This window comes from Coloeus monedula, assembly GCF_965178545.1.
Source record: "Coloeus monedula genome assembly, chromosome: 1".
Classification (NCBI taxonomy): Eukaryota; Metazoa; Chordata; class Aves; order Passeriformes; family Corvidae; genus Coloeus; species Coloeus monedula.
Genome location: NC_138781.1, coordinates 120221140 through 120335018, shown reverse-complemented (window position 1 = coordinate 120335018; position 113879 = coordinate 120221140). Strand labels below are relative to the sequence as shown.

The 113879-nt window shown below is 40.5% G+C and overlaps 4 protein-coding genes across 5 annotated transcripts; 3 read left to right on the top strand and 1 right to left on the bottom strand.

Annotated features, from left to right (window-relative positions):
* Positions 1-11091: 11091 nt before the first annotated feature.
* MOS (MOS proto-oncogene, serine/threonine kinase) lies at positions 11092-12141 on the top strand (the record flags this gene model as incomplete). Its single annotated transcript, XM_082299188.1, has 1 exon — positions 11092-12141. The coding sequence occupies one exon, from the start codon at positions 11092-11094 to the stop codon at positions 12139-12141; it is 1050 nt and encodes a 349-aa protein (XP_082155314.1).
* A 16648-nt stretch (positions 12142-28789) lies between these two features.
* On the top strand, positions 28790-31787 carry RPS20 (ribosomal protein S20). Its single transcript, XM_082280967.1, has 4 exons — positions 28790-28925; positions 30244-30343; positions 31077-31150; positions 31564-31787. The coding sequence occupies exons 1-4, from the start codon at positions 28923-28925 to the stop codon at positions 31744-31746; spliced, it is 360 nt and encodes a 119-aa protein (XP_082137093.1). The 5' UTR covers positions 28790-28922; the 3' UTR covers positions 31747-31787.
* A 2777-nt stretch (positions 31788-34564) lies between these two features.
* LOC309574982 (kinesin-like protein KIF20A) lies at positions 34565-58035 on the top strand (the record flags this gene model as incomplete). The annotated part of the gene is made up of 18 exons (XM_082285066.1): positions 34565-34696; positions 35887-35961; positions 38999-39118; positions 40018-40156; positions 40247-40431; positions 43671-43767; positions 44247-44444; positions 44529-44640; positions 46085-46156; positions 48151-48297; positions 48888-49053; positions 50402-50572; positions 51225-51364; positions 52831-52996; positions 54601-54718; positions 54801-54868; positions 56434-56553; positions 57760-58035. The coding sequence occupies 18 exons, from the start codon at positions 34565-34567 to the stop codon at positions 58033-58035; spliced, it is 2502 nt and encodes an 833-aa protein (XP_082141192.1).
* Positions 58036-60281: 2246 nt separating this feature from the next.
* Positions 60282-110576, bottom strand: LYN (LYN proto-oncogene, Src family tyrosine kinase; the record flags this gene model as incomplete). 2 transcript variants are annotated; one of them, XM_082302295.1, is made up of 13 exons in its annotated part: positions 60282-61729; positions 66810-66941; positions 68322-68475; positions 75847-75923; positions 77437-77619; positions 84012-84164; positions 85491-85640; positions 87138-87241; positions 87347-87445; positions 87900-88005; positions 88098-88146; positions 89390-89526; positions 110513-110576. In XM_082302295.1, 12 exons carry the CDS (start codon positions 89519-89521, stop codon positions 61527-61529), a joined length of 1542 nt encoding a protein of 513 aa, XP_082158421.1. In that variant the 3' UTR covers positions 60282-61526. The 2 variants fall into 2 exon arrangements, with proteins under 2 accessions (XP_082158421.1, XP_082158422.1); XM_082302296.1 differs by lacking the exon at positions 110513-110576 and having other exon boundaries at positions 89453-89521.
* Between the last annotated feature and the right edge of the window lie 3303 nt (positions 110577-113879).

The following is a 113879-nucleotide window of genomic DNA, read 5'->3' as shown; positions in this document are numbered from 1 at the left end:
AGGGATTGACATTTCACTTGGAGTTAGATGTACATTTCACTTGAGAAATAGAGACCTCAGACAAGATATTGAACCTCATTCAGTCAGAGTTTCAGTGGGTGGCCGCACCCAGTGTGTTTGCAGCTGAACTAGGACGTAGGGTAACATGGAAGCAGACTGACCCTTTAAGCAATACCAACACCACCGGAGTGCTTTTGAGCATCACTTAGACAGAGTCAATATTGGCCACTACTAAACCATCAGTTTTTAAACCCCGTTTTCTTGATTTCCCATGGATTCTTGGCGGGAGGGGGGGAGGGCTGGCTGATCATGCACCACTCTTTGTGCAACTTCTAAACTTCTAGTAAGGTTGTTTTGTTGTTGGGGGTTTTTTTTAAATATATATATTTTTGTGTACTTGTTGCTTGTGCTTTATTTAGTAGTAAATTGTGGAATAGAGTGATTTATTGTTAATTTGGCAGTAGCGGTTTTTAAAAACCATATACTGACTGAAACATGAGCCAGAGCTGATTGCTTTATTAAGCTAATAATGAATGTTAAGAGTACATATTTTCAGGATCATTTGCCTAGTGAGCTAAACTTGTATTATAGGCCAATATTTTTTAAAATAAAGCTTGGTCAACCTCTATGTTACACATATTACAAGATATAGCACTTTCAAAAAGAAAACCTAAACCTTTTAAGAAAATTTCTTACAGGTTATGCTTTTTATTATAAAACCTTTTATTATAATTTGTTTCAAGTGCCATTAGATTACATATATGTAGGCCTTTGGTATAATGCTTTGTGTACAAAATGGTAGACATTGTAATTTTAAACAGGTACATTTTTACAGTGTTTTCTTATCAATTTGCTATATTGCACAGAACCAGTGTGTCTTTCTTAAGGGTTTTACAATGGTTTTTACTAGGTTTACATGTTTCAAACTACACTGTCTTCTACTGCCATTTTGAATACCAGTCAAAAACAATTAGGAGTTTGTCCTTACCGTTTGCAAACTGTGTCCTCTGGAGTTCTTGATGGTAAACTTTGTCAAAAATATTTAACATGCAGTATTTGATACAGAATTTTTTTATCATATCCCATCATCGCTATGCTGCTGTCTGAAGTTAACTTAGGGCCTGATCCTGCATCTGTAAATGTTGAGGGGATCCTGCATCCTTTGTTATGTCTGTCTCATACACTGGTTTAGCAGCTTCTCCTGTATTCTTCTCAGTCTATAGATAAGCCTCTGAAATATATGTACTTATCTGGTATGTAGTAAACCATTATAGGCTTAGCTGCCCGTCCTGCTTCCCCCCAGTGTACAGTTTAAACCGCAGCTTACTTAGCATCATGCTCAACTTACAAGTAATGCCACAGTAGTTCAAAATGTGTTTGGGTAGTCCCAAAGCTTTTATGCAATAAGGGTGTCTTACTTTTGTTGGAAGGCAGTGTCTTTTGATAACAGTTATCTAGCCCTGGAAGTGACACAGAACTATTGCTAATCATATGTAAACACTTTTCAGTATAAGCTTCAGTGGTACAGTTGAACCAGAGTGAATGTTTATCTCCTCAGAAACACTCCTGCAATATTGTTATATTGGATCATGCTGCTAATGTAACTTGGGATACAACTCCTCTCATGGTGCTACAAACCTCCCTGTCTCATTCAGATGTATTTTTACCCATAGAAAAAAAAGGACTATACTAGACCTATAGTTGTATGATATATTTTTATACTGTGACTTAATTTGTCATTAATGAACTTTGTGCAACACCACAATGTATTCATATGCACTTGCAAAAGTAATATTTTGGACATGCAAATTTAAACGCTGACAAGCCCAGCTCACAAAAATAGGTGACTGCTAGTTAATGTTAAATGTGGGCTTTTTATATGGTGTGGAGTGAAGAACATACTATATGTTACTAAAAGCCTTAGAAAAAAAACTGGGAAGAGTATATTGGGGAATGATGACACACCCAAACCTGACTCGGATTGCTGAAATTATATTTTTAGCTAGTGGAAAAATTGTTTGGACTTGTATGCTAAAATGTTTTTAATGATAAAAGTTTTGAGTCAAAAAAAGTAGAGAAAAAAAAATGAACACAGACAACCCTGCATTCCAGACTGAATTTGTATATGTTTCTTGCATTTAAAATTTGCTATCCTGTGATATGGGAAATTGAGTTGCTTATCATGTATATGTACTTTAAAATGTATTCACAAACTACTGTTGTATTTGTATAAAATATAGACAAAAAGATTGCATATATATTTTTGTGTATAAGCTCTGTAAAATAGCAATCACATTATGAAGCTGCAGCAGAACTTCATTTTAAACATTCACATCCAAAGAAACAGACTATTTATTATCCACATACCCTGATTATAAAATATACCTTGCTGCTATTAAACAATAGTGCTGCAGCTTCTTGTGGCCTACAGTGTTATGTTTGCTGTACAAAAATATGTGAACTCCACAAAATATATCAATAAAATTACAGAATGGTTTTAGTTAATGAATAACTTATGCCTGGCATTTCAATAGATGATCTTGATCTGCATGTTTGGGATTGCAATAAGTAATTGCAGAGTACATCCAATTTTGCTGGGTGTAGTTTGCAAAGGTATAATTGTCTTTCTAATTTATGACTGGTAAAATGTCAGTTTTTCTGAAAATCTTAAGGCATAAATATCTGCGTTTCATGATTTCACCAAGGAACAAATGGGATGATGCTACTGTGTCTGTGGCCAGACAGATCTGAACTGAAGGAAGCAATTGAGTTTGCCATCAAATTGCACTTTGAAATGCTGTGAGTCACTGGAAGGTGAGTATGGGGTATCCATAGTGGGACCATTCCTTTGGGAGACGTAGGTGAGTGATTCTCCATCATTTCAGATGATTAATGCAAGTCTCGTACATTGATGGTTATAGTTTGCAGGACAAACTTTAAGGGCATGGCATGTGCTAGACACAGGATATGGGTTGTCTCTCTGCAGTATTTCCAGAGGAAACTCAGTGAGGAAACTCAGTTGCTTTGATCCCATAGATGTCCGTGTGCCCGTGGCACTGGTTTCTGAAGAAGCCAGACTCTAATGCTTGGGGAAGAGTTGCCGCGCAGCCAGCCGAGCAGCCTGCACACAACTGCAGAAAGTTACCTCTCTGCTCATTCCACGCAGTTGTTCCCTTGCATAGACTGTTTGCCAGGAAAGTAAAAGACTAGCATTTCACATTTCATTGCTTTTTGGAACATATTTTGTTAACATCTTTAGCACTGTCTGTGTTTCCCTGCTTTTGAGTTCCTCTCTTTTCCAAGTTTTGGCTTTTTAGGTTCCTTGCTGTAACCCAGCTGGAGAGAGATTATTGTTAGAAAGAGTTGTTGGCTTTCACCTTCTCAGCATGCAGACATCTTTGCTTTCTTGTGATCCATACCCCTTTCCTCTGAGCTGACTTATCACTTCCGTGCCACAGGTTTCTAACTTGTTTGAGAGGGTTGGCGTTGTTATATTGAGAGTCAAAAGCTCAACACATGCTCTACGATATGAAATACCCTGCAAAACGATTTATAACCACCCACAAACACATACCCCACACACACCCCCTCAAGAGAAAACCACCCATTCATTGTGTTGCTGTCCTAGTTGGTCTCACCCACCATTACTGATTTAATGTGTCCTCCTTCCAAGCAGATACCTTCTCAAAATTCCATCAGTCTCTGCAATAATTGGAATGTGATTGCACAGATGACATCTGTGTTTTATCCAGAGATCTCTTGGTGCATTCCCTCCAGAGTTTCCTTGTTAAATTCAGAGCCACGGCATCTTCCTTCCTCTCTCTCCTGTAACCTCCTCTTTCCAGAACTTGCATAAGAAAGTGCAGAAAATGGTTCTGTAGTATCCTCTCTACCTGGTCTCACTGTCTTCCAGGAGTGGAAGAGCAAGGCTGTTCTGGTTTTCCCCTTCACTCTGCCTTGCTCTTTACACCTCCTTTTCCTTTCCATACAAGCATGCCCTAGGATGAAAAATGTTTTTTGACAGAGAAATCCAGAACTGCAGAGCTACTGCTGGCTGAGCAAGAACTGAGCAGCTACATGCTGTTGGCTTCCCTGCTTAGCAAATCAAAACATTGTATTAAATCGGATAGAAATTAAGTTTTCCAAGGTGGCAGCTGCTGTAGTTGGCACAGCAAGGATTGGCGATCACGAACCGGCAGCAAGTGGGACAGCAAGATAAACTCTGCTACAAAATTTAGTCTGTACTTTATAGTTTGAGAAGTATATTGGAAGATTAACTGGTGCTTATCAGTGTGAGCTGGGGCCTTTAGCAAATAAACAGCAACACTGTATTTCTGTTTTGAACAACACTGGAGATAATGGTGTTGAAAATGACAGACCTCAGCCCTAGTGTGAAGTTTCAAGTTCCTGCTCATGTGCTAAATCCCAGGTAATTCAGTATGAACTTTCTCTACTCCTAATAAAGGTGTAACAGGTTGCCTGGTATTTTTATTTTTCCATAATTTTATTCATTTATTTATTTATTGTAATGGTCTGCATGTCCTCAAGAAATGAACATTTTCAGAGAAACAAGTATTTGTAAAAAATACAACAATTCCGTTCTTCATTGTCATCACTCAGCCTTGAGGATCACTCTCTTTTGAGGATATTTGTATCAAGATCACCAGCTACAGAGCTAGTTTGCCTCAGAGGAGACTGAAGAGACATCAGCTGTCAGCTGAGCACTCTGAAAAGAGGCATATGGTAATGTCTGCTGTGGCTGAGCTGGAAATAATTTGAATTGATCCCTTGATAGTTTACCCGTGGGGCTGATTCTCACTGTTGGCTGAACTGCCATGTACAAAGAATGGTTTAGTGTCATTTTCATATAAGTCAGTTCTCTGTTTGATGTGTGTTAAGTAGTGCAGAGAACCTGAATAGTCAGAGTTTCTAAAAATCAGTATATTGCTTAAACTCTGGTGAATGCATGTGTGCACGTATATGTACGTATGTATGCATGGGAAAGTAATCTAAACTGGAAAAGTTGATAAATTAGCTTGGGGCTTTTCTTCATTTTGGTTTCCTCCAAAATGTTTAAGTCTAAAGTGTTTGTGTTTTGCAAGTCCAAAGTGAATCATATTGTTTGTTAAGGTATTCCTTAGTTAACACAGCATGTGGTTTCCCAGGCAAGCTGGAAGAGCTTCTTCCAATTACTTGATTCATCTATGAGAGACAGCAGTTTATCTGAAGGGTGCACAGACTCCAGCAAGGAAGGTGTTTGTCAGCTGGCCTTGTGTACTCCTAGATACAATTTCAGCAGAAAAGTCCTATAGGCTGTGCCCCTGAAATTAGGCTCAACTCTGGCTTACTGGCTTTTGTGGTAGATTGTTACACACATGGTCATGGGTAAATCCTTAAAGTTCCCTCACAAGTACTTATACTGCAAATAAAAATAAAATACAGGCTTTGTATGGTTTAGGGGCATGCCATAAGTGAGCAACATCTGAGCTGTAACATAAGACTATCAAATGTCAAACATTCATGACAAATAAACACAGACTAAATTCCCAAACTTTCTGAAGTCTACCCTCACCTGAAAATTGTCTCCTTTTATTTTGTCAGTGTTTGGCTCCTTATGCCAATAAAGTATTACAGGGTTGCCCCATGGTTTATATGCTGTGTTCAGCTTAGGCTAAATTCAGAAGTATTTTTACAAGAAGTTTCTGCTTACTCACTGAAAGCCTTGCAACAATGTACTTTAACTGTATGGCCCATTTTAATGTCAGGCTTAAAACCCTTTAACTTAAAGCAACCCCTGAGAATTTGCAGTGCCCCACCAGAGTACCCAGGCCGTCATTTCAGAGCCACCAAATTTAGCTGATTCTCTTGCCTCTTCCCCTCTGTAACTCTCCAAAGAGGTGGTGTTTGCAGGAAGCCGCTGCATTTGCTATGGCAGGGTATTTAATATACACCACAGAGCTGGGCATGATCTGTGTTAATGGGATTGTGCAAGCTGCTGGGAGAGACTCATGCCTTTGCATCAGTCTAGGCATCAGCATTCAATCCATATACCTGGAAAAGCAGCAGCCCCTCAGCACTAGACTTAGCACTAACATTACCCCCTGGGTTCTTTGCTGTACGTGATTAGTTTTTCTCATTAAGCATTGAAACTCTTTTCTAGTCCTTAAGCTACAGTCTTAAATTCCACCACTATATTTGGTATCTCCCCATGAGCCAGCAAAGTCAGCTTTGCTCCAGGGGCAAGACTGCAAAACCAGTTTTGGACAATTTGGCTGAAAATACTGCATAAGGTACCTGCCATGTGACAGCACCCCACCTGCTGGGATAAGTGTCCACCTTTGAATGGCCAGAAAATACTGCTGTGGGTGAGCCTGTATTTTACATTTCATTGTCTTTATCCCTAAGTTTGGATTCTTCTAGCTTGTCACAAGGTGCTCTTTTGAAATGGTGGTATTAATCTACAGCAGCAGGTGTCAGATTGTTATCCCTAGTCCACCTTGGTCACTGAGACCCCTGTAAGTTAGCTGTGAAACCTCACCTGCCTTCCCAGTGTCTCCAGTTAAAACCTCAGTGTGTTCAGGTAAGGAGAGCCTTTGCTTCATGCTCTTGAACACATGGAGTAACCTTACTGTGAAGGAAAAAAAGCGTCAAACAGCTGTTTGGCAATGTGTGTTTGAAACTTGATCTTATTATTTATAAACTGGGTTTAACCTTTTAAAATGTTTATTATTATTATGTCTCAGCAGTAAAACAGCATCACAGTTCTTGCAGATGTATTTTTTTCCTTGCATTTGGGTTTACCTTTCACTGCTTTAATGAGAACTTGCTTGTATTTGTGGTTCCGAGGTGTCATTTTTCTCACCAAAACAGCCAAACTGTGAAACATGAACTGGATTCTTTGCTGGCTTGTGCTTGTAGTAAAAAAAAAAAAAAAAAAAAGCGCTTGATCAGTGGCCTATCTTCGGAGCAAGCCTCTGTAGGGACTGGCTCCAGACAATGCTATCACTGTGCAATTGATCATATCAGAATTCCTTTCAGGTAACTCTGAATATCTTTTGAGGTCTGTGAGGTGTGACTGGAAGCAACGCTTGGACTGTGAAATGCTGTGCATGAGGAGAGTGTAGGTTCATCATCAAATCCTAAACTGAGATCAGAGGGACTAACACTAAAAGGAGAAAAAAGAAAACTTTTGATTTCAAACGGAGAAGAAAACCTCTCAGAAGTCACTGAGCCACAGGCTAAGGAACTGTCTTGCTTTGAGTAGGACTGTAATTTAAGTACTGAAGAGCTACATTTGGCTCCTTTAGCAAAGTTACAAAGTAACCTACTAGAAACACAATGCTACCTCTGTATTGTAAGGCAGTTCTTAGAAGCCTCTGGACAGCCAAGCCTTCAAGGGATTGTTACATGGCACAGCCACCAAATGTACAAAGAAATAAAGTAATGATTGAGGGGAAGTATATAACTATACACTCCTAAACTCTCTGAAGTCAGTTCCAAATCCCCAACCCTGTCCTTCTGTTTTAGACAAAACTGGCTATTAACCACCAGAATGATGCACCCTGATGAAAACAAAGCTGGTGTTTGGTATGTGTCCTGTGTTGTGCTGGGTTACATCCATACCAGCCCTTTAAGGCCCTTGGTATCAGGGCTGACTTCTCCTGTCCAATGACCAAACAAACAGCAGTAGTAACTAACAACAGTGGCAAACAAAGAGTTTCTGTATTCTGATATGCAAGTGAAATATGAATGGGGAAGCGAGCGAGATTCTGTACTCCTTCTCATCCAGAAGCACAGATTAGGTTGGGCAGCTGGTGCAGCATTGGATGCACAGGTATGTTTTACTTGCAGAAATACAACATACAAGCTTGGAACAAACCCATTGCTGCTTGCAGTTCATTGTAGCGGTGACATATTTCAGCCCACGGGACACAGACTGTGCTTCCTTCCTATCACTGTCCCAAGTTCCTATTGCATTCTGTGCTGATGACTTCTGGCTCCTACAGCTTCCTTTTCCCTCATGGAAAAGGCAGTGCAATGGGAACAGTGTGGTTGGAGGCTGCTGAGGGTTGTTCTGGGGAACAGTGGCCGGGAGGCAAGGGGCAGCTTGTCCCCAGCAGCCCTGCTCCCCTCTGCAGGCGGCTCCCCAGCCTCACCAGGGACCTACCCCAGCCTGCAGTAATGCCAGAGCTAAACAGGGCTGTGAACTTAGCAAGGATGTCCTACAGTGATTGTGGCTGCTGGGAAGTCACTGGGCCAAATCACCAATGGATTACAGGAAAATAATATTTATTAAGAGTAAAAGCCTGCTTGAATTTAAATCTGATTTAATCTCGTTCACTTTGAAAGACTCTGGACATTCTCTTGCTTTGGTCTTCAGCAGTAAGCTTGAGGCAGAACAGTAAGTTACATTGAGGCACTTTAGATCCCAAAGAATGCCCCTCTTCCTGTTCAGAAATTTCAGTGTATTCCCCAAGAACAATATAACAATGTCTACCATGGCAAGGCAAAAGAGAAAGGTTTCTGACAGAAAAGGGCAACAAGAAAATTACCTGAAAAGGTAACAAAAGGACAACTGACAGAAGTGGACATGGAGTTTGGAAATAATGATATGGAATGTCTGATATATCCTTTTGAATGTGACTTCAATCAAAGAAATTTGGAAGCAGCTGTAATCCTGTCTGTTTCATGAGCATAGATTTTGCTGCTGTTTATAGCATTCACAAACATCAGATGGGCTGCTGTAGTTGTCAGCTTAACAGGTCCGCTCTCAGTCTCTTCATCCACACATCTTTCTACCTATGCCTCTCCACACCCAGCTTTGCCTTTGAACTTCACTGCCGCCCTAACCTGGTGAAAATAGGCTTGGAGAATTCAGAGCAGAAATGTCTTTCTGGTGCTTTTATATGCTGTATGGCACAGAAGCCCACCGAAGAATTGGAGCCCTAAAGAGCTCTTAGAAAACAGGCATAAAGATCTTTTTGCTGTCCCATGTAGCTTCTTCCGCTTTCTGCAGCTTTTAATTTCCATCACAACTCACCTGCCTAGAAGACGTTCTCTGCAAAGATTGGAAATGAAGACTTCTATGAACGAGCATAAAATTGTAGTGCTGCTCAAGAAAGGAAAGTAAATACCTGCTGTCTCCATTGCTTATTTCACTGCGTATTTAAAACTACACTAAAGACCTTCTGGTCCCCCCCCCACCCCCAGAACATCCCTGTGTAACTGATGGTGAGCCGAAGCAGGGGTAGCAATGGGATATTACTCGGCTGGCTCGTGCTGTACAACGGAGAGCTCACAGGGCGCGGCAGCACCTGGGGGTCCAGGGCCTCTTGCACTGCCAGAGTCCCTTCTGGGAGGGGCCGGGAAGGAGGAGCCTTGTGTTGCCAGGCAGTCCCATCTGCAGGAGCTGTCCCACCCACGGCCACTGCGAGGTCTCCTGGCATCCCTTAGCCTTTGCGCCCTAACTTGTTAACAACTCCTCTTAGCACCTATTTATCGAGATCTTCCCCAACATGTCTGTTTCACACTGCCAGGTGAGAACCCAAACTCTCCAATCTCATTCATCTGTGGTCCAAGTTTGCTTCCCTGTGAATTGCTGTGGCAAATTTCTCCTGATAAATCTCAGTTCTGGGGAAGATCTCCATCACTGATTCACTACAGAGTGATGTCTTTGAGACCCTCTGGTCGAGCTGATCTAGAGTTCAAGGAGGGTCAGAAGATGACTTTGGGACATCAGGTTTGTGTGTTAAGGTGAACAACTGAGCGCATCTCAAGGTGGAGAACACTCCAGTTCTGTTTGCACAGGGTCTGGGTACCCTTGAAACCCCCCTCCCCCGCCCCCCCCACAGCAGCTTGTGCTGTATTTTACTCATCCGGAGAATTAAAAAAACAAAACAAAACAAAACAAAACCACCAAAAATGAAAACACCAGGAGAACTCCGCAGGAACTGTCTGCAGAGCTGGTGCTGCCCAGAGGTAAACTCTGCAGAAAGAGGCATCATCAGTCTGAAGTCCCATGGCAGAATCTGTACTGAAAAATCTGACATCCAGAGGAAGGTTCTGAAGAGTGGGGAGGTGGGAAACAGGGACCAAGCTTTCCAAGATATTTGTCAACACGTATAGAAAGGTACTGGAATATTCAAAAGTCCTTAACTGTATAGGTCCCATAAGGGTGCTCTGCTATCTGGGCAGTACAGCAGGTACCAAACACTATGGCAGTTGGCATGAGCACTGCAAATACATGAAAGGGTCAAAACTCAAAAAAGCCCTTTGAAAAAACACTGGGACCACTAAAACAAAATTATCTTTGTTTGATTTCTTCCAGAACAGCTCTGTAAATTCAGCAATAATTTTTCTAAGAAGGATCCAGAAATAAAATACACACCTGTAGTAACTGCATGGAGTGTGATGGGAAGATGACCAAATACTTATGTGTAATTCTAGTTACTATATCCAAAAGATGATACAGAACAATCACTTGTTTTTATGCTGCTGTTAAGGTTGCAGTCCTGCGTGGGCAAAGCCAAGCACCCAAAGCAGTCCCCTGGTCCCAGTCATGTTTAAGTGGTAGCTTCCTACAAACACACTTTTTTTATATTTATGTGTGCCATAGCGTCATCAAAGGTCAGTACTCACCACTTCAGCTGCTTCCACTGTCAAAGTCTTTGAGCTCTTTAATGCACCTGATGCTGATCATTCCTGCCTGGAGCCATGGTGAAATGCATTCACCAGTCACTGCTTTATTTACTCCTGGGGCATTTTGCTAGAGGCATTCAATGGGCGGAACATTTTTTTTTTTGAGATTAGAAATGATTTGAAATACTTATGAGTTAATAGTTTTTTAGCTTTAAATCCATTTGCCTTGACTTTCTAGAGGTTTGCTTCAGGGCTGGAGAAGAATGTTTCCAGGTGAACCTGATTTGGTTCTGACAGTTGTCACAGATGCAGTTCATTTGAGGGAGGGAGGGAGGGAGGGAGAATTGTGAAGGGAGGATAAAAGGCTTTGGAAGGCAGGTTAGAGTCTTTTCTGTCAGGGAAGCTTTCCAGTCTTCTGTCTTAGTAACTGCCTGTTGTTTTTTCCTTCATATTATGCCATCACCTATTCCTCTTAATTGTTTTCTTTCTTTTGAGTATTCCCCCTCTTCGGATTTGCGCCCCTGCAGTAGCCCTTTAGTTATCCCTGGCAAAGACAGCAAAACCTTTTTGGGGGGAGCTCCTTCAACCAGGACTCGTTGCTTACCTCCACGCCTGTCTTGGTGCTCCATTGACTGGGAGCAGCTCTGCCTCCTGCAGCCCTTAGGATCTGGGGGCTTTGGCTCTGTCTACAAAGCCACCTACCATGGTGCAACTGTGGCAGTGAAGCAGGTGAAGAAGAGCAGCAAAAACCGGCTGGCATCACGGCAGAGCTTCTGGGCTGAGCTGAACGTGGCCCAGCTCCAGCACGATAATGTGGTACGTGTGGTGGCTGCCAGCACGTGTGCCCCGGCCAGCGAGAACAGCCTGGGCACCATAATCATGGAGTACGTGGGTAACATCACCCTGCACCATGTAATTTATGGCACTAGGGATGCATGGAGACAGGAGGAGGATGATGAAGGAGGATGTGGAAGGAAGGCCCTGAGCATGGAAGAGACTGTGTGCTATTCTTGTGACATCATGACAGGCTTAGCCTTTCTGCACTCCCAGGACATTGTGCACTTGGACCTGAAGCCTGCAAATGTTTTCATCACTGAGCAGGGAGTGTGCAAGATTGGAGACTTTGGGTGCTCCCAGAAACTGGAGAAGGGCTTGTCCCAGAGCCCCAATGTTTGCCAGCAAGGGGGCACATACACCCACCGTGCCCCTGAGCTCCTCAAGGGGGAGAGGGTCACTGCCAAAGCAGACATCTACTCGTTTGCCATCACCCTGTGGCAGATTGTCATGCGGGAGCAGCCGTACCTGGGAGAGCGGCAGCACGTGCTCTATGCCGTGGTCGCCTACAACTTGCGCCCTTCGCTGGCTGCCGAGGTGTTCCACGAGTCCCCAGCGGGCCGGACGCTCCAGGGCATCATCAGCTGCTGCTGGAAGGCGAACGTGGAGGAGCGCCTGAGTGCAGACCAGCTGCTTCCCAGCCTCAGGGCCCTCAAGCAGAGCCTCTAGGAAAACTCAGGACTCTTTCTATTTCTTTTGTCGACTTTTCTTTCCCTCCACCCTTCCTCTGAGCATAATTAATTTAGCCCCTGTGTGATCTAAAGACTTTGTTGCTGTTTTCTATGCTTAAAAAAAAAAAAAACAAAAAAAAACTAAAGCCAAACTGTTTTGATATAAGAAAATTAAAAGTAGTGATTTAATGAAACTGGGGTTTTACCCTGTAAGGGGATAGAGGCAAAGATCAAGATGTTGGCAGACATGACTTTTTCTGTTTGATGTGTTGTGTGCTGCCTTGCTGACTGGGAAATGTGATGTGCAGGATAGCTGTTGGTTGTACATAAGTGAAGTACAAATGAAGGTTCTGCTTTTGGATGGTTCTTTATATGTAATAGCTTTTGGTATTTTCAAAATGTCAGATATGAGTAGTTCTTTGTATCAGCTAGGGTAGTGCATTTGAGTTTTTCCTCTTCATTTACCAAGGCATGAGTATGTATCACAATCAATGAATGCAGAAAAATAAATACAGAGTGTCAGTGTTCTATTTAACCTGTTCCTAGATGTACTTAATTTCAGTAAGTATGCTGCTTCTGATATGGAAAATGCGAACTACTCACATACTCCTTGAAATAAAGAACCTTTTTGTCAGTCTAAGGCTACTAAGAGTAAGAAGATGCATTAACAACCTGTCCTTTTTATAAGACTTCCCTGCTACCAGGTGTGTTAATAGCAACTTGCTAGTTGGAACATTGTAAATTCTGAAATATTGTAAGAACATTTTGTGAAGAATAGAGTTTTTAAAAAGGGGGGAAAAGAATGGTAAAGGGAGGATTATTTGTGCTTCATAATGCACAGGTTAGGATTGGACAAGATACTGGAAGTACTGAAAAGGAACTTTGCTTACAGCAGTAATAATGTTCCTCTTCTGGTGCCCAAAGCATACACTATTGAACTGTCCTCTGCACTGCTTATGTCTTATCTACTATCTTTTCTAATCTGGTTGTAGTGTGTCTGGGAAAGGAAGTGCTGTAGGCAATGCTAAAGACAAAAAGCTCTGATCCCTGATTTATCAGAACTGGTAATTGTACATCTGAGCCCTTATCTGGAGCTGCCTGCTGTAGCTGATATTGCCATTCTGCTCAAAGCCTCTGCTTCTTTTTAAGACAGGAGAAAGAGTGATGTTTCAGTCAAATTGTTTTTCTTCTTTACCCTTCCTCCCCCTTGCTTCCATTCTGGAAAAAAAAATCCCAAAGGAATTGAGCCAGTTTCCTGATTTCTGACACACATCTGTTCTTAGCCCCGTGAAATCCTGGAAATGAGCAACTATGTGAATTTGAGATGATTCTGTAGGTCTTTATGGTATTTGGGTTGGTAATTGAAATTAATGGTTTATAAAGGATATCTAAGCTTAACTATTTCTTGGTCTTCTGTCTGCCTTAAGTGGAAATATAAAAGGCTGGCTGGAATAAAAAAACTTAAAGTAAATTCTGGAAAATATTTCCTGTGTTTCTCTGTCAAAATAATTATGCTATAGAACCAGAACTTTGTGTGTGTGAGAGTGTGTTGCATAACTTAATAAAGAAGTTGTTTTATAGAAGTTATCATAGTAAGTCAGTTACCTTTTGAAATGATTAGCTGAGGGCATGTAAGATAAAATTATAGATAAAGCCATTGACATGCCTCACCTTAACTTCAAGCCTTAAATAAAAATATTTGTGGTTTTCAAAAGAATAAAAAATGGAATTAATTTTCATTACTAGCTCCTAAATGCTTATGTGTTGTATTTATTTTGCCAGTCTAGGAAGCTTGTTGCTTATACTGCTAGAAACCTGTGATTTTTTGCTTAACGATACTTTAGCATCAACAAGTGCTACTTGAGTCTCTGTGAAAAATCAAGCACCCTTCAAATTCTCTGTTGTACTTGACAGAAGGATACTGAATGGCCCAGATCTGCTCTTGAAGTATAATCGGCTCTGCAGATGTTTCTGTCAGTTTTATGGGGTTCTCTTTTGATAGTGTGAGAGACAACTCTGCACAGCACTCAAGGTGTAGGCACACCATACTCTGCTGCCATAATGATGGTCTCTATTTTTTAATCAACTTCTAAGGTTTGTTTTGTTTTGTTTTTTGATTTCTAATGAGCTCTAACTTAACACTAATCAAGAAATATCTCAAGCCTAACAGTTTAGAATCCTTGGTTCTATGTTAGGATGATAATTTTGTCTGTTTGCCTCACTATACACCAATATACCTTGAGTTTCGTTCTGCCAATTTGTAGTTGGCCCTTGCAATTAAATAACTCCGCTATCAGCAAATTTGTTTATCTTCTGGCTCCCCGTCTTGCACTTCACTTGTGGATGTGCTGGGCAGCAGAGGATCCCCTGAAACACCAGTGGGTATTTTCTTCTGCTGAGAAAATGGACAGTTTTAGCCCCTGTGCCTAGCTTTTGACTTACCCAGCCCCAGGTTTTCTCTCCTAAATGTGGCTGCTCACCACCTTTCAAAAGTTTGCAGTGAAGGATTTTTCAAATACCTTTGGAAACCCTAAGGGAACATATCAATCAGTGCCTTATCTACATGCTGTCAGTGTTCCTAAAGAATTCCAACACAGTTGTGTTGGAAGTGCAATTCTTCCAACCAAAGCAATATTGGCTCTTTCTAAACAAATCATGTCTATGTGTCTGTTATTTCCTTTACTGTAGAATCTGCTGATGTATCTTGTACAGCTGACAATCATGTAATTAGGAAATTTATTTTTTAAAGACTTTCCTGGGATACAATCCTGGAGAGAAGAAGAGCCAAGGACACCTGGTTGATTTTCAAGGATTGCCTTCTCCAAGCTCAAAATTGATCCATCCCCATGAGCAGGAAATCAGGTAAAGGTGATAGGATGCCTCCAAGGATAAGCAAGGAGCTCCTGCTTACACACAAACATAAATAATAAATATGCAGGAGTTGAGAGACCAGTGTGGGGTTTGGAGCAAGGAAGATTTACTGTTGGTAAGGAATGATCAGGTTAGGGAACATTGAAGCAAACAAGATGTACAGAATTTTGTAGGACCTGAAGGAGTGCATTCACAAATGCTGACAGAGCTTGCCAATGTCATTGCCAGGTAACTTTTGGCTATCTCTGGAAGGTCATGGTGCTCAGGAGAGAATTCTGAGGTCTGAAAGAAAACAAATCTAACTCCTGTTTGCAAGATGGCTAAGAAGGAGGATCTGGAAAACTTAAAGCCAGTCAACCTCATCTAAATCCCGGGAAAATTGGTGGAACAAATAACTCTGGAAATCATTGCCAAATATGTGAAGAAAAAAGGTGATTAGGAGTAGTCATCAGGGATTTATGAAGAGGAAATCATGCTTGACCAGCTTAGTAGCCTTTTGCAGTGAGATTACTGGCTGCTGGAGGGCAGTGGTAGTTGCTTGTCTTGACCTTAGGGAGGTTTTTAGCACTGTTTCCCATTACATCCTCATAGAGAAACTGATGAAGTACTGGCTAAATAGTGGAAACTGAAAATTAGCTGAGCCACCGGGCTCAAAGGGTTGTGATCAGTGACATGAAGTCCAGTGGGAGACCGCTCATTATTAGTGTTGTACCCCAGAGATCGACACTGGGCCCAGGGCAGGCTAACATCTCCGTTAAAGGCTTGGGTGATGGGACGGAGCACCCTCTGCAAGTGTGCAGGTGATACAGAATTGGGTGGAGCAGTGGATATCTTGGGTGGTTGTGCTGGTGTTCAGAGACAATTACCAAGAGAAATCTGCTGCTGGCCCCCGGTGAGGGAACGGCGGGGTCGGGCCCGTGGCGGTGGATAACCCCTGCGCCAGCCCGCACTCGGGGCCAAGCGCTTGGGAAGCGGCTCTGCAGGAGGGACCTGGAGCTGCGGGCAGACACCGAGTGGAACATGAGCACACAATGCACCCTTGCGGCAAAGGAGGCCAACAGCATCTGGGGTACGCTGCAAAGACTGCTGCCAGCTCTGCCAGAGCGCTGCTAGCTGAGGTTATTCCCCGGTGCTCACTCAGCCCGGGTGAGACACAGCTGGAGCTCTGTGGTCGGCTCAGGACTCTGCCGGAACAAGAAAGTCATGGATGTACTGGACCAGGAGTGCGGCAAAGGGCCATTAAGTTGATCACAGGATTGGAATCTCTGCATGTGAGGAGAGGATGAGAGATGGGACTGTTCAGCCTTGGAAAAGAAGACTCAGGAGGATCTTACCAGTTTGTAGAAATACTGATGGGAGGCAGTAAATATGGAGCCAGTCTCTTCTCAGTGTTGCTCGGTGACAGGACAAGATGTAATGGACACAGAAAGACAGGAAATCCCATTTAAGTGCAAGAGAAAACATTTTTATTGTGATGATGGTCAAAACTGGAGCAGGTTGTTCAGAAGGGTTAGGAAGTCTTCATCCTTGGAGATACTCAGAACCCAACTGGACATGGTACTGAACAAGCTGCTCTAGTTGACCCTGCTCTGAAGAGGGAGTTGGACTAGACAGCCTCCAGAGGTCACTTCTAACCATGGAAGTTCTGCAATTATAATAACTTTCATAGATGCTTGAATTTCAGACAACTCCTGAGTTCTACAAAAATCCTTCTAGCTTGAGCCTATTTTGTGTTTCCTTCAGGGACAACGTACATGCAAGGATCACCCTGATTCTTTGCAATGGCTTTGTTGTCTTGGGGGGGAAACAGGTTAAAATGTTTAGGTGGGGTAGTCTTGATTTTGGTTTGGGGTTTTTTTTGTTTATTTTGTTTTGTTTTTCTTTTAAAAACCTGACACCAATAGATCTTCCAGAGAGTCTTGACAGATTTCTTGTTCTTGATATTCTGAAAATGAAGAATTATGGAGTTTATGTTAGTTCCTTGAAGTTTCTTTTTCCTGTCTGTTTTTCTATGTAATCCACCAGCCTTTTATCCTTTCTGTTTTCATCATCTGGACCCAGCTTCAGGTTTTTAAAAGATTCCTTCCTGCTTCTAAAGCTGGAATGAGCTAATGAGTGCAGCTGCACATTGCTCTTAACTTTGTCATACTTGCATACCTCCGAATAAAGTGTTAGTAGAAGGCACCTGATGCCAGTAGAGCAGTTGCAGACAATTGTGTCATAGCTCTAAGGGGATTCTGTTCATCCAAATTTTTCCCTTTCTATAAACTGGTTTTGTCCTTTATCTCTCCTTCCCCACACATATGTATGCAGCACAGTTCCAGATGGTTAGCAAGATGTGGTTATAAGTTATAAACCTTAAGGGCTACTCATATCTAGTTTATTTATTCTCTTTGTTTCTGGAACTGATTGCCAGTAGCTTGATCAGCCTAAACAGAAGATTTATTGCAGTATTGCACAGATTCAGATGATGCAGCATCAGTGCCAGTCTGGGAATGGTGCTATAGGAATGTCTTTGCTGGCCAGGTATGCTCTATTCAAGGCATGGGTTATCTGATGCTAACAACATCAAATAAGAGTGTACCTCCTCAAATAAGAGTCACCACACATCTTAACTATGGTCTGAGGAAGGAACTAAGCCTCATTTCTCCCAGTTGGTAAATGTAAAGGTCAGATCTCTCGTGTCTTACTATGAACCGAGTTCCACAGCTTGATATAATTATTTTCCTTGGAAACTCAACTATTCTGGTGTTTAGTTTTGTTTGTTTGTTTTGTTTTTGATAGCAGCAACCTAAGTGCTGTTTCTGGGACCCTGGGATGCCATGTCACTGCAGCCAGTTTCTCAATGCGAGCTGCTTTTTGTTTTATGTTCTCTGTCCCTAAATAGCACAAGCTGCCTTTCGAACTTCCAGCTCTGTAGCACTGAGAGCTAGCTATTCAAAACTGGGGGGGTTAGCTCCTGCCTCACAGCAGCCTGGGGTAACCACAGCCTGCATGGAAACTTCAGCTCTTTCTCATTAATCTCCCACTACCTAACTACCAAACCTGCTTGCATTTACTAATTTTGGAAAGTACATATAAAGAAGATACTGTAAAGTGCTTGCATTCTCATGAGTAGTAATCAACAGCAGTAGCCCTGGACATATTAACCATATCAGAATGTTGTATTTTGTGCTTTCTTGGTTATATGGAGAGTATTGTCCACTAAGGGAAAGCACGAATTAAAAGTTCTAATTTTGGCCTTTTTGTCTTTTATTTGATAACGAACGGCATTCACCATCCCAACATCCCCTGACACGTGTCCTCTTCTTCCTCAAATGGGCACGTGTGTAAAACTTGACAGCATGCACTTAAGAGATTTTATATCATTTTAATTGAATCCCCAGGTAAGAGCCAATACTAATTAGTGCTGGAATGGTCTTAGGTAAAAATGATTTTTTTTTCATGCCTTACAATGAAAAGCAACTTCTGCATGCTATCCTGAGTTCTGTAAAGTGCAACAATTATTTTAGCAGCCAAGTGATTACAAGAAAGACAAGAAAAGATGGCTATAAGCATGGGAACTATGCAATTGTAATAAACAGCTTCTAGGAAGAATGAGAAAGAAGGCAAAGTATGGAAGTTTATAATTCTGTATTAATCTTCCCTTACTGTAGCTATTACTGAGGGTTTAGTGTCTTTGGATCCCAAGTAGAAATATCAAAAGACATTTCATAGTAAGTTTTAAAAGAAGTTAGCACAAGCTACAATTCTGATGCTGTGCTCTTTATCTGGCTTGTTCTGTTGTTTGCTCCTCTTTCCTTTTTTTTTTAAATTTTTTTTTATTTTATTATGCTTTATCTCAACCCAGAAGGAAAGTGGTAACATCACTATTTTCAAACAATATAAATACTATATAACTTGGAAGTGGGCACATCCTCAGTTCAGAAGGTATGATGGGAAGTATGAAAACATAAATCTGAAGATGTATGGGTTGCTTCTGTATTCTGTTGTAAGATATACCACAGCAAAGAAAACAAACAAAAACTGTTTTACACAATATATCACAAATATTTGTAAATTCAATGGGACTTAAATGGATGCTTACTATTCGACTTGTGTTTCCATTTTTGCAGTGTTAGCATCTGTGTTCATAAATTCATCTGCTAGAACAAAGATGAAAATTGGGATAGGAAATGAATGGTTATTTTTTAACTTAACTGTACTTGGAATATTTTACTTTTACTTTGTTCTAGCTATTTATCTGCTGCAAATACCTTCATGCAGCACTCAAAGAGCCTCTTTCTATGCTTCAGTTAAGCCAGCTGCCAAATATTTGTCTGCCTGTCAAATGAGAATCCTTAAAACCAGTTAAAGAAGGCAAATGGAACAAAAAAAGTCTACTGGCATCTACCCCAGTCTGCCAATAGCTAAGGATGCCACGGGACAATTTGATGGTAGAGGCACCACCATCCACCCCTGGACTTCTACGAGCTGAGTTCTGCTGTTGACCCAGCCTGAAGTTCAATAGCTCAAGTGTTCAGCAGAGCAGGGAGGTGATTGCATTTGCCTTTGCAGGGCACCTGGGATAATAGGGTAATTCATAACTTAATAAATATTCTACTGCACATGTGCCAGGCTACAAAGAGCAAAGTAGGCTGCAAATTGGAAATGTAAATCCGCAGTTCTTTTTAAGTCACTCCCCAAAAAGGGCAGAAGGAAAATCAGTTTTATTTTCAAGCCATGTATTTTTCTCGACCACTTGAGAATGGCGAAAGGGTTTTGATTCAGACCTGGGACAAATGAAGCTGGTCCCAGAGACAAGTACAGAAAGTTGCACCTGAACAGAGATTGTAAGAAAGCTGAATGTGAATAGGGGAACAGATAGGCTGGGGAGGCTGGATTTCTTTAAATAGTAGTTAATAGTATACATTACATAATACAGTAAGTTTAGAGAGATACCATACACCTTTTCCACATTCTTGTTTTTCTCTTATCCAACAGTTCCAATAAAATTCTTTACAGATAACACAAAAGCTACATGCAAAGCTTTTGAAGGAATGTATCACTGCACTAACATGCCAATAGATGAATGTCACACTGATTTTTCTTTGTCAAGAAAGTGACAGAACTCCAGACCTCCCTTAAAGTTGTCAATCCTTGTACAGCTTTTGGGAGTGAAATGATTGCTATTAAATGTTTTCTGATTGAAAGGGGGAAAATAGATATTCTTAAAGTTTAATAAATCATTCCTGCTAACAGCTGATTTTCAGAGGAAACAAATATCATTACATTTTTTAAAACGTTTTCATGGTTGCATAGTCTGTTTAAAAAGTTGTATATTGAATTGCAAACAGCATTTGAAAAAGCATCCTGATCATAAAAATCAGTACTATCTGACCAATCATAGCAAAAGTGCCATTTGCCCAGGGAGACAAGGGAGGAGGCTGGAGGAGGCAAGAAGACAAGCCAGAGACAGGGAGAGAGGAAGCACCCCAAAATCCAAACCTATTTTGCTACAACCCTTTCAATCAGTGAAAGTCTCACTGAAAAATAAGTTTGTGCTGGCAGGTGGCTTTCTCTGTTGTATGTTGGAGATACCTGCCCACTGGACTGTCACTATATGACTTAAACTAAGGTCTTGAACTAGTGCTTAAAATTAGATAAAGTCACCGATTCAGTTCAGAGTGGTCACCCATTGCCACCAGGTCAGAGTAGTTAATCATTCATTAGTTAATTAATTGGTTAGTTAAAAGAAGCATAGCCTTCCTCTCCCAGCCCCAACCCCCAGAACCCCAACTGGTCTTGAAAATGAAAACCTGTCTAATTTTAAATGCTCTGCAAAACATTACCAGTGCCCAAACTGCCTGAGAGTGGTATTTTTTCTTTCTTTTCTTTATGATTGTGCTATTACTAATTATGATTAGTTAGTGCTACATTTAAGTGGCACCAATGACTTAGCAATGTATGATAGCACACAGGTAATGGTAGATTCTTCACTGGAAAAGAAATTTCCTTTATATACGTAAGATTTTAAGCGGGAAAAGCTCAATTTTCTGTATCAAAGGTGTGCTGCTGGCTTGGTCTTTTTTTTTTCCCAGGAAAAATGAGAAACAATTCCTACTATTAGCATAAGCATTTGTTCCTGCTGGAACAAAGGGACTGGCTCTACCTCACACCAGGAACATTTCACAAGAGTGTATGAGAATCACTTATTCCTCTGAACAGGTAAGGGACTCAGAAAGGAAATGCACCTGTGGCAGTGTGGTAAGGGGCTTTTGGTAGGATAAAGTGCCTGCTGGGTGCTCTCACAAACAACTTCCAATAGTCACAATTATTGAAAGAATATTTTAAAATGTGTTCTGTACATAAACAAAAACCATGAGGTCATAGTGCTGAAAAAATGACAAGCATTAATATTGCTGGGATTTTTTTCAGGGTGCATGAGTACCATACTCCAACCCACCTTCTATGTTTACCACAATACTTAGTTTTATTTGCCTAAAAATTGAATGCTTGACCACAACCCTTGTAAATGCTAATATTATCTTTTCCTCAGTTTTAAACCTGTAGATTATACTGCTTCCCTTGATTTGCATCTGGCAAACCTGTTGCTGGGGATTTCACTGTGCACAGAGGCTGGAATGTTGGATGTGCAATCGTGTGCACATTTTACATAGAGTTGCTCTTACGTTATTTAAGTGATTGCTGGAGGGGAAAAAGACTTTTCTGTTTTATATCATTTCCTAGGGGAAAAATATAGCAAACTATATTTCACATTTACAACCACATTTTGTAGACTGGTGTGAAAGGCCATGCACAAGCCCCATTTTCATGAAGTAGGAACTTTTTGTAAAGTAGGAACTTCTGTCACTTATTTAGGTGAAAGCTAAGTTTAATAGACTTCCTGTAAGCTCCTAGTAAGATGTTCTCTTGAACAAAACTTCTGGGTCTTCTATGAATGATATTAAAAACTCTATGGTTGTTGTTCCTGCCCTGCTGCTGCAGCCTCATAACCTCCATGCAGTGAACTGCAGCTGCCACTTTGCCACATTAACTTCATGGAGTAGTTAGTAAAGCCTTTGAAACCAAAACTTCTTCGTATTTGGTGCCTCTTGGATCACTTTCATGGTATGCTGTGGTTCCAACCAGCTGTTCTGAGCAATCACAGCATGATGATTTCCTCAGAGGCTACTAATTCCTGTTTCTAAAGCACATCTTTAACACCACAGTATCTCCTTTAGTTCCAGGTCCTAAGTTCTATGTTGTTATTCCTATTTCGGTCAGGTTTTGAGTAACTTAGCTTGGCTAGTTCACAGAGGGTCAGGTCACAACAGGAGAAGCATTGCTGAATTGGCTTTAATCTTCCTTTACAGATGCCAGGGTCAGGAAGGGCACTTCAAGTCCCACAGAAGGCTAACACCTGGATGTAATCTAGATAAAACTGCAAGTTGCAACTAATATCCGGCTCTAATAGTCCTGTAACATCAAGGTGGAAATCACCCCTTGCTTTAAGTCTCCTCATCATCTGTGGCAAGCATTTGCTGAATTTTGTGCTTGCAAACATTCACCATCTGAAAACCAATTGGATCAAGAATATCACAAAAGGACACCAATCCTGAAGAGATGAGGAAAAATTTTTCACGAATAAAAAACCTAAACATGATGAAGTGATGCATTCCATATCAAGAGAAATTTTTCCTCTAGGCATAAGGCAGTGTGAGGCCAGAACCATTCCTTAAATTATCCCTGTTCCCTGACAGAGAAGCAGCACAAGCACCGTGAAACAATTCCCTACTACTCTGTCTCGCCAAGGAATTATACTAGATTAAACTGGTCTTTGGATGAAAAAACCATGATCAGTGGGCTCTGAAACACATAGGCAAACATATATGTGGACTACATATACTGGCAAACAGAACTGCTGTAAAATTAAACACTTTTTTTTCTCTCCAGGACAGACATCCAACCATGCTAATACCCTGCTGCTGGCAGCTTCCCACAAAGTCTTTGCAGGAGGCAGATATGAGGAGGAAAGACAACTCCAAAGTCTTTCAGAGCACAGCATTGTGAGAGTTTGTACACACCAGTACATACCACTAGCTCCTAAACACTCCCAGTACAAAGCACCCATAGAGAAGCCAGCAAGGTAAGAGCAGCTAAACAACCCGTGCCCTGGAAGCCATTTCCAATTCTGGTGTTAGAACAGCTTGCTCTGTTCAATGAGTCCCATGGATATTATTTGAGTAGGTGCAAGTTTTCAACATGTTGTACAAACTACTGCGGTCTTCTTGAGCTATTTTTACAAAGTGAAACAGATCACAACAAACAGTGCCAAGTGGTGCTGCCTCAAGTGGCCAAATCTGGATTGGAGAGATTTGTGTAGTTTAGAGTTCATTTTTTGTACTTGATTAACCTTTCTCCACATGAAGTCTTCTGAGGTGATTTCCAAAATGAAAACTGGATGCAAAATTGCCACAGTTCTGTTTGTATGCCCACTAGTTCTGCTTTCACTGGGCTAATGCTGGGGATTTTTTGTACAGGGATTATATGCTCCCACTCTTGGTAACCTGGCCTGCATAACAACAGATGATAGGGTAGGAATGTGAGTATAAATAGTCTATGTGAACAGAATACCCAAACTGGCATGTTCTGAGAGGATTGTCGGGGTCAGCAACAGAGGATGTTTGCCCAAAACATGATAATACTAAGAGGAAATTAACAATAACAAAGCTTGCTTAAGACAAGGACCACCCAGATTAAACACTAACCAGGGAATTAGATTAACAAGAACCTTTTGAGGAAAAAAAAGTTAGCTTGAAAAGCAGCATGAGAATTTGTGATTATTAGAAGAAATCTTGGGGTGGGAGAGCAGTAGGTGCTAATATTTCTAAGATCCTCCTCATCAGACATGGTAAGTAGCTGCCACCCCACTGCTGGTACAGACTGGGGGGACTGACAGGATCAGGCAGAGCAGTAGGGACCCACCTCTCAGGAGTGCAAACGGGAATTCAGAGTATACTTTTCCTGGCATGTGGATTGGCTGCACAGGCTCCCAAAACTGGGACTGGGTATTTGTAACCCACATTTCTTGTGAGAGAGTGGAAGTGCATATAGAAACCTGTGAATATGTAGGAGTAAGAAATCGCTGGGTGCTTACTAGCAGTTTGTAAGCCTCTAGTATCGTGATTTCTGCTGTATTGCTGATACTGATCCACAATATACAGCTCATTGATTACCAGCAAATTACATGTTGCTAATCAATAAACCACCTCGGTTGCTATCAAGACCATGTGAGCTGCACAGTTACTCTCTGCAAAAAGTGTTTTTTTCATTATTACGAATTTGACAAAAGCATCACATCAGCAGAGCAAGGAGTGGAGAGAAAACAAACATTGTTCCAGAAAAGCAGAGAACACATAATTCATCAATTTGGAAAAGAAAAAAAAAAAAATTAAGATTGAACTAGAACAGGATGAATTCAAATATCCTCCTGAAAGCTGTCCAGATGGACAATCCCATTTCAGCCCTGAGTGTTTTAAGATATATTGTAATGATGTATCAGATTCCATGTCATTAAAAATGCTGTAGCATATCAGCAGCTTTGTATTTTTCGTCACAGTGATCTGTGTCAGAAAAACAAAGTAAAAACAAGGCTGACAAGGGAGAAGTTTTCCTCCAAGCACATCAATGACATTAGAAGCCGAGTGTATTATCTGCCAGGCATAAAGTACGTATTTAGAAAGAAAGAGCTTGTGGTGATAACTACAAAGTTCAAGTTGCCCACTTGAAAACATCTCCTAACAATCAATATTTGTGGCAACATTTGTCAACAGTAAAGGATTCCATTAAAGCACAGTTGCTCTTTTTCTGAATTACAGACTTAGTTCATGTCTTCCATGCTTGCATGAGAAATTTTTAAGATAAAGAGAGCCTAATATTTTGAGGGGTGGTTGCGTTTTTATATGCTGAGCTTTATACTAAAATCGGCATGAAAATTTAGAAAAATGTAAAATGGACAGGCTAGGTGCAATATGAGAACTCCAGCTGTGCATTCTGTCCACCTGCTACCTGCAGAGAGCATTGCCAGTTAGCAGCTACCCATCTACACAAATCAGTCTTTTAAAAGGGGGTATTTTTTAGTTCCAGCTTTTTTTCTGAAGTTTCAGTAGCTGGGGCACTTGTAGAGAAAGCTAACTGCTGAGCAAAGAACTTGGATGAGAGTTCTGCAACATGATACAACCAAGAGACTTAACACAAGAGGATCAGCAGATACCTACAATTAAGACCAAGGAGATGCTGTAGTCTTTCTTAAAAGGGTTGAAAATAGCTTTCATCGGATTTCTCCTGACTGGTTTAGAGACTCAACCATCTACCGATGAACGTTCTGGAAGCCTCAGGTACGATCCTGCTTCACAGGTATTTTAAGATCAGAAGCTCAAACAAAACCCTTAAAAGTGTGTTCAGATCCCAGTGACCTCGGAGAAGGAAGTGATTTACAAGTAAATAGGAACATGTTAATCACCACTGAAAGCAAATGCTTGAGGTCTCTAGGCTGGCACAACCAAGACAGCTTCCAAGGAGCTGCCCACATCAAATAATCAGTATGAAAAATGACAGAGCAGATTTAAGGAAGCTACTGTGAGCCCTGCCAAAACCATCCACGGGCCACCACTGTGAGATAAGTAGAATAAATCTACTCAACTCAAAGAAGTGAATGGTGTTTAAAACCCAAGCTACAAAGCCTGGGGAGTATGTCTGTCCTTTGACGCAGCCAAAGGTGCATCAGAAAGGTTCAACATTCACCAGAAGACAACACAAATCTTCATTTCACTAAGTTATTACAGAAGATCTGATTGACAACGGGCACACGCTCCTTCTGTCACACAGGTAGACTCATGCCAGAAGCTACTCTTCTGAAGGACAAACTAGTCAAAGGAAGAGAGAAAAAAAATCCCCAGTAATCTGTAAACACCAAAATAAAAGTCAGAAAGTGTCATGAATACACACGGAATGATATTCTGCATGATAAATCACTAAATTAGGTATTGTTTTTGCTACAGACTACCAAGGCATGTTAAAAACATATCTTGCTTCTTAATAATTTATCTTCTTAATTATTTGACATGAGGCAAACACTCCTGGAAGCTTCATCTAAAAAGCACAGGCTGTTGGGTATTAAATTAAGTCACAGAATCACAATCTCTTAAATAAAGTTAGCATTGTCTGTGGAGAAAAACCTACATGAAAAGCAGTATGTAATCAAAGGAAAACCAGGCAGAATATAAAATATGTATCAGAAGTTAAGAATAACAAAAAACTCAGAAGATAAGCAGGAAGTTGTATTTAGAACAGCTATTTACTCACATGAATGGCAAGAGGGAGCATTTTTTAATATATAGCGTATTTCAGAGAAAACAAAGTTTAGGCAAATTTCTGTAACATATTTGTGGAGAAAAACAACACATATCAGAAAATTCCAACAATAGCCATGGAAAGCCTTAAACATAGGAACAGAAGTGAGGCGGTTTTTAAATCAGCAGCTCCAGATAGCCTGCATCCAAGAATTTTAAGAGCTGGCAAAGGAGACTTGTGTGCCGTTAATGTGGATTTTCCATAAGCTCTGAGAAATCTGGGGAAGCTCAGGAAAAAAAAAGAAAAATCTCAAAGAAAGCTGAGGTAGTGCCAATAACTGAGAAAATAAGTAAGAAAGGAACAAATTCAGGAACTTACGGTCAACCTCGCCTTAACCCCAGGGAAAAAAAAAAAACAAACCCAAACCAACTTCTTCATATAGGAACAAGAAATAAATGAGCAAACTGTACTTAAATTAAACAGCTTAAATGTATGGAAAATGTATCTTTTTGGAATGACTTTTTTTTTTTTTTTTGTGAAATTACAGCATTTGTTTGGTAGACAGTAGGAACAGTGTTGATATACCACATTTGCACATTGACTTTTTCAGAAGGACACGGAGAAACTGGCACAGCTGTGCACATACAGTTCATAGCAAGCAACTTAAAACTAAGGCTACAGGTCTGTGTCACCACTGAGGACTCAGTCAGACATATTTCTAATTGAACCCCACAGGAATTAGTTCTTGGCAGCAAGGTACTTGGTATTTTATCTGGAAATAAAGTTTACTAAGAACATTCATAAAAGCTCTAAGTAAATAGTGTAGCAGGGCTGCTGATTGGGAACCATCTGGATTACTGGAAAACTAAGTGCTTCAGCATGATCAGTGTGAGGTCATGCATTTAAGAGTGATGAATATAAAACACTTATAGATGGAAAACTTCCTCAGGAAGTAGTTGGAATAGCTGGTAACAGAATAAACATGGGTTCCTTGTGTACAAGTTCAAAAATAGTATATATGTAATTGTTAAAAGGCTCAGAAAACAAGCCACCAAAACCAAATGATGTTTTTATTGCAGGGAGGAAGAGACCAGAGAACTGTGACTATCATCAAAACAGATTTTTTAAGTACTGATCTCCATTGGCAAAAGACAACACTGCATTTCAGGAAACAGCAACTTCTGTATCCATGTTTCTTGGAACTGCCTTATCAAAATACAGCCTCTAGTACTTTCAAAGAAGGTATTAGTAAATTAGAGATTTCAAAGAGTACAAATAATCCAAGTGCAAACAAGCCTAAACTATGGAATAGTTGGCATATAAAAGTTAACTCCATCACATGAGGTTTAAGGATCAAATGAAGACCACTAAAGCAACTAGTAGGGAAAAAAAAATATTTTAAAGCAGAGTGTGATAGCTGAACGTAAGCTCATCCTAAAACACCAAACAAGCTTTCTTGAATAACTGTAGTAACTACTAAGCTTCCAGAGGTGCAGTAGTTATGCTAACATTATACATGTCTATGACTCCTGGACAGAACTCCAAATTAGAATTATTAATTTTAAAAGATAGTCATAGTGACCTTACTATAGGCCATCATTTCAATACATGCTTCTCTGGTTCTTCAGTGATGTAACTTGAAACAGACGTATTTTCAGCAAAACACTTGGTTTGGGACTAACAGTTACTGCTGTTCAGGCTACATCAAAGACCATTCTCAGTAAAAAATACGTCTCCAATGCCCAACCCGAACAAATAATGGAACTCTCATAAATAAAATTAATTTAAGTATGAATGAAACGAGCGCTTTTACTCAAAACTTCTGCTCTCGCATCTCCACTTTACAGAATCATTTGGGCTGGAACAGACCTCTGAGACCACCGAGTCCAGCCTGTGACCGAACACCACCACGTTCGACTAGACCACGGCACATCCAGTCTCTCCTTAAACACGTCCAGGGACGGTGCCCACCACCTCCCTGGGCAGCTCACTCCAATGCCTAACCACCCTTTCTGTGAATAAACCCCTACTAATGTCCAACATACACCTCCCCTGGCACAGCTTAAGATAATGAGTGAAGACTAAAAGACCCAAAGGCTTAGACGGGAACGGGCTCGCTATCACTGGAAGCGATAAAGCCTCTCTTGTGAGCCAAATTCCGATCCTCCCCCAGCAGAACGTCGAAAACTCCTGGAAAAGGCACCCAGCAGCCCGAGAAGCCCGCGGGAGCCAAGCGCGAAGGGAGCTGTACGCCGCAGGGCGGGCCAAGCCCAGGCAAGGGGGCATGGCAGCTGCCGAGCCCCTCTCCGCTCGCCATCGGCCGCGACTACGAGGCCACCATGCCCGCAGGAAGCTGAACCTCCCCAAGCTCCCCGCCCCGGCGCTTCCGTGCTCGGCGGGCGGGTGAAAGGTCCCGCAGCGCCCGGATGGAGGCGGTGCCGCTCCGCTATATAAGCGCCGGCCGCCGCCACCCCCGCCTCTCCCGCGCCGCCGCCTCCTGGCTCACCGCTGTTCGCTGGGCCCCGCGCCGCCCGAGCCCGGGAATAAGTCGGTCAGGAAGGCTCCGCTGCCGCCATGGTGAGGCGGGGGAGCGCTGGGGACGGGGGAGGGAGCGGAGCCGCCGCGCTGGTCCCGCCGCGTGGCCGCCGTGGCCGCCCGGGTGGTGCAGGCCCTCGGCCCCGGGAACGCGCTGCCCTTCCCGGGGGTGCGCGGAGGGCCCCCGGCTGCCGGGGCGGCTCCCGGAGCTCACCCCGAGCCGGCGGGCAGGGAGGGCGGCCTGTGGGCCCGGCAGCGTCTTTCCCTTCGGGAAAGGCAGCACGGGAGAACCGCAGGCGGAGGGGAGGCGGCCGCAGCCCGGCGTGAGCGGTGCTGATCCGGCCTCGTGTCCCTTACAGCGCGGCCCTTGTAAAGGGGATGTGATAAATTAATGCGGTAGGGAACACTTTATCGTCAGTGTGACATCCCATGTTTCACAGAATCACAGAACAGTTTAAGTTGGAAGGGACCGCAGTGGGTCATCCTAGAGCACATGGCACAGCATTGCCTCCAGACGGCTCTTGAATATCTCCAGTGAGGGAGACGCCACACACAGCCTCTCTGGGCAATCTGCTCCACTGCTCAGTCACCCGCACAGTAAAGAAGTTCTTCATGTTCAGGTGCATCAGTTTCTGCCCGTTGTCTCCTGTCTTACTGGTTGGCACCACCAAGAAGGGCTTGGCTCCGTCCCCTGAGCACCCCCCCCCCCAATTTATATTTTATAGAGGCATACATATGTATATTTCATCCCTTTTTTCTTAAAACCTTTCTTTTTCCTTATTTTTACTCCTATTTCATCAGCTCGTTTAGCGCACGTTAATGCCCCATTATTTGCAAGTGTTTAATCGCTTAAGCTCCTCAAATCAGTTTCCTGAGTGGCCGAATTTCCTTCTGGCCAGGTGCCCCTTTTTGTTCTTGTGGTGTGAGTTGTGGCTGTTTTGTTGGTCAAGTCTTAATTTGTAGTCAGGCTAAGTTTAAGATACATGAAGACTGACGTGTTTTTTGGGGGTTTTTTTGTTTTTTTGTTTTTTTGTTTTTTTTTTTTGAGGAAAAGGAATGTTTGTGCCAGCTGTCTACAGGCATAGCAGGGAACACCCGGGTGTTGCAGCTTCCTGCCGTGAGATGCAGTTAGACACTAAAATTCTGCTTTTCCTTAGAGTTAGGACTTTGCCCTTTCATTCTCTTCCCATTCTTTCTTCCATGCCACCATGCCCTTCAGATATCTCTTCTAGTCAGTAGTGTAATACAGTCCCACAGCTAAATTGTTCTTTACACTCTAGAAATCTGTTTTTAAGAGGCTGTGGATTGTGCTGGTTGGTGTTCACTGTAGTGTCTGATATTTGTAACTTCAACGTTTTAGGCATTTAAAGATACTGGCAAAGCACCTGTGGAACAAGAGGTGGCGATTCATCGCATTAGAATAACTTTGACAAGTCGCAATGTAAAATCACTGGAGAAGGGTGAGTAGTACTTTTCTGTTTACTTGGGTAGCTTGTCAAGTAATGAATAATAGGTGCCATGTTATGCATTGCAAAATACAATGTATTGAAACCAGTTGTAATTAAAGATGTTACTGTTTGCCTGTTTGTATGTGCCTTGGCTGGCAAAGTCAACCAAAAGTGCTTCATACACAGAAATATAAATTCAGATTTAATTTTTCATGAAAGCTGGTGTTTTGGGGGTTTGCATTATGCTGAAAACCTATGTCATAATGACTAATGTAAGAGAGTGCAGCTTCTTCCCTTTAGTTTTTGTGGGGAATTTTGAAATAGTTATCACAGTTTGAATGTATAAGAACTGAAAGCACTGGTTTCTCGATATTTTGTCACTTGTGTTATGAAGAATTTAGTTTAACATTCTTTAAGAAATTATTTAATCTGGTTTAGGAACTAGCTTTGCCGCTGTTTAATCATATAAAAAAATACTGTTTGCAGGCTCTTCAGGCAGATAACAGCTTAAATAGAGTTTAAATAGAGTCGTAGTAATGGCTTTGTTTACTGTTGGAACATAATTTTGCTCATCATGTCACAACACTTCCAGTTGTACGTGGTTGGCTATGAGGATAATGCTTAAAATGAATGGCAGTGATCACTCATACGCTATTCTGAGCCAACATTTTGTTTGAAATACTTGCCTAAGAAATCCAGCAAGTAAAACAGTCGCAAACCTGAGCTACTGCATGTCTTTTTTCAGTCTGTGCTGACCTGATCAGAGGTGCTAAGGAAAAAAACCTGAAGGTGAAGGGACCTGTTCGCATGCCCACCAAGGTACTTGACGCTGTTTTCCTGTCTTAAAAGTTGGTTTTCTTTCTGCAACTGTGTGTTTAAAATATCTTTTTTTAAAGAACAGAAGGTGAGATGAAAAGAAGTACTACTAAACTGAGGGTGACCCAGTGAAGAAGATGATTTCACAAGTTGCTTTGATACCTAAAGTAACTAGGTGCAAAACATGTTGAATGTGGAAGGGGCTTTTCTGTTCAGTTTATTTTAATAATGAACTTCTTTTTTTAATGAAATTAAATATGTGGGGAAGGAATGTTAACATCAGTAGACTATAACTTAATAGATAACTTTCTAATGGCATAGGTACCATACAGTATTTAGAGGTGATCATATTTTTATATGATTGTAGATGACTCCTCTCAGTCCATCAGCTAAATAGCTCGTGTTTGACTTTTCAGACCCTGCGGATCACTACCAGGAAGACGCCTTGTGGTGAGGGTTCCAAGACCTGGGATCGCTTCCAGATGCGTATCCATAAGCGGCTCATTGACTTGCACAGCCCTTCTGAGATTGTGAAGCAGATCACTTCCATCAGCATTGAACCAGGCGTAGAAGTTGAAGTTACTATTGCCGATGCCTAAATGATGGTCATCGTTGAATAAAGTTGATTTACAAATTTTCATCACTTGTTTCTTTTCTTATGCGTGCCAAGAGACAGCTCTGGGATGACGTTTGTGAAGGACAACAGAAACCACAATCAGAGAGCTGTGTGAGAGGATTGTATGTTTAAGGAAGAATGTGTCATCTGTACATACCAGGAAAATTGAACATGGGCATCATGGTTTCATTGGAGGCTGGCAACTGTATGGTTGTGCAGCACTTTATGAAAAATACATTTTTAATAATTTAGAGGTTTAACTTTGGCAGAAATCTTAGTCTATAGACAGACAAGTACCTGCATTAAAATTGATGTTTAGGGAAAATTACCAAGCTTTCAATTCTTGGTTCTTGCTGTGCAACACTGACTTAGCTTATTTGGCTTTTTTTTTTTTTCATATGTGTCACAGTCAAAGGATCCTGGGGGTGCTAGTTATAAAACTTCATAATTTGCGGTGAACACATTGAATTTAACAAGTTTATTTTGACTTGCATGTAGAGTCACAAAACTGAGCTGTGGAAACTACCGAGTTGTCTTTTCAGGTTTAGATTTCCACAGATACCATTAATGCTAAGAGTAAGCTTCATATGTAAAGCAACAGAACAGCAATTTTCATTGCTGCTTTTAAATCTCTCAAGCAAAGGAACGATGGTTAATTCTTAAACCAACAAAACAAAGTCCAGAGTTAAAGAAAACAATTTTGTTTAATCCATTTAAGATTGGATTGCTGCTTCTGCTTCAAGCATAGGAGGGAACTTGAATTCTAATTAAAACAAGCAGTGATGGTCCTCTGCAAGCAGCTTTAGGTCCTGTTTATGTTTGCTAAGACCTGAAACTGACCAAAGCTTGAGCTTTCTTACTCAAGAGATACAAGAGGCCTTCAATTTGCTTAAATTTAAGGCCTTAAAAGGATTCTGACGCTCCAGTTACTAGGCTTGAGAGCTTCGGTAGAAGGGAGGTGAGTTAATGTCAATGTTGTGTCAAAGCTACTTCCTTGAGAAACAACTGAGCAGAGGGGAAAATACCCCCCAAAACAAAACACCTGTGTCTTCCTAAAAGTCTGTTCCTAGTAATATGCCACAAATATAAGCTGCCTGACAAATACTTCTAGATGTAGTTTTAAAATTATTTGTAATATACGGGTTGCTCTTTACCGGGATAAATGGGCAAACAAGTAGCAGATGAGATCTGTTGCACTCACTGGCCTTTGTGTATGATTAATTACTCAAGTAGCCTTGCTTCTGATTAACGGAGTAGCCCTGTGACTGAAAGCACTTGGAGGGATCTAGGCCGGGCTGGCTGGCTTTGACACCGTTTCTGCCTTTGGTTTTTCCTGTTGGTCAAAACCTGTTGCTGTGAAACAGTTTTGTATCAGCTTACAGCTGGCTGGCTGTACCTCTGGCCTACAGAGTGCCTCTTGCGCACACCTAAATGACCTAAAGTCCCATCGATGTTGTTTCAGCTGTGGCACTTAAAAGACCAATTTCCTTTGACATCTTTTTACTTGTCTCCAACTTACCCTTAAACACAAATGCAGCTTTACCCTTGTGTCTGGGTCCCGTACTGTGCAGAAATACTGCTGCCTGCCTACTGTGTGAACAGGCCGGCTCACACAGGAGCGCTTTGTATGTGTTACCGGGAAGGTCGATGCTTTGCTCGTGGAAGGCGCTGGACCGCGGGCTGCCGCGGGGCTCCTCCAGCCGGGAGCGGGTCCCGTCCCGCGGCGGGGCTCATCCCGCCTTCCCCGCGGCGCACGGTCCCTGCCCTGCTCACTTCTGGCTTTCGCGTGACCCGCACATTTTGCGATTTACTTTTTTACTTCGTTCACGACGACACCACGGCAGTGTCGGAACGCTTACGTAACACCCACTCTAACTTTATATAACTCGTTCGGATGGAAACATTTAGGTACTCGCGTCCCTCCCGCCCATCCTCCCCAGCCCCTCCTCCGGCGCGGCTCTCTGACAGGCAGAACACCCCTCTTTCTCTGGCCGCCGAGCTGCCGCTGTCCTTTCAAACAAATTCTTTAACGCTGTGCCTTATTACGGACGATAAGCAAACCCTGCGTCTCGAGCATACGTCCCGTCCCGTCCCGTCCCGTCGCGGCTTGGCTGGGCCCGGCCCGGCCCGCTCCCTCCCGGTTCCCCCGCTCCCTTCCTCCCTCCCAAGCCGGCGGCTCCCCTGCCGTACGCTGTGCGGCGGCGCCCCCTGCCGGGCGGAGGGAGCTCTGCGCATGCCCGCCCCCCCCACCGGCTCCCCCGCGCTTGGCCAATCAGCGCCCGCCTCCCTCCGCGCTTGGCCAATCAGCGCCCGCCTCCCTCCGCGCTTGGCCAATCAGCGCCCGTCCCCCTCCCCAAAACGCCCCCCTTGCGCGGGCGCAGCTCGCGGGCTCCCGCGCGCGCCAAGGTAGTGGCGCTCCCGGGAAGGGGGAGCGGGACACGGCGCGGCGGCCTCGGGAACGGGCGTGGTTCTTAGCCCGGGTGCCTGCAAGTGTTGAGCCTTCCGGCGAGGGGGCTGCAGGCTGCGGCCAGCGCTCCCCGGTGGATGAGAGCAGTGCCCAGCTGAGGCTGTTAGCGTGCTTTCCCTTGAGTGCTTCCGAGTATAACCTGCCAGGTGGTTTTTTTTTAAAGGTCGTACTCCCATACGTCTCTGGATAACCCTGTCTTCTGCGGAAGTGCTCGTTTATATAGGAGCTGGCCCTAGCTTTGTTTTGTTCTATATGTATTTTGGTCTGTTCTCTGAGAAAATGATGGGCTTTTTTTTTTTTTCCCTCTTCCTTGCAAGTCCCTTTGCAGAGAACGATGGCTAATGAGGGCAGAAACTACGTTTCCACAGAAGTGTGTGATGTGTTGGAATCGGTCTCTTTTCTGAATGTAGAGGGTAAACCTTCACCCTTGGAGTCAACACTGTTGCCTAATACAGAGGAACAGCAGGTGTGGATTGGTTTTACAGGGTGTCTTCTGGTGATGCTGGGTGTTTTTTGGGTTTTTTTAAAGCTTTAATTCTGACAAATGTTTCTTTACGAAAAACTGCTGTACTCCTCTGCCCCTGAGATGTGTTTGATTCTTCTGCTTATTTCTCACTGCTTATGCACAGGTCATAGGCAATACCAAATGCAGACAGGTGGTCAGTGCTATGTGATGTGATGTGCTAAGCTTTGAGGAAAAAAAAGTAAAGGACTTCGGTAACTGCACTTTGAATGTAATGAGGCTGGACTGTTCTTTTTAATAGGCTTTAAAAAGCATCTGGATCTGTGTTGAAAGCTTGTTAGGTGCTTGGAAATAAAAATCTATTTAAAAATCTATCTTCTGCTCTGCTGTACTTGAACAGAAGATAGCCATCTATGCTTTTTTAGAGTGGTATGTTTCCTGGATGACTTTTCCTCGGGTGGCTTCATTTTGTCTGATTAGTGCCGGTCATGACAGGACTGTGGAGAACTCTAGTAAATCCATCTGCTGAATGAAATATTGCCAAAGTAAAGACTGAAGGTCCTTGAGAAATGAAGGAGTGCTGGGATCCCTCTAAAATGCTCCCTTGCTATTATTGCTTTACCTGGGTGGGGAGACTGTTGTATAGTGGTTAGGGGATGGAAAAGGCCACCTGAGCAACTGAGAAGGGTTGCCTGGTTGTTACTGTGAGGAAGATGAGGGTCTGGTGCCTGGATAGTGGTAAGGAAGTGGTCTCTTGAGGCTAAGAATGTGTCAATCAGTGTTAATTGAATATACTCCATACAAAATGGAAGTGCAGTACTGTGTAGCAGCTGTTAGAATAACACAGCTTGAATTCAGTACAGAGGGAGACCAGAAGGTGGAAGCAGTGCAGTTTATGCCTCTGATAGTGTGCTCTTTTAAAATCAAAATACTGGCTTTGTCATGAAAGAATGCTAAGGGGAGGGCAGTGGGAAGGGGGGGGTACACAAAAAGAGAGTTACTTAAGGACAGTAGAAGGTAAAGAAGCAAATAAAAGCTTAGAGTCTGAACTTGATGTGAAAGGAAAAAGTGAGGCATTAATATAAAATAGGAAACGCTGTATCAGATATGTATGCTGATCTGATTTGAGGCTGTTCTGTTTAAAAAGTGGCAATTATAACTGTGTTTTGTCTTTTTTTCTCTTTAATGAATAGGTATATGAGCCTTTGAAAGTCTTCTTGAGAGTGAGGCCCTTTTCTATAGCAGAGCTTGAAAGCCATGAATCCCAGGTTCGTTGTAGAATTAAGAAATAACTTTTTTTTTCTCCCCTGAACAACACGCGGTATTGTAAGGCAGAACTTTCTTTTGCATAAGCCCTGTACTGCCCCCACATGGAACTGGTGGGCACCTGGTGAGATGGCGAGGTGGTTTTTTTCCCACCCCCGCGATTTTTAATAATTTGTGTGGTATAGACATGCACACCTGCAGCTCTTCAAAATTCCATCGGGTACGTTATTTAGAAATTGGTGTCAACTTCGTGTAGTGCTCAAGATACAAAGGAGTTCCATGGAAGAGATTATGCAATTCTAAGGGTAATTTGAGTATCTGACCCTCGAGTTTCTTTGAGCTGCTTGAATAATCTCCTACCTCATCATGCTGACTTTCTGCTGAGCCTGTCAGAAATCTTCTACAGAATCTCTACATTGTCAGATTCAGATGCTTTGGTGTTTTATATGCACAGATGTACAAACATGCAGAAGTGCTCCCCTTCCCCTCATTGTGATCACTGATGCAAAGAATTCCTTAGCTGTCTTTGGAAGACAAGGTCTCTATATCATATCTCTTAGCCCTTGTCTTTGCAGGCTCTCTGATTGAAGAGAAGTCAGCTTCAAGAACTCTAAGGAGGGTTTAATATTAGTTCTTATTTGCTTTTTGCAAATTGCTGTTTAAAAATGCATTCTTGCTTTTGATCTACCAGAGTTGGAACCTTTGTATCATTTTCACTTGGATAATTCTTTTCCCCTCCTCAACTTCCCTTTTTTTTTGCTTAGTCAGCTCTCCTTGAATAGTGTGTACTGCCACAGTGCTTCCAGTTTGGTAAATTCCACAGTCTGAGCTGGCTCCAAGTATAAATTGATTTGCAAAATCAAATTGTTTCGTGAGTTGTTTAGCATATTCCTCTTTGGAGTGAGACATATCTTAAAAGCAGGGAGGAAAAAAGCGAACACTGAAGTTTGTACTATTTCTTTTTTGTTTTCATATAGTTCGTGCTGAAATGGTTGAACTTCCAATCTATTACCTGCATAATCTGTTTTTTCTCAGCCTACAAAAACAGAATGTTTGAAAGATCTTCAACATTTTTAGTGTTTTCTACTTTCTTTACTATCACCTGAATCCAAGAAGAAAATGCTTGATAACAAATGGAAGAAACCCACATAAAACAATCAAGTAAACCTCACTTCCTAATCATTAAATCAAACAGATCAATTTAATTTTTAGGTCTTTTTTTCCTCCCTGCCATGCATAATTTTCAAGGAGGCACCTTTGTTCCAAATATGTGGCACAAAAAAAAAAAAAAAAAAAGGAAAAAGTAGAACCCAAGACCTATTTCTTACAGTTGTAGGCTGATGCTTTAAACAAAGACAATCAACTGATTAACTGCTCAGTTGTTGCTTATAGAGATAATGATTTATGGAAGTAAAGCCTAAGAGCTCTGGATGAAATTCTGTACTCCTGCCAGTGATTCTCCAGAGTCACCTGTGGGAAAGCAGGAAGTTGAATTTTTTGGATATAAATTATGCGTACAGTGCCAGCAATGGTCCAGCTCCTGCCAACTTACCTGCAGGGATAGCTGGGGGAGTCAAATGGAGTGAATTGTTACCAGCTGGCTTCCAGCTCTGCAGATCTGACTGCTTTGGGTCTCTATTCACAGGCTTCTATGAGGCTGGTGGCAGCTGATGGCACATGCTGCAGATGCTGGGTTATTCTCTAGGGTTTGGTACATCTGACCTGCATTTCTGGTCCTGGTGATGTGGGAGAAATGTTAGACTACATAGGTTCAGAGCCTGGCACAGTGAGCAAGTGATTGGTCTAAATTCAGAAAGCAGCTTTAGAGCTTCTCAGAGTCACAGCATAAGCTGTGTTGGAAGGGACCTGCAAGGATCATCAAAGTCCAGCTTCTGGCCCTGCACAGGACAGCCCCAAGAGTTACAACGTGTTCCTGAGAGCATTGTCCAAATGCTTCTTGAGCTCTGTCAGGCTTGCTGCTGTCACCATTTCACCCTGGGAAGCCTGTTTCAGTGCTTAGCCATCCTCTGGGTGAAGAAACTTTCCCTGATATCCAACCTAAACCTGCCCTGACACAACTTCAGGCCATTCCTTTGTGTCTTGCCACTGGTCACCAGACAGAAGAGATCGGTGCCTGCCCCTTGTTTCCTCATGAGCAAGTTGTAGGCTGCTATGAGGTCTGTATCAGTTAATTACTGGCATAGAGCTTCTATATCAGTTAATAAGCAGACTTGTTAATTGAGACTTCTAGGAAGAACAGTGTGTTCATATGAACAGTCTGTACACACCACACATGGATTATTAATTTTAGAAAATCTGGCCTGTCTCTGAACATAAATGTCAGATTTAGTTACAATTAATCCTTTCAGATGATGCATCAAGACACTGTTAAGCTATACTGGGAGTTCAGTTTGCATCTTTGGTAGCCAGTCTGGTGTAAAATAAATTTTCCTTTGACACTGCATCCTACATATATCTAGCTAGTGAGTGTTTGGTAATTGTATTTTACCTTTACTTAATTGAGAAATAGTGATCAAATTGCTTGAAACTAATTCAGTTTCTTTCATTACTGGTAACACTGTTTATCAATCAAGGGTAACACTTCAGACTTCTTACTTTGTTAGTTCTGCTCATAGTCTATTTCACACTGAAAATGACTGATGTGGAAAAGCAGTGGTTTTCTATATAATTTTGTTTTCATAGTGATTGTGCAAGTGACAATCACAAAATACCAGGATTTAGCTAGTGTTCCCAAGGAAAAATTGCTGGAAGGACTGCCAGTAAAAGTTTTTACCTCTTAGAAAACCCCAGAGGACTGCCTTGACTTTGTCTATCCTCTGGCTTTCATGTGAAGTGAATATCTCTGTGGTGACATGCCTCGACATGATATATGTAAATTGTGGGACTTCTTGTAGCTCTGGTAAATAGGTGAAGACACTAGAGTTTTGGAGGGAGTGTTCATTTTTTGTTTTGTTCAGATAGCTTTCTTCCTGAATAATTTTGTCATGTTTTGGTTTACCTTGCCTTTTTTTTTTTAAGGGTTGTGTAACTATTGAAGATGCCCAGACAGTAATTCTTAATGCACCCAAAGAGTCTTCTGCAATGAAAAACAGTGAAAGAGGGATTGGTCATGCTGTGCATAGCTTCACCTTTTCTCAGGTAGGCCAAATTGTTTAAAATTTTTAGATTTTTGTTTTTCACTGTAATGAAAGCTGAATTTTGTATTATGTCATGCAATGCAATTTTTCTTTTTTTAATTACATGTGGTGGTACTTGCCTTTTAAAAAAAAAGACTGCTTGTTAATTACTGATAAGCTGTCAAGAAATCTGTATTACAATGGAGGTGCCTATTAGATGAGACAAGGAAGCTTCTTTGGCAGGTCTGTGGTTTTCTTTGATTACATGCTACAGAAACTCCTTGTAGGCACAGACTTACCATGGTTCTGCTGTTCCTGCAGGTGCTTTTATCTGGCAAGTGTTACAGGAAACCTTATGTTTGTAGGAATTTATGTGAGCATGTATTTAGTAACATCCTTTTGAAAGAATAGCACCTTAACTGCTTAAACCTTCTATACTGAAAGTAAATTTCTTAACTTTGCCTAGTACAAGAAGTTCTCTTCTTACAGTACCCAAAGATAAACAGTTCCAGGGTTTGAGTTATTTAGGCCATTGTAATGCTGATTTTTCTCCTCAATTGTGGGTAACTGGTGCAGAGTGAGGAGGGAGTTCTACATTACCAGCAGAGCTCTTGAAAGTATCCACTGAACAGCATGGGCTCAGTAGAATTCTGAGCAGTTTATTTTAGGAGTAGGAAAATATTCAAAAATGAGTGCAAGCCTGAGTGCCTCTCAGAATTAAGCAGGCACAGGCATCCTGTGAGAACCCAGCAGAAAACACTGATTCAGAAGGGGTTCAGGCAAGACAGGAAATTAAGCTAGTATCTCCTACCCAGCTTGCTCTGAAAAATTAGTCACTTCTAATCAGTACTTAATATTTTGCTCGTTAAACTTCTTTGTGCCATTTGTCACTCCTTTTTTTCTTTCTTCCCCTTATCCAAGGTCTTTGGACCAGAAACTACTCAGAGTGAATTTTTTGAAGGCTCAATGAAAGATATAGTAAGAGCATATGTTAATGGAGTGAATGGACTGGTGTTTACTTATGGAGTTACAAATGCAGGCAAGACATTCACTATCCAAGGTATAAAATATTTGCATGTATAAAAACTGAGTCAAAATCCAATGAGAAGCTTACATGAATGTCTACACTTAAGTTTGTAATATTTTTAAGGGACTTCAAAAGATCTTGGTATTTTACCTCGCTCACTTGATGTGATTTTTAACCACATAAGAGGAAGACATTACCTGAAGATGAACTTCAAACCATATTTGAGCAATGATGTTAAGAAACTAGAAGATGAACAAGTGAAGCAAGAAGAAGCCTTAAAAACTGCTATTCTTGCAACACTGAAAGAGGTCAGTGACCAAATGCTTCTTAAAGCTATTCTGTAAGAAAGGAAGTTTTAAAAATCTTTATTCCATTTTTGGTTATTTATAAATATGTATATATAAATCTATGGTATGCATACTTGGTGAACCTTGGGACAATAAGAAAATTGGCTGGTTTGGGAGCTCAGGGTAAACTAGAAGAACTTTCTGCAGCACACAGTTCAAACCAAAAACCATCACAAAGCCAAATCTCAGTTTCTAGTGAGAAGCTGTCTCCTCTTTAGAGGAGCAGTTCTGATGCTGTGGTGATAGTATCCCTTAAAAAGAGAGCTACAGGACCTGTCTAAAACCTGGTTCTTCTTGTAGGTCAGGTTCCCTGGCTGGACTTTGGTGCAGTCATTCAAAGGCTTGTAGTAGCTCAGGAGAGATGATGGCACTGTCTTAGCAAGGGCAGTGAAGAAGGCAAGGAGAGTCCCTTTTGGTGGAAGACAGTCTTAAGGCAGATTAAAAAGCTAATAAACCTCTGATTTATGTAACTCCATAAAGAAACTTTCTGATTCAGCAAGTGAAGCAAGATGCCACAAGATGAATGTCCTAAAGGGACTCCTGTCTGCTGTAGAGGATAGTCTGTGTCTAAGTCTGGTCTCTGAAGACTGTAGGTAGACTAGAGAAGTCTTTACTGTGGCAGTCTCCTGTTCTTATTATCTAGTAATTTCTGTTTCCATGGCAAGAAACTGTCTCACCAGAAAATGGGCATCCATGTATTTGGGACTATTTTATACTTTTAATTCCAATTGCAGCTTGTTGTCAGATTCCTTTTGTTCAGAACATTTTTACCCTGAACTGTGATTCTGTGCTTTTAATCCCATAATGCAGTAGGCTTAGCTGGTTATCATTCAAAGCAACTTTAAATGAATTCTGGGATGTATAGAAATAATGTTTGGGTTTTCTTTTTTTTGTGGTCTTTAATAGTAACATTGTTTAAGTACTCCAGTTAACCCCCCCAAAATATCCCGTGACTCAAATTCATATGTAAAGTTCCACTCTAAATACTGTTGCTTAATTTAAACACTGCAACTCAAGACTTTGTTTAGTCTGAGTCTGGTTAACTCTTGAGGAAATATCTCAGATGAAAAGATTTGAAAGGTGACATATTTATTTTGAAAGTGTCTCTGAGCATGTGTATGTGCATGTGCAGAGGATGAGGGGGTCTGAAAGAAAAGGTGAGATGGTTAGGAGGAGAGTAGGTAAATATCTTTAAAAATTTTATGGAAGCTACAGCCTTGAAAAGAGGAACAAGCAGGAGTCCAAGGTCTGGAACAGGAGGTCAACATCTTATTTTGAAGATAACTCTATAAAAATATTTCTTACTGTTAAATCACAGTCTGACTTACTAATAGCTTAATTACTGAATGTTGCAAAAGGTGATCTAGATGATGATGCACTGCAGTGAAAAGAAAGCAATGCTCCACCATCAGGAAGGACAGGTAAAAATGAATCAGAAAACTGCTACGTGACAGGACCTTGTTTATGTGTTACAATGCTTCCATAGAGATAGCTCAACGATCCCCAGTTCTGAAGCTGTGCTTCCTGATAGCTTGTGAATGAATAGCATCACTGTTTGGATGCTCTCTCAAGCTGTAATCTGAGAGCAGATACGATTTGGTGGGCTTGGCTTTAGTTTACATGGATTCCTGTAGGCTCTTTTCCCAGGCTCAGTTTACATGTCCTACAGAAAGAACTTTCATTCTCTCAGTTTAGGTGCTCTGAGTTACTGCAGTACTTCATGTTCTACTGTTTATGTTCTGTATGCAGTACTGCTGCAACAGCTCTTGCTTAGCATGGTTCATACCCTCTCTTTCCTTCCATTTCCTGGTTCTCTTCGTGGGATTAAATACTGCTTTTTACTGGATTAAAAGATGCATTACTTGCATTTCTATTCCCACCTGCTCTTGTATTTTCTCTTAGATGTCATCTGCTTTTGTTGGCAAACAATGTCAGTTCCTGTTCCCACTTGTTTGTAGGCAGTCTTCATGATCTTTTCTGTATTTCATTTGAAGAGCAGTACAGCAACAGTTAATTCACTCAGTTTTCTCACAATACCTTTACAAAAACTTATCATGTGCACAAGTAATGTGGTAATGGGTTTTCTAAATTCCACTCCATTTTTGACGTGCATAGATGAGATACTATGTGTGTCAGTCCCATACCCTGCTTAGCACTTCACAAACAATGAATAAGATCTGTGCTGTGGTTAGACTTCTAATACTCAAGAAACACAATCGTATGGACAGTGCAGCCTTTGCAAAATGCTCACTTGTTTGATTTTGTTGTAATTCTGTTCTATGCTACTTATTTCTAAAATTGAAGATCTCAATTCTTACAAAGAGAAGTGGTGCATCTCTGTTTGTGAGAATTCTGGTTTGGGTATACCAAGTGGGTGATGTTGGCATCAGTAGTCAATCCCTGATCAAGTTAGTGCTGCACTTGAATAGCTGCAGCGGTAAGGTTTGCTTCTCTGGATCTACTTCCCTTCTACTGTAGGATGACCCTCTCTCAGGAAAGAAACCAGGGTGAATGTCCTGATTTATAGGGGGCTATAAAATATGGAGAGAGAGGTGGTATGTAAAGATGCTGGACTCTAGTGGGAGCTGCTACTTCGTTACACTAGTTTTTCCAGAGGTAACTTAAAGGCTGTGCTTTGGTGAATCTTGGCAGGTTTAAAACAATTTTGTTGGTGTAAAGAAATTCAGCAAATGTGTGTATTTAAAGAAACTATGCTGTTGTCTATTTCTAATGGCCTTTTAGTTCAGTCTGAATTAAAGCAACATAGAGTGTTAGTTTGTCGTAACTTAAGTCCTGCCACCTTGGCAGTTGCTCCTGGAGGAACCTCCTTCTCCTGTTCTTTTGAATGACTGAAGCACTGTTCTGATTTGTTCAATAGCTTATAAAGGCATCCTGGGCTGTTGCAGTCTGACAGAGTCCTGCTTCCCAGGACTGTGAAGTTAAGTCTCCTGTGTTAGCAGCATCTAGCAACCAAAACAGGTTCCTGGGAGTAGCAGAGAGCAATAATTCATGTAACAGAGCTTTTATTGATTATAGTTCAGTGTAATTCAGAAAATTTAACTTTCAGCCAGAGTAAGGTGGCCTAACAGTTAATACTACTTCAATATTTAAGTCTTAAGTACTGGAATTGCTGTAGTTTTTAACTTCTGCTTTTCTTATTGTCTGTTCATGTGGATATGATGGTCTCTTATTTTCTCAAGGAGACAGAGAGCATCTCAAATACTACAACAAATTTCTGTGATGTGAAGTTGGATTCCTCTCACTGTACTTCAGACAATCACCCTTCTAACTCTCTCGGTAAAGTGGAAAACTTTTGTGTGGGGAATTTAGAAAAAGAAGTGGGTAACTACCAGTGGATGGGAAAAATCCCTATACTATCCTGCAAAGTAAATATATATAGGTTTTGACCAAATTCTTGTCCCTTTTCCCTGGAAAAAGGGCAACTATGTAAAAATATTTTGGTAGTTTCCCTTCTTTTGGGGGGTAGATGGAGACTTAGTTCTGCAAATATAATGTATAAACTGGTGGAAGTTTGTGATAAAGCAAGGCCATCAGCTTAGAACTTGGCCATATTCTAGTAGCAGATGACTGCTGAGAAGTATGAACATTTTTGGATAAAGCTAAAGTTATCTATGTGTATCTAATTGTACAACACAAATGTATCTAAGCCTTCATTCAGCAGGTTCTATAGGTCCTTTTAGAAGATTCTTTATACTGATACAAAAATCTATCAATGAGTTGTTTGATCTTTGAACTCTTTCTCTGTTTTGGGTTAGCAGAGAAGAACTTTGTTCCACTTGACGTTCATAGGACTAATATGCACCAAAGAACACAAGCATCTGTGTGGATTTCCTTCTGTGAAATTTATAATGAATATGTGTATGACCTATTAAATGTATTATCTACATCAAAAACTCAAAGGCGCAGAGTTTTAAGGATTTGTGAGGATCAAGGAGGAAATTGTTACATTAAAGGTAATAATACTGTTTTATGGCCTGGGCAGTTTCATAGGATTTCTCTGATAATCAGAAGTGTACGTAAAAGATCTCTTTTTGCAGATTTGAAGTGGATTAACGTTCAGAGCACTGAAGAAGGCTGCAGACTACTAAAAATAGGAAACAAGAACCGAAGCTTTGCTTGTACTAGAATGAATGAGCAATCAAGTAGAAGGTTTGTTCATCTCATTATAAGCATACTCTGTCCCTTTTGAGGGGAAGGGAGGGGACTTTAGAATATGTGTGATATGAATCACTCTTCAATAATAGTTTAATACTTCCCTTGATTATTCTGGTTTTGTTATGAGATTCTCTGAAAGAAAACTAGGAGAGATTATGAGTAATAGTAGCTGGACTCAGGTTGCTATTCGGTGTCTTTGGACAACCAAAAAGATCAAATTACATTCATTTTTGATTGCCAACAGAGCTATGCATCTTGGCAAATGCTGGTGGTGCTGAGTGAGAATGGCTGTATGAGGATATTGAGGGAAAAGCTGGCTAGCTTTTCATAATTGGCAGTAATTCTTGGAAACCTGGAGCTTGTCACTAGGGGATGTAGGAAGGAGCAAGTCATGTGGTATCTTGCAGTGCTGCTAGATTTTCTAGGTGCTTTTAGATTGCTGTGTTCAAACTGAGCTTACTTGGTATCTTAAGAATTAAACTCCTAGCTTCTTACCTGGCTCTGGACAGGGATCAGGGAGAATCCAGCTTTTAATCGAGTGAGAAGAAATAGAGAAGGTTGTATAATTTCTATTGAAAATGCCTCCTTTCTTGATTTTAATGACCTCTTAGTAATTTGTCCTTTAAGTGTGGAAGGGCCATGTTTTATTGTTAGCTAATACAATCATAGTGTTACTAAGCCTGCTTTTTCCTCTAAAAAGAAGGAGCTATGTTCTTCTGTGTTAGCTAAAGACATCTGCTGTTAAATTTCACGCTCCTCTTACAGAGTTTTATACCTAGAATGCCCACTGCTTTAGGCATATACTAGAGCAGTTTGTGTGCTGTGCTGCCTGATATATCAGATAAACTGGGCACTTCTGGTTCTGAGACTTTTCTCTTTGGTTTCAGGCAGCATGTCCACTGCCTTTGTAGCTTGTTTCTAAACCAGATTTTCAAGTGTTAAAATTCAGCCTTTCTGGAAAACAGAATTATATTAAAACTTAATAAGTAACTGTGCATATTGAAGTAGGCAAAGTTACAGGACTGTAAAACTTGAACTTATTCCCTTTTCCCCACTGTTTGTTTCTAAGTTAATTCTTCAGACTTACTGAGTCCAGATACTGCCTAAGGTTTCTGTATGAAGTAGCTACATGAGTACTCAGTAGACTTTAGTGAACTGGCTTGGTTTTTTTTCTCCTAGACAGTTTGTAGGCTTCATGTGATATTTTTCCTTTTCCTGTATGGAAAGAAATAGGAAGTCATAAAATACAGCTTCTATTGCTGTTTTTTGCTACTGAATGAGTGCATTGCAAAAGTAACTAATGTATTAAGGCAACTAGTGAATTAATTGTTGTCCTTTCTTCAGAACTGAGCTTTCTGTAGCATACAAATTTTACTTTGCTTCAGTGACTGCTTAATTTTCATAACTTCTTATTAAAAAGGACTTCTTTCCATTCCAGTCACAGTATATTTTCCATCAGGCTACTCAAGCTAACTGATGAGCATCAGCCATGTGTTCTTGGAGTATCAGAGTAAGTGAATGCTTCACATGATTACCAGAATGTAAATATTTTGGAAAAATTAATAAGGTGTAAGCATGTCAAACTGGTGAACTTTCTAATAATAAACAAATTCTCTGAGAGTTGAGAAGGAAATCAGAACTCCACTGAGCACATAAACTGACTGGAAGCTCAGCGGGGACAAGCACAGAAGTGTTTTCCTGTTTCTTACTGTAAGGTTTTGCTGGAGCAACTCTGTCAGTAGTGTATAAATTGAGGGAAATGTGCATTGTCTCACCTGATGGGGAGGTGGTGGCAGAGTAAGACTGTGCAGCACCAGACTATATGTCCTGGAAAGCAGAATTCGAGTGTCTGGCAGATAGAGGTTGATCTCTACAGCTGGAGTGCAGCAGTTGGTGCTGAGGGCCCAAGGTGCAAGCTGTGCCAGTGTATCTTTCTACTCTGGGACCAGACCAGACTTTATGGTTTGAATGTTTGTGACAACATATTTGGTGTGCTCCTAGAATGCAAATTAAAATCTATTATCCCAAAAAATGCTGGTGACATGTTCTGAGACTGCTCCATGGTCCAATGTACAGTCAGAGGGGATCATCAAGTGATTTGCCTAAAAACTGTTCTCCATTAATATAAAATCCTAATGTAAGTGCACCCTGTGAGAGCGGTGTTAAGTCCTTACACTTGAGTCTCTCTTCTTTCATGGTTTAGAGGAAGCAGCCTAATCTTCTGGCCTGAAGCCATTTAGATAGCTCTTTTTGAACGGTATGTATTTTTTCTTCTGATTAAGTTAGCTTGATACAGAAAAATACAGACAACCTGTAACAGAATGTTTTAGTTCAGTCCTTGCTCCTACTGATTTCTTTCTTGTCTCTGCTGAGCAGAGATGGTAATAAACATACGTCACTGTGAGATAACACCTTTTAATGTCAGATGTTACAGTGATAAATACTCTTAAGAAAAGATAACTTGAGAAAATAAGTGCATCCATATTATTTTGCTGTTCCCTGTCATAGTGTATCCCCCTGGCAAAGCTTGCAGCTGCTGTCATGTGAATGACAGTTTGTATGTTGCTTAAGGAAGAAAAAAGCTTTTCATCTTGTGCTGGAAAGGATGAAGAACATAAGGCTTTCACACATTTGAAATATGTGCCTTAATAATTTGTATAGGACCTACTTCAGCTGTATGAAAGTTTATGGTCTTACAAATAATTTTATTTAAATAGATTTATGTATAAGTGAGTAATGGTTTGGTCACACAAATTATCCAACTTCCAGAGTATCCTGTATTTCAACAGCTTTCCTAATATAAATGAAAATTTATTAAATTCCTTGATTATCCAGGATGATTTCCTGATTGTAACATATTTTTCCATGAGGAATGATTCAGTGGTCTGAGTTTAGTAGCACAGAATTGCTGCAGCCAAGCAAAGAGCTCTAAGGTGAGCTAGGAAGGACTTCAGGCCTACTCTTGGCAGCAGTGTACAAATGGTTCTGTGTTCAAAACAGTGCATTGAAGCCCCCTGCCATCCTGCAGTTCTCTCAGCACTGGAATTGGTGGAGGTGACTGTCAAAGTATTCCTGTACTGTAGTCTTATCATGCAGAACTGTTCCACAAATTTACCTCATCTTGTCTGGAAGTACTTACTTTAGGATTGCAACAGAGTTTGGGTTCCTGAACTGATTTCTTTGTGTAAGAATGCCCACAAAGTTTCTGATGGATGCTATAAGCAGACTACTCTGAATGTGCTGAGTATCTTAGGAGCAGCAATCCTGTTCAAGGATCTTTATATGCAATGGGGAGATAGATAGGTTAACACTGTTATCCTGAATACTCTGTGTAGTGCCTTCTGGACAAAAGCTCAGCACTGAAGTACAGCTTATTCTGTGATCTAGGTAGGCTGAAGCAACCCACTCATTTGTGCTCCAGACACACTAAGAAATAAAAAGACTTGATTTTTCATACTGTTTAGAAACAAGTTCATGTGTGTGTTCTGGATAACTTTCATGCAGGTTGTCTTTCTGTGACTTGGCTGGATCAGAGAGGTGTAATAAAACACACGTCTTTGGAGACAGACTAAAAGAAGCAGGAAATATTAATAATTCTCTTCACATCCTTGGAAAATGCATTGCAGCACTGAAGCAAAATCAAAATCCAAAGTAAGTGACAAGTTATTTACAACGTGCCAAGTTTTAGGTGGAAATCCTAAGTATCCCTTTATGTTTCTGCAAGCTGTTTGCACAGAGAAAAATGGAAATCTATAGAGTCTTGGCAGTCTTCTTTATTATAGGTATCACTATAATAAGGAACTTTTTCTCCAAAACTGGTGTTTGTGGAGAGCAAGAAAAGGCAATTTGCAGGAAACTACCAAAATTTTTTTAGTGTATGCGTATGAAAAATGCACTCTGTGTACAGAGCTCCCTTTTTGTCTTCTTCCCTTCCAAATTATACAGACAGATTCATCAGGCAGCTGATAGATGACCTGTACTTAGCTTTTGGCTTGCTCCACTCTGCTTTGGAACACTAGGGAACTGTGATGCAGACTCTATAATACTTTTACTTTTAAATAGTTCCGTTTGTTGGAGAGCTTATGAAGTCTTTGCTCTTTGATGTGAAATAACTTAGGCTTAAATGAGCATCATACTCGATCTCTTTCCTGAAAGACAGAAACAGAATTAAGGTAAGCTACAACACCCCACAATTTCACAATTTTTATTTTGTTTTACGATTTTTTTTTTTTCTCCTTGAGGGTGAAGCCAAGTTATATTCCATTCAGAGAGAGTAAATTGACTCGTCTGTTTCAGCCTTTTTTTTGTGGGAAAGGCAAAGCTTGTATGATTGTAAACATCAATCAGCATGCTTCTACATATGATGAAACACTGCATGTAATGAAGTTTTCAGCTATAGCCAGACAGGTGAGAGTGTATCTACTGTCCCTGCTATTGTGCTTTTTTTTTTTTTTTGTTAACATTGATTTGTGAAATGATCAGGTTGTATGAATTTGAGTGTGATTTGGATTCTTGATTTATCATATTAATGTTCTGCATGTGGCCTCTCTCTAAAAGGCTTCTAGTAGTCTTTCCCATCTTCAAACCTATTTGCACTAACAAATTAAGACAACTGCAGGTGTCTGGCTGTTCTGTTCTACACTGTTGATGTTCTGTATAAAACATAGTCAGGGCACTTTCAGATATGACTGATTTTATACCATATATCTGAGCAAATGCAGGATTTCAATTCAAGCTTTTGATGAATTACTTAGCCTGGGTGCAGTTAAGTATCTGTTGCACAAGATGAGTTGTTCAGTACTTCTTGGACAGTTAGTGGTAGTTAAAGGAGTATTGTCTTATTTTGTATTCTAAATGAGATCTTTTGTAACTGCATTGCTCCTATTTGGCTAAATGCAAGTAATTAACAATTAAAAAGTGTCTTGGCAAGCTCTTCCTCCAGCTCCTTCAGTACCCTTGGGTAGATCCCATCCAGCCCCATAGACCTGTGTGTGTTTAAGTGCTGTAGCAGGTCAATGACCATTTCCTCCTGGATTATGGGGGCCTCATTCTGCTCCTTGTCTCAGTCTCCCATTAAATTCAGGGTTTGGCCTTAACTTCATTCAGGTTTCCTGAAGCTGCTTCTTGCAGGGAGTGGGATGGTGGGCTGTGCTGTGTTTCATGGCAGAAATACACTAAGTTTTTAGTCTGGAACCACAGATTTGTTCTGACACATTACAAATCTGTAATAGCATGTCTAATATGATCTCAGAGAGGAGGACTTCTAATTCTCTTCAGGTGTGACTTTTGCTTTAAGTGTGTACTGTGGATACAAACTTCTCTGATAAGTTGTCCTATGACATAGTTACTAAAAATCTTTATGTAAATAGCATGGATTGCTGAATCCTGGTCACGGTATTTCAGGAAGGAGCAAACATTTTAAGGATTTTCTACTTTTGATTAACTTTGCAGAAAACTACACCAAAACCCTTATACTTTAGGGGAAGAGAAACCACCTGTCTAGACAAGGACACTAAGTTTGCTAGCAGATAATATTTCCATTTTCACTCTTTTTAGAGTACTGAAGAATGTAAGAATATTCATATAAGAATTGTTATATTGATTTTTTTCTGCTAAGAGACATGTAAGCTTTTGTTAGTGGATACGTAATAATGAAATATTGTGTAAATACAACAACGTATTCATGTCACTTCTTCCTGGTATTCTGATACCTGCAATATTGATAGCATTGGTAAATCTGCTCTGGATTTTCCAGGTTATCCAGACAATCCTGCCCAAAAATTTTGGCTATTTTCCATCAAAGTTAGTTGGAGGTGATGGCAAACCTATCATGCATTTTGATGCTAACACATCTGTAGATGACTTTCCTGACAGTACTGAAACCTCTGCAGAAGAGGAAGTGGACATCACCATTCTGAGTCATGAGGTAGATACACATCTACTTAGAACTGTACCCAAGAAAGCAATTGCTATTAGTTCTAATATTGTTTTAGCATAAGAGATGTGCTGGAAGCTGCATGAAATGGGAAGTTTAAGTTTCTGTTCAGTGTCAGACTGACTAGACTTAAAGTGGCCTAGTTCAGTGTCGTTGTGGAAGGATGCCTGTGGCTTTCTAGTTAGGTCAAGTGCTAAATTTGGAATTCAACTGATTGCTCAACAAGAAGACTAGGGAAGCAGTATACATCTTTAAAATAACATAATTCCGGGTTTTATGCCTTTTTTTTGGAAACAGCAGTAACAAGTTAAGATGCAACATTTTAAAAACAAAGATATACAATCTAATAGCAATAAACTGTAAAAATCAAGTAGGCTTTATGTTGTTATGCTGTGCAAACTAACATTTAAATGCCAAAACAGTACTAAACTTTTTGATAGCGGAAACCATCAAGATGGATGTAGGGTGTATTTGTAGTAGAAATTCATGTTTGAAAATATTTAACTTTTGGTGCAGACCCCTAAAAAACATAGGCTTGTAAAACTACCCTCTGTGGATGGCTACCTGTATGAATATTTTGTTGGAGATGCATGTCAATGTGTGCTTCAATCTTGCTTTTTGAACTGAAATATGTTCAATTTAGGATCTCTTGAAAGCTGCAGAGAACTTAAAGGAGAAGTTAGTTGCGGAAAGGCAAAGTAAGCTCCTTCTGGAGGTGAAGATACGTAAAGAGATGGCAGAAGCAATGTTTCGGCAGCTGTTGGAAACAGAGGAAGCCTGGAGGCAAGTCATATTGCAGTCTGCTTTGAGACTGAAAGGATTCCACATGTATTAATGCATACATGTGTATGTATATACATATATGGGTGTATTCAGAACACACCTACTCACGTTATTTAGAGAAGTTAGGGCTGGACAGTTTCAAAACCTCTGAAGGAAAGGGAAGAAAGAACGTTAAACTTGTACAGATCAGCCTCTTCCCATTTACAATGAAAAAGTAATGCTGCTTTCTGTTGAACTTTCCTCTGTTTAATTTGTAATTTGTAATTACTGGAACTTGTCCTGTTGTTACTACTTAGCAGATGGGGAAGATTGTTACAGGTACCCCACTAAGACTGATGATTCTTCCCAACATACACTCTGTCACGTTAATATGCATGCATGTGCTTAAGGTAGTTTGAATCATATCTCTTTTGAGCTCCTCTGCATGACTGAGGAACCACTGTTAGTTTACTGTCTTATAAATTGCTGTGGCTCCCTGCACTGATGTTTGGGAATTTTTTCAAGTGTGTCCAGATTCCTCAAGCTGAGTTCACTTCCTCTTAACTCTTCTTTAAATCAGTTTCCTGCTGTTTGAATCGTTAACAAAAATTAGCACCAAGTTGCCAGCTGAGCACCCTCTGGTTTAACACCTGCACTGGCTTTAAAATTGTTTGGTTGCCTTTGGCCAAACACATGAAATAGCATTGATGCTCTTTCTCTATTGAGGTGATGTTCTGCATCACTGATGGGGCATGTTTTTAAATTGTGACAGGAGTAATGTGTAATGGATTGAAATAATAAATGGAGAGGGACTTCTCACAAGAGTATGTAATGACAAGACAAGGGGGAGTGGATTCAAACTGAGAGTTGGTTTAGATTGGATGTTATAAAAAAATTCTTTACTGTGGATGTGTTGAGGCACTGGAACGGGTTGCCCAGAGAAGTTGTGGATGCCCCATCCCTGGAAGTGTTTAAAGGACATGTTGCAAAGGCCTAGTGGAAAGTGTCCCTGCCCATGGCAGGGGAGGTTAGAATTAGATGACCTCTAAGGTCCCCTCCCACCCCAGACCATTTTATGATTCTATGAAAATGAATTTGGCATTTATCTTAAATGGAAAAAAAGAAAAACCAACCAAAACCCAAAGTGAAAGATGCCCCCAGGAAATATGCTCCAAACATAACATCTAAATGGGTGTGGTCATTTCTATTGCTATATGTTGGTGGATTTTCTTATAAAATATTTCTTTGACAGGTGTTAGGTATGTGTTCTTCTACAGAACTTTTTTTGGTATATGCCAAGTAGAAACTATCCTTTGGTGCAAGTCTGTAGGATCATTGAGATTAAAAACGAAAAAAGTACTTCTTTGTCTCTTCATTTCACTATTTCTGATCAGAGAAAAACTTCAACATTGACAGTTGAATACATGTAGCCAAATGTAATAGCTGGAATGTAAATGCATCATATATAACTAACACATTCTCTTCAGCAACCGCTTGGAAGATATGAAAGACAGTTATGAAGAAAAACTGGAGAGCAAATTTGAAATGTATAAAGAGGCCATTAAGAAACATGCATATATGTGTGCAATGGAACAAATTGAAGACCATTACGTTCCCATAGAAGAATTTCTAGCTGAACAAGAGAAAGTTGAGGTATGACTTGACTGATGCTAAAAACATGTTCTAGCCTCTTAACTGTAAATTTTGCTTTCCCTTCACAGAATCACTCTGGGATTTTGAATGTAGCAGTAAACAAGGAAAATAACTAGCAGTTCAGCCTTGCTGCTCTGTGTTCAGTGCTAACCATAAGCATACAGATGTCTTCTCTCTGGTACTACCTGTAGTGCATACCTAAACCTCATGATCTTTGAGGGCACAGTTCAGTTAAATCCAAGTCATCTTTATCTTTGTGGTGCAATGACTGGAACACACAGAGGAATGATGTATACAGGAGTCTGGCTTTCTGGAGATCTTTGGGATCATAGGATGTAGAGACAAATGCTACTCTGAAAAGGTGATGGGGAATTTGTTACAGGATAGCTATTTTAATGATAACTGATCTCTGGTCTGGCAGTGGTGGGAGGATTGTGGGATAAGAAACTGATGAGAAATCAAACTTTATGCAGGAGAGAACTGAATCTTCTGAATGTACTTAAACATAGAACTGCTCACAGTTGGCATCAGTATGTTGCTCCTTTTGAAACTCAGCCAGGTTAGCTGTGAGCAACTCAGTTTTCTAACCTCTACCTCGATGTTTTAGTGCATCCAAGCAACAGATGAGACCTGTGGGTCTTGTTTTCAGAAGGTTTGTAGTGGAAGAAGAGAACAGCTGTGGTGTCCACCAGTGGAGCTTTCTCACTGCACTCTCCTGTTATGGAACTGATAAGACATCACACTCCATGGATGATAGGCAGGTTCCTTTCAAGACATGAGAGAAGTGGGTTTCTCTTGTAGATTGCAGTATATAAATGTTTCTGCTTTTACAGCTCTCCATTCGGGTGCTGACAAGCAACACCAGATTATGTAATGGGCTGTGTTTTTCCAGCTGCTTTACACTTGACTCTTTTCTCCACTTAGTCTGTTGTTGTGTTCAGTTAAATCCTACCTATATCCCATGTTAAGGTGGAGGAAAAGAGTTTTAATAGTGCTCTTATACTGGTCAAGAGGCTGCATAAGGGAAGATTCAAAGAGCAAGATGCTTTTGGTAGCAAGTCAGAAAAGAAACTAATGAAATCCCTGAGATGTAGAAGTGTTAGCTGACAAAGGAGAGCACAGTGCATGAATCCGAGTGGGCAGCTTCAAAGAACCAGAATTAGATGAATAATTTTTCATGATGGTGCCACTTGTTTGGTTTCTCACTCTGAAATACCACCCCAGCAATCTGACAGATACTGCAAAAGAGTTTGAGATGAAAATGTAGCTCTATGAAGTATGTTCTTCCTGATTTAGCAAGCTAACTGGCAACAGTGTTTAGCACAGACATACTAAAGTTTCCTTTCTGCCATATGGTTACTTTTAATACAGTTTGGAAATCCACAGACTGGAAGAGTTGATTCCTGTGTAAAGAAACTTCCTCCTAGAAGGTCTTGTGACCTGAGTGTTATCCCTTACTGTGCTTTCCTAACCATAACCTGTGAAATAATTTACAATTGTGTGTGTGTGTGTGTGGTGTAATTGAAGGATGTGCAGTAATGCATCAAATCAAGCAGAAATGCAGACAAATTCTACTGCGTGCTCTTTTTTTTTTTTTTCTTCAGGATAGAGAGAGGAAAATACTGCAATTGGAAAGGCAACTTGATGAACAGTCAGGGAGGCTGTTGGCTCTGGGAAGTCTGAACTCGGATATTCCTACTACTGAAAATAACATGGAACGAGGTGGGAATGTAACCTGGGTATTCAAAGTTCAATTTACTTCTGGGAATGTATATAAACAAGCAAACTTTTCTTTTGCCTGTAGATCTTATGGACAGGACAATGAAGAAAGCCAATGAAGGACTGCAGAAACAATGTGAAGAGAAGGAAGAGGTAGCTCTATCTTAATATTTAACAAATCTGGGAATAATGATTGTAAACTGTCATAGTTCAAGGCTTAAAGATCTGCATTGTAGACAAAAGCATGAAGATTCCTGCAAGTGGGTATTGAGTTTATCAAAAAAAACCCCTTGCTCAGTTGTGGATGACTTTTGCTAGAGGCTGTTCTGGCATTATTCTAGTTTGTGAAGCCATCTGCTACTGTAACAAGTCATGGTAAATGTGGTGCAAGTTGGAAGTATGTTTAGTCTTATGTTGGAGTTTATTGTAAATATTGCTGCCATGACCTCAGTGCTTTCCTTCCTGACATGCTGCCTGCTTCTGAACAGGGGAACATTTACAGAATCTGGTAAGTTTAGATCTAAAATCAAAACAGTGCTTTAAAGCAGTCCTTCCTGGAAGTACTGAACTCCACTTTCACCCTAAACTCAAGTAAAGGTGAATGTCCCTGTTCTTCAAACAAGACCTTGGTGTTCTGAATAGCATATAGAGGTGGGAATTATGAGCTTCAGGCCGTGTTATGGAAAACATTAATTTTTAAATACGCATTTTTATTCTATTCCTTGAGTCATCTTCTTGTAAGGCTACAGTTAGTTTCCCATGTTTAAAGAGGATGGGGAGAAGGGGGAGAGACCAGTCTTGCTTCTTTCTCTAATATCAAATAAGAGTAGGGATTGGAGAAATAGTTCCAGCTGGTTCTAATAAACCATGTAAATGGAAAGTGAACTAAATCCTTTTCTATTGAGGAAGAATACTCCAAAAATAACTTGCTTTTCCTTAACAAGTTTAATGTCTTGTGTTATGGCCCTAGCATTTGTTTTCCACTCCTGTTTTCGAGAGCCCTACATCATTTTCCTATGTTACTTTGAAATTTCGGTGGAAGTTTGGCTTTTATGCTTGTTCTGGGTATACAGTTATTGATTGTTTTGTGTGGCTAGAAAGTGTTAGAATGATGAGATTGATACCTGGCAATAACTGAGGTGAGAAGGTTTTAAACCAGCTGGTTCCAGCCTTTCTGCTGCTTTGCCTCAAAGATCAGTGCATGTGTGACGAGTAATTCACCACTTTTTTTCTTCCCATTCAGCCATTGAACATGGGCAAAGGGTGTGAGTTTTTTTAGCAACTTTGCAGAATAAATTAATGATACCATCAATTTTTCTGCTTCAGAGTTTCTTTTGCCTCTTGGGGCTCAATCCATTAATATTCCCATCAGAAAGGTGAGGTCTTCTGTGGTAACTATGCTTCAATTCTTTATATGAATAGTGTTAATGAGACAAAAGTGTTCTTTTAATTACTCTTACTGAAATGGAGCAGGCTGTTGCAGATGTAGCTTAGTCTGTGCCACTGTTTGTTGATTGACAGGTCTGTAAATCATAGTAGCTTCAACACAACAGCCTTTGAATGCTCCAGCTGTATTTTATCACCTGAAATGATGACCTGGGACATAGGAGGTTGAGAGAAGCAGACTTTCTTGTTTTGATCTTGCAGTTTGCATTGTTGTAGCCATCAACAAAATTAATGTAAAACATGCTGTTTTGAACTTCCATGTGTATTTTCAGCTTATAAAATCTCTGAAGTTTAAAATACAGAAACTAAATGAAACCCTGCTAGAAGCTAATGAAGGCTACAGACAAATGGCAGAAGAAAACAGTCAACTGAAGCACACAATCATGCTCAAGGTTTGTCAATGATTTAAAGCAACTTTATATGGCTTGTATCTATAGTTGTACCGGCTGCTTCTGCATCTTTTTGGACATAAAAACGCTGTTTAAATTAGCAATTTGTTTTGATGTCAGCATTTTTTTGTTTAACTTCCTGAATTATGAGCTCAGCGCCCTTGTGTTTCACTACTTGACTTTGAATCTTGTAAGACAAAACTCATTTTTCAACTTAAGTGATAGACTCTGTCAATAGAGTAACTGTGCTGACAGAGCCTGCTAATCTAAAGATGTCATGAATTATTGTCAAGCAAAGAAAAGGCTACTTAGAACTCATCATGAGGCATGTTGCTGAGGCAAGCAAGGTGTCAGTGCACAAGTGTTACTGCAACAAGGCCCAAGGATCTATGGCTTTAAAGCTATCCTGACAGTCCTGCCAGAGGTGGCCAAAGTGGATGAGAGATAATGGGCAGGTGAACTGGTTAATACAGAAATAGGCATCTTTCATTCAAAAGCAGGGACTTCCTAAAGTCTACAGCATCTGACCTCAGATATCAACTAGATTTCTATATAAAAATGAATGAAACTTTGGAACTCTTGATACCTTGAATCTATGCCTCACTTGTAATCTGCAAATGAAGCAAAGCAGGTATAATAACTGCTTAGTGATATCTTTCTTGGAACATTACATTACTTTCTGCATACTTTTTAGTTTAAATCTGAGACTGAAAATTGACTTGAATTTCTTAATTGGCAGTTACCTTCCTATCCATTCTTAATAGGAAGGTGATTTTGTTAATCACAGAGATTAGAGAGCGTATTTAACACTCCATGTTTTGCCCACTCGAAGCATTTATTCAGTCCTGGTTAGCAGACTTAGATGTAAGAGTTTTGATTTTGACCAGTTTTGCTTTCAGAAATTGCAAGGCAGGAAAGCCACCTTTATCTGGTTCCTAGAACAACATCTCTTCTTTGCACAGTGGGGCTGAGCATTTTAACATCAGTCTCTTGGTCAGAGTTGGTCTCTAACTAGATTTTATGGCCCTCTGGTTTGCTGGGTTTTTAATTACTTTGATGTCATTTAGAGGAAATGGGTACTGAATAGCCATATGACACAGTAATAACAAGGGAATTAATGGATTTAGTAAAATAATGTGAACCAGAAAATTAACTGCATGAGAGAGACCATGCAGTGTTCACATACCTAACACAGCCTTATCCTCGTAGGATCAAGAAATGAGTAGTCTTCAGAACTGGGCTAAACGTGTTCTTGAGCTTGAAGAAACAGTGTCTTCCCTGCAAAAAGAGCTTGAAGAACGGAAGAAGCATTTCTTTGTAGAGGAGTCAAAACAGCAGAAACCCAGGAGAGGTTTGCTGGCCAACCTGAAATCCACAGTAGCATCCACTGCTAGTACACCTCTTGGTAAAGGCTGGGGGAAGCATGAAGGGGCTTCACCCTATTCAAGAAAACAAGTACTGTTGCCTCATAAAGCAAAAGAATAGTATTTGATAAATCAAGGTGTGCAATTACTGGGCTTCTTTATCAGTCTTAAACTGTTGGTAGCTCTCACTCAGATGCCATCTTCACTGTCATGTTGACTGACAAAAAAATGTTTAATACAAAACTTTTTAAATTGAATCTGGGTTGAATTTAGAGCTATTAAGGTTTAGGTCTAGACATGTGCTTTTAATGTTGATATAGGGATGTGACTTGAGATATACATATATTTTAATTCTGGGGTAACTGCTATCATGTTCTTCTGTACAGATAAATGTGTGGTTCATGGAAAGCGGGATGTCCCTCATCTGCTGTTCATTATGGTTTTAAATTATTTTATTTAATTGCTGATTCCTAGAAATCAGATGGCTTGTAAAATTAATCCCAAGTAGTTAAAATAGCATGGTTCTTCAGTTAATATTCTGGTTCTGACCTGGAGACTCCCTTCTTGGGACCAAACTAAGCAAACTGCTAAAGAAGGCAATGAAATGAGATCTTATCCAGCTCCTTGCTATTTTCCAGCTAACTTGGCTTTGTAAAGAAATTTAATATAATTTGAATTTCCACTAGGAATATGCATTAAACTTTGAAAAATCTATTTAATAAAATTTTCCATTGCTAAATTTAGCTCTGACTCTTCATTTTATGAATCAGCAAAACCAAGATAAGGAAAGATCATAAAATTAGAGCCCAAATAATGATAGTGATTGATATAGGATGATCTTGAGTTGAAAGAATCATATCCTTGATTATATTACTTAGCTTTTATCTAGTAACTTAAGGTTGGAAGACTGGAGCATGATAAAATTTGAAATAGTTTTCTTAGAGCCCTTTCAGTCAGTGGAGGTGAGGATTTTTTTAACTACTGTGAAAGTACAATGCCTGTAATTGCTGGAGGCTTGCTGGAGAATCTGTAAGTAAATTGGATTGATCAGTCCCTGTGATGGTGTTCCTCATAGTGGAAGGGGGACCAAGTTCAAAGGGAGAACCTCACCCTTGCTGGGGAGACAGTAGGTGGTGCAGCCTTCCCGTGTGACACGGAGCTCAGCCCTTCTCTGCTGTGACTCCTCTTGCCAGGTCGTTAGGAGTTTCGGGTTGGTCTGTGATCACTTATCACTCTGACAACTATTTAACAAGGCTGTCCCACTTCAGCCTCTGCTTTGCTCATGTTTTGAACTGTTTCTGTTAAATACAGGGTTATCTGGCTTTAGTAGTTCTGATGGCCTATAATCCCTGCAAGGTAGAATTTCTAAAATATTTTTCTACTCCCACATAAACTATTCCAGCTATTAAAAAATATTTTGGTGTAGTTATATGAGACACTGAGTGTTGATGCCTTGAATAAGAAAGCTGCTATGTACAAATTGCTTTAGGAAAAGCAATTCAAACAGAAGTTAAAAAAATCATCAGAACAGGCTAATACTGTGGAAAATTTCCATAATGCCATTTCAAACTACCTAGTGCTACACCTTGGCAGCCTGTCTAGCAACTTTGGCAACTTTATGTAACATTAACTATAACCTCCTATCTATTCCCTGAGCAACTGTTCTTTCTATGTTGCCTCTTACTTCCCAGAGCTCTTTGGCTGGCTACAGTAAATGGTTTGAAAGACAAAGTTACATTATCTTGAGGTTTTTGGTTTTGGGTTTTTTTTTTGTTTTGTTTTGTTTTTTTTCTGTTTTGTTTTGTTTTTTTTAGTCTTAAAATGAAATGAAGCTTGTAGTGAAGTACTGGCCAGTAGTGAACTGTTAATGTTCAGCTGCTAAAGGACAGTGCAGCTATTACATTAAAGGCTTGTGAGAAGCTGTTTTCAAGGACAGCTGAGGGCTGGTTCTTTTCTTCATGCCCTCCAGGACAATAAGAAACCACAAGAAGGATGTAAGAATGGTTGGTTTGGTCCTTTTCAGTTTCGACTGGATGTAAGGAAAGCAGAATCCATTAATCTTGGTAGTGGTGATAATCAGAGATTCCCCTGTTCCACATGAAGCTACCACTGGATAGAACATCAGCTGTTTGTTCTATCTCAAATTACTACCATACAACTTGCTTCAGATTAAGTGTTTATTAAAATTAAAAATCACCATACAATAGAAACTATTTACATATTTAACTGATAGTCTGTTTAAACTGCACAGTTTGACTGAAGGAAGCCACTAGAAAAGAAAAGCCATGAATACTTCTGCTGCTGAACTTCAACTGCAGGCACACTGAAGCTTTATCAGAAAGGTTTTAAGCTTCTGCAAAGTACCATTTGCCTAAATAATTGGGCTGAAGGATGGCAAAGGTGTGTACTGGGTTTCAGTTGTAAGAACCAGTGTCACTTTGAAAAAGAAGTAATCTGTGCTGTGGTTACATTGCAACTGCATGAGCTCATCTGTTTGGGTAAGTAATTTGATAGAACAACTCAATGTAAAGAGATTAGCAAATTGCTTTCACTTTAAGAATTAGATTTGTAATACCGAGCAACAAACTACAGTGTCACTGCAATGTAACTTGATATCCTATTGCATGTTTCCACAAATTGTTTTCGATAGTGCTAGAGCTAGTTTTAGCTTTAAAACAGATTTGAGGTTAGTTGATTAAAGCAGCAAAAATACAAGGAATATTCTTGAATAACCACAGAGGATTAAAAATGAAGACTAAAATATTTTCACTGGTAACAGTTTCAGCGACTGCAATGAAAGTATTAACTTCCTTCAAAATCCTGTGCTTTTCCATGGACTTCAGATGATGACTTTGGCCTTGTGGGAAGCTGAAGGTTGAACACAGCGAGGTGTGCTGCCACGTCTGCAGCCATGTGTGTTCATCTTGCACTTCTGCATGTCTGATGGTTTCGCAATGCTTTGAAAATGATTTTAAATTTAGGGTTTTACAGCAGTAAACCAGAACTTTTTTCAGTGTAAAGAATTACATACATAACTCTTCCTCAAAGGAAACCTTGACACTGTTTTGAAAGTCTTACAAGAGCTGACAGTATGCCTGATACTAACGTGAAACAACAAGGATATAAAAATAATTTTTGCCGTATGCTGTATTTAAAAAATTATTTAAGAACGTCACCATGTCTTAAATCTGTAAGTTCTCCTTTGTGGCTTTTTCTTTTGAAAACAGCTGTTCAGGCATCCTCTCAACTGTTTTATCAAGGTCTCCTTGTAACATATTGCATGACTAAGATCCTAAGGCGGCCTTGTCAAGCTGTACCAGGGCCTGATTGCTTTCCTTCCTTTTCCTTCCCCACCCCAAAAAGCCTGTTTGCTTTGGGGTGTTTCTACAGTTGCAAAACACAAAGCCTTTAAGGAGAACTTGAAGCTTTAGAGGAATTATTTTAACCAAATAAAAACATTATTATTTCTCTGCAGAATTATTCTTTCCTTCAGCATTTCAGCTTCCACACTCAGTTAAGACATCTGAATTCATGAAGTAACTGGTTTGAGCAGTCTGTCCTAAAGATAGTCTGTGCCAATGCTCAAGGGCAGTAGAAAAAGTGTTCTTTGTTCTATGGCTGTTGTTGATACTGCCCTTCTGTTGCTGTGTAGAAGTCATCAAGCACACTCTGTAGATAATCAAATGTTGGCCTCTCTTCTGCTTTGTCTTTCCAGCATGTTTTCATGATATCATAAAGCTCAGCTGGGCAGGTTTCCATGCGTGGCATTCGGTACCCACGCTGAAGAGCAACCATCACATCTGAATTGCTCATACCTTCAACAAAAAAAAAAAAAAAAAAAAAGAAAGATTTGATGAAATTATCTCCATTCCTAGAGAAGTTATTTTTTCTTGTTTTTTTTACTTCACTCTAAAGATACTGACCCACTACTACATGACCCTTGCTACTTGTTAAAGGTAGCTCCTAGCATGAGTTCAAGAAACAAGGTTGAGGTGTGGACCAGCAATGAGGGGCTTGCTCTGAAAATCCTGGTGGGAACATTTCCATTTCTGCAGTTGAGCATCACAACCTTTTTAGCTCCAAGTCTAAAAAGACTCTGGGAAAAATCACAATTCTTGTCTCCAGAAACCATCTCTGTTCTGTTCTTCTGACCAACCCTGCCCCCATTTATTCTGCTTCCTGTGGTGTTTGGATTCCCAGCAACAGCCTGCCCTGGCACCAGCCTTCGTCTCTAGCTGCAGAGGTACTGCTCTGCTTGCTGGAGCCCCATCCACCCTGAGATGGAGAGCAGCATCCCTGTTTGATCACAGTGCCAGTCACCCCACCCAAAAATTTCAGGTTTTCTTCTACATCAGCTTTTGTGTAAGTGCTGCTGATTGCAAAATACTGGACAGTCACTCATGAAATCATTAATTGTAATAGGCAATTTCCCCTCTTGTCCTATTCCTGTTATGCAAAACCATCTTGCCAGCTGTGCTGAGCTTTGCTTTTTTTCCCTGCTATGGTTTTCTTTCAGAGGATAAGACCTGTAAGTAACAGCAGTGCATCTTGCATCTCACATGCCAGCTTGTGTCACATGAGAGAGTCTTGCTCTGGACTCCATCCTCTTCCCCCCTTTTTTATTTCCTGTCACCCCTCCCCTCTTTATCGAACCCTTGAGAAACTGGTTCACAGAGTAATTTCAACACCTACTCTCAGAAGGTCAGCTACACTAGGGCCAGCTTTTGCTATTTCAGGCTCATCACTTCCTACCCAGAAACCTGCCTTTGGGCTTGTCCCTTCCCCTGCAAATCTAATCAACCTGGTTGCATTACCTTCTCTGGACACAGACTCTTTTCTGTACTCAGTGGCTGCTGTTTGTTCTGATGGCTGGGCATGCAGGAAGCACCTGTGCTTCAGTCCAGAGCCTTGCATTCCCCAGAGAAGGCCTTCCCTTTCGAAAGGGTATCCCAGGCCCCACAGCCACTGGCCGCTCCTCAGGCTCAATGCTCCATGTGGTGCAGTTCTGCCCAAGATTACAGCTCCTCATGGCTTTCTCAGGCCATGCAGCCTCTGGTCAGGTCCATGCAGGACAGTCTCCTGCACACACCAGCCCCCCAGAGGTGGAGGGAGAGCAGCTCTGCTTGGCTGAGAGCAGGCAGGCTGGGTCCTATTCTGAGCAAGGTCAGCAGTGGAGATACAGATGTGGTGCTCTCCTGAGCCCTTGGTGACTGTGCAGCTGTCGCTGCAGACTGTGCAGACCTCTGTATGTAGTATCTGACTGCTATGGCTGTGATTTAAGCCACTTGGCAGGTAAGGACACATTTGAATTACAACCAAATGACAACTTTATCCAGTATAACTACTTGGATTATTCAAGATGACCATAGTTCATACAGTTAACTTCAGCTCAAGCCTGTTGGCTTTAAGCTTTTCCAAAAATACCCTCAGCCATGTAATCTGAGTCTGGATCAAAGTGCTTACTTTGGGCACATCTTTTGTATTTTCAGTTCCTCTTTGGAAGGAGAAGGGAAGTTTTCCTGAACTAATACTGCGTGTGTGCAGAAAAGAAGTATTTTGAAGTAGTGGAAGAGCATGTTGTCACAGAGTAAGGAATTACTGCTATATAGAGACAAATTAAATTCAGAAAGAAAGTCAATAAAGCATTTTATAGAGAACAGTGATCTGACTGCTTGAGCTTAAAGAAATGGATTGTATATAATATATGCAGTAAAACAGTTATTCCTACCATACAAAATATTAGTTAACTGTGCTGCTACATGAAGACTGCTGCTACTGGGCTTTTGTGCAGAATGGGGATGATTTTTTGGGTTTAAGTACTTCATAGGATGGTGCTTAGATCTGTGCTCTGCAGGAAAAATTGTTACATTCTGAATGCTAAGGACAAAGCCTGTGTTTCAGCTACCCTGCAGGAAAACTATCTGTTTAATAACCATTTGAGTTCAGAAGCAAAAAATAAAAATACCCTTATCAGTATCCCATAGTAAATAAATCATGTACATACTTCCATGTGTTTGGGGTTTTATTTAAAACAAAAAGGGTTACCCACAATCCAAGCAGTATTCTCAAAATAGCTCCTTGTCTAACTTTACCTTTTAAAAATTATTTCAATTTTTTCTATTTGTAGCTAAAGAATTACCTGGGTTACCATATCTACATCCTAATCAGTAAAAGTAATATATCCCACATACATATTTATTAAAACCCTCTTGAATGCTAAGTTTTGGTAGATGTCTGTTAATTTATGCTGCGGTACCCATTAGGTTTCACAAAGATATCTTTCTTTATGTTAGGGCCTGGGTAATGATGTGAACATGGTGGTATGGAGGAAGAATCCTGCTGTACAGAAAGGGTCACACCTTGTAAAGAACAGCAGACATAACTGGAATGCAAGTATGGATAATGCCTGTATTGACATGCTAAGTAATCACCCAGAAATTAGGTTTTAACAACCAATTCAACTTATGTGCCCAGAGGATCAGATAACTTGTTTCATTTTTCAGAGGTAATTCCTGAAACTGTAGTTCCACTAATGGCTTTGAGTTTCTCAGGAAGAGAAACAGCTGTTGGAATTTAAGAACAAAGATCACAAAAGCTCCAAGTTTCTTGGCTGGAACTGCTTCCTACCAAGTTGCCTACAGGTATTAGCTACTTGCCAGTTTCAACTCAAACTGGTTTATATGCAGCTATATGCTGAATATTCTGGTTGCTAGAGCTGGTTAATAATTGAAAATAATATTTTGAAGCATTCCCATTAGAACTGAAAAGCCAATTTACTGTTTCTCTCCAGTGGCTACTGGTTACAACCTATCACCAGGTTACTATTGCCATGCTGGGGTAATTTGCCCAAATCTGTCACATCTCTTCATGTAAAGCAGATTGGTCACGCATGCATTTTGCTGTGACTCTGATTCTCAGAATCCACATTCAGTCTAACAGGCTATTTCAATTTATATTTTATTTAAAATAGATACATATCTCCCTTCCATTTTAATGCAAGCAATACCTGCAAACTATTAAAATCTTCCAATATGCAGTCAAGAGCCTTCCGTTTGTAACTGCTGGTCGATGAATGAATCCATAGTGCACGGAGTATTTATGGTGCTCATAAAAATGCTCCCACATTTAAAAAAACATATTGCCCAGACTTCCCCTGGAAGAGAGATTTTCCCACAGCAGTGCAGCAGTACCATGTCTGCTGTACAGATTGACTTTGTTCTTAAAATAAAACCATGATACGGTTTATGAAGGTAAAGAGAGAGCAGACTTAGCTGCAGAATTAAGTAGAGGACTGAGTTTTGTATTTTTGTAGTGCTGGTTTCCAGGTGAGCTCGTTGGTTTGCTCAGAGAGGGACAATTTTCTAAGCAGAAATTCTTCAGAAATTATCTTGTGAGCCCAGTTCAGTGCAGGCAACTGTCTGTACACACAGGCAAGTGCTAACAGGGAAAAAAGGTATCTTGACTGTGGGAAGAGCCATGCATTACCTGGCTGCACACAGCTCCCATCTGATCCTTCCTTGGGACATGAGCTGTGTTTGAAAAGGGCTTTGAGAGGACCTGCTGTGCTGTCAAGTATTTCATAGCCCTCACCTACAAACTGAGCCAGAGCACCTAGCTGTGCAAGCAGCCCTATCACCTCTTGAAGTTTAATGGGGCTAGTCTTGAGCTTAAGTGTTTTCCTGGCCTAGAACTGTGCCATGAGAATGTCTGTTTGGCTCTACCTCTTGCATGGGAAGTCACTATGTTCTTCCATAACAGTGTGAAGTTGGCTGCCATCACCTCTTTACCACTGCCTGAGTCTCACAGGTTTTCCTGTTTCCCTGTGCCCAGAGGTGTTCAGCCTACTGTCATTTCAGGGACCCGGGTCTGCCTCTTGACCATCTCTGGAAGTTCAGGATGCAGAATTCCAGCTGCTCAGGAAGTGGTGAAAATGTTTTCACTGTTTAAACAGTAAGAGCTGCTGCTCTGGAAGCACTGGGAAAGCTTTGCTTGCATGAAGTATCTGGTCTCCCTTTCCTGTCAAGATCCCAAGGCTCTTCTCAGAAGTTACTCTGCCTATGAGATGTGCAGCACAGGTGAACATGGCTGTACTTTCCTCATTTGCCCACAGGAGAAGGGAATTTATGACTATTTCCCATAACCTCAGTAAGCTTAAATGAATGCAGTCTGTTGTCCAGAATTAATCATCTATGCCTGAGATGTAACAATTTTATGTGCATAAAAAACCCCTTCATACAAGGTGTCTCTGTGTGCTGGAAGCATTAATATATATTTTGTTTAACAATGTAAAATGAAACATGAAGCACATGACCATCTCACAGCTACCCAATGCAGCTACATTGATGTACCCACCTCTGTGGCCTTGTACCGGACTGTATGGAACAACAAATAGTAAATATTCCTAGTGGTACCTCAACACTGTGTTAGGATCTGCTTTCATATTTGTTTAGACTAGCTAGCACTGACAAATTATTACAGCCTAGTTGCTTGTGAAAACATACTTTCTTAGTATCTTCACATATTATGTTATTAAAACTCCCAGCAGCTTAAACAGCACTGTCAAAACTTGCAGCACTACATCCTTGCCATGAAACTGTGCTTCTGTCCACAAAGCAGGGATGTCATAAATGCAGGGTCTGCATATCCTGTAGTTGTGGCACCTTTAGAATATATAAAAATGATCCATGGTGCCATTAGTTTGTTTGCTAAAATTAACCCTGGAGAGGCATGTGCCTTACACATACAGTGACCAAGTTTTCAAAGCAGTAAAATTACCTGTAAGACATTTTTCCAATCATTGGTGTCACCACTGTCAGATGCTAGCTCTTTCCCTGAATATTTTCTTTGCTTTTTAGCACCAAAGCATAAATAGAGAGTAAAAACACAGGCCCATACCTGGATAAGGAATCTTCCCATATGTGACAATTTCATACAGGAGAATCCCAAATGACCACACATCAGATTTAATAGTGAAAGATCCATAGTTAATTGCCTCTGGTGCTGTCCATTTAATAGGGAATTTTGCACCTAAAAAAGAAAGTACAGTCTCAAACAGTCACTTTAATCCATTTCACATTCAGCCATAAGATGCAGAAGCAGTAGCAAAACATACCTTAAAAACTGATATCTTAAATTACTATCTTTCATATCTAACTGATTCCAGAAATTGCCATATAAAAGCAAACTCCTTTCAGTTAAACAAAAACATTCAGGCAGCCTTTGGTGGGAATACTACATTAATTCTTTTGACAATGAGGAGTAATACAAGCAGAGTGTCTCTAAGCCCATTTTAGCCTGCTCTAACTTTCTGGCACAAAATAGCAGGTGAGCTAGGAAACTTTTCTGATAGCAGAAAACACATCAAAGAAACTTGACATAAAAAATTTATAACCTGAAAAGTTATTTTAATCAATGTACAATGTCCAGAGCTAGCTAAACCCCAGAGATACAGGTCTGTATTTCTGAAAACTGCTTAATCAGACCCTTCCCTCTGATCTATGGAATTACTATAACTCAGTGACTGCTGAATAGCTCATCTTCCTTTAATCTCAACTGTAGTGCGTTGTTCTCTTTCTTCTTCATAATTTAGTTCTTCCCCTCTTGCCCTACATTGCCACAGTTTCCATCCAGACTCTGTGAAAACCTGAGGTGGTGTCTTTAAAAGGAGAAGGGGAAAACCAGCCAACAAACCACTCTGGAAAGTTACCCTTATGCATGGAAGCATAAATAAAAACTTTTCACTACAGCCAACAGTGCCCTTCTTGAAAGGATCCTTGACAACTTCAGCAAAACACTCATGGCAAACCCCAGACATTCACCTTTCATAGCATGTTTTCCCTCTTGCCAGTCCTGACCCCGTTACCTCCCATCAGTGTGCTGAGCAGGGACATGACCCAGCCTTCCAATGCCTACATTGCTGCTGAACATGCAAATTTCTGCTGCAGCTCCTAAAACACCTTCCAAAGGTAGCCAGTTCTGCTAAAGCTTTTCTTGTTACCAGCAACTACACCTGCTAGGGTTTCTTCCTTTCCCTAAGTGAAAGGAGGTCCATATGGCACTTAAGGATGTTAAGAGCATATAAGATCACAGTTTCTTGGCTTTTAATTCTGTGAGATGGAAGCTGTGACTGTGCAATTACTTTGTTCAATGTAGAAAATTGTGTGCAGTTAAGTACTCTCGGTTTGTCTTTGTCTTTCAAATTTATTTAAAATAAACTCATCAAAAAGCCTGGGCAGCCCAGAAAGGTTATTGGTTTCTTTTATTCGTTTTAGAAGTTGTTGGCATTGGAATGCTGTCCCTAGGAAGCTGTTAGGGCACTTTCTGTCCTTGGTAACCGTATTTCTGTTAGACACAGCCTCACTGCCTCCCAGAGGCTGAAGCTTTAAAGACAAAGCTAAAGATACTCACCTTCCCTCGCTGTGTATTCATTGTCTTCGATGACTCTCGCTAGTCCAAAATCAGCAATTTTGCACATCAGTAAGTCTGAAACCAGAACATTCGCTGCTCTCAAATCTCGATGGATATAATTTTTTCTTTCTATGTATGCCATCCCTTCTGCAATCTGTAACCAAAAGAACAGCTACTTTGATATGTCAATACCATACAGCTCCATTAGCACGTCTGACCCCTCTTTCTTCAAAGGTATCAGCAAAACCACATTTATTCATTATTGGTGTCTTTGGTGCATTTTTTAGATGGAAGCTAGGAAAGGGAGGATTGCCATGGAAAACCTATGTGCAGATCCAGTCCTGCAAAACTCTGCTTACAGTAGCAGCTCTGAAAGAATTATTTGGGTGAATAACAGCTGGCAGGATTAGATATGTATGAAAGACATTTCCTGAAACAGAATCTTGAAAAAAATGTTCTTAAGATCTCTATTAAAATATCCTCTTTCCTAAATTATTAACCAGTTTATTTTCTAAATACTAAGAAAATAGAAGGAATTAATCACTTAGGATACAGGTGTTCTGATGAAGCAGGTACTGATAAAGTGCAGAGAAAGTTAAAAAAACCCAACAGTTTCCTATTTACCCAGAATAGGCCTGGACAATCAGGAAACAATTACTAAGATAGGGGAAACAACTTTATTCTCCTCTACAACAACATGTACCTGTTCATACATGCGGAGTGTTTGGCAACAGCCAGCACTCAGATAGTATCATAAGTAAATATAATCTGCATTTCAGCAGTCCAAATTGATTTCCAAACCAAATTAAAGAGGATTAATATCCTCAAAATATGCACAGGGGATGATTTTTTTTCCACACTACCTTTTTTTTTCCCTGAAGAAAAACATTTTCGTTTTCAGGAAAAAAAAAAAAAATTGAAAGAGTAGTTTCTAAACTCATAGTAATAAAACTGAAGTGTAGACTGTACTCTGTCCAAAATTTAAGAGGAGCTAAGAAAAAAGAAAAAGAAACCCCATGCTTGGGAGCCATCGGTTTTTATCTTCCTTGCCAGCATGTTGACGGCACATTCCCAGCCAAGGGCCATGGTTCCACCTGTGCCACAGGTACCTCTCTGGGATGTCTGCAGGTGGGGGACAGACCCCTCTTGGCCACATGATTTGGGGAACAGCCAAGTCCTCAGATTTGCCAATGGAGGAGCAGTAAAGCAGTGAGGGTGCTTCACCAGTGCCAGTCCCTGGCACCTTCATCACAGGCTCCTTCCTCTCCACCTCAGGAGCAGACAAGTGCACAGATCCCTCCCCAGCACCAGAAGTGCTCCTTTCAGCTGTGCAGTAAAGCAGGCATGAGCAGCTGGCCAAATTTGAAAAGAACATTAACATCACTTCTGCTTATTCGTTTTTTAAAAGTCCCCAAGGGGTACTGCCAGGGCACACACTGCCACCACTTACAACACAAAACTACACAGTCTTTGTTCCTCTTTTTCAGTTTAAGCAATGGAAAAATAGAGCCACTTGCCCTCCCACTTCCTTCCACTGCAAACTTCTTCTTACAGTCAGATATATTCTTTAGAGAAGTGTGATATTGCCCTTGTACAATGCAGGGGGGTTCTCACACTAAACCAAGAAGAAACCCTGATGAAGAGAATGAGCAACACCTGCATTTCACATTTTCTAGAAATAAATAAAGCATTTAATAATGAAAGAAGTAACTACTAGTGAATAATTGCCACAGAGAGTTTTTTAGGGACTTACTGACACAACAGAAGAGCAGTATTTAATTTAGAGTCTGCTCTGCCTCTCTCTCCTCCCCATGCCATTACTTGGGTTTGGGGAGGAAGCAGAGACGAATGGGAAGTTTTTGCTGTAAGATTGATGCTGAGTTTGGACTGGTCAGCATGGCAGAGACACCCAAAATGCAGACAGGTCTGGTAATACCACCAGAAATACATCAAACACCACAAGCACCTTCTTCCCTGCACAGATTTAACATTTGGGTAAACTGCTGGATAGGGAATGAAGAATCACTTCACAAAAGAAACATCTGTGATAGTAATATTTATTTTCCAAGTCCAACCAAGAAAAGCCATTGAAAGACCTTACTTTCTCTTATTTGTGCTAGATTCACTGAAAAATGCAGAAGATTCCAAAATAGGAAAAAATTAACAGCAAGGAATTTTGAACGGGAGAAGGAGGGGAAACACAGTGACTAAACAACTGAATTCACACATCTGGTCACACTAAACCTTTGCTTATAGAAGAAGAAGAAAGAAAAAAATTGAGATTTTTTGATTGAGGGAATGGGTGTCAGAGCCCACGTGATAACTTCTAACGATTATTGTTGGGTTTTCATTGCCAAATGAAATGTTAATGCTAGAGAAATTCATATGAACAAAAGAAAATTAAAGCCTTTTTCCCCTCTCTTTTAATGATCATTGGTACCTGTCAAGACTGTTCAGCTACACGTAACTTCTATTCAGGAGCAGGATGGGAAAGCTAATTTGGGCTTCAAGAACAGGTTTTGTGGCCTTTAAAAGAGAATTCTGCCTACACTGCACAAGCATTACTGCCAAGAAGGAGCAGTTCCCCATCACCTTTAATGAACCACTGACACACTTTCAGAAATACCCAAATTAAATCTTTTTAAAAACAACCCAAACAAATCTCTACATACTAGGAACTATGCACCCAGGGTAGGAATGAAAGGAAAGTGCTCCAGGAGAAATCCATCCCTCCATAAGCCAACCTCTGTAAAGCTTCAGCTGAAAGTCGCGATGGGTGTGGGACAGTGGCCTCAGAGCTACTCCCAGCTGCCCATGTGGGCTGCTCGGGCCCACAGCTTGGTGGGATGCTCTTGCCAAACAGGTGAAGCAACCCAAAAATCAGACTGGAATGAGTTCAAAACACTTAGGGTAGACACAAACATCCTGTTGGTGCACTTTAAGCAGAGGAAATAATGGAGCATACCCTGAGTTCCGCGCTGCCTTAAATCTGGTAATTCTCTCACTTCCTAGGGAGAAGCCTCACTACAAACCGTCTGCAGCTTTGAAAGGTTTGAAGTGGAGGTGCTATTGATCTGGACAGGGCTGTTTTGGTCTGGGATCAACCTTTCAATAACTGTACCTTTCAATAATGTCCAGATGCATAATAAAATAAAATTTACTTTTTGATCACAGAGTTTTCAAAAAGACACTTCATCTTCACGTGACTCTATGAAGAGGGTGTAGACCCTTTGTATCTGGCCACTGGAAACTGTTGCAAAAGACACATATCTTCAAATGATACATCAGTGTAATGACAATTTTCAGTTCGCAGCAGTGCTTATCCTAAAGGTGAAGTCAGGAAAAGTTGCAAAATCATATTCCTCTAGCCCCAGTCAAGCAGCTATGTAGTCAAAGCAGACTCACAGGGAAAAAAATTGTTATAAAAGTAATGTATATAATTATGCACTGGAACGTTAGAGTGTATCATTAAAAATCAAAGAAGCCTGAAAAGGAATATGCAGTGGAAATGTCACAATGCCAAATGAGATTTTAAATTAATTGTAATCTAGGTATGACTTTCTACTATGACTTTAAAAAAGAGGGTAGAGAGGGATTAAAATACTGCATCAAAAATCTCTATTAATTTTATTCTAAGTTTACTATTATTTCAATGGCACTGTAGCCTTAGAAGTCAGAAAGAAGTTTCCAGTCAAGCTGTAGATCACAGAAGAATTAATGAAAGTACCAGCACTGCATGGGGAAGAAGAAAGACTGTTTTTAGGACAAAGCTTTGACCCTTTCGAAAGTTATGAGTTTGTTTAGTAAAAACAGGTATCATTTTCCTAACCACAGCCACTATGCATGTGTGTCCTACATGGAAGAGAACGGATTTGCATAAGAAGCAGGAAGAGTTTGCACACACAAAAGGTTCATTGAATTCGTGTCACGCACTTCCAGCAGATCTCATCAAACAGGAACAATTATGAATTCAAGAAATGTGAAGGAAAGAAATTGAGGCTCTTCTGGTAAATTGTCTCTGGGGCACAACAGAAACCAACTCAAAAAAACCTGAGTTTTCCTGTTGCTTTAGTGCTGAAGGAGGCAGGCTGGTACTGACTTCTACAGGAGGTGCCACAGCTCTGCTCTGTACTAAAGCAGATAGTATGTGCTTGAAGATATGTTTACAAAACTCAGTTTCCCTTAAATCATTCTCATTTCAGAGACTTCTAGCATTCATCTCTAATGGATAAAACTGTCTTTGCCAGGGCATATCTAACACTAGATTCCCCCAGCTCCTACTCACATGCGCTGGTTGAAACACAAGAGATTCTTCAGCTCTGTCAGAGGGCAGGTTGCTTTAGAAACTGAGCTGGACCACCTTCCTAGCACTACCTTCTTGCCATCTTCTCCACAAACTTAATTTTATAAATCATGACCATTACTACAGAAAGAGACCCATCAAAACCCAGAATCCACAGCTCTAAGTTAAAGTAGGCACCAGATGTAAGCCTAACCCAGTAACAGCTATCTCTGCCAAAAATGGCCATCAGCAGGTGTGTTCACCTAACTAGACAGCAAAGTCAGTATATTAGAGCAGGAATGTATTTGATCACTTGCTTGAAAAACCCTTACTTTTTAAAAGTTGTTTATTTCACCTAGAGGAGCAGTCCTCATTTTGCAAAGTCAGAATGTTTCACCTCTAGCAAACACATATTTTTTGCAAGACTCTTCAAGGCAAAGGCGTAATGAGCTCAGTGAGTGGGGCACTAACCAAGAGCCTGGCAATGCAAACAACAACCCACAGTGCTCTTCACTTGGAAAATCAGCTTCAGCTGGGGTTTTCCTACACAAGTACCTGTACCATATTCTTTAGCCAGCTAATAGTCACAGAGACCACATCCTCCTCTCCCTTTCTCCCATTCCCAGTCCCTCCTGTGTCATGTAACATCGCAGACATGTGAAGGCAAAAATAGGTGAATGCTCAGCTACCATTTCTTGCATTTTCAGTACTCCTGAGAAGCTGGGATAGCCTGGCAAACTGCCCTGCCAGAATGGTGTGATCAGAGAGTAATGAAGAGCTCAAGCATGTGTCCACCAGAAAAAAAAAAAAAAAAGCCTGATCTTTTTTAAGAACTTCACCACAAGCTTCCCTCCATGTTATTTTTAACCTCTTCTGAAACATCTCTCCAAATTTCTTTTGCCTTAGCTCTGCAAAGAGGTTAACATCACTTCTGTAAGAATAAATGAGCGTTCCATTTATACAAACCAGAGTCACACCAAAAATACTACACACATTTTGTGTTCTCCTTTATACACAGCCTACATTCTGGAAAAGTGTGATCCACAGGTTACCTCAGCAGAGGTCTGAAAAGATTTTTGTCCATCTTTTGCCCTAAAGACCCATCAATTAACATTCAGACTGTCAGAGAAGACTGGTGGAACATCTGTGTTGTTTAGAGGAAAATCTCTGGTCTGGAATCACACACATGCAGCCTGCAAGTCTATTCCACACAGCCCTGTTATCACACAGTGGCATTAAGGGCTCTTTACAAATGTGCTCAAAAACCCTACAAATTCCTTTCGTAAGAAAAATCCTGGTATCCCTGTTCCAAAGTTTTGTTTGGGTCTCAGCCAGAAATCCTCAGAGAGGCATTCCTGAACATCCCTTTTGCAAGGCAGACTCAGGAATTTCTGTTGATGGTCTACATCTTATATGACAAGAGGGACTTCTCCTATCACCTGTGAAGCACAAGGTCCTGGCCTCTGGGGCCAAGGGCAGGAACTGGCTCTGAGAGGTTGCTGTCAGATCAGGGTGACAAATGATGTCCCTTTGAAGTGACCTGACCTTCAAAGCTTTGTGAATGACAATCTCTGGCCCCTGTTATCTTGAAGTGATTTACCCAAGTTGTACACAGAGTTGCTCTCTAGTTCAGTAACCTTCTTAAGCCTTAAATTTCTAAAAACACAGTATTAATTTAAAATGAACACAACATCCTTAACTCCAATAACAAGGTCTTCTGTGAAACCACGTGTGCTTTTCTCTCCACATCTCAGGTCTCCTTTCATATCACTGCTCACAGATATTCTTTTCTCTCTTGAATTTTACACACTATTTTCAAAGCTACCTTTTATTTTCTTTTCTGTCCACTATTACTCATCTCTTCAGACCGTGACCTGAGATCCAGCAGGTTTTCCACATCTACAAAGCTTTTATGCCACTAAAAATAAATTCTCAAGGACAAATTACCCAAAGAGTTTGGAAAATTTAGAGAGCCTACAGCCACACTAAACCAACAATTACAGCAAAAATAGCTCTTTCATGGAGTCTACATGAAATAAAAATCTATATTTGATATACTGAACATCTGTATAAGGATATGTGATATATAATATACTATAGAATAGAATAGTTCCAGTTGGAAAGGACCTCCAGTGATCATCTAGTCATCTGCTTGACCACTTCAGGCCACTTTAACCAAAAGGTACAGCATGTATTAAGGGCATCGACCAAATGACTCTTAGAATATGATAGGTTTGGGGCATTGATCCCCCCTCTAGGAAGGCTGTTCCAGTGTTTGACAATTCTCTTGCTAAAGAAGTACTCCTAACATATAATCTTATAATTATTTGTATAGCAACAATTACATAAAACATTTACATAATACTGTGAATTTTTGGTATAAATCTCTAATGCTTTATTACATCTTTTAATATTTTCCCATCTTTCCTCATGAGTTATAACAAGTTAACATAATAGGGTACAAGAATCTGCAAACTCTTGTGCATAAAAAACCTACCTCAAAAGGTTGGTTTGAAATAACCTACCAGAAATGCCATAATTACCTACTACTAACATGAAATACAACCTGCAAAAGCAGAATTATTACTCTACTTTTGTTACATGCCTCCCTGGACACCTAATTCTGATAACTGCCCAAGACAGAACACCGGGCTCTGTGACCTTTGGTTCAGGCTTTGACACACAAATTGCTCTGGAGTCTCTCTCTTCAGGTTTCATTTAAGACAGAGATAACTTGTATAGTTTGAAACAAACATCCTGGTTCATAAATCATGTACTAGTACCTGAAACACCATTTCATAATAGTTTACTAAAGAACTTGAAATCAAGAAGAGTACACTGAAGTTAAGAGGAGTTTGACCAGTTAACCTAAGAAGTAAAAAATATGACACATTTATTAACACTGAGGGTATCTGCTAAGTGAAAACTCACAAACTTGTCCTTACACTTTCAACTTGTAGCTGCTTAAATTGAAAGCAGCCTTTTCACAAAAGAAGGCAGCTGGGTGCTGCTGCCATCTAAGCAGGTCACGAGCAGTATCTACGAGTTAAGCCTAACCACATATTCCCTTTGAAACCTCTTTTATCCATTTCCTCCTTTCAAATAACCATATTTAATAAAAATTTATTTGTAACTTACATTTTTTTAATGCAAAAATTCCTTAGGATAAAATGGCCCAGTGCAAGTTTCAGACTCTGAGAGGAATAACCCCCATTAATTCTGAACATATTTCTTAAACTTTACCTGAGCAGAGAAGTCGATTAGCTTTGGAAGCAACAATTTACTTCCTTCCTCACTCTTCAGAAAATCCAGCAAACTTCCTGTTAAGATAGAGGAAGATTAAGCCAGTGCAGCTTATTACAAAAATAAAGGTCACATTATTTCCCCAGTTTTCTGGATCACAAAACTGATGCAGTGAAGTGTTTTGATGTATTTTCAAGTTGACTACAGTAAGACAGTCTCTTTGCATGATTTAACAACAGGAACACCCAAATCAGAATGTCAGACATTCAAGTTCTGCCATTTTCCAGGCTGTAGAAAACTCCCATCAGACCATCCCTCAGTTCAATGGTGTTGAGTTTGATAAGTAACCTACTCTATGGACCATCAGGAAAGCTGTCAGGAGAATCACCTACATCAATCCTTTCCAAGTGCCTCAACTTTTGTTCATGAAGTTACCGGCAAAATTGCTTGAAAACAGAACAAAACAAGAAAAACTACCACCCAAGATAATCTGAGAAGGAAACTTTGCAGATTTTGTGTAGTAATGCTCTATAAAGTCCTTTTCTAGTAGTGCAGCCATCCTTGCAGGACCGTTTCTCATTCATTTTATTACACACACCTTTATCAATTCAAGGACCGCAATAAGGCAATTCCTGAGGTTTGTTTAAATTGCCTTGCTATGATACCAGAAACACAAGTTAGGTAGGGAGTCCAAAGGAACTGGAGTTATTCTGGGGGTTATCCTCTAATTCAGAAACAATTGAAAATGCTGCATTTAAGAAAATGTAAAAATGGTTTATCTCACAAATGCAGCAATGGATCATAAAATTAAAGCCTTAGCCCATCTTAAGGATAAGTGCTCCTTCCCTTAATATCTGAATATTCAAAAAAAAAAAAAAAAAAAAAAATATATAAATATATATATCATTCCTTTCTTTAAAAAGAAAGGGAACTAGTTTAGGAGAACCAGAAGAGTTCACTAAAATACTGCTTGCAGATTGTTGTGGTTTAACTCCAGCCATCAACCAGGCCCCACGCAGCTGCACACCCACTCTCCACCAGTGGGACTCCCACCAGGGAGGGAATCGGAACGGTAAGAGGCAGGAAACTCATGGGCTGAGATAAAGACAGATTACTAGGAGAAGGAAAAGCAAAAGCTGTGCACACCAGCAAAGCAAAACAAGGAATTAATTCACTGCTTCCCACGGGCAGGCAGGTGTTCAGCCATCTCCAGAAGAGCAGGGCCCCATCATGTGTAATGGTTATTTGGGAAAACAAACACTGTCACTCCAAATGTGCCTCCTTCCTCCTTCTTCCCCCCACTTTACATACTGAACATGATGCCATCTGGTCTGGAATATCCCTCTGGTCAGTTGGGGTCACCTGTCCTGGCTCTGTCTCCTCCCACCCTCCCATGCACCCCCAGCCTCCTCACCAGCGTGGCAGCACGAAAAGCAGAGAAGGCCTTGGCTGTGTGTGAGCCCTGCTCAGCAACAACGAAAACATCTCTGTATTATCATCACTGTGTTCAGCACAAACCCAAAACACACTGGGAAGAAAATTAACTCTACCTCAGCCCAAATCAGCATGCAGATCCAATGTTTTTCTCACCTTTTGCCATGAATTCTGTTATAATATAAATAGGCTCTTCTTTGGTCACTACAGCATAAAGCCTAACAAGCTTATCATGCTGAAGTGTTTTCATGAGGTTGGCTTCCTCCAGGAAGGCTTGCACAGACATTGTTCCAGGCTTCAGAGTCTTCACAGCCACTTTTGTACTGTTATGATAGTAACCTACAAGGAGGGAACACGGTCAGTGCACTTGAAATCACTCTGCACCCCACAGTGTCCCGACTAGCAGGAATTTGTAAAGCAGGTGAGGTTGGATTCCAGGAATAGCTAAGAGCCTGAAAGCAAGTGCCAGATGTAGCACAAATATTTATGCTAGAATTCCATTTTATTTTGCAACTTATACAGCACTACAGAGAAAAATGATCCATTCCCTATTTTTAGAAATCAGTTATCTAAAAAAAAATAAAGCAAGCAAATGATCTTACTTCATACCAAGTTTCTTTTCACAAGTAGCCCATAAAATACTTGGTCATGTTTCAATGAATGTCCACTCAAACTGCCTCAGAACAATAGAGCCCAAGGACCGACTGCAAGATTCTGAAGTATCTTAAATCCCATGATTACACTTATTTAATGCATGCCAGTCTCATGCTTATAATCCTTCCTGTAACCCTTAGTGCTGAAATGGAGCATTACGGGAAGGTGCAGTCAAATGGTTCTCGTGACCAACAGGGACACGCTGCCAGGACTGCAATCCTGCAGTATTCAGCACAAGATTTAAAATGTGATAACTTCTTATCACACAGCCCATGCCAAGACTAGAGGAGACTGCGGCTGTCGTTCATTTCTCTGTTTATCAAACCTTCTAATGCAACATTCTAACTATATAAAGAGAAACTATCAGTAAAGAGAAAAGCAGTGAATGATTTTCAGATTTAATGTTTCCCAAACATTAAATAAATGTTAAAATAGCATTTAAAAATAGAGTAGCAAGCACTGATCCTGAAGTTTATCTTGTGAAGTCATTTAATTTGAAAAATAAAGAAATTAAAGAGAGAGAAAGAGGGATATAAATGCAACTTTTATCCCCCACCATACCCATTGCAACACTGTAGAAATATTTCTCAGAAGAGGTAAAACTTTCATGACTCAATGAAATAGCCTCATTTCCTTATTCAGCAACAATCAGAATCATCACCATGATGGACACACCTCTAAACTGGAATACACCATTTCCTTATGCTATTTATCATCCAGCAAAAGAAATCAGTGGTAAAGCATGGACCTAGTTTCCATATCTTACGTGATCGCTCTAACCACTGCATCTTTTTTGAGAAAAGCCACTATGCCAGTCACAAAATATTCACCTGCATGATTATTAAATCTATTTTTCCAAACATGGGCAGATCAAAACATAACAAAGAAATTTCTTTAAATTACCTAATAGTAAGAAATTACAGCTACAGGTCAAATTTTCTGTTAAAGCTCAGGTATACAGTTTATATCTGTCAGAACAACAGATATTAAATATACTTCTCTCTGTTTAAGAAGTAGAACGATTATTTGTAGAATTTCTAATATTCTATCCATACCCTAAAACAGAGCATGAGCTTCAGTCTCAATTTGTTGAATTCTCTAGTGAACATACTAATTAATACAGCATTTCTGTGAAGCACTTATGACCAAAACACTTAACATTAACTATGTAACAGTATTTTACATTCCCTAAAGATATCCATCCAACTCGGCACTTTCTTACAGAAAGTTTGCTTTACTACAACACCTCTGTGACACTGAGGTTTTCTGCGGTAAAAAAAGTCTACCCTGACCCTCTGGTGGTAACACACAAAACAAATAGCTGGTGAGAGCAGTAGAGGTAACTGATCTTGATTTCTCTCCGGTTCATTTATTTCATCAGGTATTAGGAGGGATGGGACAGCAAAACAAGGTGGCCATTAACTCTATGAGCATGCTCTAACAGCTCCAGAAGAAAATACACTTCCAAAGCACATATTACTTATATTCTAATTCAGAGATTATTGAATAAGAGAATCTTTTACACCTGAGATGCAAGCAAGATGTGACTCATTAATAAAATACACCATAATGGCTGCATTTGCCTTGTTAACTTTCCTCTTAGCCCTGCTTGAGAATTCTCTTTATGGATTATTAATACCACAGAGCATCATGATTCACATCATATCAGTTCACACCAGGAATAAAAATGCATAAAACATAGACCCTGCTCTTGCAGTGCTGCTCTGGTTCATCACATCACTAAAGTAGCTGCCCAGATGCACTGAACTCCATGCTCTAAAAACCTTTCATACCATGGCAGGAAGTGAGTCTCTTTGCAGTTTTAGCTACTGTTACAAATCAAATGTGAAGCAAGCAATAGTATGAAAGTCTGAGGAGTGTGTGATGATGTCTCACACAACGAGACATGTTCTTCTCTACGTGTTAGAATGGAATTCTCAAAAAAATTTAGTGTTTCAGGTATTCATTTTGGAGTTGATTACTATTATTTTGACAGAGTAGTATCTTGCACAGCAAGGTTGTCCCCAGATACTTTCATGGGCTTAAACAGGCCAAGATGTGATACAAACTTATAATAGACAATTGAGGTTGAGCCTACTATTTCTGAACAGGACTGAAGATGGACAACTTTGTGAACAAGCCTGTAGTATGCAGCTTTCTCCTTCCTCTACTTTTGCAGTAGTTCCCTGCAGGGTACACTGGGAACAACTTGTTTGAGTTGTGGAGGTATGACACTGCTAGAAGGCAGATAATGGCTGGAGCAGTTACTATTGGAAGAGGTAGTGGGGAAGAGACTGAGGAACAGCAGCTTCTCTGCATCCATTTGCATGTCAGCACTTCACTCCTTCACCTGATGCCATGAAGATTTTTTGCCTTTTCTTTTATACCCCTGTTATACCTTTTTTATAACTTTTGTATTTCTAGTGCTTTTTCTTTACATATTTGGACTTGTTTGTCAAGCTAAGAGACTAAACATTTTAGAAGCTTCGTATCTAGGGATCAGTGTGCCTCAGACCTCAAGGTCCTCTCCAGAACACATTCTATAAATTAAGACAGAACTATCCAGGGGACGGCTCCTTGGGGAGGGGACTCATTTGAGCCTCTCATTGGGGAATCTTTGATAGATATGCTAATTAGTAAAACCTAGAATGTTATACCAGATCTTTTAGCGGAGGCATTCATTTGATGCATATGACCTGGACGTGTGCAGCTAAAGATCCTTAAAATAAATACCAAGATAAAATCCCTTTCCCCCTTCTAACTGTGTATGACTCTTGATTTTTAAGACCAGGAAAAGGCATCACACCGACTGCAGCCATCCTTCAGCTGCAGAACAGAATAATGCAGCAGTGGCTCCGTTTCTCACTCGTCTCCACGCAGCCCATTAAATGTGAAGGCAGAAAGCCCAGGCTGCAGCATTCTAACCACTTCCATGGTGCAGTGCATGAAGTGTGAACACAACTCTATCATGCTGTTTCTGTCCATCAGGTCAGCACAACTGATGACCAAATTCACACGTAAACATTAACTCAGTAGCCTCAACCCAGAAAATCTCTATAAAATGTGTAAAATGGCACTTGTATTGATAGACAAAACCGGAAAACCGATACCAACTTTTCCCTGTGTAATAGCAATGCTTCAGAGATGGAGGAGTTTCACTTGGCCATTCCATAATACAGATTCTCTGCACAGGTCATCCAGGAACACAGCCAAGTGCTTGGGGCACATGGAGGCCTGCTTTTTGTTCCTAGGTTTTTCTTAATCCTTCCATAATATAAGTTAATTTCCTCCAAAATGTTCAAGAGGAAGATGTCAACATGGAAGCCCAGAAAGTAGTTCTGGAAATACTAAAAAGAAAATACTATAAAAGACATACTTGCATATCTTCACGTTGCAGTATCAGCATTATCTCTATATTCCCATATCTCTCAAAATCGCAGAAGGGAGCTGCGGAAGGCGTCTGTGTCCATCACCCCCAGAGGCACCAAGAGATGGTTGTCCAGGATTGTGTCCAGTTGGCTTTGGGTTCTCTCCAAGAATGGAGACACCACAACATCTCTGGGCTTGGGCACTCACATAGTGAGTGTTCAGAAGGAACCTCCTGTGCTTCAGTTTGTGCCTGCTGCCCCTGGCCCTGCTACTGGGCACCACTCAGAAGAGCCTGGCTCCATCCACTTTGCATACCTCCTTCAGCTATTTACATACACTCATAAGATCCCCCTGGGCCTTTTCCAGGCTGAACAGTCCCAGTTCTCGCAGCCTTCCCTCAAAAGAGAGGTGCTCCAGTCCCCTCATCATCTTTGTGACTCTTTGCTGGACTTTGTCCAGTAGCTGTACATCCTTCTTTACTCAAAAGCACAATTCCTCTGAGTGGGACACTATTTTCCCTCTGAAATTCTGAGTATCCTTTATCAAGAAGAAATTTATTTAGTAATTAAACAATGGACCAATATTTCTCTCTAATTCACACTGTGCCTGAAAAATAATTTTGTTCTCTGTGACGAGGCAGTGTAACAACCAGCTCTTGAATTAGGAGAGCATAGCAACCAGGTTATTTCTCAGTACCTCTACATAACTCCCCAAGTCCCTGGGTGATCATTACAATACACAGTGTTTGCTGACACCCTGCATCACACAGCTGACTTAATATGCTTTTCCAGCTTGAAATTCCCTGGTTTTAAGACTAACCATGCTCCTGATTTGAGAGGATCTGTGCCATGCAAATCATCTTCTTTCACTTCAGAAAGAAAGCAAAGAAGAGGAAATGCAGCGATCGCTTTCACAGTACATTAGTTTTTCTCACAGTGCAGCAATTCAGACATAGGGTTCAGGCCCAATTTAGATGTTAAAATAATGACACAAACAAGAGGAAGCATCTTGAAGCAGAACACCTTTTTAAAGTTTTATTCTTTTCTGTGTGTATGTGCTGAAGCATTCACTTCTCAAAATTATCTGCATTTTCAAGTAGGTGATTATCTCCTACCACAAAGTCTTCCACCGTGTTTCAGTGTAAGTTAAACATTTGTTGCCCTGCTTCATTAGACAGAAATAACTGCACAATGGTTGACACTTGTCCTGACTAGTATCTAATTGTCATTCATGTATATCATAGCTAGAGGGTTTCTTAAGCCTTTTCTCGTGAAGGCAGATAAAAGGCTGAACTTGGCTATATTATATGATATTAAAGAGATGTGTTGCTTGCACTTTTTATGTGATTTATTTTTATGTGAAGATTGCACCTATGACTGAATTACAGCTTTCTGATTGACACTGTAGTTGTGTGTGTGTAATTTGCCACTCAAACAGCACCAGTCTGTTCTTTGCTTTTATAGATGAGAGCATCTCTTCAAAGCAATGACTTTCCTGTCAGACTGACACATCCCATGGATTATCAGAGACCCTTTCATAGTTTTGTGTCTTCTAGCAACCCTTGGGATACACTTTCAAGATGCTCAGAAATGCTCTGCTTATAGAATTTTAGGCCTTAAAATTGATAATAATCATCATCATCACCATAATCTGATCATTTATTATAACTGTAACAAATTTATTTCTATTTAAACATAGAGTCCCAAAAAGGGATTCAGGGAAAGGTTAAGAGAATGATTTGGCCCGAAGAAAACATCTTAATGAAGATTTTGGGGGGAAGATATAGCTTACCTCAAATAAGATGGTAACTGGCAAAAGTGTGTAAGCAATGAATAGTGCACAGAGCATGCAATAAGGAAGCCAAAAGAATACTCTGATGTCAGAACAGACAGCATTTCACAAGCAAGATGATGAAATCATTTTCACAGAATGTGACACTGGGCATAGCCCCTGGCCAATAGGAAGTCACTAAGGCTGAGGAAATACTGCTTGTAAGCCAACAAAGCAGGTTATTCAGGTTACAATAATTAATGCTAACATTTTTCTGCTGGGTATATATTAATGTTTACAACTTGTAAGTCTTATGACAGTTTTATTACTTGGGTCTTGCCTGATGATTCAAGGTATGGGCTGTTCAATCTCTAGTCTTCTTACTACATAAATCACCTACTCTCTGAGCAGCACACTGGCAGACAATACTCTTGGGTTAAGTCTGTTCCCTTTGTTCACCCAGTATTGCAGTACCATGCACTGCATTGCAGGAGGCATCTTCTTCACAAATGGACAATGAAATCTTTATATACAATTCACTAAAAGACATTGTTTCTTTTTATTTCATGTTCTTTAACACTTTCTGATTTGAAACAAAGTTCTGAGAGGCTCATCCATTTTGAGATTCAGGAGCAACATCTTACTATAACCTTCTATTTCCACCTCAAAACATAACAAAAACTCTATTGTCTTGGACCTTCTAAATTACAGGGCTTACTCACAATTTTTTCCTTTAAAAGACACCAAGAGGATTTGTTCCACTTCCTTGTCAGGTATCTACCTCCTTTTACAAGCACCCTCTCCTCACAAGAAGGTGTATTCTGGGCCTGATTTTGCTTTTTTACAACTATATAGGACCAGGTTCATGTCCACTATTTTTTTTGAATGACTGAAACTTCCTTCAGAGTTAAATGCTCATTTCAAAAGAATAAACTTACCCATCCAGACTTCTCCAAACTGACCAGCTCCAAGTTTCTTCACTAATTTAATTGATTCCCGTGGAATTTCCCATGCATCTTTATCCCATGGTTTTTGAGGTTTGGGACTAATACAAGCTTTTTCCAACTTTCTGCATAAGCCATCTGATTGCCCTGGTGTTCAAAGAAAAAAAAAATACAAAATACGTTACACTTCTGTGCCTCGCAACTCGAGACAAACATGGCTTAATTGCAGGTGTGCACTAACCAGCCCACAATAATGTTCAAAATAATGAGATGCTATGATGAAAATGTAGCCTTTTTGGTGCTTTCACAAAACTTTAAGTGCCTCCGATCTGAAATTTGGCATACAGAAACAAATTTAATAAAGAACTACCACACACATCTGGTTACTGTCAGATTATTAAGGAGTTTTAGTACAATTTGCACCAAATAAGTACAATATCAGATCTTATTACTGACACTATGTTGATTAAGATGCACATTAGAGTCAGGTTTGGGACCTGTGTTCTGAATTTGCCATTAAATTTTCTTGCAACATGATTTCAGACAGATGTGCATGCAAGCATAAGTAGGTCAACATTATTTTTTCTCCATACACTGACCAGCTATAGCTTTTATATAAATGTTGAATAATTCTCAGGTTTTCCAGCTGTGCTGAACACCTAGCACACACAGCTAACTATTCAGAAAAATTTCATGGCCACGTCCTCAGAATGGCTTTGAAAAATCACCATGTGATTTTATGTCCTACCTTTTTTTGTCTTGTCTTTCTTCCCAGTTACAAGATAAAAAACCTGTATTTTGGAGCTATCCAGCAGGAGGTTATGCAGAATGAGAAGTCAGTTTTGCAGCTAAAACACAGGTAAGCTTGCCCCTTCCTCTTCCCCCCATTTGTTTTTTTAAATAAATATGTGCATTCTATGTGGGTGCAATTTTATTTCTTTGAAGTATATGGAATATTTCTTCCTTTAAAAATAAATAATTAAACCAATACATTTTCAGGAAAAATAAAACCAGTTTCACACTCAACACCAGGTACAAGATGACATTCAGAAGTCTATATGTATTTCTGCTAAAATAAATTACTAAATAATTACTAAATAAATTAAAATATAATAAAAATATTAAAATAAATTATAAAAAATTACTCTTAAATAAAATATTATTTACAAGGCAGGAAATTCTTATTATAGCTTCACATCACCCTAAGTTTGATGAATTGTTTTATAAAGCCAGTCTTCATTTCACAATGGTATGCCACAGAGCAACCATCATTAGGTCTGGTTGTGATAACAACAATACTTGGGTTCCAATCAGTTTTACTTTATATTTGATAACATGCATGCCCAAGTTACTTAGGAAAAAAAAAAAAAGAAAAAAGAAAAACTTTGAAAGAAAAGAAGAAAGCATTTATTTTCCTTCACAGGAAATAATGACTGCATTCTATTAAGTAATTCACTAACTGATCTAACTTACTTTGATAATGTTTGATCATATCATTGATGTTAGGAAAAGTTATTCTTGGAGAGATGTAAAATCCTCCATTGTCTAGACTCCTGATTTTGTAGTGCTTAATAACATCACCATGGTCCGGATCATAGTCTCGTATGGAGAGAGAATAGCTGCCTGTGGATAAAGAAGGAATGATCATTAACACACAGCAAAAATCTACATTGTCCACACATGCACAGCTGAGCCTAAGAAAATTGCCATGCTGTCTGCTTTTCTTTTTACTCCCTTATTTCCTCAAAAAGCATTTTGCAATGAACAGGAGGAAGTTAGCCAATAGCCAGCCCTGAACCAGTCACCAAAATGCTTACAGTCACACTTTCTTTTTCAATCTTATTCAACAAATTCACACGTTTCATATTCCAGGCAGCTCCACATTCAGTGCCCAGTTTTGCGGAAAGTCCCCCAGCTTGAGTAGAAGTGGCTGGGAGAGCAAGTCCAAGGCTGTGACCTTATTCAAACAGAAGCTGAAATTTGGAGATCAGCATTTTGAAAAAGGAACATGCTGGTTGTCATGGGCCAGCTAGCAAAAGGAGAGTTTGGAGATGGCTTGAGGCATGCAGGAGGGACAGCAGACCTGTTGATCTGCTAGATCTGTTGGTCCCTAGGCAGTCCTACGGAGCCTAACATCATCTGGGATTTCAGTTGGGGCAGGAGAGCATCTACCCTTAGCTACAGCACTCTTTGTTTCTTCTACTTGTGCAATTCTTGTCCATTTTCAAAGGACAAGAAACCATCTTACCCCCTTATCTCTCCTCACACACATAACCAGTGATACTGGAGGGTTCTTTGCCTTGCTCTCAGGACACCATGTAGAATTTAGGAGTTTTCCTTTGAGAACTTCATTTAGGAGTCTTCAGCTGAGAGCACAATGATATTGGGCCCATTACAGAGTGATACCTAGTCAAGCACTAGGGCCAAAAAAGCTACTCTCTGGAGTGGAGAGACATGATCTGCTGAAAGGCTTCATGTGTCCTCCCCTGGAAGATGCAGTGTTACAGCATCCAGCTGGAATATCCATCCAGACTACTGTCAGAGTCCAGAGGCTGGGGCAGGACTTTCCATGCTCTCCTCAAAGTCCCAACTGAAGAGCCTGGAGACTCCACTAAACTTTTCAGCCCAAAGTGCTCTGTTTACAGCACAGAATTTTACTAAAAAGCTTTCTGAAAAGACTCCCACTACACTGTAGAAATGAAAACCCTCATTATGCACTAACTACAATTTTAAACTTGTAGCAACGGATACAGACCCAATAATGGAAGACTATAGAATGCAGCAGCTACTACTACAGTAACATGTCTTTCAGTAAAGGAGTCACAAACATTAAGAAGAGAAAAGATGCCACTTCATCCATCGCTGTTGTCAGTGTAATCACACACATACACTTTTTTTTCCACCCTTATTGCAACTTTGGGTGTTAGCCTGCAACTCTCTTCTCTCTTTTTCTGGTAATTTTCTCATTCTTCTCACTCCTGCAGAAGTGCAGAAAATTCACACAATAGGATGCACTGCGACTACTCCACACCCAGTGCCACCTGATGCCAATTTTTGTGTACATTGACTGCATCGTTTTATCTCTATATCAAACCCAAAGTAACCCACCCCAAACCCTACCTTTTAATGTTTCACTTTCTCTGATAAGGAAAGCTCCAGGACCATTTCCAGGAGCCAGGAGTTGTCTTTCAGCATCTTTTCGGGTTATGTCTTTGAAGAACCATCTGAAAAGTATTTCAAAGAGTTAGAACCACCTCTTTCCCCACCCACGAAGGATACACCACCGGGGTGAAGAAGCTTGCCAGTATTTGGGGACTAGGAGAACTTACTCTTCTGTTTCCAGGGTGTTTACTTTTGCTACATAGTTGCTGGGAATGAAACCTTCTTTTCTTGTTGTGAGAGATTTTGCTCTCCACCATTCTCCGGATCTGAAAAACAGAAACAGTAGTATCCACAGGAAAGAAAAATTATAAATCATTATTTAGGTTCTAGTCTGCTGAGAGATTTGCCCAGGCTGGAGAGAGATGCACAACCTTTCCTCTGAAGTCAAGCCCCTGAGAAGCCATTGTGTCCACTGGATCAATGTTTGGTCACGTTACTGAGGGCAGCTGCCAACCCAGAATCATAGACTCAAGAACAGTTTGGGTTAGAAGGGACCTTAAAGATCATTTCTGTCATGGGCAGGGATGCCTTCCACTGCAGCAGGTTGCTCAAAGTCCCATCCAACCTGGAACAACTCCATAAAGCCTTTGTATTATCACATGTAAGGGAGCTCACTTATCATTCATACACCCATGATATGAGTAGGAGATCAAAGCTCTGTAGAGGGAATCAGATGAGGCCAAAGAAAATCTGCAATACAACCAACATTGTCATACTTACTCCTCAATAACTTTCAGTTTTTCTCCTTTTTTGAAGGACAAGTCCTCTTCATGAATGCCTTCATAGGGATACAAAGCTACAACAATGACTCCATGCTCCTCTGCATCTACAAAAGTACAAAGACAAAGGCAAGTTCACATCACTTTGCAGGCTGACATGGGCACTGCATGCAGGTGTGAGATTTCTACAGAAACATACCTTGACTGACAAACCTCTGTCCTGGTAAGAGCTGTGCTTCTGCATTTGCCTACAATAAAATATGTCTTTAGTTAAGCAGTTTTAGGTCTTTGTGGTGATCTTAAATTACAATTACATGCTATATAGCTGCCTTGGTATCATCCCATATGTCTTAAATTAAAAGGAAATGCTTGGATTTTTCCCCACCATTCTTCAATATATATATTATATATATAAACATATATTATTTATAAGACAATATAAAAATAAAGTAAGTCCCCTCTAGATTTTAAATTGCGTAGCTCAGACCTTGTGAAGGTACGGCACAAGCTGTGGGGAGGAAATTCACAGCTTTGAGACTTCTGCTGAAGAGGCTTTAGGTAAGGCACTTAAGCAGGAGACTTATTATCATGTAGCTGTCATGCTAAAGAACTACAAGCCTGGTTATTCCACTAAGACTGTGCAAGAAAAATAAAAGAGTAATTAAAAAAAAGGTAGTTTGTGATGTGTGTTCACTGGCTGAGAGCACACTGAGTTCACTGTGTCAGCTGGTGAAAGAGGAGAGAAGGGAGCCATTCACACCCGCAGAGAGCAGGTCCCTGAACAAGGGCAGTCAGGAGACATGGTTTCCTCAGCACAGCAGAGAAGATGGGGGAAAAAAAAGGTACCAGTCACACTGCAAATTAGCAAACCCTCTTGGTACCCAGCAGGATTCCCAGTCCCAGCACCCTCCCTTTCCAGTGCCAGACAGCACACATGGAACACATTAGCCTGTTCCTCCTGCAGCACCGTGCTGCTCCCTTCACCACTGCACCCTCCCCTCCCATCCTTACCTACACACCTCATGCAAGGCTGAGTAGTGGCCTTCAATGAGCAAAGTTGACTAGAGCTGGTAAAGAATGACCCATGATTACTTCAGCCTTTGAATGGAATAACCAACACCTGGATCCCACAGCTATTAAAAACCGAACACTGATGCTTTTAGAAACAGATCTAAACTAATTCAGGTTTTCTAATGTCATCTAGCATTCTTCTACAGACATAATTATATCTCCTCAAGCGCTGCGAAGTTACTTTTTTTAATGCAGAAAACATTTTTTTATGACAAACATAAAGTAGCAAACCACCATGTTTTAGTTTTTATTCCTCTAGGTACTAATTCATTGAGGGTGTACTGCACAACACTAAAAGCCCAGTTGTGGATTAATGATCATTTGAATTTCTCCATGCATATGCTTTGGATTGAAATTTAAGTTATGCCAGTCATGCTTTGTTCTTGCTACAGGAATTCTCTCCTGAGACTATCTACTTACTGGCCTTTGCTGTTTATTGGACGTTGGATCCCTCACATAAATAGTTCGTTCAGTTTTACGTACTGGTTGATTCTTCAAATCTAGCCCATCTCCATGCAGATTCTCTTTCCTTTTTGATTTTATACATCCCATATTTCCTGTTGAAATAAAAAAGGTATTAAACAAAATCATTGTGCTGTAAACCAAGCCCTTTCCCATGAAATCATCTGGGCTACATAGTAAAAATGTGCTTCCTTTTCATACAAATAGCTCATGGGAAAAACCACTGAAGGTTAGGACCACACACCTACTGCTCTTTTCTGTTGCAAAGCAAAGAAACAACCTCATCTCAACCCACAGATGAAGTAAATAGTTATTTACTATTTCCACATCTTCAGATTTTATATTTTCTCCCCAGTCTACCCTTCCCTGCCTAAACTCCTTATATCTTTCTGATACTTCTCTGAGCTTTGGAATAGATATAACACAAATGCAATTATTGTAGTGATAGCTTTTATCTGTATATTTTGAAGAAAAGACAGTTTTGGAAGACATTGGAAAAAATTCCTGTCCAAATTACGAGAACTGGAGCTGGAACTAGCAATGCCTGTACCTCCCCACTTCATTTTGCAGATGCCAGTCTAGCAGGGAGCTCTGATTCAAATATCAGCCTCACATGAGGCTGATGACTTGTGCAGTCCCAGCTCCATGGCAGACACTGCTACTGTGACCTTCAGTAATGCATCTCCTTGTTCACGCACGCATGTTACAGCAGCCTAAAATATGTGTGTGCCAGCGATGGCAAATCACCACACAAGTATTTCTTCTTCAGTATAATTTAGAAGGCTAGTCCTTCTCTAAGGATGTGCATCCATACTAAATCAGATGAGATACAGCTGTTAGCATCGACATGACTGGAACCTGGCTGCTAACCCCATGATACAATTACACAGTACTCCAGCAAATATATATGCAACATTATCTCTACATTCCTCCCTCTGAGGAGAGTAATTATACTTACTCTTCAAAGAATCCACTATGAACGCTTTTCAACCCTCTCCTTCCTTCCTCTCTCTGTCCTTTCAGGTCAGTGCTCTAATGCTAGGTTCACAGTCACATTTTCCCTTGCAGGCACACAGTCTCACTCCCCCCTGCCCTAATTAATCTTTAAAGCCAGTTCTTTGAACAACAATGTAAAACCTAAAATAAGAGCTCAGCGCAAACATGGCTCAAGTAAACAAACACAGCTGGAGAAGCTAAAGCAGATTGTAACACTCTCATCCCACTTTTACCTTCATTTCTAGGATAGAAAAGGTCATCATAGTGAACAGGTAAAGTAGTAGTAGAAGTGTTCACTGGCAGACACAACTGTTTCAATGCGACAGTGAATTTGTACCTCCCTGCAGGTACAAATATTAACCAGACTGGTCTGGGTTCATATTAAGACTCACACTTTTGTAACAATACTTATGATAAACACAGTTCTAACTGATTACAAAAGTAAACCAAGGCAACAAGCAGTCCCACATAGCAAGTCTCAACTTCCATCATCATCTTCATTTAATGTCCTATCCTGCCACTGAGGAAGCACTACATAATGACTCATGCACTGTCCTACCCACAGGCTGTTTTCTTCTAAATATTCCTCTCCTATCATTTCTGCAAATTATCTGTCACCTACTGCTAACAAGTTCTGGATGCCCCTAAATTTTCAGCAGTGATGGAGTGAACTGTGATACTCGTTTAAAGCAGCATTAGAACCCATTGCTTCCCTTCTCGTCTTCTCTTGGAATAAAAGGAACCCTGCAGAAAGTCAATAGGCACTGACCAGGCAGAGAATAGAGTTTCCTCTTCCTGATCATCAACATTTCAGTGTTTCCATACTTACTTGAAAGCACTGGAGCACATCTTCATGCAGGAGCTTCCCTTAGAAGCAAATATCTTTAACGCTGAATTTTAATGCTTTAATTTTTTTAATGCTTAGCTCCATGTGGGTTACATACTAGTTGTTTTGCAATACTGAGAAGGATTTTAAAATTTATTTATTTATAAATGGGTATATAGATGACTCTTGTTCTGTCATTAATGGTTCATAGGAAATTTCTGTACACCCACAGTCAGACTGGTGTTTGCAAACTCACCCTAGACATCAGGAAGCCCAGTGTTTAATTACCTGCTGTATCTGCAAGATCAGGTATTTATCCACTTAAGTGCTAACCTTTTTGCTCTTGAATAGTTCTGCTTCTACAGAACAAACAGCTGAAGTGGAGGGCATGAAGTAATTTAATCTTAGTTGTCAGCCAAAAATCCCTTTCCCTAGTCCTGTAAGAAAGCTGAGCATATCTTTAGAGACTGCAGCATGCTCAGTGCCAGTGTAAACTCAGAGAAAAGCATTTTTACTCAGATTTCTTCCTGCAGCTGAAAGCACATGAACAGCTGTAAGTTAAACCTGCTGTGAGGCTGTGCTGTTAAGGTCAAGGTTGGCATTTGTTCATGACAGTAACAACAACGGATCAGTAATGCCTATGTAGAGGTGCTTTGAAATCACACGGAAGTTTACTTGATGTCATGGGAAATCACACAAGCACAGTTTGTGAGATAACCCTTGTGATGACTTCAAACAAAGAGAAGGTCCTGAGCCTCGTCATGAAGAACTGTTTTTTCTGGGTTCTTTTCCTCATAGAGATGGAAGTCCAGTCCCCACAGGATTTAGCTAGCTCAACACGAGCAAAAAGCCCCAAGAGTTGGTGCTGAAGCCCGTAGCTGGTTCAAGGGGGTTATTGCCCCTTTTACTCCAGTATAAACCCAAGGATTGAACGTTGAGTAGGAGCCAGTCCATAACAAGAGTTTACCTAAAGGTAAGCCCCACACTGTATCCTCCCAAAGCAGTCCCATTCTTGCACTCCAATTCTGCTCCATGACACGGATTACAGCTTAGCATGTGGGCAACTACTTCAGGAGTGGGATCCTGACCTAACTAAAATGCCAGTGCAGGGAGGGGGAAGTTCATTCATGCATAAATTAAATATTTCACTTGGTGCAAAACGTTTATTTGCCTAGTGCTCTGTTGCTGTGTCACAAGGAAGTGTTTTGTGCAGATAAAAAGAGAAAGAGAATACAGTAAGTAAAGAGCAATACAGAGAGCACAGCATCACTACAAACCAAACTCCATTATTCTTTATCAGAGACTAAAATAATTGATACATCAGAGAAAATGCTGCCAGTCCCTACTCAGATGTTTCCCATTCCAGCAGCTCTGCAATAGACAATACTTCATATTCATGCTTTTCATTTATTGTCCTGTCCACACCTCTAGACATGAATGATAAACGCTGAAATAAAAGAAATTCTATCTAACATGGCTGCTAATCTTTATAAATCGATATCTAAAAAAGTAACAGCTTCTCCTTTAACAAAGAGCATACTGTAGTTCATGGCTAAAAGGTAAACACAAGTTTAGGTTAACAGCTGCAGCATGGTGACAAAAATCTAACTTCAGGTACCCTTCAAAAAGCCCCAGGGGCATTCATAAGGGCTATCACACAGAGCCTCTGCAGCAGGTTTTTCAAAGACACTGATTTTGATGTCTACATTTGCCTTGAATTTTCCTGAATCCCCTATTTCATCTTGCTATTACAGCACTTGGGTCTTAATTCCAGAATGGTTTGGGGGGAGTGGAAGTCATAAAGTAATGCAGCATTCTTCCAGGGTTAATAGCTGCTGTCTGTCCCCAAAGCAGAATTGCTTTACATGAATTTTTCTACACTTCCAGCAGAGTAATGTGTCTAAAGTCACAATATTTCCTACTGAAAGCAGTCAAATTTCGGGTGACCACCACCTTTCCATCCACCATCAGCAGCATTTGAGGTTTCATTTCCTCCCAGTGCTTACCCTTTGTATCATCTACAAAGGTGATCTCATTTTTCATTTTGTTTGTGTTCATAACCATTCTCTTCCTTGTGATTTTGTTACATATGACATATATGGTGCACATTAGAAATTATTTCCTAAAAAACCCACCTGACATGTCTGGTCTTTTCTTGATCAAAGTCATGTCTTCATGAAAATGATTCTCAAATCTTCACAGATTATACTTTGGCTTTTCCAACAATAAAGTAACTTTTAAAATAATTAGAACTACAACACTGAGCATATGAGCTCTATTTTATCAATAAATATGTATTTTATCCAATAAATACCTGTTGTTCAAAAGGTCAGTAATCATTTATCTAAACATGAATGCTCTATATGGCTTAGGGGTTTAACAGGTATATACATAAGTATTTTAACAGGTACATAAGTAAAATAAATTTGTATTCAATTGAGTATGAAAAGTAAACTCTTAAGCCACAAATTTCTTATGCATAAGAATAAGAAAAAAAAAATCAGACCCCCAACTTACTCTGAGTCTTGAATATTGCTTCATATTTAAACTTCCGAACCAAAGAACAGGAAGCGTCTGTTTACATCTATATATAAAAACTCAACTGGTTTCACACCTGGAGCTTTAAAGCAGTTTAGAGAGCAGAGGAGTAAATAGTTTTATTTTTAATACCTCTTTTAAAAATTGTGAATAATACATTTGCCCTCATCTGTTTTACATATTTCATTCTGGCCTCCAATGCCAGTTGGTTTGTTGCTACTTCACAATTTATAGTCAGAGGTAACAAAGTGATGCCTTCATCAGATCTCCTGAACTCCCGCGCATTTCCCTCAAGGTCACAGCACAAGTGTCTCGAAACTCAGAGTAATCAACTTAGATTAAAACTGCTGGGTAGGAAGGATCATAATCCTGCTCTGCTCAAGGACACAAACACCTGCTTTCTCAGAACCTCATCCTTCAATCAACTGTTCAAATTTATAGTTCTATGGAAAAAAAATGGGAAAAATCTTGAAGGTAAGGACTGCATTTACTTTAACCTTCAGTGCTTACTTCCACTTTATGTTGATCTGCTTCCACATCACCTGTGCTACCCAAGTGTTGCAAGGATCTCCTTTATCTCTGTTATTGGGACTATGAGGAGGACTACTTCTGGGAAACCTGAATTCATTTTTGACCCATCATCACATGGCAAAGCAACTGCCAAGAAATACAGAGCAGGAGTTTAACTAGAGGTAGTAAAGCTCAGCAATGGCATATCAGTACTGCTCTACACATATTTGTGCCAGTGAAGACTTGCCACTAGACCAGAGTGAGAATAAGAGTGACAAAAATAAATTACTTGTCCTTAGGAGCAATGCAAAAGCATCAACTGTAGAGCAACTGAAGAGAAGTGGTTTCCTGTTCCTTGCCAGTCTCAAAAATGATGAGATTTGAGCTTGTTCAGCCTTATTCCTATACCTGCAATTCATCATATATATCTATAGCTATATATGAATTTAATAATATATAATATTATCTATAGATACACATTTCAATTTTTACTGTAAGTCCTGACTGTCTGACAACTTTCATCAAATTAGACTCATGCAAATACAGAAATCTGGGGTCAGCTTTCATTCTGAGCCTGTTTCACTTCCTACGTCTTGTTTTTGCACTGGCAACTAACGAGGGGAACTTAAGCAGTTTCTTCATCCCTTGCCTTTCTGCCAAAATGGTTGTGTATGTCTCAGTCAGTCGTTGCCTCGTGTATTTTAATATCTTTTAAAATTTAGCTTATTTCAGTAGGTCTGGATCACCTCATCTCTGTTTCTCCCAAATGGAATTTATCCCTTACCTGATACTCATACACATGGGCGTACACACACAGGGGAACAAATCACCATGTGCTCCCTGCAATGCACATGAAAACCAGCATGGATAACCTGAATCTACACAGTGTTTGGCTATGACAAACTTGCTCTGTGTAGACCCTCACTGCTCCTGAGACGTGAGAAGCCATAGCCCAGCTGCCAGCATTTAAAAGGAAATGGAAAAATAATGGGGGAGATTCTTTTAACTGCCTTAATCTTCTTTGTGGAAAAGGTGAGACAAAGCTAAAATAATATTTTGACATACATATCTATATAAACAGGTGAAAAACAGAAACAAGTTAATCCCCATTGTAACCAACATTACTGTGGTGGAAAAGGATGCACCAAGCACATTATTGTAAAATTTCCTCGAACCTGGTCTCGTTTACTTCAATCCTTCAAATTTGTCAAGGGTGCATGTCTGTCATAGCAAGACAACGTAGCTATCTAGTTTATCAACCACGATTAGAGCAAAGGACTACAAATTACTACAAATTACTGGGAAAGGCAGACCCGTTCTAGGCAGCACAATCACATTGCACAAGCTCAGAAGAGACTTTGCCATGTGCCATTTTTAGAGAGATTAATGGGTGATGGTGGGGAAGAACAAGATATTATTGCTGAAAGGCTTCAGAACCTCATTCTGCTTGGCTTAGAAGCTGTCTCGTAAGTCCCAGTCTTAAAAATGTTTTGGAGACATCCTCTTGGGAGATTAGGAAGAAGTCAGATCTTTTTCAGCCTCTTTTCCAGAATTTAAAGACAAAACCCTCTCAGTTTTTTCCACTTCCACTGGTTATCCTAGCAGCCCTTCTCCACATCTGTTTCACTTTGAACTCATTCCTCTTAAGTACAGGAGGTTGGAGCTGCCCAGGTGTTTCAAGATGATTTTCAGCAATGCCTTGAAGCAAATAGTACGAAGCAAATAGAAATATACTATTTCTTCCATCTACAGAAACACATCGCTCAGTAAATCCCAGAAATTAATTTATGATTTTCACACTTTGATCACATTGGCCTTTTATAATCATCTGGCCATCCAATAAGACATCCAGGTTTGTCTCATTTGTCGTAATGAGAAACTATTCTCACAGCAGACTTTCCTATCTCCAGTGCTGTTCTCTTACACCCTGATATTAAATTTCTCCCCATTATTTTCCCAGACTATTCGTCATGCACGATATTCTCAGCCACCTGTGTGTTTCTAATGCCTCTTAATGCCACAAGGGGCCTCATATTTTTTCATTGCAAATGAAAGTATTTTTAAAAAGTCTCAATGTAACACCAGGCAACAGAAAGTGGTCCTGCCAAGAGAGTGGTAGTGGTTCCTGTCTGCTGCACTTCCCCCTGTTCCGCTTCTTTCACAATTCCTTCCTTAGCAATTGAGACCAAGACAAATTCTACTTTGTCCATGCTATCTCAGATTATTTTTATGCTTTCCTACATCAGTTACAGGAAGTATCGCTGTACCACCTTCATGCTCCCAAATACCTGCATTCCTACCATACTCATAAATCCATCACATTTTGACTTCCTCTGCAACGCTCAGTTTTGAGCCCTGCGCCAGCATTTCTGCCTCTCCTTTTCAGAGCCCTGATTCCCAACATAAATGCATAAATATCTCAGTCCAACTAAACCAATCTGGGTTGGCAGACACCTCTCCTGAATCCTTTACCAAGCTGACTACTGTTCTCATTGAAATTCTCACCACCCATTCCTCCACCCTTTGGTGTCCTGTTTTTCTTTCCCACATTTGCCTTCGTATTGAAATGAGGGGTTAGGACTCTGCAATATTCATAACTCAAGTCCACTTCCTTAAAACAAAAATTCAAGTACAACAGGGCCAAAAAGTGTGCTGCCATACAACTATATTGGAAGTGGACTGTGTATTAGAATCAACAGAATGGTTTGCATTGGAAGGGACCTTCAAGATCATCTCATTCCAAGCCCCCTGCTGCGAGCAAGGACACCTTCCACTAGACCAGGTTACTCAGAGCCCCATCCAACCCAGCCTTGAACATTCCCAAGGATGGAGCAGGCACAGCTTCTCTGGGCAACCTGTGCCAGGGCGTCACCGCCCTCTCAGTACAGACTTTCTTCCTAATATCTAATCTAAACCTGCCCTCTGTCAGTTTAAAGCCATTTCCCCACGTCCTATCACTCCATGCCCTTATAAAAATAAGCTCTGTTGTAGGCCCCCTGAAGGTACTGCAAGGCTGCTCCCTGTAGCATTCTCTTCTCCAGGCTGAACAACACCACCTCTCTCAGCCTGTTTTCACAGGACAGGAGAGGTCATACAGCAAAAATCCCCCAGCATTTGACATAAGAACCAAAAAAACTTTTGGTGAGATAAAATATCTGGAGTTGCCGCACTGACGCTGCATTGATGTGTTTCTGGAAAAGGCAGACCCATACTGAGCACCACAGTCATATCATATAACAAAACCCCTTTTTGTTCCTATACTCCCCCATTTAAATTTTTTTTTTTTTTTTTACTGACTAGACGAGGCTTTTTAGCGATGCATTAACCAACATGAACTAACACAGTGCTATACTAAATGGCAAATAAGTGACTTAAGTTATCTCATCTCAAACTTCCAATAGGAAGGAGTGCTTTGGTAAAACTAATTCTATCAAAGTAAACATTTTTCTATATTCAAATGGCACTTTCCAACCTTTGCCTGTCTTTCCTTTAAGTGTCCAGAGAGAGGGTAATTTTATTCAGTGCTTGGCTAAAATACACAGTCTTTGCTGGAGCTCATAAATGACAGCATAACATATACAATAAATATCATCATAGTTGATGACATGAAAGGTAGCTCTAACAGGGGTGGGAAGCTTTGGCCAAGAAAAAAAAAATCTTCTATCTTTCTGTAAATTCACTACAGTTTTGTCTAGATTAGTTAAAAGCTTGGTTTCATGCAGGAATTTTGGCAGTGGTTTAAAAAAGACACAATAAATAAAAATCAGCAAGAAACACTGAAAATAATGACACTGTAGTAGTATGATGATATTATAATGCTTTCAGAAGGATGAAAATAAAATTCTGAAACAAAGCATCACATTGAAATGAAGCCATTTTTGTACAAACTACTGAACCTTCTTTATTCAGCTGAAGAAAACAATTACCAAAACACAAGAAAGTTAATCCACAAAAGATTGTAATTTTGCTAACAGCGCATAATAGACTTTATATATTATAAAAATGCTCCAGATTCATGTAGTCAGTATTTTTGGCACTAATTTTAAACCAAGTCTTACATTAATATAACATCTGTTTTCTGACCTTATAATACTTGCTTCGTTTTATTACAATCATTTGCCTCAACTGCATCCTCCAGAATTTTGAATCAATATCAACAATGAATTAATTCACTTTGCCAGCCCTCAGGCAACCACATCTTCCATTTCCTCAACTTTTTTCCACTGTACTATATCTTCTGAAGATAGGGGAAAAGGTCAAATAACATCTTAATTTGACATAACAGAATAAATACTTCTATCAAATTCTTCAAAAGGATCATATGACATGGAACAGAAAAGCTGTGCCAACATGTTAACCAACCTAAAGCAAAGGTTCCCAAAATACTTAAAGACTTAAAAGTGTAATGCAAACTATAAGAAAAATTTCATTTTCTTGACTGGTAAAAACCCTCAGTAATGACAAACAGCAGCTTCATACAACCAAATCTCCATTTCCAAATGAAAATTTGGCCAAACCACTACACTGAAAAGGATCAACATTCTTCCTAACTATTAGGAAGTGTCCCAGTCCAGCTAGCAAAACCCCAAGGACTACATCTACTTTCCAAGCTGAGTGTATCTATGACTCACATACCATTATTTTCAGCTTTAAATTGATGACTTTGGCCAATAATGGCAGTGTGCTAAATCTTCAGTAGTCTGTATTTGCCCTGCACTTTATGTATGCCTATGTCTGCCACTAAGATAAGGATCCTGCTCCACTCCTTTTTTAGTGATTAGAGCAGTAACTGTGGCATAGGAAAATGAGAAACTACCCATAAAAACAAGAAGGTGTTGGAGAGAGGTCCAGGAGCAGGCCAAAGGTCTTCATCCTCATAACAACTGACATGATGGAAGGACAGGACAAGCTTCACACAGCTTCTTTGGAGAACATAGATCTGGGAACTATCCTTCCTCTCTCCCAACAGTACTTACCGAGCTATTCACCCTCCCCTTCTCCTTCACAAACACTTTGTCTCCCAAAACAAGGCGCAGTTGAGAGGTGTGCAACCAGAGCTTCTATGTCAGTCCAGAAGGGCCGGTTCATGCCCACAGTGGCTTTACTCAGGTGTTGGTTTCAATATACTGATCAATGTATTGGAAAGCAAAGGCACAGCCACACAAATCATCTGAGTATTACTGAGCAGTGCCCCATGCCTGCATTGACAACATGACACATGAAAGAGAAATGAGAGCTTCTCCCTGTTTTCATTGAGCCTCAGAAGACAACAGGGGACAAAGCGAACAATTTGCTAACTTGTAATGAGTTTGGGAAATCATCACCAGGCTGCACCCCAATGAGCTCTTCAGCCAAAATATGTTACCCTGTCTGCCCTCTCCAGAAGGTGCAAAGGAAGGTAGATTTGCAGGTAGCAGCTGATACTTGAAACTTGTGTCTCCTTCAAGTGAGGCAGCCTAATGCTCAACCTCCACATGCCCAGGCAAATGTATTGATGGGACTCCTGTTGAAGCAAATTATAAATAGCTACTATGGCTAAGGGGACAGGATAGTTATTTATGAATGTGGCCTTCAACTAGTTAAATATGTTGTTGGCAATAAAGACTATTTTGCAGATGTGCTCTCTTGCTTTGAAGTGTGCCGATAATACAAACTCATTGTTATATTTACAAATAGAATGCAAAGATAATGAACATCATGAAATTATCACAACATAAAATCATAGAATTGTTAAAGTTGGAAAAGACCTCTAAGGTGATCAAGTCCAAACTATGTCACCAACTGCCACATTTAGAGAGGTATTTTGAATACTTCCAGGGATGGAGATTCTGCCACTGCCCTGGGCAGCCTGTTCTAACACCTGACCACACTTACAGTGAAGAAATTTTTCCCAATATCCAATCTAAATCTCCCCTGGCACAACTTGAAGAAATTTCCTCGTGTCCTGTCACTTGTTGGTTGGAGGAAGAGATCAACCCCTACCTGGACACAACCTTTTTTCAGGACATTGCAGAGTGATAAGGTCTCCTCTGAGACTCCTTTTCTCCAGACTAAACAGCCCCAGCTCCCTCAGCAACCCCTCACAGGACTTGTGCTCCAGACCCTTCCCCAGCTCCATTGGCCTTCTCTGGACTTGTTCCAGCACCTCAAAGTCCTTCCTGTAATGAGGGGCCTAAAACTGAACACAGGATTTGAGATGTGGCCTCACCAGTGCCGAGTACAGGGGAACAATCTCTACCCATGTCCTGCTGGCCACACTGTTGCTAATACAGGCCAGGATGCCATTGGCCTTCTTGGCCACCTGGGCACAGGCTGGCTTATGTTCAGCTGGCTGCTGACCAGCACCAACAGGTCCTCTTCTGCCAAGCCACTTTCCAGCCTCTCTGCCCCCAGCCTGTAGTGCCGTGTGCGGTTGTTGGGACCCAAGAGTAGCACCCAGTATTTGGTCTTATTGAACCTCATACAATTGACCTCAAGCCATCAATCCAGACTGTCCAAATCCCTCAACATGCCAATAAAAAAATGATGGATGACAGCAAATTCACAGCCAGCAAGCCCTGATGAAGGTTTTGAGGGTGGTCTCATAGAAAGTATGCCACTTCTCCCTTTGGTTTATCTTCTGCTTTCAGTGTGTTTAATAAAAGAGAGAAATGGGAAACAGAACATTAGTGCATATTAGCTTTTGTTCTTTCAAATTCAGGTAACTATATCCCCAGGGAATAAATCAATTTTTACAAACCTTACCTGGTTTTATGCATTCTACAATCTGCTTTCAACATGGATTAAGACAAGTTATGGCTAAATCAGGGCAGAATGACTTCTGTGTCAATGGATCCTAACTGTAATAGCCTTGCCATTGTGTAACTCATACTACTTTGCCCCATGCTGCATTTGCCATTCTGCTTCATTGGTCAGAGGGCTTCTTTATCTGCTGTCATGTTTGAATGCTGATATGTACTCATGACTAAACTTGCAACTAAAACATAGCATTCATATTATAATAGCATCACATTATGTCTTGAGCACATCCAAAGCACTGAATTTCACAGAAGAGAAAGATTTCTTTTCACTATCTTCAAACACCAGCATACATTTAAATTGTAAAAATAAGTTACTTCTCCAGCAGATTGTATTGTGTTTCATCAGCTGCACAGCACCAGATATACACAGAACTCTCCTGAAACATAGGACATCATAATATGTATGTATGTATGTACATATTATCCAAGTATGTAATATGGATTCAAGAATGAATTCTACGCTCAGATAAAAATTTGGGGTTAAATCATTCATGCTGACATGAGCTAATACTCAGAGTCCAGTTCTTCCTGAAAGTTTGCAAACATTGGACAAGTTTGCTCAAGTTGCAAGAGGAAATTGCAAGAGTTCTCAAAAAAAAAAAAAAAACAAAACAGCGTCAAATCTAGTGCCACTAAATTACACTGGCAGAAATGAAATTTTTTTGCTGTTTAATCTTTCCAGGGATACTAGACCAGCATTCAGCACTAACTGTTTAAGTATCCACAGGAGGAACCACCTTGTCTTGTTCTCACTGTTGTTAAGGAGCAGAATCTCCCTTAAGTTCAAGGGTGTAAGAACATCTTCCAGGTTCTGGCACTTCACAGAAGACTATTTATAACTCATTTATTTTACTTAATTTTAAACTCTGTGGTAATTATATTCCTTCAAGGGCATGAATCTAAAGTAGGAATGTACCAGCTGGTTTCTCACCCAGCTTAGAACTGTTTCAAGCAACTGTTGCAATTTGGCGCAGGTGGAGTGGCACTAAAGGATATCATCCGAACTGACACTTTGCTGCAAAAATGATAAATAGAATTAAAACAGTTCCATGACTAGCAATTTTTGGAGGTTTTTAGATTAAGTCCTTGAGATCGGAGGTTTTTTTTAATAGATAAAAGTAGACTTCTTTTAAGTCTACCAAACATGTCCTGAGGGGCTGCAAAATGTCACAAATTCAGGTCTGAAAACCTGTCATGTGAAGAGGGAAGCCCGCTCTAACGAAACTCTTGTGAAACTACATGCTCAAGCTGGGGTGGCAGTAAGAGTGTAAAAGGAAATACCTCACTGAAGGAAACATGTCACTGAATGAACATGAATAAGAATTCACATCCAGGTTTCTGAGCATGTTTTTCACATTTGTTGCACGCACAGGCAAGTGTGTGTGCAAGTTAACCAAAATTAAAAATATTTTACATGCTTTCCATTTTCATAGAGGAGTGAGAGTGAGAATCTGGAAGCTCTCTTCTAAGGAAAGCTTGTGAAAACCTGGTGTGAGAGTTCACTTGACTGTTCCTGCTTCAAAGGTTCTAAGGGAGAACCTCCGATTTTAAACACAGGTATGTCTTTGCAGATGATCTTTCTCAAGGGCAAGAATGAAATGAACACTTTCCCACATTATCAGGACACAGTTATGCAAGTATATTAACTTGAATAAAGTTTTTTTATATTTGAGAGAAAATATTCCATACGAAACAGAAGATCTGACTAGGGGACTGATTTAAAGATTCATGCTGCATTTCCTCAATATGCTCATTTATTTCATTTCCAAAAAACTGATTAATAATTTGACTTCTGCTACTATTTTAACTTTGCCTTGATATTTCTTGTTTTCTCACTCTAAAAACAACCAACATTTTTGTATTCACAATATATCACTAATAGATCGTGCAGCACTTAGTATTTTCTGTCGTTTCTAGTCCTGCTAAATGGTCAATCAATAGCAGATGAAGACCTAGCAGTTACAACCATAGCAAGTTTCCCTGAACCAGGCTCTGATCCTGTAAGTGACAGCACACATTTTGCAGGAGCTCAAAGATTTCAGGAGACTCACACCAGGACTTTCTGCACAAAGTGCAGGACACAGACCTTAAAAAGTAGGCCAGCACTCACAATAATTCTAGCAGAGGTAGACTCACGGTAAACTGGAGGTCCATGACAATAATTATTTTCACATTCATACTGCAGACTGCAAGAATTTCACAGCACTATTATTACAACCATACTGGCGGCTCATTAAAGTTTATAACCTTTGTAACTCCACATTACTCAAGTATGCAGCTCACAGACAGGACATGTGATTATGCTATGCTTTGAAAAACTGCCTTAGACTGTGCACAAGCCCCAATGTTTAAATGTAACTTCAGCACTTAGAGCCCATGCTGATAACTTTCAAAGCAAGAACTAAACTAAATCAGTGTTTGCAATGGTTATCCAAGTTTGTTTCAGTTTATCAAGTTTGTTCCAGACAACAAAAACCATATGAGAAATAGTGTCGGAGAGGAGGTCAAAATCCCTAAGAAATCAGAATTGGGGTTGATATTGAGAAACAAATTAAGCAGGAAGACTGCAGAAGCAAAGACACAAAAAGAGAAAAAACAGTCAAATAAGAATGTAAAGGATAATAACTAATTGGGTAGAGACCATTATAGTCCCTAGGAAAGCATATATTTTCAATCAGTATGAAAAGATACAGAACATGTAATAAACCTACATACTCTGTGCTCAAAGGAGAAATTACTTTCCTGTGTCATGCCATACAAACCACCTGCTTTCATTGCAGGAGGAGGGAAGAGGACCTTTCACTCATCCAAACCTAGTCCAATATATATGATTTGAATAAACTACTCAAATGCATTTTTGACACTTGTAGCCTTGCTTAAATGCTCCATTAAGAGCAGAAGTACCTTACCTGAAGCACCTTTCTCCCACTTGTTCACTCTACCAGCCAAAACCCTTTTCTGCTGGTGCCAGCTCCATAGAACCAGGTTCTTCTAAACTTGCACTGCCTCCTCAAAGCTAAATTTCTTACGTTTCACTTTCTGTGGGGTCCGTGTACGGGGCACACCAACACCAATGAGCACAGAACAGCAATCCTGGAGCAAGAGCTGTGTCTCAGCACCACTTACCCACAATACCAAGCCTTGGCTTCTTCTGCACAGGCCAGCACACATGCTGATAAATCCATGCTCTGCTTCCCTGAATCAGAGGTGTTTACAAGGAGGGTCAATGCTGGCTCAAAAACCTTTTACATGTGCACAGCACACAAAAACCTGCATGCAACAGAAATGAAACTTGACCAGAGAAGGTCAAAGCAGCATCACAAAAGGGCAGACAAAGGGGCAGGGGACAATCCACACTGACCATTTTCAAGACAGAAACCCGTTTTAAGTCAGTTTGAGGTCACGATTTTAAACCAGATGCGTCAAACAGCAGTTAGCTGTCTCTAAAGATCAATTACACCTACCCATAAAATATACTCTACACAGAAGAATCTTGCTGACCACCTGCAGAAGTACAAAGTTGCTCTTAAACAAGGCCCAACCTTAAAATACTTTGAAGACCATGTCAGGACTGCCAGGTTGGTAGTCCACTGGACTTCATATCTCTTCAAGAGTCTGGGGTACATATTTCTGGATGAGTATTCACTGATAAGATAGCACAAGTAGTTTACAAACGATAATTGGATTATGAAAGGTGCTAAGGCTTACTCTTACAGAAAGGGAAAACAAAATTTGCTGCAGATGTCTAAACCAAGAGATGAAATAAAGAGTTTATACCACTGACAGTCCTGAAGATGAAGCTGGAGAGAAGGAAACAGCAGAATGCTGTTGGCAAAAAAAAAAAAAAGAATGATGGGAGAAGAGAAAAAGGAAACTGTGGCAGGGAGTACTCCTGCAGTAGGATAAAGACTGAAACATGGATTTTTCCAGGAAACTGGGGAGAAAAAGCCCCAAACAAATAGCACATTATTACTAATGAAGACATTTGAGGCAATGTGGGTCAAGGACCTTTTTGGAAACAGTGGTAAGCATTATGGCAGAGAAAGGGGAACTGCTCCCAAGGAAATTTAGCAGGAGATTTTGAGAAGAGGCAAGCTCTCCTAGTCAGGCATAGTGGGACCACTGCTGTGTACTGCCTGCCTAGCAGAAACCATCAATCAGGCCATCCACATCCCAAGAGAAATGAGCTTAGAATTCACCTCAGTATGACTTGGTGCGTCTCCACTGGTGCCAGGACAGCCACTGCAATCTCTCTCGAAGACAACGCAAACACAGCCGGACAGAAAAAGGAGGACAAAGTGCCACACCAGCAATACAGCAGAAGAGTTGCTTAAAAGGCAGGTTTTCCAACACCCCTCAAGGGCTGCAACGCTTCCTCCAGCCTTTGCACAGTTTAGCACATCTTTTGCAATGGTAAGTCTGGAGTTACAAAAATGTACTTTGAATCCCATTTGCACATTCTGCTACATCACAACAGTACATTCAAACGACTCTTGCAATGTATTTTGAACAAGTTGAACACAGAACATCCCATATAGGATTTCCTCTTTCTCCTGCCCATCCCCTTCCTGTTTGTTTACTAAAAACTTTCACTTCCTCAGTGACATTAACACCAGCTCTGGGGATCTCTTAACCCTGGTTCTCCAGTTCTTGTCCACTCACACCTGAATCACAGCTCCCCAGGGCATTTAGTACTCACTGAAGGGTTTTAAAAGTCCATCAAAACATGTGGTAAGGTTGGGGCTGCCCTGGAGAAAACCATTTCTGTCCACTGGATCTAATGAATATAAACCCCATGATTCTGGCAAGGGATACTCGAGTAGGCAATTTCAATATATGCAACAGATATGCTAGTATTCAGATCTTTCCCTACTCAGTTGATACTACCAGGAAATATTCTCTTTGTCTGAATACAGTAGAACTTAGTCATAGGTCAGACCTACTGATTTATAAATGTGTTACCACAACACAGGAATTCACTCAAACATATTCTTTAACTTTTGGTATTAATTTTGTTCTAAGCCCCTAGTACAGTCATACATGGAATAGGAAAACCTGCTTAGCAGTCAAATATGCTTCTGTACTAATTCCTGGGATACTATATTGCTTCAGTTTGAACCTAAGATAAAACTTCAATAAAATTTCGTAAAAAAAAAAATTAAACAGGTTTGTATACACCTATCTGTACAAACTAATGAAGGAAACATGAAAAAAAGCAAGAGAATGTGGATACCACATCAGAAAGATTATGCTTTTTTTGATGAACTTCCTGAAACAGCTTTTGTTAAATCAACAAAGGAAAATTTAAAAGCACATTCCAGAGGGAATCAATTGCCTTAAAAATTTTATCATTTCCATACTCAGAGCAGCCCTCTAAAATAGAGAAAACTGCAAGAAGTGCCATTCCAGAAGAGTAGCTGCATCCCGTACTTCAATGCCTTTGGTGAACTATCACGTGCTCCAGTTTAAGATTGCACTATTTCCTATCACAGCTGGCCTTTGCAAATTAAAGTAAGAAGTTCTACAGTATATCAGCCACAGGAAGAAGTAGCCTCCTGCCACATGCAGCAGAGGCCATAGAGGAAGAAGGACACTTTGTTCAGACTGTTTATCATTTGAGTCCTTTGAACTGAAGACGTAAGACAAGCGTGCTGCGCAAACACAGGAACCAATTGTAGATACTTGAAATGCCAGCAGTTTGAAAAAGATAGGCAATGCTGACCTAAGGGAGAGCAAATGCTGGTCTGAATGGTACTAGTCCACTCTTTTAACACCCCAGAAAAGTGAGATTTACCCATTGCCCCCTCCACCTTTCCCTAGTGTCCTCCTTCTTTTCTCCCCAGCAAAGTGTTGCTGTCAAAATACCATCTCTCTTCTGATGTTTGCCTGACAGAAGTAATCTATTTACCTCTATGACTAGTTCTTTAGGGCACAAAACAAATACAAGTATCTCATAAATATTTGGAGGAAATTATTCCAGCACAAGATCAGTTCTGCCTTCACGTTTTGTTCCATGAACCCATATTTTTCAGGAAAGATGCTGAACTCAAATGTGAATAATTCAGTCTCGGAAATGACAGCATTTAGTGACAATGTCAACAGGAAATGTATCTGAATCAAGCAAAAATAAATATGAAAACACAGACCCTTCCATCATCCCTGAAGGACAATGAAGTTCAAACTAGGAACAGTCACACTAAGGACAGTTACATTGCATTTGTCTTTTATTAGTACAGGCTGACTTCTTTGAGAAGGCACCATTACTGTTTACAGGGTGGCAGACTCCTTCACCCTGTATGCATCACTAAAGACTGTTTTCATACAAATGCAGTTTTATTTTTTTACCTATAGTTTCCTGTTGTATGGCTTAGTAAGTCTGGAGTTCTTTCTTACTATACCATCTCTAGCACTCCTACACTCTCATTAAAGAGGGACAGAAATAAATGGGAGAAACAGGAAGCAGGAATACCATCAACAGGAGAAAAAATCCTAATTCTCAGCTGGGCAACTGGTTTTTCTATAGAACAAAGCATTTTTGCTTAGAGATGGAAATCCTACAGAGGCAAAATTATAATAAACACTGCTTAATAGTCACATGGTTTGGTGTAATTATTTACACACTGGGCTCCATAGCTTCAAAAGGAAGTATCACTCCCTGCACATAAAGCTCACACAACCCTCAGGATCCCCGGCCCACAGATTCTCCTCCCATCCCTTGCATTAGCACATGACAGCTCATATCCTTCTGGGATCTCTGTGGCAGCAGACATCCACCTCTGTGTACAGCCATGCTACTAGAGCAGTGTGCTAGGAGTCCTGGATTATACCTAATGCCCACCCCATTAATTATTTAGTTACGTTAGTTAGGTAGTTAGTTATTCCCCATGTGCTTGTCTCCTGTGTTCACTCAGTTTTGCAAAAGTCTCCCTGAACCCCAAGAGTAAAAACGACTTTACAACTCCCTGGACAGAAGAAAAAAAGTTTCTCAGTTACTCAGAATATGCACATATGGAAAGGAGGAAAGATCTCATCCCTTTCCCAGATCACCAAACTCTTTGACAAAAATAAAAATTGTCTCATGATCGACATGTGTTCATCCCAAAACCTCAAAGATTCCCATGATGATCCACAATAAAATGCAAAGTAGAGGTAGGCAAACATCTCCTTTTTGTGACAGAAATGGAATCCCATCTGAGATTAAATATGACAGTTCTGTAACTTTCCCAAATAACTACAGAGAGGTCAGTGTTGCTCCCTGATGTGCCCCCAAGAAGGACCAGACGTAGCATCTCTGGTTTGGTGAGATGCCCCACTGAAGAACAGGTACTAAGCTGAGCCAGGAGGACCTTGGACTTGTTTTCATTGCCTGTTACAGGAATTGTTTCCTGCAACACTTTCTGTTCTGTGATGCCATTTAACTTACAGGAGTCAAAACGGCCATAGGAAGAGAGGTCATTTCAATTACATGGATAAATTGGGGGGAAAAGTATTATGAAATAGTTACTTTTACATTCGTAAATGCTATCTGTTCATATGAATAGTTTCATATTTATGGACTCTCTTCAAAGGGTAACATTAAACCCCATAGTATTAAACAACTTAAAGGCAACAGGGTTTGTCTTTGTATTGTAAAGTTTCACAATTGATTGCTTTGTCAGAAAGAGTCATTGCACAACTCCCCTGGTTAAGGGGTTTAAAAAGGAAGGTCTAAACCTTACCATGTCTTCTGTATATTTCTATAAGGAAAAAACCCTTATTTACTCAAAAATAGGGAAAAGCAGAATAACTTGAAGTCAGCGAGCTACAATACAAAGATGATCATCCAATGTCATCACGGTTAAAAAGAATAATATATGCCAACAGCACACAATTAAAATAAATTGTTATGTTATTAAATAAATAATTCTTTCCTAACTAGTCTGTAACTCACAAAGTTGAAACAGAGAAAGAAAAAAAGCTTTAAATCTCAGAAGAGATCCATAGAATGAGACATCTTTTGATCTCAGAGTTCATTAATTTCAATCCTCGTCCAAGATTCCATAACACCCTATTAACAGTATCTAACTGATTTCTAGCCTGTTACTACTTTTTCAGAGAAAACGATTTGATTTTTTTCTCATCCATACTTTCAGTGCTGTTGATAGTAAGTATTAAAGAGATAACACCTATTCTGTTCTCAGTGTTGGGTTGGAAACAATCCACACAAAATTTGACTCTCCTTTTGGTAAAACTGAGCTACATTTTCCCAATGTAGCTTTGCATTTTCTCAACACCTATCTTCCGCTTTTTGTTTTAACTCTACAGTGATACTGTTTTGAGTGCGGATTTATCTACGTGGCACTTGTACTTTACAGATACTTTCAACTAACATTACTATTTCTAAATTGCAAAAGTCTTACACGTATTTGATGGGATCAAGCTTAAAAATTTTAATTTTCAATTTGTATTACGACATCCCAAATTACATTAAGATTGGTAAGAGTGTTTCTCTTTCTTCAAAGGTGGGAACGAAATGCAGGAGATGGGATACTGATTAGGGGTTTCAGATGAAACCAGCTTTGTGCTCCCTATGTATATCCGCAGGAATATGATCTGGCTAAACAAGTTTTAAATGTTAATCCCTTTGGTCTTTAGGGCCAATAGAGGGGAGCAAGGCAACAAGATGAGTTTTTGCCAACCCATTCACCGCAAACACTTGAAAGATGCAGTTTCAATAGAAAGCTCTTAAATGCTTTACTGAAGGTACAGCATCAGCTCCTAAACTAAAATTGTAAGGAGAAAACCCTTCACGACCGTTCCTTAGGCATACAGTACCTACAGACTACAACAGTAATCTGCAATAAAAACTGTGCTCCAAACATCACAATACCATTTTCTCATCTTTCTTTTAATTCCAAGCACATTTGAACGTACAGTTAAGAGGAAGAGGCACCAGAAATTACGCTCCTAGGAAAAAAGCAGTGTAAGAAGGGATACCCAGGGACCACATCACCTCACCTCAGCCAAGGCTATCATTTCGGCTCGAAACGCCGACTGCAGACTTTAGCCAGCTAATTTCACACGCTCCCCGGCACGAAACAGCCAGAAGGCACCCGAGCCCTCCGGATCACAGCCAGACGACAGGCAAAGGGGTATGAGATTAATCAGGCTTTTGAGAATGATTATTTTATCCCAAACGCGATTATTTCCCTTAAGACCCCATCCAGTCCTACCGGGCAGGTCGGGCGGCAGCGGCACCTCCTCGCGGGGGCAGAAGCGAGGCGGAGCCTCCCGGAAAGCGCCCGGTCCCACCGCACCGCACCGCACCGGGGCGCGGAGGCAGCGCGGCCGGGCACCCCCGCGGCACCCCGCGGGACAAGCGGGCTGAGCCGGGACCACCGCCCCCCGCCGCTCCCGGGAGAAGGCACTTACTTTCCCGGGTGCGCAAGTTGAGCGGCAGCGAGCGGACTGCAGGGTGCGCGCCGGGGCGCGGAGCGGGCCGTCCCGGGCGCCGAGCGCGGGGCCGGAGCGCTGCTCTCGCTGCGCGGGCGGGGCGCGGCCCGCGGTTGGTTCGCAGCCCGGGGACTTCCTGCTGCCGGGGAACATTTGCATGTGGTGGACAGCGGGGCGAGCGAGAGAGCGGGGGGCGGCCCCGGCCCGGCGGCTGCCGGCGGCTCGGCGGGAGCAGCTCCTCCGGCTGGAGAAGGGAGCGCCGCGCCGAGGGAGGCTGTGCCGGGGACGAGGTGGGGCAGGGGACGCGGCGGGGTGTCGGGAAGCGAGTGCCCCTGTGCCCCAGAGCGAACATCATGAAGGGAGCGAGCCTCCTCTAAAAGTTACAGCTAAATAAAAGCCTGTTAGTCTGAGAGGCAAAAAAGGTTGTCTTGTGCCATCAACAGCCAAAAAACCATCTTGAACTCCAAAAATGCACTGTAAGCAGCTTCTAGGGTCCATTGGCGGCTTGGTTGAGAGAAACAAAGAACAAGTAAGCTTATCTTTCAACGTTTCTTTTCTTTTAAGAATGATTTACTAGCCTGGTGAAAAGTGAAATAAAAATCTCACAGGTCAGCAAAACAGGAAATATGAATGCATGGACATAACAGCCAGAGGATGCAGCTGAAAAGCTCTGCAAGAGCTAGAGTCAAGGTGTCATTTGTGTACTGCCAGACCACGTGGGCAGGTTCAGGTCATGGAGATTTCTAAGGCAGAATTTTAAATGAAAATCATTTAAGCTTTCCATATAAACGTGTTTAGATAATGGATCAAGTTTGAGAAGCAGCCAAAGTGTTGCAAGACACTCAAAGGCACCTCTGTACACTTTCCCAAAGTCCGCCAGTAGAGCCTAACCCTGGGTTGGAGTGGACTCGGGAGCTGGTGAGGACTTCTGACAAGACACCCAAATGACTGAAAATAGCTCAGTGCAGCTCACACACTGTCGGGTTTATGAGGAGAACCTGGTGAATGTCAATAGGACTTACAGATCTTTGGTGCTGGTGTAAAAGCCTGCCACTCATGGTGATGTGCAGCTGGCACAATCCCTTTACTCTGGTGCGTGCTGCAGTCCCATCTCAATGCCCTGGCTCTGGCACACAGGCCACTATCTTGATCCTCCAGAAGACAGTCCACAGGAGCAGTGAGACCATAATCTGTCACATTTCTTCATCAGTCCCAGATGTCCCTGGGCATCTGTAGAGCTCTGAAAAGTAGCGGGCAATGGTTTCTAGTCTTCTTTGAATTATGTTATCAATGATTAAAATAATGTCATGTAAATACTCAGTATTAGACCAGCCTCTAAAAGTATTGTAGGGTGAGACAGTAAGGAATTCCTCAAGTTCTATTAATAAAAAGTTGGTAAATGTTTTCTCCCTCTCCCCAACTTAGGGAAAGGTATTTCATAATAACAATACCAATAATAAAAACCAACAGTAAAACAAACAAACCACACAACCACCTTTTTCCCAATGAAAACTTTATACAAAAAGGAAAGATCTGACTAAATATACATTGTCTTGGGTTTGGGGATTTTTATTTGGTAAGAAATTTGTATTCCAAAAGTTTATGTAAAATGAACCATTTGTTTGGAAGTGCACTGTTAGTACCTCACATTTCAGTTTTCCTCTATAGGGCAAGCACCTTGATCTTGTACCTTTCTTCTTGGAGAAGTTGTGCACAGATCCCACATCTGTCTTGTTCTCCCTCCTTTCCTCTTTATTTCTTCATTTCATTGTCAAGTATTCCACTGAATTTAAAATTCACCTTCTGCTAACAAAGCATTATTGAAAATGAAATTTAGTTTCATAAATGCATAATAGATTCCAGCAGTCTAGTAGAATATAATCTTATCTATAATGTGAATAATCTGGAAAAATAAAAGAGGTACTGAATTACCCTTAATAGACTGCTGTGCAATAGTAAACTGAGGAGGCATAGAACAAACTCAGCAGTTCTGCCCTAAAAGAACGAATATGAAGAAGGGTTAGAGTAGAATAAATACACTGTGCTTTATAAAAAATAAAAACAAAGACAGGTTGTTGGTATCATTTGAAATGTCAAGGTTTTATGCATCCTTGTTCCCACTGTTAAGAGGAATATGTACAAAAGCTACTTTAGAAAGCGTAAGCAGGAAAGGAACTCTCTCATTACATATTCATCAAAAGGGAAAAAAAAGCTGATTCTAGCCTCGCTACATCTGTGGATCAGCTGTTCATCACGTTTTAAATGTCTTTGTGTATAGATCAAGAGAGTTGGAGGGCAGTGTAAAATGGGGCAAGAATGAAACTTGAAGCCTGTCACTGAAGGGGAAGTCCTTGCAGGAAGGACTGTGAGTCACATTAGCCAGCCAGTGTTCATGCCCAGCAATCGATTTCCCGCTTTGGGAAGATTTGACTCCCAGACAATGTCTCTACTGCTGAATTAAGCATGGCTGCAGGGCAGTGCTCCAGTATGGAGGCCAGCTGGCAATGCAGGAGTCCACGTCCGTGCTCTTGGCATCCAGAACATGGGGACTGCACCAAACTGGCCCATGTGTCCTGGTTTCTGCTGGGATAGAGCTCATTTTCTTCTTATTACCTGGTGCAGTGGAGTGTTTTGGATTTAGTATGAGAATAATATTGGTTACACACCATAGTTCAGTTGTTTAGGCTTACCCTAAGTCAAAGCCTTTTCAGTTTCCATGATCTGACAATGACCAAGTGCACAAGAAGCCAGGAGACAGCTGACCCAAACTGGCCAAAGGGATGTTCCATACCATAGACTGTCATACCCAGTATTTATATATATTCTATATTGTTACAAACTGGGGGAAGTTGGCCAGGAGGGGGCTGATCATGTCTCGGGGGTGGGCTGGGTACTATTAGTGGGTGGTAAGCAACTCTACTGGACAACACTTGTTTTTTCTTGGGTTTTATTCCTCTCTCTCTCTCTCCCCATTACTATTATTATTATTATTACTACTGCTACTACTACTATTCTTTTTAGCTTTGTTTTAATTATTAAATTGTTCTTATCTCAGTCACTGAGTTTTTAATTTTTTCCAGTTGTCCTCCCGATCCCATTGGAAAGGGGGCAGTGAGGAAGCAGCTGCCTGGTACTTAGTTGCCAGCTAGTGTTAAACCACACCACCGTGATAACTTTCAGATCAGCTCTGGAATATTTCTGAGAGTGGTAAGGGGCCTGGGCCAGGGATGGGTTGAGAAATTTATCAGTAGACTCAGAGGAATGTCCAGTGATATTCCCTTGGGCACTGTTAATTACTGACCTAATGAGCCTTGGAGGGTCCACACCAATCCCTCTGCATACCTGT

Coding starts and splice junctions, on each gene's coding strand:
- RPS20 (XM_082280967.1), top strand. Junction 30,344..31,076: donor TGTAAAATCACTGGAGAAGG/GTGAGTAGTACT, acceptor GTCTTTTTTCAG/TCTGTGCTGACCTGATCAGA. Junction 31,151..31,563: donor CTGTTCGCATGCCCACCAAG/GTACTTGACGCT, acceptor TTGACTTTTCAG/ACCCTGCGGATCACTACCAG.